Source organism: Agelaius tricolor, unplaced genomic scaffold (assembly GCF_023055355.1).
Source record: "Agelaius tricolor isolate 1412-34295 unplaced genomic scaffold, bAgeTri1.0.p SCAF_1, whole genome shotgun sequence".
Lineage (NCBI taxonomy): Eukaryota > Metazoa > Chordata > Aves > Passeriformes > Icteridae > Agelaius > Agelaius tricolor.
Genome location: NW_027269261.1, coordinates 109,615,526 through 109,756,827, shown reverse-complemented (window position 1 = coordinate 109,756,827; position 141,302 = coordinate 109,615,526). Strand labels below are relative to the sequence as shown.

Below are 141,302 nucleotides of genomic sequence, written 5' to 3'. Positions count from 1 at the left end.
ATTTATCATACTGCTTACACAGGTGCAGTGATCTGAGAAAACACAAAGCCTAACATTTTCAAAGTCTATCTTTAACATTTTCCAGGGCTCCACTATCATAGTAGTCTTTGCTAACTAATTGTCTATATCTATTTGCATTTTAGGCTGCTGACACCTGTACTCATATTTTCAAAGAGTGACTCCAGGAGCTTTCTCCTGAGTTGACAATAGCCTGTTTAGAGCCTCTTATTGTTTATGAACACTAAGAACTGCTTTATTTTTCACAGATACTTCACCTGTGAAAATCATACATTAAGATATAAAACTTAAGCCTCTTTATTAAAAACTAATTTTTTTGCTTGTTGCAGAATCAGGGTGCATAGAAGCACACCTGAGCAGATGTGTCCACTTACTGCACATTTTGTATCCTATGAGCATTGACAGGAGTTCTGTGTTGGCAGTAAGTGATCTGTGACACCTACCTGGAACTAACCTGTGTTAGAAACCTGCCTAGTGAGTACAGAGTGTGTTCAACTGACTCTAGGATATTCTGGGATGCGAGGGGTTAGTCATGTGTGAGAGGATGGAGACATGTTGGGGTAGAGTCAGAGAATCACAAAATATCTCGATTTGGAAGGGTCCTGTATGGATTAATTGCAGGAATAGCAGCAGCAGCATATCTTGAGTACAAATTCAAGTTTGATTAAAAATGCTCAGGAAGAAAAATGGAGGGAAGAAATCTGGTGAACCTCTGGTCTCTTCCTTACCTTGTACTTATCCCAGTTGCCTCATGAAACTCTGCTTCTTGTGTTTCCTTCCTCCCTTTTCAGAGCCCCCCACAGGCAGCTGTATCCTCACTCCCTGCCAACCTCACCCTGCCTAAATGACCCCTTGTCTAAACACCTCACTTTCCCATCCCCTTTAAATTTAAGAGGTGTTTTTCCATAGGATCTGATCAAAATTAAGTATAGCCATGCTTTTCTTGTGTGGGGTTGGTTGTCACACCAACTACAATCCACTGGCCCATCAACACTTTTCCATGAACCCTCTGGCCTCAGTCAGTTTCTTCCCAGACTGCTGCTGATCTAGAACTGCTGCTGCACTTCTTGGTGGGTTTGAATTCATGTCCTCTACCCCAAATTATCAATGTCCCTTTCTCCTCACCCCCAGGCCCTGAGGCACCATGACTGACAAAACCATACCTCTTGCCCTGGATCTCTCCATAGAAACAAAACCCCCTTCTGCTCATTGGGATAGCTTGGAAAGCCTGGTCATGACTGCTTTTATGAATAATCCTTCTGGAACAGATAGAGGTAGGAGGAGAAAAGGAATGTGTCTGAAATTAGGTCTACAGGACCATCAGGACCAATCCCTTGGCTCCTTGTGCATCACCTGAGGAGACCAATGGTGAAGTCTCACAGTGCAACACAAAAAAAACTTGGGCCTGAGGCTTTGCTCATGACAACTTCCCAAATCACAGTAGACCTTGGGCCAAACACCAGCTCTTTGGGCTGTAGGTGGGCTGACTTAAAGTTAGGAGTAGGTACCTACTAAAGGTCTTTAGTGTTGGTCTAAATTATCAGTGTAGACCCCTTCCAAAAGAATCATTCTATTCTATTCTATTCTATTCTATTCTATTCTATTCTATTCTATTCTATTCTATTCTATTCCATTCCATTCCATTCCATTCCATTCCATTCATTTTGATTTGATTTGATTCTAAATGTTCCATTAAAGGCTTGCTTCAAATTCTCTGAAAATCAGTAGTCACTTCACCCTCAATTCCAGTCATGTTGGCAAACTTTACAGGTAAGGCAATGTTACTAATTCTTAGCTTGGGGAAAATTTTCTTGGCACTTGGCATTCTCCTGTCCTTCCAAATGTCTCTTAAATTTTGGCTGAAGAATTATTTTCTTCCAGACATTATTTTTTTCTCTGAGTGTGTGAGTGTCCATGCTTGTGTGTGTAGGAAACAGGATGAGTTATTGTGGCTTGATTTCTTAGCCAGATCACCAGCTCCATTTGCACAATCACTGTACATGTTTCCACAGGATTATACAATGCACTGGCCATTCCAACTCGGCTGCAATATTTGGCACGTTGATGGTTGACTCCTCCTTTTTCCCAAACATCCCAGAGACTGGCTTCACTACACTGAAGCCAGTGGAATTACAATAAAATAAAAAACAGTGTTGTGGAGCAGAGGAATCAAGCCCATCTGATGATATTTCTTTAACAATCTGCTCACTTGGAAGAGTTCAGGTTCTGGCAAGTGACAACTTGTAGATGGCTCATTATTACCACAACAATGACAAGCCAATGCCCACTTCTCAATAGCAGCAACGGGACTTGGCACGTACCTGTGGGCTTTTTGGATTTGATTTATCTAGTTTTGTGTGATAACAAGCCCAGAAGAGAAAAAAAAAATCTAGTTAACATAAATATCATGTTACAGGTAAAATACAGTTTTACATGTGCACTCTAAACATAAAACCCAAAGCCTGTTCAAACCACCATGTTGCAGATGAGATTTACCACCGACTGAAACATCTGGGCAAGAAAAGGAGCACAGAACAACCCATTCCAAGCTGGGTAGAGCATTGGGCTCCTGCCTCCTCTCCACACAGCCTTCATCTGATGCAAAAATTATTCTAATAGTACAGAGGAGGTTTAGCTGGGCAAACAAGCAACACTTCAACATGGCTTTGTTGTGTTTACCAGTGCCAAGGCAATTTTCAAAAGCACTTCAAAACAGTAGGATGAGCCTCGGGTCAATGCAGCTGATTTCTGATAGATAACTTTTATGTCTCTCCCCTTTCCAGGGGAGGAGCTGCAGAGGGAGCCAGTGACAAAGAGCCAAAGTCTGTAAGGTTTTCCCAAAAGCATGGAACAAATGTAGGAAAACATGAAGGGGGAGACTATAAATCAGGATCCAGAAGGATGCACTGTCCACAGCAGCAGCTCTGAACCTTCAACAAGACATTTTTCGAGCAAGGTTTTGGAATTTTGGTGGGCTCTGACCTGCAGTTTTCACTTCCAAAATAACTTGACTTTTCTAAAGTGGTAATTTCATTTTCATGATAATGCTAAACTCAAGCCACATGTGCTTTAATTTAAAGCAGGACTCAGGCAGTGGACCCTGCCAAGAAACAGTAGAGAAACATGCTTATTCTACTAGTTTGCTTGAGGCATTCAGCATTTTTGAATGCCTAGGCAGAAATATAGTTTTTAAATAAGCCAATCCCAGAGAGACAGAGAGAGAGAAGGAGAGTGAGAGCAGAAGAGGGAGGGATAGAAGAAGATTGCAATACATGTTTGCATTAAGTTTTTGTTGCATTGGCTGGTTAAAGAACTGATGAGCTGGTAACAGAGGAAATATTATTTATTACCTTCACTGGATTTTTTTTTTGACAGAGAAGGTGTTGCCCAGACCCTTTCTCTTTTTCAGACAAAAACTGGCTTGTTAAACTTCATCATAGCACTGGCTATTAGATTGATTTAAATACACTTCTGGTGGTTGCACAGCTCTTCGTACTAATTAAATCCTAGGGAGAAATATGTTTACAGTCCTTCTGGTGGCATTCTTAGGATTATTTTAAAGTCTCCTGTGAGGTTCAGGAAAGCAACCTTGTCTTTTGTTCAGTAAGAGGAAAAGAGAGAGACAAAAAAGAAGAAGAGAGACAAAAAAGAAGAAAAGAGACAAGAATGAATGAACAGGGAGTGTGAGAATTCCACCCCCCTCCTGAAAGACAGATGACTGAGCTCTTGGACTTGGGGGCACTATGTGTGAGTGAGAAGCCAGCTTCTTCCCCCTCACTAAAGTGACTTCTGACTCTTTTATTTGTCAGTAGAAAAAAAAAATTCCCCAGATCTCAAACTGCATCACCAAGGCAAGAAAGTGTTAATTTTCTGGTAGAGAAAATTACACAGATCTGGGTGGATAAAGTCAAAGGTTGTCAGGTTCAGGTCTTGAATTTTAGTGACTTATGCTGTATCCTTTTCTTTGTCAGGCTGCCCTATTTTTTTATGTTCACAAAAGAGGTGTAGGTGCTTGACATGAGGCACCAATGGTTGGAAAAAACCACCAATCCTATCCCCAAATTGATTGACTACCGTGAAAACATGTTTCATTTAATTGGCTTCCAGACACATACACTAGAGATGCTCTGGACTTGTGCCTCTTGGGGATTTTCTTCACTGAAATGTGCACAGTTACAGGAATTGGGAATGGCAATAACCACTCTTTTGTTACTGCCCCAGCTGTCTGTATTTACCCCATAGTGGCTTGGAACTGTGCAGATAACACAGAGCACACAACACAGGGATGGTAATTGGACACCTGTGCTTGCAGATATTGGCCAAATATGCTCATTTTAAGCAGCCCCATTCTGGTGGCCTTGACCTGACCCTTCCCTTCTGTGACACAAGTAGGGCTTTAATCCTTCAGTGAGGGTTTCCTCCTCTGCTTCCCTCATCCCTGTCCCCAAATGTCCTCAGTGGTTAAATCCTGAGCTTTCTGATCTGTGTCACAGTCCCTGTAGGTGTCCCTAAAATGGGACCCAGCTATTTCCAGCCAACAAATCTTCCCAGCATGCCAGCTTCAGTGCAGCATCAATTTTCTGTTCCCATAGTGTCCCACCACATCTGAAGTGGAAGGGGGGTCAGCATGACAGATGTGGCTGGGTTCAGGTAAAAGGCATGACAGACTCCAGGTGCCTGCTGTCATAATTAAAATAAACCCCACTCTCATAGGTAAAACCCCAGTGATGCACACTAGTCTACTCAGGACAAGTTTTTTAAATCCCTTGAAATAATAACTGATGTTCTCAAACAAAGTGTGGTTTTTATCGTAAAGAAAATAAAAGGTGTTCTAACAAAGAATTTCTAATTTTGAAAGGCTCAGAGTTGCTTTTCAAACAATTCTTCTCTGGCCTGGAACGGGCAGCCCTAAGACTGGTTGTTTTATGGTGAAATATCTTCAGTAAGAAGTATTTAGAAAAGGAACCACAATGCCTCAAGACAGACATGATTCAATGATTTCCCAAAACAGGGATTTTAAATAAATATTACATTACATCTTTCTGGTTTTGTTTTGTTTTTATAAGCCATCAGTAACATACATGTAGCAGCTTCCAGGAAGGATGTGCAGGTAGTGAATTATCCATGGAAATGACCAGGGGCTGAAAGCTCAAAGCTTCCCTCTTTCCTTGAATTACCTGGCTGGCAGGCTATAACAAACATACATGCCAACCACACACTGTTTTAAAAGAGCATTATTAAGGTTGCAAATCAATTCTTAACTCAAAAATGAACCTTAAATCATTTTCCTTGTGTGTATGAATGATATAATTCTTTAATTAAATGAACAGCTTGTATGTTTTCCACCACCTCATTCAGAGTGGATAGTGCTCTCCTAATTCAATATTTTGTTCTCTGCTTATTATCTGAGGTGTGACCCCAGGCCTTATTTACAGTAAAAATCTCATTCTGAAGACAGAATTATTAATTTCCTTGTGGCTTCTCCTGTGGGGCTCATCACCACAGAATCCAAGGGACTCACAAACATTCACTCATCTCTTCCCAAAACAGAGGAGGGGATGTTGTAGTCCTTGCAGGAGTAGCCCTGTCAGAGAAGCAAAGCACAAGGGGATAGAAAATGGGTATTAGGGGGACACAGCATGAGACACGTGCCCTGATCTTGGCTGCAGTTGGGAATGGCAGCTGCTGCTGCAAAGTCAGAGCCCACGATCTCATCAGATACCTGGAAGATGAGAAATGCAAAGTTAATGACTTGTAGGAAGAGTTTGGCTTCAGTGACCAAAGATGGGTTAAACAAACACCGGGATAAAAGTGAATCCAACTCTACTAATTTAAACAAGAGACCATCCATTCTTGTCTTGCAGCCTTCATTTTCTAGTCTTCTCTCACCCTTTTTGTGCTTTGAAAGGACTGAGAGCAGGACTGGAAATGTCTCCTTCATTCAGGATGCCAGGTCCCAGAGCAGACCCTCCTTGCACTGAGGCAGAGGGCAGTGAGAAATGCAGGAAATCCTTGAGCCAATAAAATCTGCATGAACACCACTTAGACACAAGAAACCAAACTGAAGTTGTGCAAACCTATTAAAATTCAGTGATTCCTAATCTCTGCATCATCCTGCAGTTAACATTTACTGTTTTATTTCTTAGGTTTTTAAGAAGCCTGTCTGAAAAAATCGAGTTGTCCAAAGGAATTATGCTCCTGGCACCCACAAGAGCCATCAGCAGGGCTGTAGCCTCTCTAGCACCCTCTTGGACTTCTTCACTTGAGATAACAGAAGAATTGGGCAGAGGAAGACTTTGGAGCGGTTGCTTAATGTCTTTAAAACTGTGTGAATTGTGGTTTTCAAAAGCCTGAAACTTTGCCAGTTTTGGGCAGATTCTCACAGGGAATGCAAAAGATTCATCTCAACCATAGCAGCCAGCCAGCTGTAAAAGTTGAGATTCCCATTAGAAATCAAAGGCAATTGTGTCCAGAACTTACTGCCAAAAAATAATATAGTCTTCTTGCAAATGGCTATTCCACCCTAAATTTCTCCAAAAAAGAAAAAAAATCAAATACAAACTAGCACCAAAATGGAAGATTTTGGTCCCAACACAGAATCTTGGGCAAGACACAAATAATTGGAAATTAGAATGTTTTAACAGTATTTGTTGTGCAATTATAAAAGTTATTGTGACAGAGAATGTTTGTAAGTTTTTCTTTCATCTGGCAAGAAGACATAACCTGAGAGGTGATATGCCACATCTTTTACCTGTGCTTTGTTTGCTTGAAGCAATGCAGGTGAATCAGAAAATGTGATGCATTTATCAGGTGGTTCAGTATCTCTGCTTGACTTTGTAGTACTTTGACTTATCTGGTTAAAATGTTGAGAGGAGTACATGCAACAAAAACCTCAGGTCGTTACTATATCTACTCCCACTCCCACTCCCGGCTGAGACCTTGAGTCAGCCAATTCCTTTATGGTTTCTAGTAATTGGTTTAATTTTCAGAGGTGTGAAAAGATTACAATTCCCTCACATTTGACTAGCATAGCTAGAAAATTACACATCATTGCTGCTCAAATAGGAGCTGAGTTGCTGAACTGGAAACACTGTGACTATAAGTGCTTGACCTGTTTTTGAGGTGTTCAAGGCATTATCTTGTCTACACTGTGCAAAAGCCAATCAGGAATTTAAGTACTTTTTGATGCCTGGCCAGGTAGCTCTATGGTAGGTCAAGGGCTCATTTATTGTTGGTTGTTGCCACTAGGAGTCCTTTAAAGAGCAAATGTCACCTGTAGGACACGGAGCAAGGATCAGTCCACGCACGCCCAGGTGCGGCACCTCCCTTACCCCACCAGCCGCCTGCCAAAATCACCATACAAATGAGACCTGCCCTGCACACAGCAGACAGAGCAGGGAGCAGAGGAGTGCCAGGAGGTATGTGCAGGTGGAAAAGGATAACATCTCCCTGTGGGGTCCTGTTGCTTGTTTCTGAACACAGGGCTTAGTCCAAGCACAGGCTGGGGTGCCTCTGCTGGATTTCTCTGCAGCCAGAGGGGTGGCTTTCCCAAACCTGTGTGCAGTGCCAGCATGGAAGTCACCTGGGAATGGCTTTGGAGCGAGTAGCTGGAGAGCCCCAGCTTGACCATTGGGGTATTACTTTCATTTACATTGTTCTCATATGCCAGCTGATTATTATTGGATGTGTAAAGCATGTTGTTGGCTGCAGCTGGCTGGTAATCGGGTGTGGTTAGAGAGCATTTTTTAAGGAAATCTTTTTGGTATTTTGTGACAGAAATGAGAATTTGTTACAAAATCCCATTTTTTTTATCTTGGTGAAAATAAAACACTCCCAAATTCAGATTAAACACATCAAGTGTTCTGAATATTTTCTCCATGATGCAGTTTGCCAAAGCATTTGAATTTTCAGCAGTAATGGTTTTTTTCCTCCACGTTTTCAAGTTGAAGCCAAGCAAAAAAAAACAAAAATAAAAAAACACAAGAAAATTATTTTGCCCAGTACTAGCTGGGAGATCATTTAGATAGATGTTCTGTCAACAACATCCATAGAATTTATCCCCTAGGGTGTTATATCCGTGTTTCTCAAGCTCTGCTATATCATAGCTTGCAATATCCTTTGGAAAAAACATAGGTAGACCGCTAAATTAATCAGGTTTACTTGATTTTTGCCCACTGGAACTGGAATAAACAAAACAAATACTAATGTCTAAACCAGAACAACTGCATGTCTCTCTGATGGATTAGGAAATCCAAGAAGTATGGTTTTTTAAAGCACGAACAATGGAGAGCTGACATTGCAAAAGGCCTGATAAATGATACTATATTGTTTTCTTTTCAGTGCTTTCCACCACTGCCCACTTGCTTCAAGCCCCAAAGACCAGCTCCAGAAAAGGAAATCTTGATGTTAGTGAATGCAACATCTTCCAGTGGAGCTCAATGATTTATTTAGTTGGTCTGTAATTAAAACCCCTCAATCTGGACGCCACGTTCTGTGAAGAGTCTTACTAGACTGTTAGATTATTTGTGAGGAGAATCATTCATGGTACTAAAGAGTAATCCTGTGCTAGCAGTGGAATATTTAAGTCATCTAGGCACCCAACAATTTGTTTCCCAGTCATCTGAATTGAATCTGCCAAGATGTGCTCTTGAAGAGTAATGGAATAAAATAAAAAAAGACCCCACTGTTTTAATACATGGTTATAAGCAACCAATAAGATAGTCCATTTTCCCTACCTCTAAAATGCTTGCAAGTTTAGCTCTGTAAAGGTTAAATAATTGGTTTAACCTGATCCCTCTATGACTCTCCTCTACCTTGTGGGAAAACTCCTGTAAGCTTATTGTAAACATAATTATGCTGTGTGGGCTTTTCATTAATCTACCAAAAAACCACAAGATGACATGCATCAGACTGTTTTTTTCTCTTTCTGGAACTTGCCTCTACTTGCAGTTGCAGCAAGATGCTTATTTGTATAGTCTGAGCTTTTTTGCAAATATACAGTGAACTAAATCTTTGTTTCTTACATTCTGAGAATTAAACAGGAGTCATCCCAGGATTAATAATAATAAGTTTAATACAGACCCACCTCTGCAGCCATTACAAGATGGACACAAACCTCTCACCCTCCTGTTCTTGGGCTTTGCTGGCAAGTCAAGCAGTAATATATGAGGTGAGAATGTGAAATACAAAGAGTGGGAGTTACTTTCAGTAATAATGCTGAGTGAAGAGACACATTGCACAGTGTCTTGGTGGCAGGCCAGCCTACTGATTTACATGCAGTTTGCAAGCTCCCAGGTGAGGATCCTTTACCTTGCATGTGGCAGGCAGTTGCCTTCATACACTGATGCCAAGAGACCCAAAATTACTACCCCAGAGCCATCTGAGCACCCAGTCGAGGTTATTCTGCAGGGAAGCAATTGGGACATCTGGGAGCCATTGGCTTTTCCACCTCCTAAGGACTTTTGGAAAGTACTTTCTGCTTTCTAAAGTATGTGATAAATATCTGGTGGCTCTTTGGGGATTTTGGGTCAAGCTATTTGGAAAGGAATGGCTTATTGTACTGGGCTTGTGGTGGGTAACATGGACTCTTAGGGTGTGTTCATTAAATATAGGTTAAATCCAAGAATACCCCAATTTACACATATCTACAGCTAGTTGGGCTGTCTTCCTCTGCTTTCTCCTTTTCCTGTCAACCACACAGGGTTATTCCAATAGCTCAATCTCCCCCACATTCCAGCAGTTGCCTGTTGTAGAGTAGCTGATGAAAGACCAGAGCTGGAAATCACCCTGCAATGTAAGACATATCTCCCTTCACTGTCTTCATTTATTAGGGAAAAAAACCAAAAGGTTGGGTTTTGATTGCCTGAAAGGATATTTGGAACACAAAAGGATACCATTAGAAAAAGAGTTTTCAATAGACCTTGTTACGTATGGCTTTAAACTGAAAGAGTTCAAATTTGGATGGCTACTAGGAAGAAAATCTTTATTGTGAGAGTTGTGAGATACTGGCACAGGTTGGGCAGAGGAGCTGTGGGTGTCCCATCCCCAAGAGTGTTCAAGACCATGTTGGATGGAGCTTTGAGTGGAAGGTGTCTCTGCCCAGGACAAATGATTGGAACAAGATGAGCTTTAAGGTCCCTTCCATGTGAAACCATTCTAGGATTCTATGATTCCATAATGTACTGCAATAATGGGTACAGATCCCTTTTTGTCTCCAAAGAGAAGAATATGCATTACAAAGTGAGTTTGTCAGCATGGCCCTTCACATACAGCAGGACTCCAGAATGGTTGTGCCTGAAGCAGCAAGGGGCTCTCTGAGGACAGCCCAGCACTTTCAGCACACGTAGGGATCTAACAAAGGCACTCATTTCAAATCTGGGCTGGCTCCTCTCCAGCTGAGCCACTGCAGCTCTGCCTGCAGAAGCCAGTGCAGAAAACCCCACAGCTGGTGCTGCTGGGGTAGGAGCAGGGACAGGAGCCACCTTGCTCACAGCATCCAAGGTGATGCATAATCCAGGTCACTGCTGGGGCTACAATAGCACAGATGCTGCTTCCAACCCTACATGACTGAGGTCTAGGTGAAAAGCAGAAAATAAACTCTTAAAAATACTCTTTTTTTTTTTTAATCCCACATTTGGGATTCAGAGGTTGGGCTGCAGTTGATATTGAAACAACATCCAAATCATCATCTGTAGACAAAAAAGGATAACACACAGGCTTCCAGGCTGCCCACACTGCTACAGCCCAGGTGGATAAGACAGGGACAGGAAACTGTGCACTTCAGGACCTTCCTCTGGAAATCAAGGTCTCCCATCACATCCTAAAACCAGGTAACTCTGTGGGCCAGAGTTGTCAAGTGGGAATTAGAATGCCTGTGAAACAGCATGAGAGGAAAAATTGCTGTAGTGGATTTTTTTAGAAGAAATCCTGCCAAACCAAACTAAACTTTTTCTGGCACAGCAACACACCTTTTGGATAAGGGAGAAGCATAGATGTTTTATCTTGCCTCTAATAAGCTTTTGATATTGTTTTAAACACTATTCTTTGGATCAAGTCAAAGGGATAATAAATTGGAGAGGAGAAATTGCTGAGAAACTAAAGGCTGCCAATACTACACTGTCTCCCAAGAAATATGTCAAGAGTAGTAGTCTCCTCTGGTAATATTCAATCCCCTCATGAATTAAATGGTGATAGAGGAGAGAGAAAACTCATTAAGTACAAGGCTGATAAATTATGCAGGCATCCAAAAGTGAATTCTGAAAGTATATTCAGAGACCAAAGAAGAATTAAAATAATGTTCACAAAATAAGGAATGACTGGTAAAAAAATAGGATGCTATCTGACAAGGACAGTAGGGAATCTTATTAATAAAATGTGATATAATCCTGCTCTACTTGGTTTGGCTAAATTTAAATTGAATTACTCTGTTCAGTTTTAGAGAGATGTAGTGCAGTGGCAGAAGACACACAAAAGTCCAAGAACAGTAAAAAGACTAGAAACTGTGACATGTAAGTGGAAGGAATGAGGATTATGTTGACTTTTCTTTAGAGAAAGATTGCAGGCAGATATGATACGGTTTTTCACATATATGAAATCAAGAGTAAAGAGGAAGGGAATAAAATATCCTCACAACCTAGTGCAGGTAGAACAAGAAGTAATAGGTTTAAATTGCAATAAGAAAGATTTAGGATAGCCTGTGGGGAAAAATGTAAACATAAATGTAATTAAGTACTGAGATGGATTGTTTTGCAAGGCTGTGGAATCTCCAGTACAGGAGGTGTTCAAGAACAGGTAAAACAAGCATTTGTTGGGAATAATGCAGCTATCACTTACCTAAGGATGGTTTCCCACAATAGACTAGCTGACTTTCCAAGGTTCCTTCCATCCTTTTACAATTTTGAGAGGGGAATAAGCTGTAATGTGTTAACTACAGCACTGTAAGTATGGAGCAGAACTCTAAGAATATCCTTACTTACACCCCTAACATGTGACTTGATTAAAATACTTCTTTTTCCAGAATAGTCTTCCTTAACTTTTAATTGCTTATCCTCTAAGTTATTGTACTGTACTTCTAAGTATCTTTGATTCAAAAATTTACTTTCAAAAATTTATTTCTTTTCTATGTGCAGGTTTTCATATAGCCAATTATATGGGTCAGTAATCAGCTAGGGTATAAAATAGCATGAGGGGGTTAGCAGAAGATGATCATCATTTCTTAAAATCCCCACTATCCTGAATAACAATTTTATATTAAGACTGAGGACTTCTGCATTTCCCTCCCCTTTTAGACAGCTCTTCCACTAAAATATTCCAGTTAAGAAGAATAACTTTAGCTCCTGGCTAATACTGTTCATGTCTTTAATTACATTGCTTAGTCCTTCAGTCTCTTCTTGAAAATTCAAGTTATTACATAGGGAACACTTGAAAATTTCATTGTATTGGAGCAGCAAAGTCAATATAATAGGTTTCAGAAGAAAGAAGATTCAACCCACAAGCCAGGACAAAACCATGACAGAGTACCCCAGGATTTTTGTAGACCTTGGCAGAAGTACAGAATGCAAAAGGCAAAGCATTTTTATAATATTAAACAGGAAGTGACTTTAATACTCTATATATTTATTTATATATATAAATATATATATATGTAGATATGCCTTAGTTGAACGTTGGTATCTGACAATGTTCATTGGAAGAGCTGAATGTGGTCCTTCTCTGTGTGATCTGGAGCTCATGCCATAAATTAAATTCCTCTCCTCTTGAGGACTGCTTGCATATTTGAGTGACTGATTACTGTGCAAACAGAAAGACATGTCCTGCCCTGAGCAGTTATGAGGAGTGACTCTGAGGAGCAGGGTGGATGCCAAACACATTGCTCTGCAGATCTTTTCCCTGCTTTCTTTTCATTTTGGATGCAGTACTGGTAGATTATACAGAGCATGTATTCTGAAACTAATTAAGTTTGACTGTTTATTATGTATCTAAAAAGGCAAATGTCTAATTTCCACTTTTTAATATTCTGATTTCATATTTTCCTTAGCAGATTGCTAGTGAAAGCACTTTAACTAGAAAAACTATGACACATCATCTCAAGAAATAAAGATAAGGGTGATTTTTTTCCCCCACGTTTGCAGAACTTTTTTCCATACACTTCTTTGGATTGAAAAGTCTCATCTTTGGGACACATACCATAAAGCAGAAGGATAAACCAAAATCTTCCTTGGCTGCTATTGCAGCATGTTGCAGGAATCCCCTATATCCTTTGGGACAGAGCAGAAAGCATTGAAACAACATTTCAAAGAAAATAAATTGTGCAGAATGCTCTACCCCAAAATGAACCTCACCTAGAGTGGCTTCCTAGACCTTAGAGGTGTTCAGTTACTGTTTTTCATAAGCACCACTTTGATGCCCCCTGTTTTGCCTTAGGTATTGGCTGTAGATCCTGTTGGCTTTGGGGTTGTGCTTTTAAGTCAGCACAGGCATTTTCCACTGACTTTGCTGGTTATGGGATCAGGCCCTATAAGAACATATCCCCCTTTGTGAGAATTTCATTAAACCAATGCTCATGGGTCCAGACCATCTCACCTGGCTCTCAAGCCTGTGAAGGTGAGGTATGTGGGTAGTTAGATCAGGCTCCCTGATGCTGTCAGATTTTTCTCTTTTATAGATGATTTAGTAAACATTGAAGGAGAATACCTACATACAACACATCATAGAGGTAGGATGAACACACCTATGCAACACCTGTGCAACTGAAAACCCAACTAGGAGCTGAGAGACATGGAATCACAGAATGATTTGGGTTGGAAGGACCTTGCTCCAACCCCTACCATGGGCAGGGACACCTTCCACTAGGCCAGGCTGCTCAAAGGACCATTCAGCCTGGCCTGGAACACTTCCAGGGATGGGGCAGCAATCACTACAGATGCTACTGTCTCTCTGAAGTAGACTTAGAGGAATTCTCTGGAGGAACTTGAAATGCTTTTGCTAGTCATGCAATATTTTATCATAGAAAGAAATTTTTCCCTAGTGCTGAACGCTTTTAAGATATGACAGCCCCTGTGATTTGTTAATATTTACTATTTTGATTAGTTTAATACTTTAACAGATGCAAGGAGGACCAAAGGGGAAAATGACATCCCACCGTGGCCAGAGATGAAAGAGCTTGTAATTTAAAATAAGAAATAACATCTCAGACCATTGTCTTTAGCTTCTGTATTGCCTCTAAAGGCTTATCCTTCTGCAAAACTCTTGCCATAAATTAAATACCTTATCCACCAGCTGTAAGAAGGAAAAGATGATTTTGAAATCTGTTCTCCACTGGAAGAAAATGTGTATTCAAGCTGGACACAAGGTTGTGTAGGAGGGGACCAGGAGCCAGGTGCTTTGGGGCTGCAATATCTTGATGCTGATCTTGCCATCTCTGTAATACATTGAACATTTTTTTTTGCTTGAGAAAGGCAGCCACTCTCTTTTTTAAAATGCAAATTCTATAAAAATTAATAATTAAACTCTCATTTATAATACTGACCCAGCACAGTTTTCTGATGAATAAAAAAAGTCCTGTCTTCCTCCAACATATTGATTGCTCTCAAGAGTAAAATAATTGAATACTCCCTTATCATCAGGAGTGAAGTCATCTAAATTTTGCTTAAGGATGCTCATACTATTTGCCTCCAGATTCTTTGAACCAAAATTCTCCCTGGCTATGTATTCTTTGCCTAAAACAATGCCTCCTTCAATTCTTATGCTGATGTCATCTGAGGCATTCAGGATGTGCTTACAAAAACTGATGGATTAAACCTCACAATGACCCTGGAAAACAGAGAATTATTATATTTCTAACTTGGTAGAGTGGGGAATTGAGACAGAGCAAAAAAAATTCTCTTTACCCAAAAGACATCTACATACAGTCTTAGCAGTGGAAGGCCTAAGCAAACAGAGCCATTTTTCGTTCTCTGCACTTCAAGTCCATTTTCTAGCAGTAATACAACACTTCCCCTCCCCTATGTAATACTTTCCCCTCTTCCTTCAAACATCTGTCCTTGAACCTCCTGCCTCGCTTAAATGCATTTTAATCCTTAGTTTCAATATTTCATTCAAGTCACCCCAATAACAGACACTTTCAAGAGTAAATAATTCCATTTTGAATCATCCCCTTTTGTATGTGAGTCATTCTTCCCATGTATCATATTTGCAGTCAGATGCTTTGTGCTTTCCAGCTGAAAAGTACCTCTTGTCTCAGTAATTATTTAGGAATCAGTATCAGCTTGCTATATATTAGTGAGGGAAAGCTTCCAAATATTCTCAGAAGCTTTCTTGCGTTTTCATCACAGCCAATTCAATGGCAAATCTGATTTTTATTCATATAGAATAAGCATGTCAAGTTTTGAATCCCAGTACAGTCTTTACAGCAACCCTATATTATGTGTTCAGTTTATCCCATGTTTCCATTGTCTTCAAAAAGCACTGGATCAGGGAGGGATAGAGCTGAGACTTTGGAACAGGTTTTCATTGGCAAAAATAGAGTGAGGTGCCTGACCCGAGGCAGTTTGCATGCACAAGTATCATGGCTGTTCAAAACCTTTGGGGATTTGAAAGTCTCTTCCCAATGCCCAGTGCAGTAAAACAACCAGATCCACACCTGCTTTGTGGAAAGTGTGTCTGGATGGGGTGGAAGTGCAAAAGGGAGTGTGTGCTGTAAACTCACACCTGAATTTGATTCATAGCTGCCCTGTGTAGAGAAGCCTCCAAATTTATAGCAAAGGCAAATAAATTGCATTCACCACTCTGCTGTTTGCTGTGATCATATTAAATTGGACATTGGAGTTCAAAATTAAGGTCTTGCCATCCTGTTATACCCAAAGTCTGGGTATAAATATGACATTTCCAGTGTCTGTGTGAAATAATACATCATGGTCCTTGCAATATTCTGTGAAATTATTGTCCCATGTCACATCTGTGTCCTGTTTTCTGCCTTGTTTTGTTTTTAAACCCAGGAAGATAATTCACTTAAAACTTGAAGTTTTGGAAAAAGAATAAGAATTTATCAAATTCAGCAGAGGAACAGAATGCTTTTCCTGTAACCTGAAAGTTTATGTGGGATTTTGACAGCTAGAGGGAAAATTATTTCTCTTTTCTTTTAAGCCTGTCTCTCATCTCAGGAATTGAAGCTTCAAGGCTCTGGGCAGGCGAATGATGCCAGAGTCTATTCCAGGAGCACCCTGCAGTGACTGAAAGGACACTTGGCACACCCATATCTCCTTCCCCATCCATGTTAATGGAGGATTCTCAGCTCAGGTTGGCCTTGGTCACTCAGGCCAGAAAATCCCCATCCATGCTGTCGCATGTATAGGAAAGGCTGACTGATTAAATAATTCTTCTACACCATTTTCCAGGTCCTTTTGGAACAAATGAGACAGAAAGAAGCCCCAAGAATGCCTGAACTAAGAACAGCAAGGTTCAGCATTTGGTACCCATTTGGGGGGCGGGGAAAGTGAAACAAGGCAGCAGAGGCAGATATGCAAAAAATTGCATTTGGCATCAGGGAGTCAACAGATAATGAAATGTAGCTCGGGAGAAATGTGGGCAGAGGGAATTTGCTTTAGCTTATAGCTGGAATTAATTTGTGTTGTTGTGGTGTTCACACATCTGAGCCCACCTGACAGAAGTCTGCGTGTCTCCATGCCTCAGTAGTAACTCAGTAGTAACTCAGTACTTACTCACAGCAACTACTGAGTAGTAACTACACAGTGTAACTGTAAATGTAGATTTCTAAGAAAGGCTATAAGGATCTATTTGGTGTTTCTAGAGCCTGTTGTTATTTTGTCATGTGTTTGATACCTAGAGGTAATACCTGGAGCTGGTTCCACCTTGGTTCAGGTGAGACAGGCACGGTGTAGGCTGAATCAGGGAGTCAGTCCTTTCCCCACTGCCAAGCACAGGTCAAGGATTTGCTGATCAACAACGATTTTTGGTTGATCCATTTTCAGCAAGTATCTTTTGCATCAGCAAGTCCTGCCTCTTCAAAAATTAAAGTGCTTTGCAAAAGTGTGTTCCTTTTGATCACAAATAGGTGAAGGCAGCTGATGTCTGTCCAGTGCTCACATCCAGGCTTGAGCTGTGCAAAAGCTGTGCTGAAATCCGTGCTCTGCCCACTTCACAATTAAGATTTGAACCTGCACTTTCCTATTTCTCTGGAAAGTTTCCTGGCTGTTTAATTGCTTTTTTTTTCACCAAAGAGTTGTATCTGCCTAGCTGGAGTTAGTGCCCTGCTGTTGAAGTACCTGTGTACGTGTTAGTCCTTCTACAACAACAGCTGCTCACATGGCCAGTAGGAAACAAAAAAAAAAACCCTTAAGCACAAAAAAAAACCCCAAAAAAGCCAAAAAAAAACCCCAATCAAAAAAACAACAACAAAAAAAAATTGGAGGACTTAATTAAAGTGACCAAGTGACCATGAACTGTAGGAATCCATGCAAGTTCTTGTCACTTCTTCAAGGTCTGGAGGGGAATTGAAATCTGCAAAATCTGCAGAAGAAACACTCTTCTGACAGCTGGGCGAAGGTGCAGGGTATGGATCTCATCAAAGACAGGCACGACCAGGAGCCTCTTTGGTTTGCCTCATTCATGCCTTGCCAGGTCTGCTCACTTTGATGATAAAATTCCTTCTCGCTGCAATTTCAAGGAAATGGGGAGAAAACACACAAAATACTTCGGAAAATGTCACTAAGGCTTTTAGAACAATTTTCTGTTAAGGAGGCAATGTTTTGTCTCTAAGGGGGATTTGCAGTGTTTCAACCAATCCTAAATAGGAAGCTGAACCAACCTGTCACTAAAAGTGAAACATTGACTCGTGTTGAGGTTTGAGCCTAAACTCATAACAGGCCTTGGGAAGAACAGCTAAGATATCCTGCATCTGCTTCCTATCTGGAGGTAGAGGTAATTAACTTTGCTTTACTTTTGACTATGATAAAAAAAAAGATGAATTAGCACCAAAAATATTAACTTGAGTTAAAAATAACAAGTCTCCTCGTATTTATAGTGCCTCTCACAGAGAAGTAAACTCTTGATAAAACTGTCAATACTTCCACAGAGTCACAATGCTCATTCTTTAAACCTTTATTAATCCCATTCAAAGAAAGAAAAAATTCAAAGTATTCCTATTGTTAAATGTGGTGAAGTGGGGAAATGCTAAGAATTCTGCTCCAGTAATATTCACTGTTTGTAACAGCTAAAATAACAACGCCCAAACTCATGGACAAATCTGACATGGAGACAACTTTCCTGGCCTGTAAAGTTCTGAGAGCAGCAGATGATGCACATCAACTGTGTTGAGGAGACAACCTAGGAATATTAAAACCTGAAATACACATAACAAGTGACAAGCTAATCAGTCTTCCATAAAACTTAACACAGCTCTCCAAGGAAGAGCTACAGCCCTTAGGAAAACATCTCTCTAATATATCTGTCAGGAAAAAAGTAAAGAGCAGCTATTTCCATGAGTTTTGTGAAGGTTAGAAAATACAGCACATCGACTAAGTCCTGGAATACATGACCACACAATGGTAATAAACTGTCTGTCTCAGAGCCTTAGTTTCCCAAACTCTGTTGGAGGTGACTGAGACTCATTTCTAAAGCTTTCAGCTGGGATGTTTTATTTAATAGGTTTTGTTGTGTGGGAACTGATCAACACCCATGATATGATAAGGTCTGCCACTTAATTGGGAAATGGTTTGACTTAATGAATTTGAGCTCAGCCACTGCCAAGTGCTATCAGAGAGTGAAATCAATGTACCAAAAAGCCCCACCAAATGTTGTGTTATGGAAATGGGTGGCAGGATCTGGCTGGATCAGATTCTGATGGACCTAATTTGAGAATCACATGGTGAGGTTTTGTGGTTGGAATTATGCAGAGAGCCAGTCTAGGTGATCTGAATGGTGCCTCCTGGCCCCAGCAGATATTAAACCAAGGGATGTTTTGATCTCTGTGTTGTTTAAAACTTATTTCTTGTGCCTGTTTTCACACTATGAGTGCAAGGCATCCACTTGCACTCATATTTGTGAGCTCTTAGCTGCTCTAATCAAGATCCTGCAAATATTGTCTTTGGGAATGGGGCTAAATATATTCCAAAATGTTTGCAGGAGCAGGCATTAATCAGAGCAACCCTTTCTAAAAGGACTGCATTTAATTAAATTAATTATGTTTCTTTGTATTTAATTAATTCCATGCTTCAGGGTTTCCACTGGAGGCCTAGAGAAGCCAGGAAGATTTTTTTTCCCACCTTTGATGAACAACTTGGCTGCTGATTTTTGGTGTTTATTTTTTCCCTATTTTACTCAGATTCATCACAGATTGTCTGACATGGGACATGAGGTCAGGGGCACTGCTGCTTCCCTCTTGATTTCTTTTTGCTCCTGTACTCAGGTTTAAATTGCTCATCCGTTATAGGGTCAGGAAAATCTTCTCCATATCAGATTTGCAACAATTCTCTGCATTGGGTGGATTCCTTGGGCATTTTCACCTGGCCAGTGTCCTGCAACTGAAGGTGCCAAAATCAATGGTGATGATTTGAGTCTGTTCTGGTCTCATCATGTTCAATATTATAGTTTTAAGGGTGTTTTCCTTTCTGGTGCTATAGATTTAATTTTTAACTTTTTTTTTCCCTGAGTGTTGGGCAATGTAGCTGATGATATTTGGATTTATGCAGAGAAAAGGCCCTTGGGGAACCTCCCAGGCTTAAGCATCTGCTACATCTGCTCACAGAGGAGTAGATTCTGTTACCCAGGTAATCTGGCATCCCTGAAATAGCTGAGCCTGAAGTCAGAGCTTAAAATTGTTTTCATAATTCTTGGAGAAAATGCATCTAACAAAAGGCAAACTACACAAATGACAACAAATCACAAATTTAAAGAGATTCTAATGCTGGGCTCAATAAAGATAAGTGATATATTTCAGAAATTATAGATTCCCATTACAGTTTACAGCAGCCACCACCCTGTTAAGGGCTCCAACATTGATCCATGGGGAAGAACTGTCCCCTTGCTGCAGAGGGAGAATGCAGAGCAGAGCCAAGGATGGAGGGTAGGATCTCCTCATGGCTGGCATGAAAACAAGGAGGAGACCATTTCTTGTTCTCCCTCCATGTGACAGGGCTGCATCTGAGTGCTCAGCTTGAAAGAAAACCTTATGATGAGAGCTGGGACAGCAAGGTAGCCAGGAGTAGATAGGGATTTGTGGTGACCATAATTAATTAGGGCTGTGACAAAATACTTTGCTCAGAAGGAACAAAGTTCATTGAACTTTGTTCAGTGTTGCAGTGGAATTAATATACTGATAACAAAACATGGCTTTATTTTATTTTTTTTTTTTAGAAATAAAGCATATTATTGATCATAGGGTTTTAATTGGGTTTTCTACTTTGCTTTTGATTTGGTTTTTTGTTTTGTTTTTTTTTATTTGATGCATATCAACACAGATACACATTCTTCAGAAAGTCCCAGAGGAAAGGTCAACATCCAAGACTACCTTCAATGTGAATAACACAGGGATGGAATTGCAGAAATGCCTTAAGATCATTCTGTGTCTGTAGAGGACAAAGCTTGGTTCCCACTGGGACAGCTGAGACTAAAACCAGTGCCCTTAGAGTGAGGAGCAGGGGCCTACTGGAGCCTTGGGGCTCAGGCCAATGCTCTGGTTGTCCATGTAAGAGATGTAAGGAGAGAGCAGCATAGCTCCTCAGCAGTCCACCTTTCTGGGCTCTGCCCTGTGGAAACCTTGATTATCAGGCAGGTCTTGCTGTGAGCTAAGCCAGGATCAATGTCACTAGATCTTCTCAAAATCCTCCCACCCTCAGGTAGAGAGAGGATGACAGAAATGTTCTGATACAAGTACTCTGTGGTTCAGCTCACAAACTGGGCTGGGATTGCAAATGCTGTGATGAGGCTCAATGTAGAGTGTTCCAGGGCTTGCTTGAGATCAAAGGCTGTGTCATTTTTCTGCCAGAAGTATTGGTCTGTGAGGGAAGGAAAATGATTGCTGTTAGTGCATCCTGTCAGGTGTGACTTGCGGGGTTTTTGTGCTCTTAGGGTTCCCTATCAAAAAAAAACAACTTTCCTGGCTCAAGTGAATTTTCTGCAGTAAGGGTAAGAAGAGATTTTTTTATTTCCTGGGCCTAATTGTGGAATGAATTTCCCCAGGAATTAATGAACATCACAAGACTCACTGTCCTCTGGTAAAATGCAAGGCATCTACCTCTGTGGTACCTCCTCTGACATGGGACTTGAAAATATTCCTTGGGAAAGCAAAATCCCCTATGGCACCCTGGTGTCTGCTGGGGAAGGAGTGACACAGAGCAGATGACAAAGGTCAGTCACATCTCTCCGTGGGCTCCTGGAAGGTGGTCATGCACTGTGGTGAGGAGCCCAACACAAAAAACATTCAAACATACCATCCCAGGGTCTGCCAGCCCAGCTCTGTCCCAGATTTATAGTACAGCCACAAGTGGATTCTGCCTCAGTAACAGGATGCCTCTTACAGCCTCAGTATTTGTTGCTCTAAAACTCTAGAAGATTTTAGGTTGGTTGTTGCATTTTACTTTTTCCAAAAGGTTTTAAAGGAAAAAAAAAATATACAAGAAATTCCTTCCCTTTAACAAAGCTGTCTCCTTTTTTTAGATTTGCAGCTGAGGAAGGGTGTGTTCAAGGAAGAGAATGCCAGTTTGTTAGGAAAGCTTTTATTTAACAACAAAAGCAACCAAACACCAACCAAAACAAAAGTCAACAAGCTCACGGGTAAATAGTGCAACACAACAAATCAGAAACTAAATGTAATGTCAGTCAAAAAAAAAATTATCACTTCTAAGTAAAAGCTACAGATAGAGCAAGCCAGATGCCAAACTGATTTTATTATTCTTCTATTTAGCATGAATAGGCAAATGTCAAAATACAGCATCTTTTCATTCGACAAAGTGGAATTCTACTAAATTGAATCAAGTTGAACAGAGACAACTGTAGTTTAGACAGGCACTCCCTCCCCTTCTGACACTGTGGGCCTGCTTGGCAGAATGCTCAGGTTTCAAATGAAAGAAATGTGTTGGAATAGAGCAAGCGATGAAAAAAATGTCCTTAACAGGAACTTCATTAATTAAAACCCAAGAGGCTGACAAGCCTTGAGCTAATATCATGCAATGTTGGGGTAGAGGGTATATATTACTCAGATCTACAAGCCAGGTTTATCCCCTGCCCCTATTATCACAACTGGAATACTGTAATTTAAACAGTATTCACTGCTGGAAAAGAAAAGAAAAGAAACACAACATCAATAAAACTGAGCATGTTGTACTTCTGCTAACCTTAGGGCAGTGTGCAGCTCTCATAATTTATAACACTCTGGCTATCAGTGTGAGGGTGTTATGCTGGGGCACATCACCAGAGTATCTCTCAAAGTACCTAAAGCAGATTAGCCCCTAAAGCAGATTAGCCCCAGACTGCCTTCACAGCAGTTGTCATGGACTTGTTGACTTCTGGCATTTGAAAATCCACCTTGGATAGGATTGTGGCTGATTGTCCATGAGTTTTGAGTTTCTCTTAGCTTTCTACAGCTGGATTGGACTCTAGGCTGTCCAAGAAGGTGGCTGGAGGGGCATCACCCGAGGGCCTTTTGAGAACTTTTTCTGGCAACAGCAGAAGAGATGTTAAGGAAGAAGGGGTACAGCATTTCCTGAAGATCACACAATCACCTAGGTTGGAAAAGACCTTTGAGATCATTGAGCCCAACCTATGACCAAATGCCACCTTGTCAGCTACTGTCAGATGTACCTTGTCTTCCATAAGTCCTATAAAGCAGATTTTAACTTCTGGTTTGTAGGGTTGTTCTGCCTGCCATAATGCTGCAAGGTATTTTTCATCATAGGATCCCCTGTAATTATTCAGTTTGTCTCTGAATATTTATCAGAACTTTTTCCTTGCCACTCATTGCCCTGTAAGCTGGTTTTCTCTGGAAGTGTCATCAAAATATTTAATCCCCTTGCCAGTAAGAGCACAGAAAAAATATTTATTCCTGTCAAGTAAGACAAGGAGAGAGTGACTGGAGGGGAGTTTAGACCAGACAAGAACCTTGACAAGACTGATGAAAAATAAATCCAAGAACAATTAAAATAGGAACTCTGGGGTGAGATGGTTCAGGCAGTGTCTTGATGGAACCTGAAAGCAAAGAGATAGAGAGACTGGTGGAAAGTCACATTCCTGAACATTATGTAGTTGCATGAACCAGGCCTCATGTCTCCTTCTACAACCTTTGTCACTTTTAGCTTAATTTCAGCATGTGGTGATAAGGAAATTTTGTGATAATGAAGCAGGAACAGCTGTCTTTTCAACTGGTGAGTATTTAGTCTTTTCATTGAGTTCCTTCCCTGCTCACTGACAGAAACAGTGATGCAAAAGCAGGGAAATACTACATCTGATTGGGAAATGTGAAATGGACATTTTTCACTGAGGACAATAGAAAGGAAAGGGCAGGAATTAGGGTTAGCACCTTGCTCACTGTGCACTTCTTTGCAACAAGACAAATTAAAGGATCAGTAGACCTTATGAGTCTCCTGTTGCACTGAGCATCTGTGGGATAAACATGAGGCAGAGAAAGAAGAAAAAAAATTGCAATATTGCAAAGGATATCATAAAGGAAACTGGTTTGCTATCTTTCCTTTTTGACTTTGGTTTTAAATTTAATGTAAATTTCACACATAGGAGGGAGCATATTTAAAAAAAAAAAAACCACAGCCCTGTGAAATTTCATCTTTTCATCATGAAATAACAGACCTTCTTTCCTTTCCTTCTGCTGGTCAGTCCCAGCCCAAACCCAGAGTCCAAAACCCATGCTCAATAAAGTATGTGGAATAAAAACAATACACGTTAGAGTACCAAACAACTGGTAATAATCAGGCTTTTGAAATCAGGGGAGTAAAAGAAAAGGAGTTGGGCCCATTTGCCAAAGAAAAAGGAAAACATACCCAAGGCTATTGTAAAAAGAAGAAAAAAAATGGCAATCAGAAAAATTTATTTCTCTAAACAGAAATTGCTTACTAATATAAAGGTCTCCTCAGGGCAGAGGAAGGACAGCAGCAGTTGGACATAATTATCTCATTGACTTTCACCTCCAGCTCTATGGCAGTCCCAGAAATCTCAGCGGAGGTGGACAAACCATCTGATGACTCCAAGTTCTCCATCCATTATTTTAGGCCATATGAATGTCTGCATCCAAATCTAAACACAACTCATAGCTTATGCCTATTTCTACTTAAAATTTATCTTGACAGTAGAGTATTTTTCTATTACTATTATTGGAAACAAGATAAGATTCCAGCTTTGACAAGTGAAGTTAAAGATTTCCACATGGGATTTGATCACAAAATTCTGGAATATTTCCTACATAAGTTCCTAATGACTTCATATTTAATGAAATTTTGAAAAATTGGACAGCAAATCTCAAATTACTAGAAATAGCTTTCAGTGAGAAATTCAATCTCAGTTAAAATTCTTCAGTCTGTGGAGTTTATCATAAAGAGAATTGAGCAGTGATGCAACTAGAAATTTTCACTAGAAAATCTGTGAAAATGCTCTTAAGGTGGGAAGCCTCAGCATGCAATCAGTCTTTACCCAATCAGAGAAAGGGATAAAAGGAATGGAGGCTCTAAAAATTATGAATAGAAATATGACAATGGAAGTGATTATTCATAATTACAAGCTACAAGGAAAGCAATGATATATTCACCTGAGGAACTTTTCAACAGGCTATAGAATTGTCAAAGATATATTTTCACCAATTCAATATTATGGCTTTATCAAACAAAAATTATTGGAGTATTTAGCCAGGCTAGTTTGGATAATCTGATAGATGCATCTCCATATTAAATGTCTTTTCATCACCTTTCTGGCTTTAAATTTGATGACTAAATTCGTCTAGTGGTGTCCCCAGTTCCAGCCTTGAACATCTATGAAGCCACAGACCAAATCCTTGCAGAATGAGCACATGGTTGTGGTGCTTTGGCACAGCTGAGGGTGGTGAGGCACTGGAACAGGTTTGTCAGACAAGTTGTGGAGATGCCCCATCCCTGAAGTATTCAAGGCCAGGTTGAAAAGGGCTTGGAGCAACCTGGTCTAGTGGAAGGTCCCTGCCCACGAAAAGGGGCTGGAAATAAACAGTCTTTAACATGCCTTTTGACCCAAAACATCCTGTGATTCTGTGATTATGGTGTTAAAATTTGAAGTAAGTTGCATGTTTCTATTTTAAAAGTCAATGCAGGATTCATACAGCTCATGTATGTGATGCCCCAAATGAGCTGAAAAGGGGTTTCAGCTGCTGGGGAAGGCTCTTCATGCTGTCAGCCTGTGCAGATCTTCCCTCTGAACAGAAACATGCAGAGCAAACTGCAATTTATCAGCATGAAAGAACTGCCAAGGGAGAAATTAAGATCTTCCAGTGTCTCACATGGAGCCTTTGAATTCAGGCTGTCTTCATAGTAGGAATATTAAGTGATCTGAGGAGACTGCCTTACAGTCATTCCCAGGCTTCTTTGTGGAGTAGCTGGCAGAAAAGATGGGAGGGAAACAGCAGAGAAAGGTGAAAGATAAAAGGAAAATTTTCAAGTGAAGTGTTCCACTTATTTAACTGACTAAAGTTCACCATCTGTGTAGAGCTGTGTTGAGAGCCAAGGAATTTGCATGTTACAGTGAACCATTTATGAAATACACAAATACACATATAAATATATTATAGTAAATTTTCTTGTAGCTGGGGTTTTTTTACCATTAAAAGACCCGGTTTACACTAATGTTCATAAATTTACATTGATCACTTGCTATAAGGAATCAACATGTTTCTAAAGATGCTAAGGATTTCACAGAAAGTTTCTCAGGAATACAGCTAAGGCACTCTTAAGCATTTACTTGAAGTTTTCATTTAACTTCCAAAATGGAATTTTTTTTTTCCTTCTAAGTGCTCCCACCACCACTTTTAGCTGCCTGATTCCTAATTTTGTTTTAATTGGATTATACAGTGTGTATTAGGATCAAACCAGGAAGAATGTTGCAGGTGAAAATTTTTTCACATTATTACACAAATTGACCTCCCTAATCCTTTCTGACACATAAATAAGAAAAATCCTCTCAAGGACGAAGTCACACGTGATATCTCTATGGGTTTGCATGAAGAAATTCAGTTTCCAGCTTAACTTTGTTTATGTAAAAGGCTGCAGATTTACAACAATAAAGAATCTGGAGGCTCAGCTGCTATATTCTAGTAGATCTTGGCATAAAATGAAGTTCTGGACATATCTGGTCACTTAGTGGCAGCGTGTATGGGTAGGGAGAGAAACAAGAGAAGATGCCCAGAGGTATCTTGCTCCTGTGCATTCTCTTGCAGTATTTGTCAGTCCAGCAGCATGTATAGCTCTAAATTATTCTGCACCTTCAACATCCAATCAGTCTTCAGCTAAACTCTCTGCATCTCTTTAAGGAAGTCATGATGGGGGTTCGGTTCTATTGCACTCATTAATTCTTCTACCTTCTCCATGAAAATCGCGGTTTAAGTAGATAAAACCTACAGAGGGGTCTCCCCTGGTCTTGCACTTTCAGTATGGGATGGATTTGGATCAGGATGAACTGATCAGGATGAACTGATCATTTGTCCAAAGTGGACAAATGATCTGAAAGAACAAATAGCAGCACATGCAAAATTCCAGACTGAAGGATGAATAATCAACTGTACAAACACAAGTTGAGGAGTGAAAGTTTTATTAAAAAGTGTCAGGTTGTTACAGTGGATCAGAGGCTGAGTGGAGGTCCATCAAAGCTATCATGCTGTTGAGAAAAAAAAAAAGGCAAACACAAGACCATGAAGCCACTCTTGCTCTCTTCAGGATCAGGATGTCCCCAGCTGATTACAGCATCCAGTTCTGACACATCTCTTAGGGAAGAGCATTCCCTGACCAGCACAGCAGAGAAATTCACCTGAGGTTGGGAGAAAGGCTAGAAAACCTGGTGTGGGAGAAAAAAATTAAAGAACTATTTTTAAGACAATAAACCTGCAGCAGCTCCTGAAGGTATCTACCATATATTCCTGTTTACGTGCAATGTCCATGGAACACATTTACTTTCCTACTTTAGCCACCACATATGGACACATTTCCCTCTGTTCCCATTAGTGAAAAGTCCCAGGGATCCATAGAGTCCTCCAAATTTGGCTTTGACCTCCTCATCTCAAGCCTTTAGACAGCTCCAAACCTGTCAGCCAGCAGGTCAGGGCTCTCCCCAGCCAGCTGCCTTGCAGCTTCTGGATGAGGACTTGGCTGGGCCCTGCCTGATGTGTACAAAATAATCTGGGTTTAAGCATCAACATGTACTTGATTTCTTCGCCCTGTAGAGAGTGTCTTCCCAGCTAAATTACAGGAGTTGTTATTTTGTAAGATAGCAGGAAAGTAGTCAGGTATGAGCTATAAATGCAGATCCATTGCCTATTCAGCTCCACAAAAGAGGAACTGCTCATCCTTAGGGCCATAAAATTAACTATAATAAAACACATACTTTCCTAAAAGAGGCTGTGATTCAGTGAAGCTGAAAAAGCTTCTTTCTGAATAGGCAATAGAACAGGTATTGGGATTCAGCCTCTTCCACAGGTGCAGCATTTGAGCTACACCAGACTTCCATGCTCACTGGCTGTGGAGAAATTTGTGATTTATTGAATTTACTCTGCACCAGGGAGGGTAAAACAAGTAAAGGTTGCAGGAGCATGTGCATTGCCATTGCAACACTTACTGTTGTGCTAAGCAAAGGTACTAATCACAACACAAAAAAAAAGCCTAAACTGCTCGAAAAACCCTAAAGATACATTTTCATAGAAGAATATCTGATGCAGGAAAAAGTGTACAAATGTATGCAAACAGATGTACTGTACTGGGTAAATTGTGGACACTCCCATTGAAAAACCTGGCCATGACTGACCAGCAAGTTCAGAATAATTTGCAAAAATTGTTTAATAAGTAATCATTAATATGGAATAATTCCAGGGGAATCATGGAAGCTAAAAAAATGAGATAGGACTTATTGGCTACATATTTTTGTGAATTATTAGCCTGCAGTCTGCAAATAGCACATATATCTTATTAAAGAAACTAATTTTCTTAGAAAAGAAGTCTTAGGATAGGCCTGAACTATAGTCAATATTCCAGCTGTTCAAACTGATTTTATCTTCATGAAAACAATTCAAGCCTCTATTTATTTTTTCTGTTGCTACTGAATGAGAGAACTCTGACTCCATGTCTTGCATATTCACCCATTCAAATATCTGATTATTGGCATTCCAGTCCCCTTAGTCTTTAGGCAATATCTCCAATGAAAAACTTCCCTATGAGGTGATGGAATATTAGATCGGACCTTGTGGTCATGATCAATCCACAAAACGAAGCTAAACACAAGAGAATTGTTTTTAAACATACATTGAACAAATCATCTGAGGGCATTGCAAACACTGAACAAAGGTGCAATTTGGAGAAGAAAATATCTTGTTTTGCCTCAAATGTATCAAGCATCTCCAGGAGCCCACCTTATGGGTAGATGTGTGCACCTACACACTTGCACACACGCACAGAGCCAGGTACGTGCACACACACATTCATGTGCGTATAAATAGTTTCATGGCAGGTGCCTCCAAATGGCAGTGTTCCCACAGAATCCCCAGCTCTGTTTCTTGGCATGGAAGCAGACTTCCCTGCCGTGTAAAGACATGCTGTTACGCTCTTATGAGTTTTAATTTTCTGGCTAATTGTTGACAGAAGATCATGAAATCTCAGGGCACCCAGTCAACCCTGAGACTGCAAGGGAAAGTGAGGAGCCCAGACACACTTAGCAGCTCTTAATAACTTGTTGAATCTGAACTTCTGTCAACTCTGGCCTTTATTCTTTCCCTAAATCTGCCCTTGGAGCTGTTTTCTGTGTTGAGACATCTTGGGAGCCAACAACCAGCATGAAAGGAAGGATTGCTCTGCCCATCCTTGTAATCCCCTCTCTACAGGAGAGGTGCAGACATCTAAATAAAGAAAATTGCACTTTGTATGTCACCAGGCTCCTCATCCATCATGCTGCTCAGCCAAAATGTGTGCAAATATGCCCCCAGTGAGCTATCTATGGGGGAACAGAAGAGAGAGCAGGAGGGATTGCTATGTCTGCCTGGTTTCTAAGAAAGCAATGGACTCCCAGCCTAGGAAAAAAAAAAAGTGTTCTGATTAGAACACCACAGCCCTTTTTGATTCATTGCCTTGGAGAAGTGAGAGCAGCTTTGGCATATACCCCTGCTATTGTGTGCCAGCTCTGAGAGAAGCCACACTGAGAAGCCTGGGGCTGTACACCATGAGCAAAAAAAATAATCCACCGCAGTAATTGCTTCTTGTTAGTGCAGCTCAAACCCACAGACTGCAAAAGGTTAAGCTTTCGGTATAAAACCTAAATGGAGTCTGTCATGTTGTTCCCTCATAAATACAGTACTGTACTGTTTAGTTTGTTGTTTAAATCCTAATCTTGCTGGTGCCTGGACCTTCTGCAGAAGTCTGAACATGAGAGAAGATTTCTGATGTCAAATTCATTTTGAGAGTAGACATTTATTTTGTTTTGTTGGGTTGGTTTTTTTTGGTGGTGATGTTGTTCTGGTTTATTCTTGATTATCTTTTAATTAATGCTCTTACTCTCTTCACTGGAGTCAGCCAGTGTGAACATGTGACATGCAGAAACACACGTGTATGATCATGAAACAATATTGTGGCCATGTGCCAAGGAGAAGGTCAGGTCCTCAGGCCATGAGCCCGTGGGTCTACGTGTGAACACCTTCACTGTGGGAGCACACCTGAAAGGGTTGGAACAGGGCTCCAGGCTCTCTCTAGGGAGGCTGTGGAGAAGCCACAACCCCCTTGCCTGGGCTCTGAAGAGAAAACAGATTTCTCAAGCATGGCTAACACTGTCCCAAAAGACTCTACACACAGTTAACCTGGGGAACTCACCACCACTAGGCAGAATTGAAACCAAGGTAGAAATGCTATTCAAAATATGGCTGCTGAAGAACACCACAGAAACATCCAGAAGTACCTTAGCTTGCATAAAAATATGTGCATAGGGAAAGCAGCAGTGAATTTACATTCCTAACAGGCAAATTTCTGCAGTCTACACTCATTAACAAATTGCCTTAAAAGGCAGAGAAACAGTTAACCAAAGCGACATCTCCCTGCAGAAACACTGCATAAAAATGTACAAATGTTGTTTTCCTTCTCTGTATCAGCTTGTGTCCCAATGAACTCCTATAAATTATTCTGCAATACAGATTCTGAGTAGTACAGTTAAGCTCATCCCAGATAAGAAAGGTTTGTTGTTTGCAAAGATGTCATGGTTTTACCCACAGTAATAATGTATCCCTAGACACAGGAATCTCAGCCTGCTCGTGTGAATCCTCATGACTTGCTACAGTGGGAAAATATCAGAGTTAAAGATGGGTCAGAAGATGTTGAGTGAGTGATCAGCAATTCAGTCCCCTGAACTAACCTCTGGAAACGCTTTTACCAAATTCGGGGTGAAACAAAAGTTCATCTTGAGCCATTTCAGCATGACCTAAATTGTGCTGTTCAAGCTATACAGAAGGCAAGAAAGCATTTCATAGCAATTTCTCTAATTAAAAAGTATTTTCATTTAACAGATTTCAAACAGATTCCATTTTTCTATGACAATTTTTGTGAAGCAATTCATTTAAGCACTTATCAGTATGACAAACAGGATATAAAACCAACTTGAGAATGAATGAGATTTCTAAAAGCAATTATTTTGCTCTTGGTTAAGACAAGAATTTTCATAATACTTTTAATTAAACATATCTTGTAAATAGTCAAATAAAACTAATAATATTGGCAATTGTGCACCCACAAAAATTTATCAGACAACTTCCCCTTCTTTAAAGCAAGCAATTTAAAGACATTTGTTCACCTGCTCTACAATTTTGCTTGAAGCTATTAAACATTCAGTTACACTGATCTGAGATTGCAATCATGTCTGGTGTGATGAAATGTGTTAGATTAGATTTACTGACTGGGGAGCCTGGATCACAACTGCTTCCTATTCACTTCAGAATGAATCTGAAATTACTCCTTTCAAAATCATTTTATGAACCTCAAACCTAGTTCTAGTCTCATTTATAGGGTATTTTATGGAAACATAACTCAATTTCTATCCTCTGTCCTGACAACCCTTGTCAGATTCCTGCTCCACCAGCAGTTGCCCATTAGATTGGGTTCCTCAAGCATGGTCCATGCTCTCCTGATCATCTCTGTTGCTGGTCTCTGATTTGGGGGTGGTCGGTTCTGCCCCAACTTCCTCACTCCTACCCTTCCCTTTGGTGTCTGCTCTCTCTTTTCATGTCTGTGCTGCCTCCCACAAATGGAACTCACCACCAGCTGCTTCTCTATCACCCCTGTTGGGTACAGAGACTCTTGGGGAGCCAGGGTTTGGCTGATTTCCCTCTTACCCAATATATTTTCCTGTACTTTTGCTAGTCTTCTAACTAAATTTTTTTTTTAGTTATTTCCAGACAACTCTACATCATAATTTTACCAAACCCTTCAGTGCAGTTTTCCTCAGCTCACTTTTCCCTCACCATCTCTACTTTGGAGCTCCTTTCATCCTAAACTTTCACCACGTCAGATCTCACCAGTGCTTTCAAAGTTGCAGCATCACCTTCCTCTGGGTTTTGGTGCCATTTCTTTTGCTCCCTTTCTGTCTCAGCATTCTGCTTCCCTCTTTCTGATACAAACAGGGGCATATGTGTTCCTGCTTTAGCACTGGCAGCCCTACCTACATGATGCCTTGTCAGATCCTGTCATCCTTTCCTCTGAATTTCTCACTTTCTTTTCAATTTTACTGCATTTCAGACCCCTCCTCCAATCATTGTTCTCTCACTGCACCTCCAGAGATACTGGTCAGGATTTAGGGTGCCAGCACACTTTGACTGCTGGTTGTCACACTGAGCAGCAGCTGCCACCTTACCCCACCCTTGCTGTCCACAGCCACCTCTTGTTCCCTGTCTCACACCTACAAGACCTTGTTACCAACACTTGGAGAGTCACCAGCACCCACTGAGTCACCAGGAGAGCCTGTGTGTGAGCCATTAGCCCTTGGCAAACACTGTGTAAGACATCTAAAGTGGGAACTTTATTAACACAGGGTCTGTATTTATACAGCTCCTAGTTGGGGACCTGACCCCAGAGTTCAGGTTCCCCAGGGGCTGAGGCACAATGACTAATAATGGTACTAATCCCACAAATATCCGCAAGGGAATGTTTTTGATTACAATACAGATGCTGATTTTTGAGCACAGGGTTTCAAAATCTGCTTGCATTGTAATTTAAAAGAAATGGTTATGCTGTGGAAGGCCCTTTGACCCGTCTATACCTGCTCCCAAAGTGATGTGAAATTCATCCCCTGCAGAAAGGCAGAACAATGAGCCAATTAGACCCCCAAGACCCACAAAGGGTGAGTTATGTCCATAGAGCACCTACATGTTATGAAAGTACATTGTTGAAAAAAGTACCCTAGCTCTGGAACAGTCTCTTTGAACACAATATAAATGCTACTGTGGACCACAGGGGTTAATCCATTACAACAAGGCAATTAGATTTAGTGACTGTTTGGAAGATAAAAGCAGCGAGTCATAATCAATCCTGAGAACCCAGACATGATAAATTTCCATAATTTCCTCTTACTTCATAGATCTGAGCATGACAAAGCGAGTTAGGGTGGAGTGGTTACAGTCCCATGTCAGAAATGCAAGAGGAATTTTATTTTTATTAAACAAGTTACATGTGAAAAAAGAGTCTTTCTCTCACTCTCCTTCTGGCAGTCCCATTCCAGATGGTGATGTGTTTAGCCCTCAAATATTTTGACAATGCTTTTTCCTAAGCTTTGAATGTCAGTTTCTGGAGGAAGACAGGAACAAAAGGGGCTTCTTTCCTGGTTCTGCTACAGCCAGGGCACTTAAAATGGAAGGTCCTATTCACCATTTTCTGGTTAAATCCTGATCAGGATAGTTATACTCTGCTTGCAGCTTGTTTCACCCACCATGGTGGGTGGGAAAGCACAATTCCAGTCTTGTCTGGAGGTGGGACATAGTGTTATGCACACCCAGCTGCTTCCCAAGGCACACTTCAGCCATGGACCTAACAATTTCTGCAGCTGAGAGTGGCAAATCCCCCAACCATTAAGCAGTGGGCTGTCCACAGAGCCAACACCTCAGGCCAGTGTGAAAGGCTGGCTCAAAAGAAAACCACCCTGGTAGTTTGAGTTCTGCAGCACAGATCAGCTAACCTGGCTGCAGGAGGATCCTGCCTCCCTGACCATGTCCTCCAACCTCTGTGTTGGCCTAAGTTAGGTAGCTGAGGTTGGATGCCTGCTTGGTGTAACTCCACTGACCTCACTGTACTGTGATATGCCTACAGAGGAAAAGATTTTGTTCTCACTGGGCATGGTATCAAGGCAATGCCCTTGAAATGTTGATGTGGGAAGTCACTGCTCAAACTTTCTCTGGAGATTTGGGTTAGAGGAACAGGACTGCAAGTGCAAGGCACTGCCACCCTGCACAGCACAGCTCCTCCTGCCAACGCTGCCTGGGGCTGGGGAGCAGCTGGGGAGCTGGGATTTGATCACAGGCAATGGGATTCATCTCAGTTTTGGCTCCCCAGAAATTAGTGGCCTAACCTAGGCAAGCTATTGAGACTCCTTCTGAACTCAGGAGGAAAAGATCAGAGAGGGATTAGAATGATAGAAGCATTAGGTTGGGAAAGACCTTTAAGATCAGGAGTAGGCAGAGGTTACTGAGGGATAAAATCCCTAAATAGGAGGGATTAGTATATTGTGAAGGTGCTAACCATACAACACAATAAACAACTTGTTTAGGAAAGAAATTTAATGTTTAAAGAGCTAAAGCAACTCTTTTAATTTCTAGCAAGTTAAAAGCAAAAAAATTAGATCAAATACCTGAAAATGTTTGATAAGTCCAACAGCTAGTTAGCATCCTACTCACCTTTTCTCCTTTTCCTAAAAGAAAGCCCCAAATTAAGCAGATTGGTCTGGCACTTTGTAAAGATATAAGTTCAGAAAAACCACACAGGGATTCTCAGTAAGAAAAGCTGTCCCTAGTGGGACAACCCTATTTTTTCCTAGGAGAATATCAGAGTTGCCTTTTTCAGTGAGCCCCCAGCTCAGCATCACAGGAGTTGCCAACCAAAAAGGTGACAGAGCTCCAAGAGTAAATAAACAGCATCCTTCTCCTCTCCTCATCCACCCATCAGACCCAGCATTGTGCATCTGCTGGCAACATTCGGGTCGGGAGAAGGGGGACGAGCTGCCTCTCTGGCTGTGCTGTTACTCAGTGACACATAATCCCCTGTTTGACAACTGGCCTGCATGTCTGTGGTGATGTGACCAGCTAACAGCAGTTCAAGCATTCCTCTACTGTGTGCAGCTTATTAGGCCTTTCAACATTTTTTCTTATTAATATGAGAATATGTGAGAAGGAAGGACATGGTACCAATTAAGTACAGCCATGAATTTTATGAACAGTATGCTGGAAACCACATTAATGACTTCATCAAGGCTAAGTGCACACATCAGCCCAGTGATATTTACTTCTTAAAATAAATGTAGAGCTCAGGAAAGACTCCCAGCTGACAGCCCTGAGGACCAAAGCACCCTCCCAGCCACAGAAAAGACACAGTGAAAGCAGCAATGGGATATACCTCACTGCATTGCCATGCACGTGTGGGCCCCAAGCCCATGCAAAAAGGTCACCTCTAGACTGGCAGAATAATTCAATATTCCATCCTTTGCTGCTTATCTGCACTTGGAAGAGGTTCCTGTTTACGCCAGCAGTAAGGGGATCTTTAATGCTACAGTATCCAGAGCCTGGATTCTCCTCTGAACTGCAGCAAAACAAATCAAATTACAGTTCTCCAAGAGTCAGCATCATTTCAATGCACCTCTTTGCCTGGTAGGAAGCAGGGGCTCTGAGCTGCCTGTGAATTTAACCTTTGTTGTCTATTTGCTATTTTTTCCTAATATATTCACACCTTTTTCCCCTTGGGTTTGGAAGAAGTTTACCATAAATATCCCTAAACTTTGCCTATTTTCATTACTGTGGTTCCCTTCTTCAACACATCCTTTGCCACACTGTCTAAAGATGACCAACTTGAAAAAATATCTTATCCCATTCCTTATCATACTGACCAGCAATGCCTCAGTGACTTTTACTCCGGGCATACCTGTTGGGTTATTCCCATCCAGGGGGTGGCCAGTGGTCAGCTCTATCCCACTGGATGATTTATTCCAGCTCCAGACATCAGACACTCCCACTGCATTGGTACACCTCAGGAGTGGACAGTCTCAGACTATTCTAATGAATGGTTGGCTTCTGAATGCAGAAAATTTGAGGTTTTTTAAAGACTTTGGGTTTTTTAATGGAAGAAGTCACTTAAAACGCAGTTTATGCAGCGAGAACAGTGAGGTCCAGATCTCCTGCAACAACAACAAATATTTCAGACAACCCCAACCACAAAATTCATATCCAGTTCAGGATTTGAACATCCATAAACTTTGTTCTTGGTTGTGAAATTCAGCTCAGATTCTCATGGCAAATCATTTCTAAGGCCAGTGTCAGAACTGGACCCAGGCCATTCTCTGCTAGGAACTGAATCACTGCACATAGAAAACGGGAAAATTGTCAAGTGAAGAGAAATATACTGAAAAAAATGTTAATGGACAACCCCTTCAACAATGGCTGTTACCTGGGCACTCCATGCATAACCCTGTGGGCTGCTTCACCCTATTTTCTTCAACTTTTATTCCAGTGCTAGTGAAATTTATCACACGCTGGTTTTGCACAGGTACTATTTCATGAGAGGATATTTGAGATAAAACACAAAATCAAGTTTTGCTATGTATTCTTCCTCATACTGAAGGAACTAAAAGAATAAAAGAAATGGAAACAAAGTTTTTCCAAACACATGACAGAAAAGAATTTTTTAACAAACTGAATGATGAACTTGTGAAATTCATTACTTTTACATAAGATTACCAAATACACCTGAGGAGCTAAAACAAATAGTTGATTTTAAAGTAATCTTCTTTTGATTACTTTGAGCAATGAGCAGAGCAGATCTATCCTGGAAAAAAAGCCATAATTTAATCTCTCTATAAAGAAATTTCTGAGGTTTATTTTTATGGGTTTTAATGAAGTTAAGCAAGTGAGGAAATCATTCTTCAGATAAATCCAAGTAATTGTGTTCTCTTCAACAGAATTGCAAAATCACAGATCTTCTGGGTCTGGAAGGCATCTCTGAAGATTGCCCAATCCAAGCCCTTGCTCAGAGCAGGGTCACCTGCAGCAGGTTGCCCAAGACTCTTTCCAGGTGGGTTTTGGATATGCCCAAGGATGGAGATTCCACAACCTCCCTGGGAAACTTGTCCTTGTGCATGAACACTCTCCCAGTGGAAATGGTTGCTCTTATGTTTAAGTGGAATTTGCTGTGTTTCACTGTCCTTTCTTCATTTACTGGGCTCCATGAGATGAGACTGGCTCTGCCTTTCCCCCTAGCCCCTTCAACCAAGCATTTATACACAGTGGTACTTTTATTTTTCTGATGTAAATTCTATATCACACAGTCCTGAAAACACATATGTGTGTATATATATCGATCTAAAAATATAAATAATCACAGTAATGTGGCTGGCTTTAAAACTGCACATAGTCCTGATCATTTTATAGTTACTCCTGTGTGCAAGCCTGCACAGGATCAGAACATTTAAAATAACCAATCTGAATCCCAACAAGAAATATGCATCTGACCTCAGGATGCCAGGCATCACACAAACATAGCTAAGAATTATGTGTGTCAGGAAACTTACGTGGAGAAAGATTAGGAATGGAAACTATGAATATTTAAGTGTCTCCTTGGGTTTTTTAATGTAAATTTCACTGAGGCCAATCTCTTCGGTCCATGTTTTTTTTTAAATATTTCCATACCTCTCGAAGTATCTAAGGTATGTTAATAGCCAGCTTTTATGCAACACAAGCAAAACGACACCATTTCAACTTATCAGAGTTCCTGCTTAGCAAAAATGTCACCTTTACACAGTTTTTCACTTATTTTTGTTGAAAAGTAAAGTCTCTTCCTGCACCTTTTCTGAATTAAAAAAGGAAGGGCAAAGGTGGATGATGAAACGTGCTGTGCAACACAGTTATATATGAGGAACTAGGCATGTAATGTGTATTTTCATAACGTTCCCAGCAGCAGCCAAACTTCCACTTCAGAAGTGCTAGCCTTTCACATTTCTTTTTTTCTATGGGAGGGAAGATTTCCAGCACTGTGTTTAGTTTCCATATCACGCTTTTGCTGGAAATGTCCTCTTTCCATACAGTACCTCTGAGTCACGGCTCAACGGGAACGCTGACTATAATCTCCTCTTGACATTAAGATGTTGCTGAGAGACCAGAGGATATTTCAAGCAGTGGAATTCATGTTCAGCCACATGTTTGGGCTGAGGACCAGTTAAACCTTGCTAGAGCAATATTTTTCTATGCCGTTAGTTTTTATACCAAACAAGGTCTGTAGTAACTGGATGCCTCAATTGAGCAAAGCAGTTTACAAGAAATAAATCACTCCTGGCATTAAGAAAGCACAAAGCCCATGACTCTCAAGCAGAGCATCATTCAGATCTTTATTTCTCATAAACCTAACCCCCAACCCTGTGCATTCTCCTACACGGTGACTTTGAGTTGTGGTCAGTGCATTTCCATAACCCTGTATTACCATGCTTACCTATTCTTGAAGCCTTACTTGGGTGCAAATGCATAAGCCACGATTTTGCTGCTCAAAAAAGGTAAAAAAATGCAGGTGAAGACCTGACATGAGGTAGAAATTTTATTTGCTTAGTAAACCAAACCTTAATTCTCATGCAAAACCCCCAGTGATGCATGAGGACCAAAATTTGGCGCTGAAAACCGTGTGTGGCTGGTGCAAGCCCCTGAGTTTCAGGTCCTCTTTCCACCAGCCCACAGAGGATATGAGTTATTACAACTCCTGGTTCAGCTTTCCGCTCTGGAGGCTCCTGGGTTGCACCCTGACGTGTCAGGTAAGCAGGACCCATCTGACACTTGTGAGCCTCAGGCCTCTGCTGCAGACAAGCTTCCTCCAAGCAGAGGGGGAGTGCAATCCCTGGTGATGAGGAACTCAGTTCTCAGACAGATTTCAGACCAGGAGGTGGTTGTTCTGTTCCATTTCTGGAGCAGCACCCTCAGTTTTTCAAGCCCCAGGGAGCAGCTGCTGCCAGCAGGGAGCACCGAGCAAACGCTTGGAAGGAAAAAAGGAAACAGATCCCAGCAGGTTGCTTGCTTCCCTCTCCATCACAGGAAGGTGAGAGCAGAGTGCTGGACCAGAACTGGAAGTCAACCTCAAACCCACAAGATGTCAACCCTGCCCATGGCCATTTTTGCATCAAAGTGTCAGTGACTGGGCACAACCACAAGGTCATCTCCATCCCTCCACCTTCCAGTGCAAGACCAGATCATACCCAAGAGGCTACAGAGCTTGGTGCCCCTTGGAATAGATTTCTTTCCAAGCTGGAAGTTTCTCATCTCAGATAAAACTGATATTCAAACCTCTGCGTGATGCATGTAGCTATTAGTTCCCCTTTTACAATGTCAGAAAAAGAGTACTTGCATTTTGGTGCCTGTAATCTCATCTCTCCAGACAGTTATCTTTCAGCATCAGAGCCTGCTTCTTCCTCTCTTTCTGTACAACATGTACCATAAGAAGACCTTGATTTTTGACTCAGACCTCTCATTTCCTCGCCATGGAACTGAAAAAAAAGTTATTTTGAGACTTTAAACAAGTTCCCACGCAACAGAATTTCACTTTTTATTTCTCATATAGGTAGTAAAATGGTACCAAAAGCAGTTACTGCTCAAACATAAAGTGTTTTACCTAAATCATATATATTATATGATTCATTATTTTATGTGCACTGCCTTTGTCTTGAAACATTTTTTCAAATGTCCAAAGGGTTCTCAGCCCATTTTACTCACCCTTTGAGATCATCAAGTCCAATCATTAACTCAGCACTCAAGTGCACCCCTAAATTATGTCCCTAAGCACAACATCTATAATAATAATTATAAAAGTTCTCACTTCTGCTGACAAATTAACAAAAATATTTGTCATTCAATCTCAAGAGTTTGTGTGCAGAAATTTTGTTTACTGTAGGAAAGGTGATTGACTAGATATTAATGATGACACTTCTGATTCTAAAAATATGGCTTACATCCACATGAGAGTCAATTCCCTGTATTGTTTTCAGGTACTCTGCTAATTTTAAACAATTTGCTAATTTTCCCATTCTGCAAATGGCTTTTTAAAGATGTACATTGCAAGACAGGCCAAAGGATCCTGCTCAGAACAGCTACATTTATTAAAATAAATTAAATGGGATCAAGCCCCTTTCTCTGGTCCTAAGAGCAGATGGCATAGCATAGATCATACCCATGTGTTCTACTTCATCCCCAAAAATTCCAATGTGTCATTTCCTACAGTGCTTCTCAGGAAGACCATGAAGCAGCCAGCACAGACCAGGTGAGTGACCAGGTGAGCGCCTGGCACAGGCTGAGTTTCAGTGCAGAGATTTAGCAAAGGTCACTTTTTCAGCTTTTTTGGGGATTTGTGCTTTTTTACATTACTGAATAAAACATAACCTTGACTGATAATCCAGAGAGCCTCCTTTTCCATACTTCAGCTATGGACAATCCCCTGCCCATCTCTGCACAGATGCAGAAAATTGCATTTTTGAGCAATTTTGAAATAATGGTAGCAGGGGTGAATGTTCCTGTCCCAGGCTCACTCCATGAATGCAGGAGCTGGGCTCCCTGTGTGGGCACAGGCTGAAGCTCTCCTGTGTGGGCAGATTTCCAGCCTCAGTGGCAAGAGCAGCAGGTAGATCTCCTGAGACTCACGACAGGAAACTCTATGGCTGTGAAGTGCCTTAAGATGCCTTTGAAGTCTCAGCTGTGAATAATCATAACATTTCCACAAAACTGACATAAATTCTATGGTGATTATACTGAGTTCATGTTAACTGTGGAGCCAGAGGTATAAAGCTGTGGCACCGAGTGGCAAGTGTGCTCATGAAACTGGATAGCCCATGCTGTAATTTGTAAAACTGGAGCGTGTGTTTGGCCACTGGATAAAATTGGAACAGCTTAACTTTGTGTCATCAGTCCTAATAACATTAATAGCACTTTTTTCCTAGATGGTAATTTTGGCCAATATTCCTCAAAGTATTTTACAAAGTGACAAGTAAAATTAACTCTAGTTTATAGGATAATAATTCGAGGCACAGAGCGGTGAAATTTCTGGCATTAGGACTCACAGTCAAATATCTGAACACCCTGCCCACCAGACTGCCTTCTTGGTGGTGCTAAATCCACATTTTGGACCAGCAGATACTAAACTCATGTCTTTATATACTCAAATGCTCTTTCAATGTTTTATGAATTTTGTAGGTATATTTGTAGGTATATATCTTCTATGTGTGATATAAAAGGTTCAGGCTAGTTGTGCTAAAGAGAAAACAATTGTTGGAATATTGTTTTGTGCCCAAAGCTGTGTGAGAGAAAAAAGCAGGAGAAAAGAAAGCTGGATAGATTTTTAAATGGAGCAGTATCACTCGTGAGTGCAATTTGCCTTTTTTAAACTGTTTAACCATCCCAAGAACTGTTGTTTTTCAGAGATAGTGAAATAGGGAACACATAGGCACAAACAATTTAGACAGATAAATTAAGAAAAGCAATTAGCAGGTAGGAAACACTCAACCAGCTCTATTCATCTTATAAGCTCAAGTGTTGCCTTCACCCTCTCACACAGCAGTAAATAGGAACAGAGCCAGACACACTGGGTTTAAAGGTTCAAACACTTCCTCCTCCCCTGCCCAACAAAGAAGAGAGATGTCCAAAATATTTCCAAAGCAAATTACGATGGAGCCAACCACAAGAACGTCCTGCCATTTCACAGTGGCTTGTACCAAGCCAGTCCTGCTGTTTTCCCGGCGGAATGGGGAGAAGAGTCGCAGCGTGTTCTTCAACCTCAGCCCCGTCAGCCTTTTCCAGCCTCAGGAATCTCTGCATAATTGATGACCAGCTGACCTCTGTGGCTATCTAGGTGATTAGCAGTGTACTGGCAAGGGTGAGAGCCATGCACTTTGGATCACCCTCCATCAAAGATCTCTTGTGCTCAGTGACAAGGTTGAGGATGGACTTGTCATCTGCATGGTACTGCTCCACCATGAAACACACCACTGGAAATCCAGGAGGACAGCACCAGTGTTTTTTCTTACTTTCTGACAGCTTGGTTTTCTCCAGAGTTTTTCCAAGACCTTTCTCTTGGCTTTCTTAAGAGTGGCTTCAAGTTCAAATGCCCCATTTCTAAAGGGGACTTATTAAAAAGAGGGAAATAAGCTTTTTACAGAGGGTGATAGTGATAGGAAATGGGAAAATAGTTTTGAACTAAAAGAGAAGAGAATTAGATTAGATATAAGGAAGAAATTCTTCCCTCTGAGGGTGGTGAGGCCCTTGCACAGGTTGCCCAGAGAAGCTGTGGATTCCCCATCCTTAGTAATGTCCAAGGCCAGGTTGGAAGGGGCTTGGAGCAACCTGGTCTAATGGAAGGTGCCCATGCCCATGGCAGGGAGATTGGAACTGAATGATTTTTAAGTTCCCTTCCAAACCCAAACCATTTTGTGATTTTGTGATTATTTACAGTACTCTTCATTGCCCAGATGTTGGGGCCAAGAGCCACAAAAAGTCTTGGGTGCTTAACTTGTCCTAATTATCCTTCTAAGATCCAAATCCTTGAATTACCTCCCACCTAACTTTGGAGGTGCCTCCAAGGCACCATCAGCTGTATTCCCTGCATTTGCCACAAATCCTTCCTCCTGGCACTGCTAAAAAGCAAACAGTCTAACATGTGTGTCATTTCTAAATGCTGCCAATCCCCTTTTAAGGGTACAGCTGTATCTATCCAGGAAACTACTCAACAGTGGGGAGGACAGGTGAATAAGGAAACTCTAGCTCTTCTTCACCACTTGATGTGGGATATCCCTCTGTGACAGCACTGGGAAGGAGCTGGCAGGAGCACAGCCCTCTGCCGAACAGCATGAGACCTTAACTCCATACTATTATTCAGACAACACTGTCCTATATGTGGCTTTCATACCATTATGACACTCCTTTTATACATCTTCATAACTTTGTGAACTTAACCATTCAGGCTGAAATTTTACAATTGTGGTTCACCTGTTTACAAAACAGAGCCCAAGGAAAAATAAGTTCCATTGTCTCACAGTATAAAACTCAACAGAACACAAATAGGTGTTTCATTAAAAAATTCTCCTATCCCTCTTCTCCAGAGCAGGGATTTGGAATTCAGCAAGGGGCTTACCCTACTGTCAGAGACATGCCTTTTCCTGCAAAAACCTTCTCTGGTGAAATTACCCAGTGAAATTATCCTATGAAATGAGCCTTTGGGAACTCTGAGGTCGCACACACTCCACAGAGGCTTTTTTTTTTCAAGTTTAACAGCTTTGGAGTTTCCTCCAGTCCTGAGCCAAATATGAGTTTCTAGATAATTAGCTGCTCTTGGCTGTGGAAGGGGTGCTGGTAATGCTGGGGGAGCACGGGGACGGGGGATGCTTCTCGTGTGCTCCCATTGCTCCTCCTGCTGGAGCTGAGCAGCATGAGGGAGGTTGCTGGGGAGGGAGATGGGTAAAGCACCAGCTGTGTGGGTATAACTAGGGCAAGGGAAAAGGCTTGTCCATTAAGGCTTTTCCCACAATTACTGAAGTTGGAAATTTATATGCTTTTAAAGGATAAATGTACTTTCTGTGCAAGCTTTTTATGCTGTCAGTTGAATAAAAATAATTCTAATTGCATGGGGAGATGTAAGCACAAGTGTTCCCAGCACCAAGAGCAGGGATCTCAGCAAGAAAGCAGATGGGGCCTCTTACACCTCTCTTTTTTGTCCCTGTAGTCCCTTACTCTATTTCTCCACATCCTCTTGAGAGTTATGGGACTGCCACATTGCATCTCCTGGATCTTGAGACTTCTGATCCTGAGCACTGGATGAGACCAAGACGGTTTGGAAGAGACAGGATTTGATCCTTTCATTATAGAGCCACAGAATTGTATAGGTTGTAAAAAACCTCTAAGAACCTTGAATTCAACAATTAACCCAGCAATGCCAAGCCCCCACTAAACCATGTCTACACATCTTTTAAATACCTGCATAGATCTTCTGCACATGGAAAGAAAACTGAGACTGCAAAAGCTCCCTAAACTATGGCTTTTCCTAATTTCTTGCTTGCCTTTGAGACCTAAAGCTTTTGAAGAATAGATAGATGTATTCATGTGTTTGTGTGTAATATCCATTTTCCCCACCTCGTTTGTGTCTGGAATAACACAGACACCAGACTATCCAGTGTGAAAATGTACAATATCCCAGGTAAAAATGCTGTCAGAAATTGGCATTTGGCTATGGGCTGCAAAGCTGAGAGAAACCCAAAAAGGAAATCAAGGAGAGTGTCATGAATCCAGTTGCTCAATAACCTAATGCAGTTTTTCAAAGCCTCAGTGGTGGATTCCTGTCTCCAGGCTCTCTTGTGGTCAAGGAAGTGTGAGGAGCCACAAATGACAGCATGTTCTTGGCAGCAGTGTGCCGGCCTTGCAAGTCCTGCAGGACTCTGGTTCTTCAGGTCTTCAGGTTTTCATTCACCACAGAAGTAAAAAGGGCATGCACATGATTTTCTAAATTTTCTTTCCATCTCCTGTACTTCATGCATATCCTCTGGTTCATACGTGTGTGAGTCTGAGAATGAAAGAGGAAACTGACAGATTTATCTATTTCACATCACTTTTCAGTAATGTTATTAGATGGGAAATGAAAAAAAAAGAGAAGAAAACCTATCAAGCAATGAAAAAGCATTTTTAGAAATGGAGACAGTAGACAGAACTGAAAAAACCTGTCTGAAATGTCATAAAATTTTATATGGACATAATTGAAATTTCTCAGCAAATCCTGAAGGGAACAGATTTATTATACAGAGTTGTGACACAGGGTAGCAGATGGCTGGATTCACTTTGAATTTCACTATAGTGGTTTTCTAAGTATCTCTCACCACTAGAAGACACAACGTCTGAAGTCCTTCCTAATTGTATAGGTAAAAGACTTTGTGTTGGACACCATGTGAGATAGACTTGCTTGTTGAGATTCCTAGTGAAAGGAGGTGTTCAAAAATCACTCCTGGCAATTGGGAGAGGAATAAAGAACCATTGCCTCACCTCAAGAGCAGCTCCTCACCAGGCTGTGCAGGGCTGCTTTTTGAGTTACTGAGTAAGACAAGCTCTTCCACAGCTGGAGAATACCAAAGCTTCCTCTAGAGCTTCAATGAAGAAAACCAGGCCAAACCCAAATAATACTCAATGGTGAAAGTGAAAATCCCATTCTTTTAAACCATGTCTTCTTAGATAGGGATACATAACTGAAGTTAAAACTTTCTTTGGAAGACAGAGAAATTGAAAACTTTGCTTTGGACAGTTCAGAAGTTTTATGAGCTTAGACACACAAGGTGCAGACAAGGAGCAAGGAAGGATAAACAAAAAGCGATAAGCTTGAAATTCAACAAGAACAATTTAGATTTGACTAGAGAAGAAACTTTTTAAAGCTAGGAAAGTATATTGCTTAGGAATTTGAGTTTGTCATTACAGGCTGCTTTTTAGAACATGCAAAAATGTCAAGAACAACATGGATCATGTTCATGTCTTCTTCAAGACCTTCATGAAGTCTTTTCCAGACTTCCTGACTTAATACTCCTCAAATTCTGGTATGTCACATGCACACATGTAAAACTACATTAAAAAGACACCAGTAAGGTTACAAAGCAGGCTTCAAAACATTCATAGAAATTAGACTTTATGTTTTTCCTGTCTTTTGCCCCTGCACACGTGTGATGAGATGGCAGCATTATCATTGCCTGACTGCCATTTCCATTAGGAACAATGGCACTGGGGCTGGACTGGACAGGTATGGGGCCTAAATACCATGTGTCTTTCTATTCCAGACCTAAGTGATAATTGAAGGGTAAACTGACTTTTGCAGTGCATTACCAACAACTGTTCTGGATGTGCTGCCAAATCAGCTTTTTTTCTGCTGGATGTTACAGTGGGATGGATTGAAGACCAGTTTTGGAGTTGGTACAAGTGAAACTGTGCTGCACCTCCTTGCTGATGATGGTGAGACCAGAGGTGTTTAATGATATAAAGAGACTGAAGAGATGCTGTAGACCTTTTGCCTAGGTAGTTTTTGATTTGGGTCTCCTTCAGCAGAGCTTAGGCAGACATCACCAGTTCTACCATGAGTGTGCTTTGGGACAGGTCAAGAAGACCACTCCATCCATAACTTGTGTTTGTAAGAACACAGATTTGCTTGACTGTCTAAAATAAAATGCCTTCAAAAGTAGAACTTCTAATTTTTTTTCTACCAGCATGAGAGGAATTAATGAGATTACAGAATCTTGAAGGACTTACCAGTTTGCTGGGCAAAATCTTTGAAAGGTTTAATCATGTTTCAGTATTGTTTTGGTCAAAACAATAAAGGTGAAATAGCAATTCTGGTACATCTCTATAAATCTTCTAAATTTGAATGTGTGTGAAGATTGCATTTATGGTTTCACAAGCAGCTAGAATCTGCAATGCCTCAGAGGAACCACTTTGTCAAAGTGATGACTGCTCAGATGGTTGGTTATAATCTGAGTCAACACTTCCCCAGATACAGAGATGAAGAAGACATCATAATAATTGTCAAAAATTTATGATCTCAGAATTAGTGGTTTAATTCCCCTTCTGCAGCTATTAGCTCCTTTTTTTTTTTCAACTCCACTTCTGCACTCTGCTTCATTTGTTGCAAGCTTAATAAGCAAATCCTCCATTTCTTTTTCTGCTTCTTAATGTTACATGTGCAGTACTAGACACAGGAGCCTTGAGGAAAAAAATGCATATGATTAGATAACTAAAGACTATCATAATTTACAGTGCCAGAAGGCAACATTTGGGACTTGATTGACACCCTTAGTTCTGCCATTTATCAGCTTTTAAGTGCTTGATTCTACAACTATAAAATGTTCTTTCAGGTTGGTTGGATTATTTATTTCTTTATTTTGAAATGTTATATCCTAGATCTCAAAAACCCCATTTTCCTTTCTCCTGCATGGCTCATCAGGTGCCACCATGCCAAGATTCACGTGGGAAGGACTGGGCTCTATTGACGCAGACTGTGGACCAACCTCTATTAAAGATAAAAGAGAAACTTAGCACTGAGACTAAGCTGTCCTCTCCTACCAGAGATTTGTGGAGGTGAGAAAACTTCACCAGCAATTTTCACAGACATTTACTGACTTCAAAGGAATAATGAGCAATAGAAATGCTGGGAGTCATCCAGACTGCAGTGAGCACAAAACCAGGGCTCATTCCTTCTTCCCCTTCCTCTCTTACTTCTCCCAGTCTCCTTCCTACTTCTGAGTATTCCTAAACCCATCCTTCTATGCTAGAAGACTCAAATACAGCTGCTCAGCTCACAGCAGAAAAATATCAGGAGTCAAATTAAGCATGTGGACATTTAATGATTCCCTGGATGGACAGATTGAAGAACAGCAAGTCAGAAAAACAAATAGATAAAAGCTCCTAAACATGTAGCACAAGCAGATGTATGCTTTTGTCTGACCTGCAAAATACCTGATCTCAGATTTCATACTCTCACTGTGCTGAAAAACTGCATTAAAAATATTTAGGGATGCATTATATTAAATTTACAAAATCTGGAGTCAGCACTTGTTCACACACATCAAAGCCCCATATAAACATGGGCACATTTGACTCCGTTGTACAGATGTTAATGACTTTTTTTTCTGTAGAGGTTTACTTTTTGGTCACTCGTGTGGTGGGGAAGATAATTTTCAAGAAGCCCAGTAAGTAAATTCAGTAAGGCCCAAGGAAGTGGGTATTGTCATCTGTTAACTACCATGTTGAGCTTTGAAGTCAGGAGAAGCCACAGTGCTCACCACATGGCCATGGTTAATTTTGAGTGGTAATGTCTTCCTCCAGATGACATTATGTCAACCACTGTAATAATGTGCTCTCTCTAGCTTTGAAGGGTTGGTTTTTTTTGATCAGTGTCTAGGATTTTATCGGAAGAGTCATGGACCTTAGGGGAACAATTGCCAAAAACTCATTGTGAAATTTTGCAGGATCAGATTTCTGTGGTGGAGAGAGGGTGAGAGTCCAAGGCAACTTTAGACAAATCTGTCTAACTCAGTTTATTTGATACAGGTTGTACAATTGCACAAAGCCTTATTTCCCTGTCAATAAGAAAATAATGTTGCTTAATAACAAGAAAATTATATGGTGTTATTTCAGCTCAACAGAATGAGCTGAAATCTTGTAGCAAAATCTTTTTTAGCCTTAAGATAGTATATTTCTATTAATATGAAAGATTAGTGTAAAAATGTTTGTGAGAAAGATGTTTTATGAATGACTAAACATTTGTCAACTCTTTATTACTCAGGTATTATGTACCGACAAGACTAGTGCTCTAATACTTTATATTCTTTTATCCTTTTTATCCTTTGAGTAACTCCTTTTCAGTAAAAAGAAATTATCTTTCAGATCTGTAACAGTTATTAAATTAAATTAGCTGAATTAGATCCTCATTATCTCAATTAAAATATGATCCAGAGCTAATCAGGTCCCCTGTGTATCATCCATTACTGTATTACTCTTACAGTACTACTTACCCATGATCAAACAGCAAAACCATGAGATGACCAGAAACTGAATTTATGTCTCCAATACCCAACTCCAATGCCTTGACCGCAACATCATCATTCTCTTAAATTGGTTGCATTTGGTTTTGGTTATCCCGAACCTCATCAATGAGGTTTTGCACAAGCAGAAAAGAATCAGCATTGGGCTAAAAGTAGCAGCCAGTGGGAGTTTTCCAATCCTAATGGCTTCTGTGGGCTTGAACTGGTATTAATGAGGGCAGGACTTGCCCTTCTGCTACTTGACCCACAAAAGGATTTCAGTATACAGTGCTTGAGAGGTAGGGATAACAGGAAAAAGATGGTCAGGATATGGATTTGTGCATGTCAGCTAGTTGGTCTTTTTATGCATTTCTTTTTCTGGGGGAAATGATCAATCATTCCTCAAATGTACTCATCTCACGTCACCTTCACTACTATAAGTGTTGCATATTGTTAAGAGTAATTCATGTGTCTCATCTTAGACTCATGTGTTTCAGCCAAGGCCTGCATGAGACCCACATACAGAGGTTCTCCTCAAGCTCAGGCAGTTTGTGAGTGGGGAGAGTTTGGATTCCAGCCTAACTGCCTTCAAGACACATGCTCTGGCAATCTGAGGAGTTAACAAATTTTAATTTAACAGATCTTGGTAATTTGCACCTAAAAACTACCCGAGAGAGATTTTGCTGGGTTCATACTTATTTTTAATAACCACAGAAGCTCAGAATTCCTGAAGACCAAAATTCATGTTCATGTTTTCCAAGGCAGAAAAGTGAGATGATGCAGATAGCTGACTGAGGTGACTTAATTAATGGCAAAATTAAAGGAATGTAGTAAAGTGATTCAATAAGCAAAGAATTTAGAACTAACATGTAATTGAGGCCACTCAGTAAGTTCAAATTCAGATCCTCTTCTGAACCAACACATTTGGTCTATAAAAATATCTTCTGAGACATATGAGGTACATAGGCTTTTGCAAGGTCAACTGGGTGTGTCGTCATTCTCCTGCAACCATGAACTTTGCACAGTCTCAATAGCACAGAAGTAAAATGAATTAAGAAAATATTAGCTAGGAGATGTCAGAAATAGGAATGTCAACAGGAAATTAGTATTTAATAGGGTACACCCCCCGGGCTCCTACAGGGGTTAGTATTGTGTCATGTCATCCAGTGCTTTGATCATTGTTCTGAGAACAAGTATAAATATTACTGTTCATAAAGTTTTCAGATTGCACAGTTTTCCAGGTGGCTAAATAACAAATGAAGACTAAGCCTAAGGTCAGATCACATTATTTCTAAATTTTCAGTTTTGGATCACAAGAACCAAGTTAATCTGGCAACAGGTGTACACTTCTGCACAGAAGTAGTCACTCTGGACTCTATAACCACAGAGCCATAGTACCATGGAGTGGTTTGGGTTGGAAAAGGCACTCAAAGATCATCCAGACCAACACCCTTTCCCTGGGCTGGGATATCTTCCACTAGAATAGATTGCTCAAAGCCCCATCCAGTCTGGCCTTGAATACCTCCAATGACAGAACATCCACAGCTTCTCTGGAAAAGTCATTTCAGGGTCTCACCACCTTCATCACAAAGAAATTCTTCCTTATGTCCAATCTAAATCTCCCTTCTTTCAATTTAAAACCATTGCCCCTTGTAGACACAATACAGACAGTGGTAATAAATCTTTCTCCACTATTCCTATTAACCCTCTTCAGATACTGAAAGGACACAATAATTTGGAGCCTTCTCTTCTCCCAGCTGAACCACCCCAGCTCTCTCAGGGGGAGATGCATTTTAAACCCATGATGATCTCTTCCAAATATAGATAACAAAACCAGACTAGATTAAGCAATCCCCAAGGGATCTTATTTCTTTCCTTGGTTTATAGTAGATGCCTGGGTTAGTATCCTCAGTGTTGCTTTCTAAAGTTATACAAGGTAAATCCCACCTCAGGTGAGAACAAAGGAAACAATTCCCTCTAAGTCATGAGATACTAACATATCTTTTACCAAATTATACCTTCAGAACAGCATAAATCAGGAATAGCTCAATTCACTGTTAAAAAAATGACAACTTATATTGGAAGAGAGTTTGAGAAATGATAAAAGAGTCCAGTTTTCAAAAACAGTTTCCCAGTTTCACAGTGTGCTTTTTGAATCACAGACTGTGTACCCCTCATATTTCATTTGTATCATGATATTGCAGATTGAGTGAAACAGTGTTTTTGTGGTAGTAATGCCATCAGTTTTCTCTTAGAATCAATTCATCAAAGTAAATTTCAACAATAACATCAATGTTTTCTGATTGGTGGAGAGTTCAGTGTGTCTTTATCACAAACTCAACCACATCTGTCCTTCAAGCAAGTCTCCTGACATTTCCAATGACGAGGAAGGGAGAATGGCAGGCCTGCTCACCCCTACGTGTCTGGCTTGCCTCCCTGACGTGACATCATTGCTCATGCCCTACTCCAGCATAATCGAGCAGGTCAGTGGTTATTCCAAGCTTCACCCATTCCAGATTCCACCCTTAACCCTCCAAAACGAGTCTTTTATAGTTAAATGATTCACTTATTAGGTAAAATAAACACGAAAATAATGTCAAATTAAAATAAAGCAAAGTAGCATGAAGTTAAATTCAGGCTGACACTGAGCAAACAGTCTGGCTGGAATCATTATACCCTTTTGGAAACAGGCACGGATATCAGAGCATGGATCCAATTAGTTTCAATTGGGAGGACCCTTCCTGTTCCTGTCTCCCTGAGCTTAAATCTCACCATTTAGATGTTATTTTAGAGCCAGGGACAACTGTCCTGCAGTTGCCATCTACAGGAACTCAAGAAACCTGCAAACTTTCTTCTGGGCTCAAGACAACAAGGTACTGAAACAAAGCATGTCATTTATCCTTTGAAAAGATCTTTAAGACCTTCAAGAGGCCTTGGCTTCTATGAAAACCTGGAGAGAGAGCAAACCCAAGCCAGGTTCACCAAGTGCAAGCACTGGTCTTCGTGTCTGGAGCCAACAGAGGGGCCAACATGCACAGGCAAAAAACGAGGGGAAAGGGATGTGCAAGGGCTGCTCTGCCGCTGCCTCAGAGAAGTGCTGTACCACTCTTTCAGGCTGACTTTTATTAATTGTGATCCACAAGGGATTTATTTAGAGGCACTACCAGACCACGTACAGCTGCTTCTTGGCTTTTCTGGTACCACCCCTTACCTCAGCCCAGCAGAGGCACAATGGCACACAAAGTGATGTGAAAGAGCAAGTCAGCAGCACTGGTCAGACAGCTCTCCCTTGTTGAAGTTGTGGTATCATATAGGGAAAACACAAAACCACAAAATTAACTTGGTGGTGCCAAGCGAAAGTCAGAGAGGAACTTTTTACAAGGATAGGTAGTGATAGGACAAGGGGGAATGGCTTTAAACTGAAAGAGGTCAGGGTTAGGTAGGATATTAAGAGGAAATTCTTTATATGAGGGTGGGGAGGGCCTGGCACAGGTTGCCCAGGCAAGCTGTGGCTGTGCCATCCCTGGAAGTGTTCAAAGCTGGGTTGGATGTCACTTGGAGCAACCTGGTCTAGTAGAAAGTGTCCCTGTCCATGGCAGGAGGGTTGGAATGACGTGATCTTTAAGGTCCTTTTTGACCCAAACCATTCTGTGATTCTGATTCCATGCCAGATCAGGATATGTTGGACACAGGATTTTTTACTGAGTATGGCTGCTGTTGGTACCACTCAAACACAAATCCCAGAAGAGGAAGGAAGTGCATTTCCCCAAACTGAGCTTCCTTGAGCTCAGTGAAACATTTTTCAGGCCCACATGGGAGAACAATTCCTAGCAGCACTTGTAGATTTTACACCACTATGGAAACCATGCCCAGGGTGTGTATAGTGCAAGGTTCATCCCCACTTGTTTGCAAACATTCCACCACTCTGAGAACTGGCAGTTCCTGCCAGCTATGTCACAAGAGGCAACATTTTAATATCCTGACCCAACAGAACCCAGGAACATCTCAGCAGCTACCTGTCATGAGGCAGCTGTGAGCACCACAGATATGAGCAGCTCCTGATTTTGTATGCAGTGAGAATCAAAAAGAGTGTTAGGATGTAATTTCAATAACTAGATCTTTATTTATATTTCATGAGGAAATGTGGACATTGAATACCTTTTATTTTATTCAAATTCTTTGTAAAATCTGAAAGCAAATCGAGACACAGTATTTCTGCTGTGGGTATTTTTCTTCTGATATCTGTGTATTTTGTGGCAAGCAGTTTTCATCTCTCTCTCTCTGCTACACCTGGAATTACCAATGCACATAAGTGTGTTATCTACACACTTAAATTCCCTTTCAGCCCAACAAAAACCATACATGTATTTCTTATTAATGCACTGTTGAATTTGAAAATTGGGTAACAGTGATTAAAAATAAAAATCAAAGCTGATATCACCATTTCTGCCAAGTCAGAGTGATCCAATCAAAACTTGGCATAATCAAGGGGTATGAATTCTTCCAAACATTCATTACAATCTTTAAAACAATCCCTCATCCAAAAAGCTGATACAGCATCAGTCATCACTCACACAAAGCATTAACAAAAGAGGTATAAGAAAAGGCAAAAGTAAGAAGTTCTTATTAAAAATCACGCAAATGGGGCAAGAAAAATCCTAACTTTATTTTTGCTATACTCGCCCTTCAAGTATGACAGCTGATGTTGTTTACTTAGGCTTGTGTAGGTTCAGTATTCTCTGGATGGGGTCATCAGCTTTTCAGCAGGACACTTCACATCCTGGCAGTGTGTCACAGGGCGCTGGCCATACAAATAAAAGCCATGTCTAGACAATTCTTGAGAAATAAAACCAGTAAGATGGCATTGCTGTAGAATTGCTCCCTTCCTGTCCCTAGAGAAGCTGATGATCTGTCTCAGCATTTGGCAGCTGCAGGCCAAAACTACAAGCATGAATGAAAAAAGCTGGGATGTAAGTTTGGCTGGGGAAAGAAAAAAGACATGAAGATATTACAATTTGTGGATGTCTCCATTTACAATCTCACGTAATACAGCATTTCATCTCTTAGTACTAAGAATGTCTTAGAAAGAAACATTTAAGACCTGTTTTCATTGTCATCACACTGTGAGCAAGCTTAGCGGACACTATGGCGGGGTAAATGTGTTCCCATTGACCTCACAGAAATCAGAAACTAATAAGAAAGGCTTCTGGAAACACCGCCTTGAAGACAGCCATGAAGAAAAACACTGCTAATCTCATTCCCAGTAATGCATTTTTTACATTTGTTGCCCAGAGAACCTGTGGATGCTCCATCCATGGAAGTGTCAAGGCCAGGTTGGATGGGGCTTGGAGCCACCTGGTCTAGTGGAAAATGGCCTGCCCATGGCAGGGGATTGGAACAAGATGATCTTTAAAGTCCTCTCCAATCCAAAGCATTATGTGATTCCATGACTCTATGATTTCCACAGCCTTCCCTGGCACAGGGTAAAGTGCACATATGGGAATCCCTCCCATATCTACTTTGCAGCAACAGATTGTGCCCATTCTGACCCCTTGAATTTTGTAAACTGTGCAGTCTCAGCACACTGGCTACTGTTTTGTATATTAAATTGTTGGGGGGGGGGGTGATATCAATAAACAGCTGCATGGTCAAATTAGTACTGTTTACTGTCAAATTAACAAGGAAAGTGATACTTTCTGCTCTTTGTTTATAACCCTGCACAGTTGGCCCTGGCATCAGAAAGACTAAATGAAAATGGACAGCTCCTGATGGTAGATGGTCTCTGAGATCAAGCAGAAGGGAAATTTTGTTTGTCTTATAAGCTAAACAGTATCTTTTCAGGTTCATGTGCTCAGAATAACAGCTATTCAGCTGCACCAGCTGTTTTGTATTTCACTGCTAATTGTGTGTCTCATTCCTTGCAGGTCATTGTTTGATTGTTGATGTTCACTCAGGATAAAGGAACGGGAGTCCAGAGCACATATGTGTGCATGAGGTAGAAGAGTGGGGAGATGTTTAAATTCCTGGATGAAAGTTGTATACAGCTGTAGTTTGTTTTTTTTGTTGTTGTACTGAGCTTTGGAAGATAGGCCCTGGCCTTTCAGCACAGTCTCCTAGCTCTGCTTTTGGAAAGATGCTGTAAAAGCAATGTCAAACACTTGTTTGCAACAGTTATGTGATACTGCACCCACACTGAGGGTGTTTTACTCCAAAAAATGCCTCAAAAAATCTACAAACAGACTTTGAGTCTAAAGAAATCTGAGCTCTTCAGTCAAAATATAAATTTTGAACAGAACAGAATAATTGCTTTCATTAAAATATCTACTTTAATAAGGAAACTTAATTTATTCCAGCTGACCCTTTCTTTAGGTGTGGTCTATACTATTTGAATCATGAAGATGTTACCTCTTCACACTGTTTCTTGCCATTCACTCACTCTTCTGCCTTTTTTTTCCTTCACCTCGCCAGTTACTAAAATTTCTCTTATAATAGTTTATTTTCTATACTCCTTTCACTGAGACAGAAATATAGAAAGGCTGTCATCACATAGCAAAATAAAAATAAATGGCCATAAAAAGCAAGTACAACCTTTGTTTGATAGTTTTCCCGCTAATTTTACATTATTTGCCTTATTGTCACTTCAAGACAGGTTTTTGCAAGACACATTGCTGTTGGTGTACCCTTGTCTTTAATCCAATCATAATTCTACCATGTATTTACAAGAGTATAGTTATGAGAGCTGTGTGGACAGCTTCCTCGAGCTGTATTTCTTGTCAGTGGAGACAAAACTTGGAGACAGTAAATACACAGACTGTTTGCATCCTCCTGTTAAATGCTCTGAAACTATGTGAATGAGTGTGACATAAATGCTTGGATGCATTAAACCCAAAATGCAGCTCTTCTCTGTCTCCAGTTAAAAGGCTTTTGTGGTGATATCATGTTGATAAGAACTTTGAAATGCTATAAATAGGTAGATAGGATCTCTAAAGTATGTGTTTGAGGTCATTCTAACTCATCTATCTCAAGAAAAAATTCACTGCAGGCAACATTTGCAGACCACATAAGGTTTGGCAAACAGCTAAAACAGTAAGAGGGGTCATTGTTCCAGAGGGGCAGATCAGTACCCGAGTTAGGCATGAAGGGTGGGATGAATCACATCCCAAGTGCTTTCAGGACACAGTTAGACATGTGCTGGGCATCTGACCTGTGTTTTAGTCACTGCAGGTTTCATCCCAACAGTCAGTGAGGTTCATCTGGCTGCAGGCACCCACATCTGGCCAGAAGTTCTTTGCCCAAGGTTCTACTAACCAGAGCAATAAGGTTTTGACTATAGTGGGAGTCAAGACATATAGTTCGCTGGTGGAAATTGGCATCTGTAGACACCTGAAATGGTGAGTTAAGGTGGCATCTAAGTAACTTCCCTGTGTTCCCTGTGTAAGAGATGGAGGTTAGAGAAGAGTGTTCCTCATTCCACCCTAAAGGGGGAACTGTAAAGCAACAGGTAGGATGCCATACTCCACTAAATTCTGAAAAAACCTGCTTGAGTGATTTACACAATCCACACAGCTTTAGACAAGTTAAATTCAATGAGATGAGAGAGAGGGGATGGGGAAAAGGCATGGGGGGAGAGAGGGGGAAAAAAAAAGAAGGAAGGAAGGAAGGAAGGAAGGAAGGAAGGAAGGAAGGAAGGAAGGAAGGAAGGAAGGAAGGAAGGAAGGAAGGAAGGAAGGAAGGAAGGAAGGAAGATTAAAATTGATTTTTCTTTTTTATTAGAAAACAGCATGATGTATTAAGAAACTATATGGTGATCTTTACCGGCATTCTTAGAGAACAAATGATAATGTGCTATAAAGCAAGATATCAAATCAGGATCCTATAAATTGAATTTTTTCCTGTACTTTCATCTGCATGTTTAATGATATACTTCTGAACCAAAAGCCTCTGTAATATTATTCCTTCAGTATAACACTTCACAAAGGACTAAACTTCAGAGATAACTGAAGCTATTTCTGAATGTTTCTGGACATTTTTAGGTTGATGAAAATGTGGAAACACAGCAGCAAAAGGTGCCCAAATAATATACAACATACCTCTGTTAAACCTTGAACATGGTGTCTACTTTATTTTACCCTAACAGCATTTCTGTTATGTGATGCCAACTAATGCAGGGCAACTGTAAAGTCAAAGAGGATAAAGGAAATCACTTTTTCAAATTTGTGCCAGACTCTTTCAAAAGACAACTAGGAATGTAGCAAAAAGTGATCAAAGGCAAAAGAGCCTGCCAGGCTTTATTTACTCTCTACTCTCTGTCTGTTGGGGATTGACATTTTTTATATTTTTGTTTCTTTTTTAAAAACAATAGTTTAGACAAATGTGTCTAGACTGATGGTAGAGCAAATGTGACATTAATTATGGATTCTTACACAGTGGCTCAGCTTATGCGGGCAGTTGCCAGTTCCCAGGGAAACAAGAACTGCCAGGCTGCCAAACTGGAAATAGCTGCTCATCTTACCATGGCCCCATCTCAGAGTGGGACTGGTATCAGATGTTTCAGCAGAGGCTGCTGGCACAGGGACCTGGGCAGCTGCAGGGCAGCAGAACCAGAAGTGTGCTGCCATATGTCCAGGTGTTAATGGAGAGGAGCCTGCCAGGAGATTGATTTGTTCTCACAGCTCTGCAGGAGGTACTTCAGATCCCATCATGTGCCAGGTAAAAGCCAATTTGGCTTGGAGAAGATTTTTGTGCAAATATGGGGAGGTTTTGTTAGCACCCAGCCAGGCCCATTTAGTGAAATCCCTGAGTCTGATCCCACAGGATTGGTTTGCTCAGGCTTGACCACACAACAACAGGGACCCAGGCATTAGGCAATATTGCAGATCTTTTGCAACAGTGGAAAACATCTTCCTTGCTGGGGACATCTTCCATTTTGGGAAGGCTTTTTTGCTATTCTGATTCCATTCTATTGGTGGCTCTGAATAAATGTGCTGTCAGCTAATAAACTAATGTCTTTCATGTCTCAGTTGCTTCAAGTGATGGGTCTGATATTAAAACATATAATAATAATAATAATAATAATAATAATAGTAATTTTGAAGTTAAATCCTTGTGTTTCGCTCTGCTGAAAATTGTGTCAGGACATCAGATCTCCCTGCATGGTAACCCTTCTCTTTGTGACATTAGCAAAATATAGAATTATGGAATCATAGAAGGATTTGGGCTGGAAGGGAACTTAGAGACCATTCAGTTCTGAGCCCCTGCCATGGACAGGAGCACATTCCACTGGACCAGGTTGCTCCAAGCCCCGTTCAACCTGGCCTTGAACACTTCCAGGGATGGGGCATTTACAGCCTCCCTTGGAAGCTCTTCCAGAGCCTCATCAAACTCATAATTTCTTCCTAATATCTAATCTAAACATACCCTTCTTCAGTTTAAAGACATTTTCCCTTGTTCTATCACTCCATGCCCTTGTGAAAAGTCCCTCTCCAGCTCTCTTGGAGGCTCCTTCAGGTACTGGAAGAGGCTCTAATGTTTCTGTGGAGCTTTCCCTTCTCCAGGGTGAACAGCCCCAAGTTCTCTCAGTCTCCATAGAAGAGGAGCTCCAGCCCTTTGATTAGCTTAATGGCATCTTCTGGACTCATTCCAAGAGGTCCCTGTTCCCCTTGTGTTAAGGGCTCCAGAACTGAATGCAGCACTCCAGGTGGAGTCTCACAAGAGCAGACTGGGTGATCAACAGGCTTTTATGCCAAGATGACCAATGGTCTATTAAATGTGCTCATTCTTAAGAAATGGTTTGTGACAAGCATAATTCTTGAAAAAAAATCTGATCCAGTAGCCTCCTTCCAGCCAAAGACATAACTTTTCTCATGGCATTCATTATTTCTTTCTGTTGAGCTGATTCCTTACAGATCTTCCAGCTGATTCATATTTGGTCACTGATGAGCCACCACATATATTCTGAATTCTTGTGGCGTTTTAGAAGCACACAGCAAGATACAAACACATTGTAATAACAGGACAATCTCATTTAGTGTGGAACATATTGCTGACCATACTCAGTTTAGGCATAAAAGTCTGAGTTGTATTAGTGTCCAAACCAGGTTCTCAGCTTCTACACAAGTTTATAGGTTTTGTGTTATCAAGAAAGGTATTTTTTAATATTTGAGCTTATTTAATAATCTAAAAAAAAAATATGAGATAAGAAAGAAAGAGAAAGAAAGAAAGAGAAAGAAAGAGAAAGAAAGAAAGAAAGAGAAAGAAAGAAAGAAAGAAAGAAAGAAAGAAAGAAAGAAAGAAAGAAAGAAAGAAGGAAAGAAAGAAAGAAAGAAAGAAAGAAAGAAAGAAAGAAAGAAAGAAAGAAAGAAAGAAAGAAAGAAAACTATAGGCAAATTGTTCTGTCTTCTTTTAACAAAGACTCAGCATAATAATTTTTAGAACTTGCCAGTGACACAACCCATTATTGGTTTGCCCATATTAAAAACTTCCTGGCTTTATATTTAATCAAAAATAGCTCTGACTGGCAGAAGTGCTGAAGGCTGTAACCTTCTGGTTATCCACAGAACTAGAATAACAAGGGCAGCAGGGCAACCTCTCCTCACCCTGCCTCTTCACACTGTCTCTGTTCTCCCAGAGGGTCCAACTCTTCCCACTCAGTCCAGGGCTGTTTTGCTGAGTCTGACACCAAAACTGTGCAACTGAGTTTCCTGTAGGGATGCCAGGGATGAAACCAGAGTCAATGTGCAGCCACAAAGAATCCCTTAAAACTTAAGACTCAGAAAAATGACTCAGACTGGCTGAGGAAGCCAATTCATACAGATAACTACTCTCTGCAGCACTCAGGCTAGGGTGAAAGAGGTGGGTGAAAACTCCTGCCCTGTTATTAAAAAAGCAATTTCCCTGAATTCTCCCTGAATTGAATTCTCCATTGCCTTAAGTGATCTGCTGGTAAAAGTGCAGCAGTCAGCTCCCCTGGTGCCAGAACCACAGGCGCTGGGCACGGCCGAGCACCGCGCGTTCTCTGCAGACGGCGCGCTTCCCAAAACTTCTAATTCCACACTTTTTGAGAGGTGTAAATACAAGGCCACTGAAAGCAGGTTGGGTGGGGATGGACCTTACTCTTCCCTCCTGTGTGTATTTAACATGGAGAGGCAAAGGTTATGGGGAGATCCCATTGGAGCTTTTCTGTCCTTAAAGGGGGCCTAAAAAAAGAGGGAGACTGGCTTTTTGTTGCAAAGATAGAGAGAGGAGAAAGGGAGAATGGCTTTAAATTTAAAGAAAAGAGATTTAGTTTAGATGTTAAGCAGATAATCTTCACTGTGAGAGTGGTGAGGCCCTGGCACAGGTTGCCCAGAGAAGCTGTGGCTGCCCCATCCCTGGAAGAATTCAAGGCCGGGTTGGACAGGGCTTGGAGCAACCTGATCTGTTGGAAGGTGTCCCTGCTACCTCATCTTTAATATCTGTTGATGTTCTTGCTGAACATCAATTCATGGTTCTTTTTTCCCTAACACACACAGAAAATCCAGATGCACAACCTCCTATTGGAGGATCCATAGTGCAAAGGCACTCAGCCCATTAAAAGCGTTTATTTCATTAAAAGACCAGGCTAGTGCCTGGTGTGAAAGGAACTATCAAGAAGGATAAGAAGAAGGTAGGACCCCCTGGGTAAAGCAAGATCTACCAAATGGCAGTAAAAGACACTGAATGACATGTTGAGCTTCCTGAGTAGCAAAATTCCCTTAAGTGACCAAATCCTCCTAGGTTCACATTTGGACTGACACTGTCCACCTTCCAATTTTTTTTTTCAATTTCTAGGAGAATATTAATTTTCCATTACATCTTGGGCAAAGAAAAATTCCTCTTTTTCAGTTGAATGCATAAGTAACATCATCACATGGATTACAGAAATGAAATATCTGCCATGCTGTTCCCACTGTGCACAGTTTTATTCGTTTGCTTAAACTTGTTCAGCTTCTGCCAGTAGTCAAATACTTACCTTGAGTGCACAAGAGGAGAACAGTGACTTTCCATCTACCTCCATTTACAAGATGTTTCCTTAACCATGTAAATTTAAGAAAGTGGTATTGTCCCATGGAGATTTCATCAGCGAAGAAGCTGGAGATATATTCTAGATATTCTGTATTTAAGTACTTGTTTTATTAATGTTTCTCTGTGCCTCAGGTCCCTTATTCTTAAGCATTAATGCATCCTAATGCAAGGTAGTAAAGTAAAATTAATCAGCTCTGTTTATTTAGCAAATTCCAAAACAGAAGTGATATTTAACATTAGTAAATGTGCATGTAAGTCTAATCTGAATTTCCAAGAATGCCCTAAAGGACTAAAACACTGCAAAATAGTTGACTAGGTGTTTTTTGAAAGGGAATTAAGAAATACTTTTTTTTATTTTCCCTTTGATTTTAAACTATATTTTTATAGGCTTTTATAAGTTTCTGGTAATTTCCCTGGTTTTGTTCATTCCTAGTTTTTTTATATTGAATAATGTCTATGTTTTGGATTAACTTATTTTGCTTTTCCCTTTCCAGTATTTTTTCATTTAATTGGTCACTTGTCATGAAAAGTGCTTATCTTTCCCCATCCTTACTGTGATAAGAAATGCCTATGACAACAGGCATTTTTTCATAGCTTTGTTTTTTATATAATTGGTCTTCTGGAACAGAAAATCCCTTAAAATACATAGGATGCAACCTCAGAATAGGGTTTTTTATTTTATGAAAACTTGGTTTCTGCATGGGGGTGAGTCTGAGGCTGTTGCTATGAATTATATGCTCCCAGCATCCAAAGATTTTGAACACTCACTGCCAAATGCCAGAATTTACTATTAATTTATTTTGACTTCTTCCTGCCCCACAAATGACAGCTCCTGATACAGAATGGCTCATGCTTAGCATGAACAACACATGTGCAAGACTGAACACTCATGGAATACACACATTCCCTGTGAAAACACGGGCAAAGGCACAGCAGAGAACAGCAGGGGAAGGGAATATTATCTAAGTTGTGAGAGGGAGGAGAAGAGCCAAAACACAACAAAAGGAACCTCTTGGATGGTGAGTGCCAGGGGAGGAAGGTGTGCAAGCCTCTGTGTGGGATCTCACCAGCATCAATGGGGTACCGATGGCCCAGGCTCAAGGCCCACTGAGACCCTTGGAAATCCCTCCTGTGCTGCATCCCTGCCCTTTCTCCTTGACCCCCAGCCCTGTAGTTCTTGTCCCAGGCCTTCTTTGCTGACTTTTTGCTCAGCTAGCTCAGCTCATTAAAGTACCAAAAGATATATCCAACAAAAATGTGTGGAAATTAGCCATTTCCTTCCATTTTCCAGTGGTAGCTCAGCTCACATAGACATTGGATATGCAGAGGAGCCACTCAAGGGAAGGTGCAGGACTGCAGGATGCTGGTCCTTGGCTGTCCCATGGATTCCACTCCACTGCCTACAAAAATCTGCCAACAGTTGTTTGTGATGGATAAATATTGATGGATAATAGGGTTACATACTTTATTTTGAATTCAAACACACTGATGGCACCTATACTAGTACATAAACATGTGAGCAATGCCTCCATGAATGTCCATGTTCACACTGCTAAATTCTCCCCAAAAGTGAGAAGCTGCATCTGAGCAGCTGCTGGGAACAGTCTGAGCTCTCTGTTAGCTCCCAGCTCACAACTGGGTCCTACTGGGATCAGGCCAGAAACATGTTGGGGAAAATTCAGGCAATTCAACAGCAGAGACAACAAAGGGGCTGCACATGAAATGCTCCTTGGCACTGGTTAATCTGTCAGAAGAGGTGAAGATACTGTGTCTCTTATTTTAAAAAAATAAACAAACAAACGAAACAAACAAAAAACCAAGAAACAAACAAACAAAAACCCCACCAATAGCACCAGCAACATAAAAATATGGATCAACCAGACCCACTACTGCTTCCCAGGACACTGTGGGCTCCATCCACATTTTGCTTCCTGAACCCCTCCTAACAGGATGCCTTGAGTCCACAAGTATTTTCTCACTAATTTGTTCTATATTTATCCCAAGGCTGAGTGACCAATCTTTATTGATTTCTCGCCCTTCATGAGAGTTTACATCTCCTCTTTGTATCAGATGACCGTGCCATATAAACATTTCCCAAATACTCCCAGTATGTGCACTGTTGTCATTTCTTGAGTTCAGAGCTCAGGACTTATTTTCAATGCATATTCAGGGTGTGGGGGAAGGAGAGAAAAGGGAAATTTTACAGAGTGAATTTATTTCTTTTTTTGCACAAGAACTAGTCCATATTAATTCCAGTTGTGCTGATGAAAGAAAAATTGTTCTTGGTGTTGCCCAGGAGGCTCTTGTAGACTACAGAGTATTCCACTTCTTGGTTGTAGACCAACACAACCTCACAGAACACAGAGCTCTCTCTTCAGAGCTTTCATCTGGCTCAGCCCTGATTTGCAGAGACATCAATAAGAGCTTTTCTCCAGGCTCCATTGGGAGATGTCTACAGCTCTTGCCCAGTTTGCTTCCTACTCTTCACATTTTGCTGGCAGTTGCCTCTGCCAGTGGAGGGACAGATGTGTTCTCAGTTATCTCCTAATCACTGGCCTATGGCACTGCAATGAGTGGAGGTTTTTGGGGGACTGGAGCAGAATTTGTGCCTTTTAGAGGGGGGTTTCAGTCAGTGGAAGCACAGATACTCCTGGGGGTTGGCTGTAACAGCTGCTAACTGCCCAATCCAGCAAAGCGTGAGAGCCCAGTACTTGAGCTCAGGCCACCCCGACCCCCATTTGTGTGCACCTGAGATAATTCTCACTTGACTCCATCCATCATAAAACTAAATGTCTAGTCTGAGATGGTCCTGAGATGTCTAGTCTGAGATGTTCTTTTCTTCTGGAAAAGAACAGAGCCTCCCTTCCTAGGGGGGTGTATCTACAAGAAGAAAGGCAAACAGCTTTGTGAGGGTGCTCATGTCACATCACTGATGGCAGATACACCTTGGTCTGAGGCAGCCAATGTTAGATGAGGACAAGCCCATCCCAGGGTTTTGGTGTGAGCCCTCATCTCAACAGGGTCACACCAAGGTGCTCTGGCCTCTGCAGAGGCCACACACAGCCCTTACTGATCAGGTAGTTCCTAAAGATAAATGAAACCCTCAGTCACCCTCCCACTCCACATCTGCCTTAAGTAAGTGATTCTCATGATTCATAGAATCATAGAACCATTCAGGTTGGAAGAGACCTCTAAGATCATTAAATCCAACCATTAACCCAGCACTGGCAAGCCACCTCTATCAGCACCACATGTCTTTTAAACCCCTCCAAGGCTGGTGACTCTACCACTTCCCTAGCCAGGCTGTTCCAGGGCTTGATAACAAAGTACTACAAATAAATTAGCAGACTGGTGATTCACAGGTGCAAAGTTTCTAAGACAGTTTAACATTTTTCTGATTGAAGTTTTTTGCAGAGTGGGATATCACTGTCCTGGTGGGAGACATCCAGTGCTGCTGCCTGAATTAACTGGAAAATCTGTCCCAGCCTGTAGATACCAAATGGCATGAAAATCAGCTCCTGGATTTTTAGAAAACCCAGGCCCTTGCATTTCAATCAATTTCTTGTTTATCTCCTCCACAGCTGTCACCTCTTGCAGTCCACAGGGAGTCAGAAGCAATTCAGTGCTAGAAAGTAGTAAATAAAGAAATACAGAGAATTGCAAAGAAAGGACCAGCAGGCCTTATTTTCAGAGCTCATCTTCACTGGTACTGCAGACATGGCATCAATTTGCAGCTCTCTGAGACCCAACACTTGCTATTCACAAAGGTGGGTAACCACCTGCTCCTCTCAGCCACTGCATGTGCGTAACCTACATGGCCAAGAGGTTTTTACTACAAAACGCAGCAGCTCCTGGTTTGTACCACTCCAGGCTGCCCTTCTGTGAGAAGCCACACAGCTCCTCAGGATGCTGCTGATGGCAAACACCAGGAAGGGGTTGACCACTGGGTGCCACCACCAAGCCACGGCCCAGCTGGAGAGGCAGCTGCAGGAACCCAGCGGGGATGGACGCGCGGGGTCAGACGTCCGGTCTGAGCCAGGAGCTGGTTTCTCCCTGCCTAGAGAGCGTGTGGGCATGCACCACATGCTTAAACAAGGAGAGGATGCTTTGGAACTGGCATCTCCACCACTGCCTTCGGTGCCCACAACTATGTTTGCACAAATATATGAGGGGTATCAAGAATTTTATAATGATACTCCCTCGCCCATGGTTCCAGTTAAAACCACTGTAATAAACAAAACACACAGAGCACATCACTGGCACCAGAGGCTATAATTTTCTCTGAGCAGAAATATTACCAAAAAGAAAAAGAATAAAGAAAAAATGCAGGATTTCATCCAATTTAGGAAGAAATCTCTGCAGACCTTTCATTAAACTTCTCAACCATTATTAAAGGAAAGTCAGTAGCCAAAAATTCTTTGATGATGACATTGAATCATTTGATGACAGAGTATTTTGGGAAAGGCTACAGATGGAGATCACTGGTAAAAACTTTGAGTCCCAGGAAGAATAATCTTTCAAATGTCACAATACTTTCTCTTTTGTGGGGGAACACTTTTAACCCTCTTTTAAAGCGAGCTCCACCTTTTCTTTGATATCCTTTGGTTTTGTAGGTATGAGGAAAACAAAATGTGACATCTTTCCTTCTGAAACTGCAAAGATCTTGAGTGATGGCAAAGAGAAAGCAAGTACCAAACAAGGAATCTTGGAACTGCAGGATATGAAACATGCAACTCTCAAGCATACTGGGAGCAGAGGTGTTTACTTTCTTATTTTCCTGCTAAAGACATTTCATAAAACCACAATGAAAACATGGGCTCCATAATGAACAATTCATCACCACGTGACTCCTCATTATTCAAAATTCTGTTGTCTACATATCTTTATGCTTTAAATATCCCAGATTATTTATTTTTCACTAATTTTTAGCACCCAGCTGTGGACACTTTAAAGAAACTGCTTTTGAAGGTGCTGGTCAGTGCTGGTCAGAGGATGAAGTTATCTGAAGGTGCTTCTCTTGCTGTGTCACTCCTGTCCAGTGATACTGACCTTTTATGTGATCTTGTTTGGGTTTTTTTCATTTATATGAACTTCTCTCTAAATTCTGTGGAAATGCTCCTACTCAGTAAACCAAATGAACACCTCTTCAAGCCCATGTTAAACTCTATCCCAGCTCAACAGACCAGGTAACCCCTTGACTTCAATCATGGATTTAAGGATAAGTATGTGCTCATGCATTTTTCCAGGTGGGAGTCAAAGAAACAAAGGATGTGATCAGAGCTGCATCTGGCCAGCTTTGATCACCTGCAAAACAAAGCTATGGGCTACCTGTGCCCACCCCTCTGAGACCAAAACAGTGATCATTTACCACAGAGTCATAGAATAAGTGTTTGTGTTAGAAAAGACCTCACAGGTCATTGAGTCCAACCACTAACCCAGCACTGCCAAGGCCACCACTAAACCATGTCCCCAAGTGACACATCCATACAACTTTTAAATACCTCCAGGAATGGCTATTCCACCACTGTCCTGGGCAGCCTGTTCCAATGTTTCATAACCCTTTCTGTGCAAAAAATTTTCCTAATATGCAATCTAAACTGCCCCTGAAACAACTTTCCATTTCCCCTTATCTTCTTGCTTGTTATTTGGGTGAAGAGACCAACACCCACCTCCACAATCTCTTTTCACATGGCTATAGGAGCAAGAAGGTTCCCCCTGAGCCTCCTTTTCTCCAGGCTGAGCCCCTTTCCCAGCTCCCTCAGCTGTTCCTCCTCAGACCTGTGCTCCAGAGCCTTCCCCAGCTCCGTTCCCTTCCCTGCACACGCTCCAGCCCCTCAATGTCTGTCTTGTCATGAGTTGCCCCAAACTGAACCCAGGATTCAAGGTGTGGTCTCACAGCACAGGGGACAGTCATTTTCCTGGTCCTGGTGGACATAATATTGCTGAGACACAAATGAAGGTGCTCACCCAGTCCCCAGAGAACAGCAAATGAGTAAAGCAAGCAGGTGGCAATGACTATCAGCCAAACATAGCCCATTTTGGTGCTCTGGAAGGAACAATTCCTTTTGAGATGCTATTTCATTTAAAAATGCAATTTAATTTCCAAATGCTGAATTACAATGAGATATTTAACTTTGGTAAATGAAGATTAAATATTTTGGTGCGGTTTTGCATGTGCATCCAAACCAGAAATTTTATTTGGAAAATTTTGACAGGATTACATTTTTAGTGAGAATTTCCTATGGGCTGAAAAATATTTTTCATCTGGGATACACATTGCTCAGAAGATCCTTTAACTCTCATAAGGTCTATGAGATGTGCATTCATATTTTTGGGAGGTGATGACAGCATTTAGCTGTTCCCCTGGGAGCTCAAGTCACTTGTGCAGCAAGAGGTTCCTGACTAGGTCTCTGCAGGTGATGAACCACACTCAGGGAGAACATCAGGATTTCCCTGGCCTTGTTCAGAGTGGACAAAAGCAGGAGAGGAGCAGGCCTGTGATGTCCATCCCTGTGGCTGTGTTTTAGTTTGGGCTGGAATATAGTTAATTTTCTTCACAGAAGCTGGGATGGGGCTGTGTTTTGGGTTTGTGCTGGAAGCAGTGCTGACAACATGGGGTTGTTTTTGTTATTGCTGGGCAGGGCTTGCATAACACCAAGGCCTTTGCTCCTCACCCCATCCCACCAGTGAGGAGACTGAGGGTGCACAAGGAATTGTGAGGGGACACAGCTGGGGCAGCTGACCCCAGCTGACACAGGGGATATCCCAGATGATAATGTATCCTGTTTCAGAAGAAGGAGGGATGGGAGGATGTTTGGAATGACAGCATTTGTCTTCTCAAGTCACTGTTACATGTGAAGGAGGCCTGCTTTCCTGGGGTGGCTGAACACCTGCCTGCCCATGGGAAGTGGTTTATGAATTCCTTGGCTTGTTTTGTTTGTGTGCCTGGGTTTTGCTATCCCAATTAAATTGTCTTTTTCTTAACCCACACGTTTTCTCACTTTTACCCTTCCAATTCTCTCTCCCACTCCACTGGGGGATTGAGCAAATGCCTGCATGGTGCTCAGGGGCTGGCTGGGAAACCACCACAGGCTGATGCAGGACTGGTGGCACTGAAGGGATAAGGGCTTCTTGGTCAGTATTATTTATCAATTGCATTATTTAGCCCCAATGCATGGTGGACCTCAACCCTCTGCATGAGATGGGAGGTGAAGAGCTAAAAGGGAACATGGCACAGGGAGATGTGGCAAACAGCAGGAAGGAAGAAATGGTAATGAGATTATCATGTTTATTCAGTGTCTGGTGTCCTACATGTTCCCAGAAATAATGGAGCACTTGGAGCCTCAGAGAAGAGGGCTTCAGAGCATGATCTGTCTATTTTTTTCCTGTAGGACCAGCAGATGGCAAAAAGGCCCTAAGGAAACATCAATCTCTTTGGCTCTTACTCTGTCTTCCTAACCCACTGCCCCTGGGTTTGCCTTGCCACAGCCACCACTTGCTCCTCTCCTCTTCCTTTCTGTGGAGGAGAAAACCCTCCTGTGAGTCAGGAAAGGGAACAGATTGTCTTGTTCTTCATATGGTATCAAATAATTGATACCTAATAATTGAGACAAATAATTAACCTGACTGTTTGAGTGATGAGTGAACATCTCTGGACAATCCTCTCTGTAAGTGGAGGCTCCAGTATGAAATCTTCCTTTCATTTGGAATGAAATCTTAATTTCATTTTGATTGCAAATTCATGGGAGTAGCACAATGGCTAAAGAACTTACTGTATTATTTGCACATAGTGTCAGATATTTTCATTATTTTATTGCTATTACTATGACAGGATGTCAGGCTGGGTGGACAATCTCTTTCAAAGCTTGCTGGCATTACCTATTGATGATTTGTCACCATCCCTTATGCTTCCCTGTAGTTTTTTTCGGAGGAAGGGATTAACCAAATGCTCTGCCCTCACCTCCTGACAGAGCCAGGCAGGTTCTGCTCATCTAAACTACTCTGGATAAACACCATCACTGAATTAAGGAGTGCTCAGGCAACCCCTTAACCGTGGAGAGAGTTGTGAACGTTGTAGCAAATACGTGGGACAAGGACATTTTCCAGCAGCTCAGTACTTGCTTAGCAAACCAGCCTCCACAGTGTTGGTCACAGCCCCCAGGGGCTCTGTGGGTAAAACAAGACCAAAGCACTGGGCAGGAGAGGAGTGTTTGTGAAGGAGGATCTCTGCCCTCTGCACTGCCCAGGGCTGTTGGTGCCACCAAGGTCCCACCTGGCCACTGTGACTTGTGGCACTGGGAAATGCAGTAAATTTCATTCAGGTCTCTCCCAAAAAAGCAAATCATAAAAGTACATTGAAATGTGATTTGTTGAATGGTGACCAACATAACAAGCCACCCCAGACAGCTGATTTCCCCAGGCCTTCCCTTCCTGACAGGCAGCTGGAACTGATAAAGCCATAATTGCCCCTTCCCCTTCAGAGAGCATCATGGGGAGGGGTGGAGAGAAAGCAGCCTCTGTTCTACTTGGGCACAGGACTCTCGTGCAAAGCAGATCTTTGGGTGGAACTGGTGCAAGGGTGTAGAGAAAACTTGTATTTTAATCAACAGGTATCACAAACATTTATAATACCTGTAAATACTGTTGTCCCTCTACTTTTCCCAGCCCTGGTGCTGCTGGTCTGTCAGGTGCTGGTGGAGAGGATGGATCAGAGCTCCATGCTGCTCCTCCATGGCACAGATGAGCAATCAGCAGTTTGGCTGCCAGAGGAGCTGTGGAATCAGGCTGGTCTCCCAGGAAACAATGGCATTGTTGCCACTGGAACAAACATCCTGGTGGGCCATTTGTGTTTATCTGGTATTTCCATTCTCTGCTGATTAACCCAGCCAAGTGAGGTCTTCATGTGGTAATTACAGCACAGCTCATTTGTGTGTGTTTTACAATGGTGTTGATATAATCCCACTAGAGCACCCCAAGCATGTGCAAGGAGTTCCCACCAGAAATCCAAATAACGCCCCAGCACTGCTGACAGCTTAATAACATGACAAAGTTCAGTCTTGCTGGATGTCAGGGACAGGAATGCAGCTCAGGCTGCTCTGACCTGGAGCTTTCAAAATACTGTACAGTTGAGGCTGAGTGTTTGACAAATAACCTTTTCTTTGCCTGCTCAAATCCATCAGACGCTACCAGGTGCCACGGAGAGGCCACATGCCACTGTTAAAATGTTAAATTGAGTGGCACAGCCATCGAAAGCTCTGAGGAGGGACATTTATCTTTATTATTATTGTTATTAATAATGCAGATATTGCTGTGCATTGCATTCCAAGGTATTTTTGCAGCACTAAATCATCCAAACGCCCATTGACGGCCCTGATAAATCACACAATAAACCAAAATTCAATACAGCTGTCAGCCCAGACCCTAAGCAAAATCTCAGTGAGCTTAATTATAAAGTTCAGGCAGAGACTGAGCCTGCTTCAGAGGGGACAAGGGGCAGCCTGGCACTGGGATGAGGAGCAGGCTGGCATTGCCACTCCAGGAGCTCAGGAAAGGCTGCATCAGCCCTGTCCTCCCATCCACAGCATCCCAGCCCTGCCACAAGCAGCAAGGTGGGGATAGCTGCTCATGACAGCACCTCTCATTGCTTTCTTCTTTCTGCTCTTTCCGCTCTGCTTTACTTCTGATTTATTTTAAGGTATTTCTCTCTCTTTGTATTATTTTTGCTTTTCCTTTTGCTCCTCTCCTTTCCTTCCATCCCTTCTCTTTCCACCGTCACTTGCTTTCTGCCTCACCATCCCTTTCTTGCTCTCTCCTTCTTCTTCCCCTCCTGACCCCCCCCCATCAAAGCAAGGAAACCATAACCCAAAGGAAGAACAAGAGTTGAACCTGTGCCAACACAATGGGCCAAGAGGCTACATATGGAACCAGCAAATCACAGAGCCATGAAGGATGTTAGTGATTTAAAGTTATGTATATTGAAGTCTGGATCTTAAAATGAATCCATAATAGTAGAGGTAACTAATGGAGAGACTTAACTGACAGCAAGCAGAATTTTTTTCTCTAACATTGTTATGTTCCCACAAACTCCTCTTTTCCTGTCCCCACCCTTCCCCTGCTCCCCTCTCTGATTAGTTCAACATCCATGCTGACAATGAAAGGCTAAATCTGCTGCTTTATGAATAAAGATTTTACCCTATACACCATAAATATGAGTGCTGGTTGCAGAGCAAAGCATCCAACTGGCTCCAACATCTGTGGGGCTCTCCCTGGGGAATCATGCCAGTGGCAAGGGATGGGGACTATTCCCAGCAGAGCAGGCAGGCAGCACAGCTCTGGCTGTGGTGTGATAAATAACCTTCTGAGGATTTGGGATTCAGCAGAGATGTGGTGCCAAAGCCAGCTGGTCCTGTGGTGGCTCAAATCCCAGCTGCACTGATTTTCTGCCATCATTAAGGATGACAAGGGAAAACCAGACTAAAATGCTGCTCAAAGGGAAGGATGTCACTGCACATGTGTGCATGTATGGATAGGTGTGCATATGTGTACAAAACATTTTACAAAGCACAACTACAGCAAAACATTACCATAATTGCAAAGTCACTCCAGAGTCAGGAAAGATCAAATATTGATCATCTGCCCCAAATTTGCTACATTTTATATGCAAGCTTCATGGTGGCACTGGGACCTGAGGCAACAGCTGAGGGGCAGGAGCTTCTGAGCAGTCACAGCTGCACGTGGAACCTAACCCAAATACCTGCCTTTACTCCTTGGTGGATATATGTATAAAAATTTATAAGTTTTTATATATAAATACATAAATATGCATGTGTATCTTGGCTCAGGCCATCTAGTACCCTCCCAAACTAACCTTTGAAATCAGCTGGAAGCTCATTTGTCCAGGGGGTGTTTCTAACAAGCCATTTGCAGGCAGCTATTCAGTTGAGGAGAGTAAACCAGTATGGACAGGAGCCAGTTCATGCCAGTTTGTCCCAAAGGTTGGGAGTGATCCCAGTACATTGAGTTTATTGGTACAGCAGTTCCCTGAAATCACAGCACAGTGTGAAAATCACATCTTTAATAGGTGAAATGTAGCATCTAAAGCAAGAACTCATCTCTGAAGTTTTCAGTCTTGGTTCCCCACACTGTGAAACATCATCCTCTGCCCCTTGGGGACACAAGAAGTGATCTGGTGAATGTTTGTGAAGCAGTCACAAACAACGCTGCTGCAGAGAGCACATGATATTGTGACTGTTTTAAAGAGTTTCCAAACAGGCTGAGCAATAAGGAATAAAGAAGGCCCAGCACGACTCTGTGCCAAGAAAACAAATTGCATCACCCATTGAGGGCACTGATAGGCCAGGAGCTGTGCAGGATGTGGTGCATAAGCTGATGAAAGCTGGTACCACAACCCGTCCACACCAGGAGTTGGATGAGGATTACACAGGTGACCTCAACTCCAGCGGGTTCTTCAAAGTCCTTCCCTTGGCACCAATAATGTTCTTTAATGTTGTTTTAACAAAGGTTTGAGGGAAGGGGGACTTCTTGCAATAAGTTCTTTCTCACAATTCCCAATGAATGCAGTTTCTGTCCAGCTTTTCCCAAAACTTGTGGCTTTCAGTGCAAGGGAACTAGAAGAAATCCCCTCTGTTATCTCTGCTCGAAATTTCAGGAGCATAAGGGTTACAAGGCTTACGTGTATGCTAAAGAAAACACTCTTTCTTCTTGTTTTTGGCAGGTTAGACTATTCAAACTGCTGCACCTTCTTCCCTATGGCATTAAATTTCCCTTTTGCATTCTGCAATGCTGATTTAGGGAAAAACTCAAAGAGATTAAAGTCCCTGGGGTGTACACACAACACCCAAGAGAGAAGAGTTTTGTTTCCCTCTAGCTAGTGAACAACAGGGCAGGTTGGAAATTGGCCACCAGCCACTGGCATGGCCATGCTGGGCTCTGGGATGGTGGAGGAGCCAGTTCCAGTCCTGCTGAGGAGTGACCAGACTGTGGGTTTTCCTTTTCCTCCAGGCTCCTCCAGAGAAAGGCTAGATCCTGTCAGCGGTGGCTGAATATTGGCCAGATTGTGGGGCATGTGGGTATAGCCTATATTTATTTTTTTAAAGTATATATTTGTTTGATGTTTTGCAAGCATCTGCTTAAGATTTCTGTGCTTATCTAACGGGAGGAAAGAGGCCATTCTTCCCAAAGCCAATTCAGTGCAAGAAAATGTCATAACACTGCTGGGCCCCTTCGTTTCATCCTTCGCCAGAGGGACTCCATAGTTCCTCTGCTGCTCCTTGGAAAGCCAGGAACCAAAGGCTGGCAATTAAAGGCATCTGCTGGGCTCATGAAAGGAAAGGCATGCATGAGATATGAAGGATGGATGACACCTGAAATGTCTAAACTCTTGTCTGGCACAGACTGTACTGATTGCAGCATGTGGAGCAGGATGTGTGGAGTGTTACGTCAGGTAGTCAGATAAAAAAGAAAACCCAAACTAAACCCTCCTTGACAAAGCTTCCCCCCACCCCATTGCTGAAGGAAGAGGTGCCAGCAGCTCCGTGGAGCCCATCAAGGGCTTTATTTTTTACATAGCAAGCAGGGAGAGAGAGCAGTACAAATCCCCATCAGAGAGAGCGATTACCTGGGTAGAAGTGAATTTTCAGAGACTGAATGACCAAAAAAATGACCAGCAGCAGTGAGACATTGCTGTGGAAAGGGGAAGCTTTGGCTTTGCTCAGAGCAAATGCATAAGGAATGATAAAATGAAGACAGGAAAAGTCATAAGTGATCTAGGTTGTTACTCACCCCATTTTTCATCATTCAGATCCGCAATCACAATCACTTATGCGCAGAAACCACTTATTTTACACAGTGCCTAACAGATCTGATGCACTCAGTTTTACTACTGTCAAACATCACCCAGACCAGTGTCCAGAGAGCCTGAGATCTGTGTTAGGTTTGTTAGGTTTGTTTGTACAATGAGAGGGGACAGAGCTGTAGGGAATAATTTTTAATGAAATAAACTACAAAACCACCAGTGTCAAACATTTTTTGTGTATGGTCAGTAGGTCAAACCTCAAGGGTTGGGGCTCTTGGCAGCCCTCTGTGAATTATTCAGTACTGACCACTCTGTCAGAGATACTCATCAGGATGGAGCAGTCTCATATCTGTGGTTCTGGCATGACAGTGACATGATGGAGCTGTGCAAGGTGTGTTTTTTCACAGCAGTGTCCCCATCAGCCACAGCAGTGCACAGCAACCCTCAGCAGCTGAGTGACTGAACAGCAGAGCTGAACTTCCATTCAGGACTGGCTACAAATTAAGCAAAACAAGTATTTATTAATTCTTTGATGTGTCCGGTGAGTTTTTCAGATTCCCTGGATTTCTTTCATGCTTCCATGACTGGAGAGAAAGGGAAAGATCATCTGCTATGAAGGTGCACCTGGGTGTTTGCACATCTAGGGCTCAGTCCAAAAGCCATCAGCCAAGGCTCTGGATTTGTACAGTGCTGGACAAGTGAAATGGCATTTCAGTACTAGTTTGAGCAGAAACATTAGGCTGGCACTTACCACCTTGGGTTTGGAGAATTTGAAACAGATGCCCATTTTTATATCATGCACAACATCAAAAGAGAGGTGGTACCAGAGCAGTGCAGCACTAGAGAGATGTGACCCATTGGGTACAATGTTTGGGAGCAGAAGAGGAGTCAATATGTAAATTCAGAGAAATCCTGCTTGTTCCTCTCCAGCTGCAGCTGTTGGATGATGAACTCTTGTTGTTTCAGATGGAATGTGATTCCCTGAAAGGGATTCTGAGCTTCTGTATCTAAAGCACCTCTGGAACTGGTTTGCTTTGGGGAAGCTATATTCAAAGTTCTGTGCTGGAATTCAATTTACAATACTTCACATTTGTGTATTGTAATCCCAGGAAGAACATCCTGGAGCCAAGGCACCCAGCCCTCCTCTGGCTGTGTCTAATCTCTCACAGCAGAAACAATATCAGAAATGAGGCAAATGGAAACCTACTTCCTCATGGACTTTCTCTCAGCCCTGGTGTTTGGGGACTTCTTAACCTGGATATTGCTTCCAAAGTTTCATGTTTAGCAACACTTATGGATCTATTCTTCAGGAAGTTGAATCCCATACTCATTTTGATCTGCACAGTATCATCCAGTAAAGGGCTCCAAAGTTCAATTACACATTGTGTAAAAAGGCTTTTCTTTCTGATTGCTCTAAACTTGCTGCTTGATTATTTCATTAGGAACACATACCATCTGATATGAGAAATAGTGAATGGTCACACCCCATTTCACCCCTCCATTATTTTATAGATGTATATTATAATCACACCAGTTCTCATATCCCAATCTTAGAGTAAGGGATAAATATAGCTGTATTCAAGCTCTGAGCTCACATTTGGTTTTTTTGCAGGCAAAGAAAAGTTGCCTGTTTAAAAAAAAAAATTACAAAATTAAACAAAGTTCCACAATAACCCAATGAGAAAATAAACCACTTTTATTCAAATTATAAGGCGTTAATCACTCTTGGAATATAATTATAAACAGCTCCAATTCAGGAAGGTGGGTTTCTTCATTTAACACATACTCATTTGAAGGATACAAAAGAAGTATTTGCTTCTATATTCAAAAGCTTAAAATGAAACAATGAGCAGATACTTTTTTGCATTTAAAACTTAAATTTAACTCTTCAATAATAAAATATACTACCTATTATACAAAAAGGACAGTATTTTATTCACAGTTGACAGAGTCTCACAATCATAATATTAAACGTGAACTGCAATGACATTTTAAATAGATTTTTCCTATTATTACAGATTATGAGGGTTAGAGCAGCACACAAAGGCCCTAATCAGGGTCCTGTCATGTAAAGAGCTGCACATGCAGAGAACAAATATAGAGTTCCTACCCGAAGAGGTTGCACTCTAATCTAAAATTGCACATTAAGAGAGGATGTTCCTTGACTGAAAAACACAAGTACACAAAGGGATCTGGGCTTGCTTTCTTATCTGATGGAGACCTCTGGATACACAGTTACTTTTCACTGTCAGACACTATAAAATAGTTGTTTACAAATAAATTACTTTCCTTTGAAACTTATCTGGTCTGAGTTTAAAGGTAATTCCTGATTTCTCCACATGAGTTTCAGATCTTGCTTTTAGCCCAGCACTTCAGGTGGGAGCCCTGAAGAAGCCATTAGCCATTTCTGTGATTAATGACATTTTGGAGGAGAAAATCCAGTCATGTGAATTCAGGTCTTGACCAGTAGCTAAAAATTTAAGTGTCCTTTCAAATGAGCTCTTTTTTGCCTGTATGATGCCCTGAAGAGGTATCAATGTCTGACCATCACGTCAAGGTTCACTGCCCAAATTTTGCCTTTCAATATCAGTGCAGGTCTAAGCAACTGTGGGTCTGTTGGGGCACAGGTTGCTCACACACTGATAGGAAACTTGTCCACATATCTATTAAGACTTCCAGACTGGTTCCTGCTATCCTCTCTCAGTGGGCTCCCCTTCCTCTCCTTCAACCTCAGACCTCCTCAAAGTAACCAGAACTGTGCTCCAGATGAGTCAGGATTTGAAAACTAGGTTTTGGAGGGGAAAAAAGCACTTCTGCTCACCCCCAAATCTTATTCTGCAACTTGGTTTTGATCTTCAGGCTTTAGAACTGAAAACGGGTCACAAAAAGAAATCTATTGATAACAAAATCATAATTTTCTAGGAAATACACAGCAGGACCCTTTATTAAAAAAAATAAAAAAGAAAGGATAAAAAGGAGCAAAGGGGGGTTACCATCATAGCTCTGAGGGTTTGCAGAGATGAGGACCTGTTCTCCAGGAACCAAACCAAGCAGCTGTTGGGAATTTGTTCATTGCCTCTGAAAACACAGTCAGGAGTAAAAACTGCCAGGTTTGCACCAGGAAAGAGGGTTGGGTTGGGGAGTGGGGTTTCTCATCCCAAATTCTTACAGTCGATAACGCCCAGCAATTTCCATCACTAAACAACACAACATACTCCTGGTTTCTTTGAAACACAAGGCTGGGAAACACAGCAGCACTGGAAATGAGAAGTGAGGCAGCAGCAGAGCAGCTCGGTGCACTTAAGGGAACATTTTTAAGCCATTTAGCAGGAGTTTATTGCTCCAGCACTGGAGGCTTTGAGCATTCAAGCACGACAGGGTGTGCATTGTTGTGCCAGAACTGCCCGCCCTGGGTGTGTGTGGTGTGGGGCAAGGGGCCAAGGGCTGTGTTTAAACGCACCCACACGAGAAATGCGATTTAGGCAGAACAAAGCACACTCCTGTTGTGCCTCCCCGTGATTATAAAATAGATCTGTGTCATTATAAATAGAAAATGACTGGTGACAAAGATGCTGCTTTGACTCACTTCTGAGGCCAAGCTCCTTCGCTGCGGTTCCTGATGTCAGACCAATTTAGCGGCTGCGCTGCAGGCGAACGTGTCTGGTTTGGGGTTAGCCAGTCCACATCTCATGATGGCTTAATCTCATTTTAAAACAGCAGGGGATTCGCTGGGGTCCTTTGCAAGCATCGCTCCCTCACCCAAGGACGGCTCTGAATGCCTTCAAAACTCGCTGTGCCCACTGCAAGGCTCGGATTGCTAAATACCAAATTACCTTGCCCTCCAAGGGGCTGCCAAAGTTTCGGGGTCTGTGAAGTTGAGATCCTGCTTCCACACAGCTAATGGTGTGGTTCTTGTTTATTCCAGTGGGAACCAAATCAAAGACACAGAAATAATAGCGCTGTTTCAAAAGTGTAAGTTTTCCTCCTTATGCCACTTTCCATCCCAACAAACTTCACAGCATTATTAAATTAAATAATGCAGATAAATACTCTGAATATATAAATATATGTATATGTGTATATATAGTTTTTATGTTGTACAATAAGTAATTAAAAAAAAAAAAACAAAAAAAAACAAAAAACCAAACACAAGCCCCAAAAACCCAAACCAGAAACTAGAACTGAAGCCTCTATTGCAGTATCTGGAATATTCTGTTCATTTACTCCTAACATGCTCCTTAAAAATACCTGCAATCTTTCTGCTTCAATAATTTAATCAGAATCCCACTTACATTTGTATTTTATACCACAGTTTATTCCCAAAACTGGAGATAACCTCTCATTTCCTGAATGCTCTTTAAAACTTTCTTAATGAAAGAGTAGAGAAATCTGCTGTTTGCAAATTCTACTTACTTATTGCTAACTTCCAAACTAAAGTAGTTAATTTAATGAAGGAGGAAAAAAAAAGGAGTGAAAAAGAAAAAGACTAATTTGGTGCCTGTAGCCATTTCCCAAATTCTTCAGAGTTTATGGACCTAGAGAGACAGGGAAAGAGCAACTTCTCAGCAGTGCAGCAGAATAGGCCAAAATGACCCTGTGAAACCCAAGCAATTCTGGGAATTAAAGGATGTTCACTCCTGTTATGGTTCTACACTGCAAACTGCTTTTAGGGCTCCCAGTAGTGCCCATTAGCAACAGCCAAGCTTTTCTGTTTTAATTTAATTTAATTTAATTTCCACCAACAAATTCCACCCTGTGGTGAGAATTGACAGTATCATGTTGAGAACCATTAAAGCATATTTGGATTGTTTTTACTCCATGTATACATAAAAAAAAAAAAAAAAAATCCCCCACCCTTCTTAGTTTTCTTTAGAGAAGCCACTTCATAATAAGAGTGAGGCAGACACAATGGAGGCATCGTTGTGCTGTGGGATCCCACCACAGGGAGTGTGGCTGGAGATACAGCAGAACACGCCTTGGCATTGCACTGCCAGCACAGCCTGGGCCCTGCTCCACTCTGAACCCGCCATGGGACCAGAGCAGAGCCTGGCAGCCCTGCTCATGTCCCTGCAGTCACCACCTGGTGCCCTTCTCTGCACTATGAACCTTTATACCACTCTGCCTCCTCCCCGAGTGCTCTCTGTTCTCTCTGCACCCGAAACATCTTCATGCTTATACCACCTTTGGCTTTACTGGGAATTCCTATTGGGAATTCCCCCACTGGGAATTCTGCCACCAGATTTCAAAGGGAAGAGAATAATAATGCCCTTCATTAATACAGGCTTTTCTGTCATGGCTTTTAGGCCCCTCTCCAGGCAGGCAGGCAGGCAGGCAGGCAAGCAAGCAAGCACATGTTTAACACATCACTAGTCCCTGTTCACATGCTGCAAGCTAGAAATGCTCATTAGTGCTGGATCATGGCTCCAGCTGAGCTCCAACACTTCAGCCAGGGAGGCAGGCTGGAGGAAAGGTGGCCCTCAAACCTTTCATCAGGGCTGCAGCATCACTGGTGGAGCAGTTTTGGCTCCTCCAGAGGGTGGTGGGTCCCCTTGGCAGCAGAGGCACAACCTGCTGAGCTGTGACAATGCCACCATTCAGAGCTGCTCAGCTGATGAGCACAGCTCAAATCCACCACATTCAAATGCATCCTTGGGAGTGTTTTCAGGATTAGCATCCTTCCAGTGAATGGTGAAAGGAGAATGAGCTGGGGCAACAGGGGAATAAGATGATTGCAGTGGTCTCTGAGAGGCTGCTGAGTCCTGAGTGGGAAATGCTTGAGGGGTTACACGGGACTATTCGGGCTTTTACGTCACATGTTAAAAAATGGACATATCAAGCTTTGGAAAACAGAACTGGATGGGGTTTCTGGGCTTCTCTGGGGCTGAGTGTTGTTGGAATGTGGGACAAGGGAATAAAACATCTTAAGGCTCTCTGCTTTCCCTGCACATGAGCTGGAAGGGGAGAAAAGGGAGCAGGACTCCTCATTTCACTGCTGAGTGCTGAGTGGGCTGTCCTAGCTCAGTGTCCAAGCCAGCAGAGCCCTCCTGAAAGGAGGAAATGGGAAATCTGTGACTCAGAGGGAACATGGCTACTACCTGAGAGAAACCCCCAGGCAAAGCTGCCTTCAACATGCTCCATGCTCATGTCTGTGCTGAAATTCAGAGTCCAGACTAAACAGTTACTTAACTCTTGGTTAAAGGATCCCAGATGAAAAGACACAATTTTAGAAATTATTTTAATGCTGTTTTCTCCAAAAAAAAAAAATCATTACCTCCTTCAACTTCTCAACAAGTATAAACCTCCCAGCTTTCCTGCCTCCTCTGGAATTACTAAGTCATTGCAGACATCAAAATTAATGAAGAGATGAAAGATTCAGCAGAGAGACAAAATCTTACTGGAAAAATAGCTCTTAATATAAAAAAACAATTCAAGAATAATGGATATGTTTAGAAAAGTAATAAACAAAGACAAATTTCCTGATGCTTAAAAGAATACACATGAAGGAGGACACAAGACCTAGGGGTTATTTTTTCTTTAAAACACCAATTCTTTTTTTTTGTTTAATAATGCTTCCATGTGCTTCTGGTTTTACAGGAGTGTGATCTCCACTGGCTAAATTTGTGCAGTACTTTCAACTCAGTTTATTAGCCAAACTCAGGTGATGCAGACAGGGGGCTTCATCCCACCAGATGGAAGGGCTACACTAAAACAGTTTCTCCTGTGCCCATCCACAAGAATCCTGCTACTTGTCACTAAGGAAATGGTTATGGCTAACTTGGAACTGAATTTGAGCACAGACAAGAGAGGGAGAAAGGTGTTTAGGGGTTAAAATAAAATAAATATATATTTAAAATAAATAGCATGTGCAATTCACTTCAACTTTCTTGTAAGAAACAAAATTGTCTATTTTCTTTGTGCTATAGACTGTCACTTGCCCTGGCAGTGACTTTTCAGCTGATGCAACCAGAGGAGTAACCAGTAGTTCTATATTCCACACTAGACCTGATAAAGTAATATCATGATGTGATTTCTATAGGAAAAAATGTTTCTTAGAAGCTCTGGTTTAAATAGACTTTAAAGAGATACTCTTTAGTCCTACCTGTGCTGCAAAATGACCTCTTGGCAATTCAAAGAGTTCTGACAGAGAATAAGGGTAACTAATCTATGGGAGCCTCAAGAACTCCCATACCACTGCTAATAGAAGAAAAATCAATATTCCTTCCAATATGAATGGAGTGTTGGATTGACTGAGCAGGGAGCTTTGAAATAAATATCTAAGAAATGTTTGGATGAAATGGACATCTTCACAGACATTTGGTCTGCATTTCTGAAATGTAGATGATTAAATCCACATTGTTGGCTTCTTCCCTCTCTGCACTATGTCTTTCTTTACATCTTACAAAAAATTTATGAACAAAGTTATTGTAAATCTGCAATGTCTGTCTTGTCACTTAGATTCTTTTCAGAAATGCTGCCTTGCCAATGTAGATATACAATTCTGTATGATTAATATTTATTACTTATAATTCTAAATACAATGGAAGGTCACCAAAAATTCTCTGCCTAAAAGAGTCTGGAGCCCTTTACAATCTTGTTGGTGATGGATCCTGAGCCTTTAGAACTGAGCTCAAAATCTTAGCAAAACACTTTTCTATGTAGGATTTCCAGTATTTCCTGCTTCTGGCAATGGATAAAGCCAAGAAGCACAAAGGTGAGTGAAAGTTACAGATCTGAAAACATGAGCTTGGATTTCAAACCCAAACAAAGGTCAGGGAATGCCTGAACCTGTCCATGATCTTGGATCAGCCTATAATAGAGTTATAAGTAAAATGCAAAGTTAGGATGCAGAGTGAGACTTTAATTCAGACAGAACTGGCACTGTAGCTGAAAACTGCTCCATTTCCCTCTAATTGCTCATATCCATCATTATATTTTATCTAGATATTTTGGAATACTCTGTGAAAAATTAATATATTTAAAGATTTTTTTGCAGTTTATTGAAAGGAAATCAGCCTGGGGACTTTTAGATTTTATTATGAAACCTTAAAAAGTTTTTAAGAACATGCAAATCATCTCAGAAGAAGTTCATTTCATTTATAGATAATTTTCTTTTTGATATAAGCCCAACCATTTTTAAACATAATTTTTTTAAAGACAGATGCAATTTGAGGTCACTGAAATAAACTGATTGTGATTTGGCCCTCTTCTATGAAAAACAGAGACAAACTTATAAGAGAATTTGAGAACTATGAGATTCAGCAAAATGGTGAAGATTCTGAGGTGGAAATCAGGGCAGACCTTGGTTCACCTGCCTGAGATCTGCTGCATGTTTGGACAGTCTTCTTTTAGGACACAAATATAATAAGCAGAGAGTAAGAATCTGCATCTACATCTTTTTATTCAAAAGTTCAAAGAAACTGTGACTAAGAAAAGCTACTGACTGAAGTGCAAACTTGGGAAAAGGCAAATGAGAAAAATGCAGTTTCTGTTGATTGACAGGATCATACTGAGAGTAAAAAATCCCCTGGACCATTGATCAGATAGAAGACTTTTCTCTAGGAACAAACTTGCAGAGCTTTGCTAATAACACTTTTCTAAACTGACCAAGCCATCCCGACCCACATGTTGAGTGAAAACAAAAACCAGAATGACAGAAAGAAAGGATCAAGTCAATTAAGATAAATAAATAAATAATTGCCAGAATTTTAAAAAAGAAAAAATAATAAAATAAAATCACAGTAATTTCAATCTCATGAAGAAATGTTTTTAACAAGCCACATCTGCTTGTGCAGATACTTCTAATCTCATCCGATTTTTCTGGCTGCTATTAGTGTTCTCTGAGCCAGCTGATTTCTCAGCAATATTTTAAGGAGTGCCAGCCTTTGCCCTCCAGTCTAGCCACTGCTAAAATAGCCCATTCTAGGAGAAGACTTGGGAGTTCATGGATTTTCTTCCAAGGTTTTGAAAGTTCAGAACAAATTGACCATTGCATGTGAAACAATAGTCAACCACAAACTCTCTTCAGTCAATGAGCAACATTCTGCTCCCAGCTGGGTTAGTGTGAAAAGAGGAATTATCCCACTAAAGCAAAAGGATGGTTTCAGATTTTCATCAGCATCATAGGGCAGAGCCTGGCTTTCGATGTTGTTCCACTTTCCCAGCTCTCTCACTGCAAACATTTCTGCTGTGAGGTTCCCCTTGGTCACAGCTCACCAGATTAGGGTTCCCATCAAATCACTGCAGCTTTAGCAGCTCTGATTTGAAGGGGAGCCACATCAAGTTACAGTTCAGCTTTATTTTATCTTTTAAAACAGCAATAAATCCCTTCACAAACTGAAATCCATGAACCATGTGCTCTCCTGTAGTACTGGAGCACATGAGTTTCAAGTGAAAGAGCTGTCATTCTGAATCTGCTGAAGAAATGTGCAAATAATCACCAGTATAATGCAGATGTGCCAGGCAGGCACTGCAGACAGAGGAAAATAATCTCTTTTAGGAAAAAATGCCTAATTCAGAATTGCAGAACCTGGCTGGGCAAGGCCTGGATGAGTGGGATTGAGGCACCATGCACGGATTTCTGCTAGCACACTTGCTGAATTCCTGGCTGGAAACTTGCCTCTCACTGTGCCAGCCTGCCCTCTCTGAGGCTCTCACAGCAAACTCCTCCTGGGGTGAGATGCTGAGCACTTGCAAGTGACCCATCTGGAGCCCAAGGCGACGAAAGCGCTTCCCCTGCCTGGAATCCATGTGCAGCGACAGCTTCCCACTGCTGATCCAAGTTTCCCAAGATAGCAATTACAGAGGAACTGGCAACCAGGCAGTCAAGATGACAATATCCTGCGTGGTTTGGTTTGCTGTGCCAATTCCCTCTGTGGGTGCTGGAGTCAATCTGCTGCCCCTGTTATTGCTGTGTCTGTCTGTCTCTACCAACCAGCAGATCCACTGGGCATCTTGGCACAGGCCCTGCTCTTCCAAGGGCTGCCTGCTCAATTGCTCTTTCACCCTCTTGCTTTAAACATTTGGATCCAACAACACCATGCAAATTTTATGCAGAGTAGCATCTGCAAGTCTGACATATTCACTCAGGCTTCCCCCTCTTGCGCCAAGTTAAAAATTAATACCCTATAAACTCCTGGGCCTGCTAAGACAGAAGATGCATTCAGAGAGTTTATTTAAATATAACTGCTAAGAGCATTTCTGCTTTAGGGTCAAACTCCTATTTTTCTCCTCTCTCTCTCCTAAATTTTGTTCTTGCCTCAAGGATCTTAATAGAACTGAAGGAAAAAGCGTCCTTGAAATAATCTAGAGAAGAACCATAATCTAGAGAAACCACCAAGTTCTATGTGTTCCTAACTCTCTTACCTGAAATTTCAGCTATTTTTAAAACTCTAAAGGATGCAGGTCATGATGTACCCCCAACACAGAACAAGAAACTAGTCAAGTGGACTCATTTCCAATACTGATTGCAAATAATACTATTTGAGCCAGATCTTGGGTTAGACTTCAAAGGGTGTCCACCCCCACCCCCCACCCCACTACAGCTGCCTTCCCTTTTCTCCAGGGAGAGGCAGATTTGTCACTGCCCAATACACTTGGAACAGGTGAAGTCACGAAGATGCCAACCAGACAGCATAACGATAAAGTACATGTTAAGGCAACAAGGAGCAGAGTCTGTAAGAGGGGATACAGCGCCATGGCTGGGGGCAGTTAGGACTTGCTGAGCCTCTTGGCCACATCTGCGTAGGCTTGCTCGATTTCTTTGTCTGCTGCACAGGTGTTGGTGAACTCATCCCTGCTGTACGCGTTCTTCAGGTACCGCCACAGCCCCGTCATCTCCGCCGGGAACTCGAAGTTGCGGTATTTCTTTGCAACAATCTAAAGCAAAGATAAAACACCTGAAAAAACCCATCTCACAGGGGATGCATCTCCTTCTCAGGGAGCTTCTTGCTCTCTTCTGTCATATAATTAATAGCAAATGAGAGGAATGTTTGGAGAATCAGGGTTTTATCACAGAAAAGCCTTAGAAGTGCTGCTGGTTGTCCCATATCATGCAAGGCTGCTGCTTGGCCTAAGGATACTCTAAAGCTATGACCTGGCTACTGTCACCAAATTTCAACTTTTATGATACTTGAAGTTAATTGATTTTACCATATTGGGGTTTTGGGGGGTTTTTTTACGAGTCTTAAGTACATCACTTAAAGCTGAGACACCACATAAGAAGGAGCTGAATCATCAAGAGCAAGACAGATTTAAGAGAAAGGCATTAGTAATGATTATAACATATTTTCATATTAATTATTATATTTAACTTTTTTTTTTATATTATGGTATTATATTTTTAATATATGTAATATATTTTGCCTGGTAAATGGTGTCAGAGGATATAACCACCTACAGCTGTTGGAAGGCTGTTGGAAGGCTGTTCATGAAAAGGAAAAATTCAGGGTGGTATGGGTACCATGATTAGGAAACCAAGATGATTTAGCATATATTAGAAACAGGAGCATTGGGATAAACTGAGGGAGAAAATGGTTTTTTCAAGACTTGTTAGACTAGGAAATTGTCTATCAAGGCAAATTTTCGATTTCTAAAAACACTTAGGCCCTTATTCAGGAAAATAGTTAAGTGCATACTTAATTTTAAGCACCTGTACAGTCCCATTGAAGTCAATGGGATTAATCTGCACTTAAAGCTAGTTGGTTGGTTAAGTACCTTGCTGGATTGGGATATTTCAGTTTCCCTGTAGAAATATACCATATAGAATAAGCTTGTGGTGACAGAGTGAACTATCTGATAGGAAAGGATGGATTAGCTAATTTAATGAGTGCTTCTCTAATTTTTCTGACAGTATAAAATTGTTCCTGGGCATAAATTACACACATATGTGCCACAGAGCTCCCCTTTATTTTTAAAGCACATGGTAGAGCTGTTTTCTATCTCAGATTTTTAGGACAGTCATGTTCTCAGAAACAACTGTGATTTGTTTCTATTACCAGGATCCACTTGGTATAAGCAAGTCCAAATCCTGTCCTAAACTGCATTTAATTAAGCATTCTTGCCTTCCCTGATGCTTCACACGCATATGGGGGAGATAAAACCTGCTGGGCAACTTAAGTCAACATTTTCAAAATTTCCAGCACACATATTCCATCAAATGAAAAAATAATTCACCCTTTTCTTCTATCTGTTAAATGCTTTTCAGGCAATAACCTATGGCTACGCTTGTCTGAGAAAAATTTTAATTCTCTTTTTACATCTTTCATTTCATCCCTAGGAGACAAGAACCAGTGAGGGGCCACACATTCATTTTGCATTGTCTGACTCCAACGTTGCCAATGAAGACAAGCCAGAATAAGCACTAAACCTGTGAGAATATTATCACATTTCTCACCTGGTGACTTATGTGCTTTTTTTAATTTTTTTTTTTTCTTTTTGCATGTGTGCAGTCAGCTCCCAGGCTTGGTTTATGTTTTGGCTCACAGAGCCAAATTAGATGCATGACTTGGCTTTAATTCCTAGCTCACTCACTTGCCAAGGTCTGCCAGGTACTTGCGTTATTCTAAAGCAACATGTCATCTGATAAATGAAATAAATGCAACATTTAGAAGTCAAGATGATGTACATGATTTGCCCTTTACCAGCAACCATAGTAATCTGAAATCCTGGACCTTGGCAATGACTTTGATTTGTTAACTTCTCTGTGTGAAATACCAGATGGAATAAAAATTCCCCAAAGAGATGGACTGCTGATCTTAAGTTACAAATGGGTGGGAACTGACTAAAGTTTTGACATGTTTCTTAAGGGCATTAGGAACTAATTAATACAAAAGACTGCTGCTACTTACAGCTGGGTAAAAATAAAGAGACAAGACATCTAGAACTTAGTACTGTCTTCACCACTAATAAGTGATGGGACAATTTTCCCATGAACTAAGCATAAAGTTCCTTTATTTAGCCTGTAGAAAACACTGAAGAGCAAAACTGTGTTTCAAACTGCTCTTCTAGGCCTTAAGAACTCTCTGCTGAAATCCACTTTGGCTTTGGCACTCAGCTGTCAGAGCAAGGCACATCAGATAACCATCTTTGACCAGCTCACGACATTTTTTACCTTCACAACGTGGAGCTTGGGCAGAAGGTTGCAGTCAGCAAGTGTCAGGTCATCTCCATCCAGAAACTTGCGTTTAGACACTTTTTCCTCTTCAGTGCTGTCTGCATCAATCTCCTCTGGCAGGGGAGTTCTCAGGTAGTCATCCAGCTTCTTCAAAGCCTTCACTAAACCCCTTTCAAGTGCTTTGCCAAAAAAAGTAAAGAATAAGTGATTAGGGTAGAATAAGAATTGTTTAGAAATGCTCATTATCAATGGCTATGGTAGTGTCTAGAAAAAAAAAGCCAAGAAACAATTTATTCGTTGTTAATTTGTGCTCCAAAGCTGACACAATCCAATGGCAAAGTAGCCCAGCAAAGTACATCTGCATAAAACTCATCCTGCAGTGAGAAAAGGGACACAGGGACCTTGCTGTACCATGTCTTCTCCTGACAAACAACAAAAAGCAGTGGAAGAGATCACAGAAGGAAAAAACAGCTTGTCAAGATGAGACACCAAAAAACCACATATTGCCTATGATACTCTTCTGGTCTGTTGAAAGCCATCACACAGGAACTGGGACACTGTACACTGCTCCTTCATTTTTCTAACCAGCTGCATAGGACTGCAATGAAGCAGAATTTTCTAGCATTACTTCAGCTCTATCAAGTCTTAATTTAACTTCTTTCAACACCCTTGCAGAGTAATTAAAGGCAATAGCAGTAATTCCAAAGATGCTAACCAGAGCCCCATAGAGCTGAAAGATATGCTACAAATGAGATGAGATATTAGCCAGTGTTAAAATTCCCATTTAACTCCAGTTCAACTTGGGTGCAAATGCTCTTTTTGAGAGATCTCAAATAGTCTTGCAACGGAGAGGAGACTCCAGACCTCTTAGTTCAGTTACTGAAGATCATGTCCCACACTGTTGCTGGCTCCCACAAACTCCAATGTTCAAATGCCACCTAGACCTTTACAGCAGAGTGCAAATTTTTCACTCAGGCAAGGAATTTGTGTTTTTATGCTTCACTGTCAGGACAATAGAAAAGCTTGCTTGCAATTGCAAGTGCAATTTGCACTTACAAACAGCTGGATAACTCTGTGCAGGCTTGTGCATTACTCAAACTGCAAACACTCGGGGCAAAGAAGGGTCTTTCGTGTTTCTGTCTGAAGGGTGAAAAGTATGATGGAGTCCTGGTCCCCCACAAGTGCCCCAAAGTGCTAAAGCAACTTAAATAAGAAACAGCAAGAATTTACAATGTGAAAAAATAACAACATGACTCATGGGCTTAAGGCCAGAATTTTAGCTGGTGAAAATTACCTGTGGTGATTTATACTTGCTGCAGATGTGGCCTAGAGTCATTATTAATGGCCTAATACTGTAAAATCTTATATCTCTGAGTAACTTACTGCCACTGAACTTAGGGGAGAGTTACTCAGGTGGTATAGCACCACAAGGCCTATGGAGATAAGTACAAGGACCGATGGGTTCAAACTGAAAGAGAGGAAACTTGGTTAATTACATGCAAGAAATTATTTATGGTTGCCCAGAGAAGCTGTGGCCCCATCCCTGGCAGTGTTCAAGGCCAGGGTGGACAGGGCTTGTAGCAACATGGGATTAGTGGGAGGTGTCCACAGCAGGGGTTTGCAACTAGATGATCTTTAAGGTCTTTTCCAACCCAAACCTTCTACAATTCTATGGTCCTAAATATATTTATGGACCACAACAGGCACTCGAAAGGGCTGCAGCAATCACCCTTCACAGAGAGCCTTGCTGGCACAGGTAACCACAGGCTCTGCTGTCAGCTGCCCCTGTGCTTTTGGCACTGGGAGAAAGGCAGCACATCCAGGGCCACTGAGAGAGTAGGAGCTGAACACCACAGAACATGATTTCCCTGCTGCCCTAACATCCATTAAACCTGTGCCAGCAGTGGAAGTCAGATTAAGCCACTTGATGCCTTGCTCCCACTGAAGTCTCTTGGCCCAGCACCAGGGAACCATACCAGCTCTTTTGTGGCTGACTCTGAGACACAGTGGCAAACCCTGGCTTAATTGATTGACTGGAGAAATGACTGCAATCCAACTGAAAACACCCCCACAAACATAGCAGGGAGGGAAGGAATTTTATTTCTGAAAGCAGAGCATCTAAAGCGACTGAAGTGCTGCTATGCATAAAACAAAAGTGTTGCCATCCTTCATTTAATCAATTCAAATTGAATTTTGACACTGACATTCTGCTGTCAGATGCTGGCAGTGGTGCCTTTAATTTCCTGCAGCTGTCCTGCCTCACAACTTCCACAGGAGGGTAGGAACTGTGGAGTGTGGCAGCACTCAAAGGATTTAGCAATGTCTTTTTGGTTGGACCTGTAACACCTGTTGAATAGACAGTTCTGCTTCTCTTAGTCAGCCTCAGACTATGTCTTACAGTGTGTTCATGCAGAGAGAGTGGACTCCAATTACTGTGATTTCATTAGTTTTGTTCATCTGGGTTTTAGAGATGGCTCAACACCGACCACTTTCCAGTATTCCCTTCACCCAGTAGGATTGTTGGTTCTCCAAGTCATCTGAGCAATATTCCAGTGTCAGGAGGATGTTTGGATGTTTGATGCTTTGTGCTAGCCCATGGGATCAGTCAGGTGTGTGCACAGAGACAGCAGCAGCAGCAGGTGAGGTGTGTTTATGTAACTCTTCTGGAACTTATTAGGTTTTGGGGGATTTTTTTGCTCTCATTGCTCTATCAAAGTGCGTCATGGCTGTCCCAAAAACAATGCCTGGAGTGCAGCCTGTTTGTGACAGCAAGAAAAACAACTGTCTGAATTCATAGTTGGCTCTTGCATGCAGCAGCTTTAGGCCAGAAATAAGTGTGTGTGTTCAGGGCTCAATACATCTGTGACCTAATTCACAGCCTCTGCTGGAGCCCACAGGATGCTGACACCTCACATTGAAATCACCACAGAGTCAGGACCATCTTATATCCTGACAGGCAAGAACTGAACAACTACTTGTGACACCAATGACCCCATTTTTTTAATCAAAACTCTTCTTAGTAAACTCGATCTTAGATCCTAGTAAAGTTCTCAGGACAGCCTGGAAAATAGGAAAATAGTGAATAAGAGAGAACTGCTCTCCTTCCAATTAAATTGTGACAAAAAATTCAAAAACTAAGAGAATTAAAATCCATAAATTGCCACATGAAATGGATTTTAGGTGCACAGGGTCAGATTTTTAAAGCCTGTTGATGATTACCAAGGCATTTTTTGAAATCCATATTCAAATATCCATGTTGCAAATCCTACTTTCTAGGTGCCCTAACACACTCAGATCTATTTGTAGGATTTGAAATCTTATATTCCTTGAGAAGGTACTCAGGGAAATCCCCACTCAAAGTAGGAGGATGTGTAAAAGAATCTCATTTTCTCTCTTACCTGGTAGATACTTATGCATTATTTGAAAGGTGAAAAATTGTGAATGGAGACCAGGAAATGATCTCTTCAGAATAGCCTACAGCTCTGGAACTCTTTCCTGAAGAAAGAACTGTCTGGGTTCACATTACTGACCAAACTCATCTTGGATTAATTGCTTAAACTTGGACTTAATCCCAGATTTCCCATACTGTGGCTATTTCATTGAAAGCTGGGTGACTCTCTACATTGTCTCCACTGAGAACACAGGGAGAGGATGCACTCACCAAGGCAGGGGCCATGTGAACACCAGTCAGCACCAGACTGGATGAAGACATTAAAAAAGATGTGAAGATCTAAAAGGTTCCTAATCCCCTATTTGTGAGAGTACCACCCACAGTGAATTTCAGAAGTGGCTGAGCACCTAATTCCCTTGGCAACTTGTCCTCTAGGAAACATCATTAAAGAACTAAATAGCTTTGCTGATAACAGCCAATGGGTGGGATTAATCTTCCCCAAAGTGAGTAAAATTAAAAGAATAGGTTTGAATTAAACACCCTGGGAACTTCCTCTCTGTTCAGTGGAGTTTTCTCTTCTACACTTGGTTTTGGTGACCCCTATGAGGGTCTGGGGAGAATGAGCTCTGGGAAGAACTTCTCCTGAAGTGTCTAATCACATCCTTGCATTGTCTTGGTAACGTCAGGGTGGAGAATTCAACATTACAACACCAAGTAGAGCCAGGCCTGAGTATGTAGCTCTGTGCTGCTTTTGAAACTTCTACCTCCAACTGCTTCTCCACCCTGCAGACTTTCAATAGGAACTTAGAGATCCCAAATATGATCAGCTCTGAGAGAGGAGCCCTGTCATCAGCTTATCCATGCTACAGCTGAAATGTCTGAACTCCTGGAAACCATTTTTCTGGACAGTGGAATCACCAAGCACAAAGGCACCAGCATCATATAGCCTTCACTGGGATATATTTAATATAACCTTGAATTCCAAGAAATTCTACCCATGTATAGACAAAATCCATGGTGGAACCATCTCTCTCAACCTTCTCTACTTCATTCTGGGCTACTTATGCAGCCAAAGACAACTTCTAGCAATGACAGTCATGCCCTGTCATCCCACCAATAATAAACAATAATATTAGTAAAAAAACCCTCATGAGCTTTTTGTGATTTTTCTTCTCCCTTCAAAACTAGGATTTTAAACAACTTTACTTAAGAATTCTGAGTTAGAAGCCAGAAAAATAGCACTTTCCAACCTCAAAGCAACCACAGAACACTTAATGAATGTATTACCATCTGTCAAATGCACAGGGTGAGGTTCAATTTAGCTGATGATACCTAATTCACATTGACATTCTGTTTTCAGCAGAAGGTTACTTGATGTTGAACAATGAGATTAACAAATTCTGACATGCACAGAAATACAAATAATGTAACAAAAGTTAATAATGGGCAAAACTGTGCTCTCAGTTACACTGACATAAAAGAGGAGTAACTGCATTGTCAACAAGCTATTCCATATTTACTCCAGTTCAACCAAGAACAGACTTTGGCTCTGTTACTCAACTCTTCAAGCAAAAACTTCCTTAAACTATTAGTCTGTGCAACTATTTCCAGGGGATGGAGAGAAACCCTTGTGCCTTGAAGTACTTACACTACATCTGAACAAAACATTGGAAAATGTAATGCATGGAGCAATCCTGCAAGTCAAGGAGAGGGCCAGATGACAAAGATACATTAATAGGTACTCAGGGTGAAATTTTGGCCATCCTGGAGCTCATGGAAGTTTTGCTATTGACTTCAGTGGGATTAGGATTTCTCCAGAAGCTTTTAAAGCCAAAAGAGACTATTTTAATCAGTTAATCTGACCCCTGAAATAATACCAGCCATAAAACTTCCAGCGTCATCAGTCGTTTCCATCTCTGTTTTCTGTGGGTCAAATAAGGCTGAAGCAAAATGGAAAGTAACTCGAAAGTAGTAAAAGAAAAATGGTTTGGAAAAAGTAGAACTGATTCAGACTGCCCACACCCACAGCATTTGCAGAGGTCAGGCGAGGACTCTTTTTCCCCTTCCTTGAACTCCAAATATTTCCTTCCTTGTTTAATGTTGGGACAAGGAGAAATAGCAAAGCAGACAAAGCACATAAACACCAATCTCTGTGGCCTGAACGAGCCACTGGAAGGCAAATCATTCCATCTTAAAATAGTACCCAAGGAAAAACTGAATTACCACCAGAGAAGCCTCAATCTCACTTTCTGTATCTCTCTCACTCCCTGTCATAGGCAGACTGGCTACCTAAATTTAAAATAGCTAAAATGAGGTGAGATGACTCCTTTTTTATGTGCTTGTGTGGAACCTCTTGCAGGTAAGGATTTCACGTGATAGTTATTATGGAAAAAGATTCAAAGCATAGAGGGCACAATCAGAGTATGAAGAACAATAGATTTTTAAGCTAACTGAACATAAAAACTATTTAATGTATGTGAAAAGAGAGCAAAAATAGTTAGTTTTTTAAACAAACTTTAAGCAAAAAAAAGAGCAAGATTTCTAAACAAACATGAAAACAAGGAAGTCATGTTTGGGGATGGTTGGTTAAGTAAGTCTTGCCTAGACATCCAATAATTTTTGCATCACTTTTTAAATGGTGACAATCTTCAAAATTAACATATCATTTCCAAATTAAAAGGAGAACAACCTTCTGCTTCAAACAGTTTAACAGAAAATACTTTTACTTTCCAAAGCAAGTTATTATTCACAAAATTCCACCCACATTTGCCAATAAATCAGGTTACTCACACCACCCATGGCATTTGCATTAAATAAACCTTTTGTCACAAAATATTTTCTCCAAGTCAAGGACAAATATATGCAGCCCTCTTTCTAAGTGATTATCCCTTTGACAACAAGGCTTCAAAGTGATTGAAGCCCAGCAACATCTTGTCTTTTGTAGCCAACATCTGAAACTACCTGAGGCTGATCTCAGTACAACTGCAAGGTTCTTAATTGTCAAGCCCAGGCAAGTACAACAAACCATGATCCATGTACAAAAATGAACAATTCCTGCTGCTACCCTGGATCACTGATTGATGTTTTCCCTTTTTACTGCTTTCTTCCACTGCCCTCCTGTAAGATTTATCCTGTAACACACGCAAATGAACTTGGTGAAATACCAATGAGGGAAAAGGGGGAACAGTACATAAATATTCACAGTCTCAATCAAACCATCTGAGATTTATTTTTCCTTTAAAAAAACAAACCACCTTTCCTGATCACTTCCAGATTCACAGTTTGATATTATATGAGACCCAATACTGTTTTCTGGTAGGAGAAAGGAACAGGCTAAGAAACAGCAATTTAAGGTAAGAAAATAATATCATTCCACTAGTCTGACAGTCTGATTAAAAATCAAGGATTCATATTTTCACTCTATTTTTTCTCCATCCTGCCCTCTTTTGTTTTTTTTTTTTTTTATTCCAGGCTGGCTCAACAGAGTATTGTAACTTTAATCTGTATAGATTAATTCTTCTCCATGGAGGAGCTGTGACTGCAATACACATGACTCTGTACTCCATATTGAACAGTTTACCTTCCCCCCTGTGATTTCAATAAAACCCTTGAGATCTGAGTGCTGCCTTGACTTCTTCTGTTCAGCCATTTAAGAGTTGGGTGCCTTGTCTAAGCTGATTCTGTAGGTTCCCTCTCTGCTCAGAGGGACTGAGCATCTCCAGAGGGTAATTCCACCCAGCTGCCTAAGACACCTGATTCAGACCAGTGTGACTCACTGCACACATGCCCTTCTTGCTGCATCAATTACAGATGAAACCTAAAGGACTAGCTCAGACTAGACACCTCACTTTCAGGGAGGTGAAGTCAGGCAAGATGAATCCTACCCTTTGAATGTAATTTCACAGTTCACCCAAGTGATCTAGGATAATGCCTCCAATTTTTTTTTAAAGTTACTTAAATATTAGGGTTTACACCCCACAGGGCAAATAGATTGCCCATTTGAGCATTGCAGCATCCTTTCCAGGCATGTTTCTGCCTCATAAAATCCCCAGCTCTGAGCAGCAAATGAGTGGGAGGTCACAGGGAGAGCCATTGGAAATGCAGAGGAGGATGAAGGTTGTGTGCTCCCATGCATCCAAGGCATTTAGATGCCTAAGTCTGGGCCAAAGGGAGTTTCTGGGGTGATTCAGCTCTCCTATTAAAGATGTTCCACTCCAGATAAATAATTCAATATTCACTGGAAAAGAGACTTGTGCATGTTCCCACAATAAAGGTGAATGCCCACACAGCCTTGTGAAAAAGCCGTGATCTCTCTGTCTCTGCCCACTTAATGAATCAACAAATACCTTGTGCACAAAGAAGAGAAATAAATTAGTGTCTCTTACTCCTCAAATCCACTTTTACCTGGTTTGGGGTTGTTTTAGGGGACAGGGGCTCATGTTCATCCTCCAGACAAGTCAGAGCTGGGACTTGAAAAGGGGTTTTTTACTCCCAGTTAGTGCTGGGGTGAGCAAACACCAGGAATGGGGTGAGTCACAAAAACACAGGGCACACATGGAAACAGCCACACAACTCTGGTCCCAAATCACCTTTCAGACACTGTCTGAGCCAGGCATAAACAGGGACACATTTTCCATACATGTAGACACATATATGTTGCTCTGTGTATTTGCAGTGACAGAAATGGGGGTGCTAAGCACCAGGAACACTTCCTCCAGAACTCAGAGGAGCATGAAGCTGACACAACTGAGGGATACCCCAAGCACTCTCAGAAACCTGGACACATCAAAGATCTGTTGATTTGCTTATGGGTAAAATTCCCCTTGCCTGACTTCTAATTGTTAGGTAATTAGTCTGATCTAATTGGTCAAGTATCCCTTATAGGTAGCAACAAGAGAAAGACACCTCCAAAGGAAATTCTCCCAACTCATATTTTAAGAAAAATCAAAATGCCCTTTAGAAACATCTCTCTCCATTGATCAGAAATAAACCAGAACTTTTGAATGACTAATATATAACTTTTAGACAGATTTAGGTGAGATGATCCCACCCTTAGCATCTCTCCTCCCTTCTCACCCCATCTACAGACTGATGATGTGGATTGATTGATTGATTGATTGATTAGAGCTTCACTCAAAAAGTTTGGGATATTTTGACAGACGTGTCTCAAAACCTCCATAGAAGGAATGAGAAAGACTGAAAGCTCAACTCCCAGCTACCTTTTCTTAAGAGAGAGAACAATGATCCAAGGATTAAGAGGCTACCTGGATTTAGGAGACTTTAGTCTCTTCTTAAGTTTTCTATATTCCCTTGTAAAAATAATTTAAATCATTTGCTTTGCCACCTCCTATATACAATATAAAAATAAAAAAACTCTTTGGCCACAAACTTTACATGAGTAAAGCAGTAATGCACCAGCTTTGGAAATATGTTTCAGGCTATATGTGATAAACAGTAAATATAATAAAAAGAAGAGGCATCTTGGCATCTTTTTATTTTTGTGATACCATTTGTCCTATCCCCAAAATAAACCTAGCAAAGCAGGTGAATCAATAATACCTTAAATAGCAAATTAGACATGTTTTTCAAGCATCCAGAAAGATTGTTTTCACGTGTTTCTATTTTTTTACTGAAAACTCAGTTTTCCTCCCTCTCTTTTCTTATCCATTGCTACAATGGAGGCAAGAAATAAATGCAATACTTGTAACATTATCGTGAAGAATGCTGTCAGAGCACCTTCAAATGCTGTTTTTTAAGAAGAAAAGCCAGGTGTTCAAATGACACCAAAGGAAAGCTTCATTCTCAAGTCTCTTAGGAGTCCCAGTGACCCTGAGGGCAGGAAGCAAGTGAATGTAAAACTACTGGCCTACAAGTGCCCCAGGAAGAACAGCACCAAACTTGCGTTTCACAAATCATCGTGACCCTGTGGCAGCACATAAGTGACAAGAATCATTTCTAGGGCACGTCCCCAAGGGCCTAATCCTGACCTCTGCCATGTTAGTCTTGTGCAGGTGTCCCTAAAGCAACTGCAGACAGCAGCAGCTCATTTGCATCAGGAATTTGGAAAAACAAAATAAAATAAAATCAAGCCCTGCAGATTTTAAACACATGTTATTTTATAGTATGAGATTATCCTACCTCTATTACAATTTTTAAGTGTGTTCACTCAGAGTTTAAACTTTTGTTTTACTACTGAAGAGCAAATAAGACGATTCTGGGACTAACAAAGGAAAAGTAACTTCGTGTGTCTGTGTTCAAGTAAGAGAAAAGTGAGATTCTGGTAGCGAGTGTAGCTGGGCTTCAGCAGCAGTGCTCTGGGGACCCCTTGTGTTCCAAGACTTAAGTGAAGAAATTTGTTCCTGTACAGGCTGTTGGTGCTTGAGTCTTTAATACTAATTTCTTCCAATTCCACGCATGTAGAAGAATAAAGTTTGCTTCTGCTTACACCAGGATAATCCCAATTGCATTCCACTGTTTTCAACTACGTAATTTAATTCTAGAATCAGTGCAGACACATGAGAGGGAGACAAAGCAATGCCTAGCTAGCAGCACCTGAGGATGAAATTTAAAGTTCAATTTTAAGTTAAAGCTATTAAGTTTCCAAATCCCTTACTTCACTTGGGAAAATCTCAAATAGATTTATTATTTCCAGAATTTTCTGTGTTCAATCTTCCAGAATTTTTGTGTTCAAAAATTGTTACTGAGACAGAAAAAGCCATAAGGCTATGAGATTTACAAATGAGTCACATCTTAATTCTTTCCCATTGTTTCTCTGATTTTGAGATTATTTTGTGTCAAGCCCCTTGAAATTACTTAGGGATCATCATGATTATGCCTCAACCTCCCTGAAAGGAGCAGAAGCAAAATCAGTTATAATTAAGTCTGGATGTATGAAAACAATCCAAGAATTAGTAGGGAGGTCACATTGCCTCTGTTGCAACTGAACTGTTGGGGCAAGTATTAAAAACATTTTTCCCAGTTCTGGTGTCCACAATATAAAAAAAAGGAAAAAGGCACTGGGAATTCCAGCAAGAGGTCAAAGGAAAACAGTAAGATAGTGTTCATGGACTGGAAAAAAGCCTCAAAGACAAAAGACACTTCAGTGCACCAAGGACACTTCAGTTTCTCCTGTTGTCTGCTCAATCAAACCAAATCCTTCTAAGGATGGAACATTAACATGTTTGCTCCATGGGCAAAACTCACTGGGATGTGATTTGTGGGAGATAATAACACAAAGATTCTTCTGACCTCAAAGTCCATGAAATTTGGATTACCTTTTTCTGCAATCACAAAAACCAGGATATTTTTACAAGAATTATTTCTCTAATTCCCATTTTGTGACCTCATATCTAGCAGTATTTTCAAGCTGAAAGTCAATGACTTAAGATACATCTAATAAAGAAACTTAGCAACATTGATTTTCATTTACATCTCATTCTTCTTTTCCCTGTTATTTTATGAAGAACATTTTCATTCATTAAAAAAATAATAATTGAAAATATTCTTTAAAAATCTGTTTAGGGAAAAATAGAACCTGGGCCAATTCTTTTCCCTTTGAAGTCATCAGTGGTTTGGCAAACTGATTTCCAGGAGCCAGTCACTTGTCTATCTACCATGTGATAGCTTGAAATGGCTAAATGGAAACCTGTGAACAATCCTGTCAGGACATCAAGGCCAGTTGGGTGTTTAAACCCAAATATTTGGTTATATAAGACTTGGACACTGAACTGAGCAAGGCCATAACTTCATTTATGTCTTTGCTGTGGGGAACACACTTAAGATACACCAAGTCTGTCACAACAAAGGGAGTTACCCACCAGGGCAAAACCATAGAGCAATGAAGTTAAAACTCAATTCTAAATAATAATGCAATTTAGGCCTCCCATTCCAGCAGCAAGGCGCTTAATTCCTCCCAGGACTGCTGCTGCCAGATTGCTCTAATCCACCTCCAGCTGTGCTACTGCTCCTGTGTGCGAGCATGGGAGCTCGGCTGGGAAACAGAACAAAGCATCCCAGCAAAGCCAGCAGCACTTGGAGGAATATTCCAACACACAGGGGAAATAATTCCCTCTTAAAGGAGAGTGTCTGCCAACTGCTGCTCCCATTGCAAGTGTTTCACTCTAGGCCTGGCCATGCATACAGGCCCTGACTCAGCAAAGGCTTGAGAAAGTGCCTTAATTTCATCATGTCATTAACCTTGTTGAGTTCAGCATGTTCTATAACTTTAAATTATATAAATAAATATCTTCTTCTTTTTTTTTCACTCTCTCTCTTCCTCCTTATGGTATGCTATGTCTTCAAAGTTGCTTCAGCACAGACATGTCAGAAAATTTTGTCTGTTAGTAAATTTATTGCAAATATTTACTATTCCCAAAATGGCTGCATCTAAGACTGTTAACCAGGCATATCAAGTCCCTGCCTTGGAGAGCCTGCTGTCTGAGCACATCTGGACTTACAGAAAATGTTCCTTTTGTGTTGTTTTTAAATAATGGTTTTCACATTTCCACCAGGAAATCTTTGTTCCTCAATTAGCAAGGTATTAGAAGATAGAAAGTTCGGAAATATTCCCATGTAAGGTACAGATTTCTCAGATTAAGGGGATGGTGTGTTATCATTTTAGAAAACTGAAAACCTCTTCCTTTTAATGACATAACATTTCAGTTCTCAGTTTTGGCAGGTCAAAAGATATTGGTCCTTAAAGCTGTCACTGGTACCAGACAGAATATTGATGGCTCTGGGCCTCCAGCCAGCACCATTTTGAGAACTTTCAAAGAAGTTATTTCTCAAGAAAACTTATTTTGCAAACTGCTGTTCCTGGGCATTTTAGACTTTGATTACTGGGCAGAAAGCAGATAAAGCAATTTGGGACAGGTGATAAATGCAACTTGCAGCACTTCTTAAGAAGTTAGCACAAAGCTACACCACAGTTTAGTGATCTTTATATGTGTGTTTTTATAAGGAGACAGAGTGAACAGTTTTATTAGCATATCATGAGTGAGTTATGTGGGTCATCCCAAATGAATGGCAATAAAAGCTTTATATCACACTCACCAATATGTATTTGGTACTTTATGTGCCACAAATGTTGCAGAAAAGCTATTTTACATATGTTTTAAAGACTGGGTATTTTTTATATTAGGGCTGGTTTTGTAAAGCTGCCAAGCACTTTAGCTACCATGAGCCCAACATTATTCAGCTCAGGGGGAGTAATAAAAACTTGTTTAAAACGTTCTGAAATAGCTTTTTTTTTTTTTTTTTTTTTTTTTTTTTTTGGTGCCTCTAAAGGCCAAAATTAAAGAATCATGGAATCAGCATGGAATAATGGAATGGCCAGGGTTGGAAGGGACCTTAAGAGCATCTATTTCCAACCTCCCTGACAGGGACAGGGACACCTTCCACTAGAAGAACTGTCATCCTGACATATTCCATCACTAAGCAAGTCCTTTTCTCTAAAACAATTTTAAAAGCTCTTTTTAGTCCTTCCTGGTTGTATGACAGAGAAAACTTGGTACTGTCACACCACAGGGCAAATTGTGGCCTGTTCTGGGCCTTGGACTGATGTGGGGTTTGTAGTGGAAAATGGAAATTCTTCTACTAAAGAGAAAGAATTAAAAAATGTAATGGCAAGTTGACAAACAGACATCACACACATATTTATATTTTCAGCTATATATTTCTATGGCACCTTGAAAATCTGTTCAAAAATCATAAAGAGTACTGTTGGTCCCAAATTAGAGTCTGATCCAAGATCCCTGTCACAGGAACCTTTCCATCAATACAAGAGCATTCAAACAGATTTTTAAACTTGCTCTGGCAAACTCAAGAGCAGCTTTGCCAGGAACTTTTCTGGGCACAGGGTGAAGCCTTCAGGCATGGAACAGGCCAGAAGGACCAAAGTCTCAAGAGAAGCCATATCACAGTTTCAGCTGTATTATGTCTCCTTTGGCTGAGAGAAGCCAGGCTGGAAGGAAGAGGGGTGATTCCCTGTCCTTCCCCACCAGGGGTGTAGATGCTCTGGGGACAGATGCTTTGCTCTCCTGCTGCTGGAGCCAGATCACACCACACTTGTCAGGATGTCCCAGGCTGCCCCATCACACATCAAGAAGCTCCTAGCCCTGGCTCAGGTGCCACAGAGGGTCTGACCATGCAGCTGGTATTACTGTGAATAGTCTAACTGGGCTTGGAGTGAACAGATTTTCTGCTTAAGACAAGAGGCACACGATGGCTTCTAGGAAGGATCAGTGTGCACAGTTCAGCCTGTGCACATCCCTGTGCTATGGGTCTGACCCTCTGCTTAGTAGGAGTAACTCCACAGTGTAAAACTGATGTAGGGCAGTCTTAATTGCAGGTCTGTATGTGTGTGTGCATTTCTACTGCATGTGTGCACACACAGAGCACTGAGAGAGACATTTCCCACCTCACGCACCAAACCACAAAGTGTGATGGAGCTACTGAAAGAGGTGAACGGCACTTAATCACGTGTGAGTTAATTATTTAAATGCGCTTTTATTTTTGGCCTCTTGATGTAAATCCAAACCAGACAAGCAGAGTCCTCTGGTCAGACTGCTGGAAATTCCTCTGCACAAAATCATGTTGGTGGTCTCCCAGCTCAGCGCCTTCTGAGGAGCCCTACAGTGAAATATCCTTCCGTACCACTAATGAATGCGCCCACCCACACTGGAGCTGGTGCCCCCTAAGAACTCAATTCAAGAACAACTTTTTAAACTCCTACATGAAATCAAAGGGCTCATTCTGTGAGCCAAAGAACTCACAATTTTGGGCGGGACAGTTAATGGGTGGTTACCCCAGGTTGTCCCCTTGGTTTGCAGCACGCAGTCTCGCAAGTAAAAATAATAAGCAGGATACTGACTGTGTACACAGCATTCCAATTAATTAGATTTCATCCTCCTCCAATGAATACATAAATTGTTGCTTCCCTGGTGACCATACAGAGCATGAGTGACTTGCTCAGCATCAACCAGAGGAACCAAAGTAAACACACAAGACCTCAGTTTACTTTCCTATGCTCAGACAAGACTTCCTTCTCGATATTAAACAATCACTAAGCAATCAAAAACTCTCAAATCGGCCATGAAAACTTGAGCAAGAGCATCCAGGAAATAATTTTCAAGACTACTGCACTGAACCCTCCCAAGGGCTCTTGTCCATGTGTGAATGAGCCCTTGCCATTTCAGGCACAAGGGATGAAGCCTGGTGACAACAGCCAAAGAACTGAATAATCCAGTGCTGCTACTGAAACACAGATCTAATCCCACAATGAGGAGATGACTCCTTCAAACAGGCCTGTTATAAAATTATCAAGTGGCACAGGGGGTGGAAGGAATCGAGTTCTGATTGAACTGACTTGAAATAATAAATGCACACACTTTCTTTAAACACAGCTTGCCACATCCTGAGAATCTGGAATCAATTCCTTCCCTTTCAAGAAGCTTAAAAGTGGTGGGACTTTGATATGGCATGAGCATGTTTGCTTCTGGGCTTACAGCCCTCACCAGCCTGTTCCAAAACTTTCAACATTTTTATATTATAAGACAGAAAAGTTAGGAAAACAAAGATGGAAAAAAATAATCAGAAATTCAGGGAACTATTAAATCAGGGCAGCCTTGCTGCCAAATACCTTTGGTAAGTAAATGAATCATGATCAATAACATATTGCCATGTAGACTTGCAGGAGAAGGTTATCACCTGCTTCTGTGCCAGGCATAAAACATAACTGTGTGTGGCTAATGAAGTACTGCATGAAGCCAGAAAAAAAAAATCACAATTTTTCTCTGTAATGCTAAAGTATTTTGACTTCAAAGTAAATTTAACTCATGCAGAAAAAACATAATTTTTTCCATGAAAACTTTGTCAAAATTGATAGGTTACTATGAAACACTTCTCTTTTGACAATGTTACATTTGTAAGAGGAAACTGTCTTGACAGAAAGAACCCTGTTTTGGTAAGGGGATGTTTCCGCCCTGATTGTAAAGCTGCTTGTGCAGAGCTGCTTTATACATTCATATATTTGCCAGCAGAGGGTATCAGAATCTCAGGAACAGACCTACAAATGTATCCTTGCATCTGTTCACTCAGCTGCAAGGACTCAGACACACACTAAAACAAGGATTTACCAATCTCTTGCTGTCCTCACTGACTTTTCCACTATCAGGGAAAAAAAAAAAAACATTTAGCTATGTAAAGGCTGTGCTAGCAATGCCATCTTGCCAGTGCTCCCAGGCCAGGAAATACCACAGTGACACAGCCAGCAGTGGCATCACCTGAAGTGTGACACTTCTCCATGGCCCTGGCTGCAAACTCTGCTAAGAGTGATAGCAGCTTGTTCTTCTCTTTGGTGTGCATCAGATTCCCATCAATTCTCACACCCAGTACCCTCATGCTGCACAAATATCATTAATTATCCCAACCACTTCATGAAACTTTTCCACAGAGCTGTAAGAGCCCCAGGCTGGGGTGAGAGCTCACGTTGCACACACCACGAGACCTGTCCTAAACCAGTACCCTACAAGGAATGGTCACACATAATGACACCTAACCCACACTTCTCACAGCCAGAGACAGGCTGATGCCACAAATTCCCAGCCTGATATCCCACACATTATTGAATTCACTTCCCTGACTCCTGAGTTAAGAGAACATAATTTAAACAACTTGATGTTTGGTGCTTTAACCACCTTGCTGTCCCGTCCCCCAGCCTCTATTGCCAATTAAAAGAAATGAAAACTATTGTTTATATAGCAATCTGGGTTCTATAATCTATTTTTAATTCACTAACAACTCGTCTTCTATTTGTGTTTTGATCATGTGCAACTGATGTTCCAGTCACTGGTGTGGCTTTCCAAATTAACCCAAGCACTGGAATCAGCTGGAGCTAGGAACAGATACAGAGGATGACTATGAGACACATATAACCTTTATCTCAGAGCTGGGAGCCACAAAAAACATTTATGATAACCACAGGCAGCAAACTCTGTTCTTTTTGGATCTCACCTGCTCATGTGGAGACACGGAAAGGGACTTCACCTAAGTAATTATATTTTATGTTTATAAAATGTGGGGGTTTTTTGTCACAGAACTATATACAACTACTTTGCTGTTATACAGGATAAATAAAAATATAATAATATAATATTAAGAGAAATAGAAGATATAGTACGATATAATACCGATATAATACTACAATACATAAAAATGAATGTATAAAATTTATTTAACATATAAATAGAATAGACTATAATATTAATACAATATAAAAACTATTTACTACAATAGAAAGCCTCAAGCTGTACTAGGGTAAGGCCAGGCTGGACATCAAGAAGAATTTAGTCAGTGAGAGAGTTGTTAAGCACTGGAATGGGCTTTCCAGGGAGGTGCTGGAGTCACCATCCCTGGAAGAATTCAAGAAGTGACCGGATGTGGCATTCAGTGCTATGGTTTAATTGACAGGGTCATGATCAAAGGCTGGACTTGATGATTTCAGGGTCTTTTCCAGATTCCAGATTTCCAGACTCCAGGTCTTTTGGGATTCTGTGATTCTATTCTATTATTTTAAATAATGCTGTAAAATGATACACACCAGATGAGAACTAGAGCCCCAGATCCCTTTTGAATCAGTGTTGCAATTTTACAAAAAATTATTAAATACAAATCAAAAATAAAGAGGTTCATTAGGAAATATGTACACAGTGTTGCCCTCCTTTCGTCTTTGCACAGTCTTTTTACTGCTCAAGAAATGTAAGACAGCTACTTTATGACTAACTCATTCTCCTCCATCCAAACCAGCCTTCAGAAAAACTGCTGTTGTTCAGATGAACCAGGCAGAAGGTGAATAAAACATCCCTGGGATTAGGGAGAAACTATTCTTCCTTAGCCCTTGAAAACTGACAGTCAATTACTCAGCTGAAATTGAGGTCTGCACTGACAGTCCCAGGGACCTTACTTCATTGACAGAAAGAACATAGTTATAGATAGAAAGATCCAGCTCCACTCTGCCCATGTCTGCTTTATTCTCCTTGCAGTGCAGCACTCCAGCTGTAATAAAATTAAGCTAAAAGCTTTTCTCTACTTTGAAGAGGAAAGTTGAGCATCAGTACATTCAGAGACTGCAGTGTCTGGATAGGACAGGAGCAGGAACCAGCTAACAAAAATGGAGTGAGGATGTTTGCAGGGAGCAAAGATTGTGTCTCTCCTGCAGCTTAAAAGCTCTGGTCTCTAAAACTTTGGTGTGCTTAATTGTCATTTACAAGAGTACCTAAACCAAGAGTTTGTTATGCAGAACTAGGGAAAGCTCTCTTTAATCATAATGCAGCTTCTGAAAATGTGGAGTGCCTTGTGGGGTTAGATTCCTTATCTCACCATGGTGGGTATCAGACTTTGAATTGCAGCTCTGCTTATGGCCAGATGCAGACACCTCTAGGACAACCATTTATTCCTGGCTGGAGATGCCAGCCCTTGTGAGCCCAGGGATCTGCATATTGCAGCCACTGGAAGCAAGAGCTGGGACTGTGCATGTGGGGTAGCACAGCTGAAGATTTACAGTTGCACAGCAGACCATAAAACTTCCTTGTAAATGGCCAGGATATTTTACTTTCATTGTTACATCCATTTAGTCTAACTCTTAATTTATCTTCCTTTTACAACTTCCTATAAAGGTTAGCTGAGCATCCCATTAGCATTAGACAAAAAAGTTTTTAGCATCACTGAGAAGCGAAGCACTATAATTATTTCCTTCTGTTAACAACACAAATATATTACAGAGGAGATAGTTATCTGACATAAATCATCATTTACCCACTTTTATCTCATGGGTCAGCCCCGGGCAATGAAATATAATTGCACAGATGAAATGTGTGGCAGAGCTGGAACCTGCAAAATTTGGTGTTTTCTGAATGATATAAGCCCATGGTATTCAACATGCCTTATGTCTCTGAGAAAGCAGTAATACAAGGGAGGAGGTACATCAGTGAATGAGTGCAAATATTGTACTAGATCATCTCAAGGGATAGGGATGTGTAAATCCACAGCTTTATGGAGCAACAGGAGCTCAGACTCGCTGGAGTTTTGCCTCTCTGAGGGGAAAGGAATGCGGAGGAGAACAGCAATTTTATTAAGAAGACAGTGTGGGATGCATATAAATATGAATGGCATCTGGCTTTTGGGGGACTCTTTCTTTTCATAAACAAATGTGAGGGAAAATCTGGAGCTTACAGAGTGCAATACACACTCCTCTAAGCAGTGCTGGGGCAGAGGAGGAAGTAGCACAGGCCAGTCTCTTCAATAAGCAGTTAGGGAGCCTGTTCTGGTGAGGGAGCTGGGCTGTATGGACAGGAGTCATGCCACAGCTGTTGGTAAAGAGGCCACCAAACACTCTGAGGCTCTTTTATTTACTACTACAGATGTAGTTAATTCAACTGTGGACATGTGAGTTGAGTCCACCTAACAAACCACCTCAAACTGTTTAGCAGCAGTGCCTGATATCATCTGAACACAGTTTACAAAAAAAAAAGATGAGAGAATGGCAAAATTCTTCCACTTCTAAGCACACAAACTCCCTGGCACATTTGGCAATGGTAATACTCACCAGCATTATCCTGCTGCTTGGTGTTTTTGATGTATGCAGAAAATTTGGAAAAGATATCGATTCCAGCAGTGTTTGATTCCCGGTGCTTAGCAGCCAGCTTGGGGTACCTGGACAGGAAAAAGCAGTGGGGAGGGCAACATCCTGTTACCAGCATCACAGCCACGGCTACAAATACAATTTACAAGAAGAGAGAAAACCCTCCTGTGTGAAGAACTGTAATTAACACTCATTATCTCAAAACAACAGCTTGGCAAGACCCTCTCAACCCTATCTGTTATCTGTCTGCCGAGGCAGGCATGTGGGGAGCTACACTGGGATGGTGTCAAGACAAAGGTAATTGCACGCGTGCTTTAGGTAACCACAATCCAAAATCAGCCTGAAATCAGAAGGAAACATAAATTTCCAGAAAGGTGCAGGGGAGTTTGGCAGCCAGATCTCTCCATTATGAATGGCAGCCGTGTCTAATCCTCAACTCTGAAAATGTACTCCAGGATGGAATAGCAAAGGGTGTTAGGATTAACCAGGTGAAGGAACATAAATGTTCCAGTCTCCACATCGCTTTTTACAGACATTTAGTGAAAAGGAATATATTGATTTGAGAGATAAACACGAACTAATGACTCCTACTGACTTCAGTGGTCTTGGAGCAGAGTATAGAAAATTTAAATGCCGGATCTCTTGCCTCAGGACTGGCCTATAGCTGCTGATTCACTTGGAGGTAAAATGCTCCATAAGGAACCAAGCCAAATTTGATGGATTCATAGATTCTAAGGTCCAACTCACAAGCCAACTATTTATTTTTTCCATTATCCTTGTATTAAGTCCAAAATGTTTGACTTAGTAAGGCATATCTGGTAAATCTAAACCTTTCATTGGTACCTTTTTCATACTGAAAAAATCTGGGCCTTATTCCTGACCTGAATTAGTTTAGTTATAGCTTCCAGTTATGGGCTCTTGTCATTTCTTGACTAGAATAATGAGCACTTTTCTGCCTCCCGAGCCTGTTGTCCTCTGTAATCAGTTCCCCTTCCAACCTTCCTAACACACCATACAGCTCAGAAACCTCTAGTTGTTCACTGTAAAATGCTTTTCCTGGCACAGATATTTTGTGTGGCAATTCTCAGCATCTATTCCAAGTTATTTTTAGCTTTGCAAAATGTGGCCACCAGACCCCTACAATTTTTTTCTAGTACTGGTCTCCTTAATTCTGCATACAAGAGCATCCTGAAATGTGTACAGAGAAAACATTCTGCAGTTATTAGTCACATAAGTAACCTTCACACATGGAAGTCATCTCACTGAAGCCAGCAAGTTTCATAAATAAATATTACTCCTGTAAGTAAAGGTTGTAGGAAGGAGTGCTTTTTAGGAACTCTTCTTAGGACATCTTTCATTCCTAGGAAATGGAATATTGACTGAAAAAAATATCTGAAGGTCTTACTTTGGAGGTGCAAGAATCTCTTCCAAGAATTCCTCAATCTTGTTAACATCTGTCTTGACTTCTCCATTAAATGTCAGGAAAGGTGGGTGGGTCCCAGGAGCCAGATTGTGCAGGTCAGCTGGCTTTCTGCAAGCAGAGAAAAAGTCATGAAATCACTAATCTTTATGGTCGGGTAGCTGCACAGATATTTATAGTTCCTACAAAATCAGTCTGCCTTTTTTTTTTCCTCTCCAGTAATTTGTGGTTGGAAGACTTTGAAACTACCCCAAGCACCCTGTTTAATATAAAAACATTCCACAAGTGAGAAAAAAAATAAAAACAACAGCCAAACCTGAATCCCAACTATTTTGTTGTGCTCCACAGGCTCTGTAGGCCAGATAAAAATCTGATTTAACTTGGAGGGGTCTTTCTATAGTGGAAACACTAGGTCATACACCTATTTTCAATTAAACAGAACAATTTTTACCTTTTCAGATCAACAGTGGTGACATTGAACACAACTCCTTTGAGCCACAGGATCATGAAGAGACGCTGGGAGAACGGGCAGTTCCCAATGCTTTCTCCATCTATCCCAGCCTGGGAAGGGGAAAGGAAAAATGGAGTTCAGATTTGTTACTCATTTACCTCCCTCAAGACGGAAAATTGAATGGTGAAAGAAAAATGAGCATTTTAAAAATAACCAGCAGTGCTTGTTATTTAATACAGTTTATCATCAACACAAGAATGGAGTTATTGCAGGATTCTACCTTTGTCAGGAGCTCAAGGATGCAACATGGAGCCTCTCCTGAGGACATCCCTAAGGAGATGTGCCCCTTGCTGATGGCAAGCAACATCCAGGGTGCTCTTTCACCTACTCTCATCCCTACAGGACTGCCTGTCTCATGGACAGGATGGACACACATTTCTGCTTTATTTAAGTCTGTAGACCGCAGTTTAGATCAGCTCAGTATCTGTTTCACTGTTTTACTATCTAAAACGTGTACTTCAGAGTTAAACCCAAAAACTCTGGACATTGAGTTCACTCTTGTTCATGGAGTTCATTCTTGTTCACATCAACAACTGCCTCAGACACAAACAGCAAGGTCCAGACAGAAATGTCCATCTGAATCCTTCTGAGGTTCAAGGCAGGCTTCAGCCACCACATTCAGTCTGTTCCTATCTCTAGTATCTAATGAATTGCCTACAAACCACTACACAACAACACAAAACTGCTAGTGTTAGCATTGAGGAACAGCCTATTTTTTTCCTCTAAAAATTTATGGTCCTTAGCCATGCAAATTCTAACTTTGAGCCACGGAGGGATACAAATAACAGCAGCTGAACTGAGCCAAAGCTGTGGCCAAGGACAACATCCTTCTACAATAATCATGCTTGTGGCCAAAGCTTTCAGGATGATAATTGTTTTGATAGATTTCCATTTTAATTTGTGGTACCATTGTGTTTAAAAGATTTTTATAATCCTGGTGAAGCAACCAACCTTCCGTTGTTGACCCACATGGATTGCATAACTGCATTTTAAGCACAGTGTGTGTCTGAAAATGGCTGATGAAAGAGCTAAGCAGATAAATGCCCTTTTCCTTTGGAGACAATATTACTTATTATAATTATAATTATTACATTACTTTGTTGGCTGTCAGAAATTTTCTTTTATTAATATTCAAGCTGTGAGGTAGCATTTCTCTGTCTTAAAGAATGAACCCCTTCTAATTATTGCAGCTCTGTGAAACATCTTGAGACATGTCCAGTTGGTACAAATTCAGGCCTTGCCTGTGAAATGTTCAGCCAAAAGATTTTCTTGTGAACATCAAGAGTCTTTCTCATGTCTTGAATGCAACTTTTGACAGTTCTGGGTTTAAAAACAAATTCCACATTTCCTGTCACCAAACTATGTGGAGAGTGTGAATTCAAGGCTTGGAGAGAACCTGACATGAAGTTCAAAGCTATGTAAAGAGATTTGATCTGGGTTCAGATTCAGTTTCAAGCACTCAGAATCTAGAGGTACTTGATTATAGGGGGGAACAGTCTGGCTTCAGTTTTACTTGAAATTATGGATCTGCAATATGTCTGGCATATGCAAGGATCAACAAACAATGTGGGTGAAAGAGTGGTAAAGCATGAGAATGAGTAAGAAAGGATGCATTTCCCATCTACCTGAGGTGAGAGTAGTCTGGTTTTGCAAAATGTCATGGATTTAATCATTAGGTCTGTTCTGCAAATTTCATGGCAACAGCAACAATGTCACCATGGGAATACCAGGGACCACCATAGTGCATGCCATAATTACTACAAAATCACATTTTCTGATTTGGATTTTGGTTGTTAAACCTTTGCCAGGAGCTTTTGACTTCTTACCCTTCCTGAAAAGAGGCAAACGCCTGGGAGAAAACAGCAATATAACACCAAAATTCCTCTTGATTTTTTCACCATCTTGTTCATAAATCACAATTTCATCTTCTTCAGGAAAGACACAGGAACACAATTTCCCTGCTATCTGCATTTGTTTATTCTCATGCAAAGATAAAGGATTATCCAGACTTGTATCTTATATGTTCTCTGTCCTTCAAGGGAATGGTGAAAAACCATCTCCAGACCAGAGGACTAAAGGAGGGACAAAGCAGCTGAGTCACACAGTCATAGAATCAGCTGAATCACAGAATCAGCTGAATCACAGAATCACACAATCTGCTGAGCTGAAAGGGACCCACAAGGATCACTGAGTCCAACTCTTAGCAAAGGACATCCCCAAGAGTTACACCATGTGCCTGGAAGAATGATAATAACAGGGGAGAAACAGAAGTGATGTGTTGTGTGGGGCTAAGGGATGTAGAAGTCATAGGGAAAATGAAAAAGTTGTGAAATCTGGAAGAAATAAGATTGATTTGGTGATCAAAACTAAAATCATTTGTGTAGGTCAAATGAGGCCTCCAACTGTCCCAATGGTCAAAACTCCTTCTCAACACTTCCAAAGCAATGGGAAACATTTATTGCCAGAGACAGATTTGGAATAGGCAGAGGAAATTTCAAAAACAAAAGATAAACTAAAGAAAAAGTACAGTATGATCTCTGTTCAAAGCTCTGGGATCTGGAAGCCCGGCTCATGATTTGGGTGGAGACTGACTCATGGGTTTTGATCTCATGTGACTGGCATAACTGAAAATGCTACCACAAATCACAAGGCAAACTGGTGACAGAGGAGGGAACAGAATCAAAATCTCCCCAGCAACACAACTTATCTGTTATATTCAGCTCTTTTTCTGTGGAAATTATAGGCAAGGCACTCTTGGTTTTGTGAATCCTTTCTCATTGCCTCTAACAGCAGTCAGTAATTCAACGTTCAGCACTCATAAAGAGCAAAACCTTAGTAGGTAACAACTTCAAAGGCTTATCAGAGTGTTTTGAGATCCCTTGTGAAGTCTATTAACTACCAGGAGGAGATGAGAAAGAAAACTTGCCAGGCTTAGTCACTCTGAGGTTCAAAGAAAAAAAGCTTTCTTAAAGCACTGCAGTGGTGCCTAAATGAAAATCTGTTACATATTTGTCCAAGAGTAAGGGCTCAGAAAGGCAGGAATTAAATAATACCTTCATCAAGATCAAGAACTCAAGCAGTGGATGGAAAGAAAGGAACATATAATTGACAAGCTGGAGAACCACCATTAATCCCTGCTGTTTTTCACAAAAGCTTTCTCATGCAGCTTCCCTGAAACACAGTAAAAGTGATGAAGCACTTATAAAACGGAGCAAGTTGGTGACATATGCACTCTCCCTGCCAGTAATATTGGATATTTCTGATACAATGATTGCAACTAAGGACAGGCTGACAATTCTGAATAAAAGACTGCAGCTAGGGACAGATTTGAGGCTTTGTGGGCACTAGGATAAAGGAGATAGAGTTGTTAAAGTGCACTCCCAACTGAGAAGAGCTTCACCTGAAAAGGCAAATTCCCATAGTGACCATGGAAAAGTAAAATAGATTTGAGGATTTGCTGGGTGAGACTCTTTGGCCAACCACTACTCACCCCACTGAAGTTTAACTGAGGTGCCCAAGGGAAGGTCTCCTGTGTGAGCAAGGCCAAGATGCACATCTGAAAGATGAATCTGTCCACCTTTCCCTTTGACTGCATCCACTGAGTGCCTTAGTTTTAAGTGGGATGAATGTGGACCCCAGCAACAGAAAAGTCTGGAGTTTGCGGAGAGAGAATTTCTAGAGATTTATGTTTCTCCATCTTGGAAACAGCACTTTCTGCTGCCATTGCTTTCCACAAACACAATTTTATTAGTTTACCTACTCAAAAAGTATGCTTTTCTACTTAGTCTCCAGCTGTTTCTGTCCTTCACACTAAGCAATGCAAGGTCCTGCCCTGGAACTCAGTACAACCACATCAGGAAAAGCCTCCTGTCAGACCAGCTGCTTCCCTCTATCTGAGTAATGGCAAGAATGAACAACATGTACTCCTTTATTAATTACAAGGTGCTCCCCCTTAAACAGTTCAGCTATTTTTAGTGAATTACTTAAACCTTAAAAACATTTGTGTGCATGCGTGGGGGCTGCGTGAACTCATTATCAATTAACAAAATTTAGGTGGTTTCAGGAGGGAGAAAAAATAGTCTCAGTGATTTTATGAACTTGTGTCAAGTATTTTTGTGAAGTCATGGCAGTATCAAAAGCCTCCAACCACTGCACAGCACAGCTGAACAATGTGAACAAGGAGCTCTTCTCAAGTTCAAGCTAATACTTTGCTATAAATGAAATAACTGGAATAAATTTCCTCACATATTCCAAAAAATACACCAACTGGTAAATGCAATACACACAGACAACTGTATATTATTTTAACTAATCTTAAGGGAGGAAAAAAACACAAGTTCCAGTTTTTCCCAAAATACAGAACTTCAAAGAAATACACCATCATTAATAATGACTAAGCATCTAGCTTAAAAATGGCAGCACTGGAAAGAATTGCATATGGCAAAGCACTGTGGTTTTTCCAGGCAAATAATGTATTTGGGTTTATCTATCCTCCTTCTCCTTTCATTTTTCACTGCATTGAGGTCACTCTACACGTGGTCCAGGGGCCTGTTAGACTGTGGGGTAAAGCAAGGAGATATTTTTGATTGCATTAAAACACTTTTTTTTTTTTTAAGGATTTTAACAAGTTAACAAAAACAAGCAGGCTAATTCACCTAAATGTTTCCCAGTAAAGATTAAGGAGGGATTTGATTTCATCATCCCTACAATCAAACTCAAGGCTCACATTACACATGGTTACATCCTCTCTGTTTTAAAACTGGGAAAGCTCCTGCCTTTTGACACTTACTCTCCTTACGCCCAGAATCCAAATGGGAAGTGAAAATCCTATTGGAAACGCAAAGCTGGCCAGGAAATATCCTATTTATTGTGCAATTAAGGAAAAAAAAAATCTGTCTTAGTAATTATACCACACACAGAATAGCACAAATCTCCATTGTAGGGAAAAAAACATGGGTTGCAACATGAGATCAGACATGCCAAGGTATTGCTTTAGTAAGGGTTTTTTTTTTTTCCATTTTCTTGTCTTTTTTTTCCTTCCCAACTTCTCATCCAAATGCAAAAGCCAGTGAGCTTTTTGGAGTGCCACCAACCAAGAGGCAAGCTAAGAACTGTACATTCATAGAGCAGCACTGGTAGGTCTTAGGTAAGAAGTAAATCTTGTCTCACAAGCCCTGTGTATCACAGGACACTCTTGTTGACTGTGGCTCTGATTCAGGAAAGCATTTAAGCATGTGCTGAAATACATCCCAATTCAGAGGAAGTATATGCTTGACTTTAAGCATGTTCTTAAGTCCTGTTGATTTCAATAGGACTTAAGCACATACTTAAGTACTTTCCTGAACAGGGGCCTATAAAAACAAGAATAAATTTGCTGTACAGCATTTCAACTTCATTGGACTTTTCCTGAGATTTCGTTTTGCTAGGAGAAGCTGTGGGCAGCAGCCTTCCAAAGGAGGGCAAGATAGAGCAGGAATATGTCCCTAAGCACACACACATGGAAATGGACCATGTGCATATATGTCAAACAAAAATAGAGCTTTGCCTGAAGGGCTGTCAGAGTAGTAAGAAAACAAAAATGAAGTGGTGAGACTCTAGCCAGCTCCCCAAAAGCCAGCCAAAATGCTGTCCAAGCTTGGCATTACATACAGGCATATATTTCAGATGCACATAAGCTGAACTGGTCTGTGCTGCTGGCCAATTTGAGGGGAGCTGGCTTCTCACACTGGGCTCCAAGCAGCTGAGCAGGGCTGAGCATCTCCAAGGAGCTGCCACTGCTCTCTCAGATCCCTGCAGCTTTGGAAGAGATGCATTTGTACTCTTGAGATGTTCAGGACTTTCAGGAGATGGAATTGCAGGTTGGAGACCCCATGGACATCATGCAGTTAGGACATGACAAATACTATCTATAGGTTTGGTAAATCATTATTTTTTTCAACTTTTTATATCCACATGAGGGGCAGCATGGGCAGGAAGGGATCAGTCCTATAGGTTGGCTTCTTCTAGAGAATCTTTTCTCTAGAAATTGTGGTTTAGGATATTCACAGTTAAAGATCAGATTCATCTGCCACATCAGGTGAGGAGGTCCTGCTAGCAGAGCAGCTGCATGCACAGGGATCAACCTGCACAAATAGGTCCCATTTGCCTCAAGGGCTTTGTTGGAGTCACTGGCCACTGTATTTGCTCTTGCATGAAATAATTTTTGCTCTGAAATAAAGCTTGTGATGTCTGAGAACTCCATTCAGTCATGTGCAGTTTAGACTTGGAAAACTACAGACTAGACATGGGTGAATGGTCTGATCACATGGAAAGAATTCCATGTTATTCCATCACCTCTTCTGCTTGCTTTAAAAGTTCCATGACTTGACAAATATCAGTGGAGTAGGAGAGCACAGTCTGACACCCTAGAACGTGATATTATTTTCATTTCATTTATATTTGTAGAGCTGTTACTTAGCTTTGCATATGGTCAACCTAATGAGAATTTAATATTAGATAATCAGAAGTAGTGGGAACTATAACAAAACTTCCTACACCAAATATATATATATATATATATATATATATGCAAAAAGTTTGGTACCAAATTATTTTTTTTTCTAAGAGAACATATTCCAGCCTGCTCTGCTGTGAGGAACTTCTGAACACCAAGTCTGACTTTCACAGGGTGACATATAAAGGAAAAGCCCCCAGAAGAGTGAGAGTCATTAAGTAACACCAGCAGTACTGTAGAAAGAAATCACATAGAGCCTGTATTTATATTCTTTTAATGTCAGCAAAATACAAGCTAAAGGATGGGTGCTAAATGCAGGCTGACATTTTCAGAGTGGCTAACAGTTTTAGAACTTGTGAGACAATTTGAAGGCAGCTGACTTCTCACAAGTATCAACTATCTACACTTGGCAAATCATGCCACAAGCAACCCAAAATGAAAAGCTGATTTTAAAAGCCTCAGTAAGAGGAAAGTATCACTGACTGTGAGTTTCTTGAGCAACTACACAAAAAATTCAGAGTGTTCAAAAATAAAATCTCCATTGGAATAATATTATTTGAGGAGCACACTTGGAATTTGACAAATACCTGATGGAGATGCATGAAAGCTTTGGCCATATCACCTTGAGGAATATACCTGGAGTTGTGGTCTTTGGCCAGCCCCCAGGGATGGGAAAGGTGCTGGGACCACACAAACCTGGGAGGTCACAACATGCAGGACTCTCAGGGCTCCTGGCTGCCCAGCAGCCCACCCAACAGACAAAATTTCCTTATAAAATTCCTATTGCAGTTTCCCCTCCCCACAGAAAACTCACCACAGCCTCTGTTCAGTAATGCTGTGAGTGTTTTAAAATGGGGTTTTTAGACTTAGCACAATTTAGAGCAAAATCTTGAAATTCTTCAAAACCAAAAATTGCCATTCTTGTCATAGCAGATTGTACACAAAGTTCCTGTGTTTCAGAACTTACTGGACTGAAAATACAGGTGTTTCATTCTTGGCTTGATGGACAAACAACAATCATCCTTTACACTTCTTCCTGAGCCTTTTCCAACTTAATAAAGCAACTGTGCTCCCATCACTCACAAGGATCCTGGCACAGGATCCTGGGTACCCACATCAGCCAGTGGATGCAACCTCAGGAAACAGCTTTTAAAAGCTTTGCTTTTTGGGAACCCATCAATAATTCTCTGTGCATGAGACATCACAGGAACAAGAAAATAACACAAGAAATGTCAGCTATATAAGTTTAACATATAGAAAGATACTGGGAAAATGAGTAACAGTAACTCACAAGGGAATGTGGAAATCTAAAGTTGATAAGAAAAGACAATATGGACATATCAGGAACAAATAACATTAATTAACCCAAGTACATTTTGTTCTCTGCCAGGTTTCCCAGCACATTGGGTAGGAAAGAAGAAGCAGGTACCTAGAGCTGACCTCTGTAAGGTTTATGACATCAAATCCAGACCATATTTTCATTAACAAAATAGGAAAACAAGACCTGTATGAAACCTCTGCAAAGTGCTTGTACAAGTAGTTGAAAAGATACTTATAGAGCAGCAATAATCAAGTTTTCTGTTAGCACATAAACACATAACAAATAGAGGTACCATAAAGGTCTGTGACAAGATGAGTCATATTTAATGTTTCCATTAGCAAAATGGAGGAAGGAACAGAGAGAACCTTACAAAATTTCCTGGCAACAACAAGCCCAGAGAGGTTACTGGGATTTCCCAGGAGAGGAGTAGACTCAAAGTGATGCTAAAAAGTTGGAACAAAGTGTCTGAAATCACTTAAATGAAATTCAGCAAAATAAGCTTCAAGGTGTAAGATGTCAGAAAAACAAACTGTGATGTACAAAATGCAGGATGGGGAATACTGGTGAGGGAAAAGTGAAGGAGGTTTTACGTAAATCACAACGTGAATCATCTCTCTGTGCCTCTGCAGGAAACAGCAACAAGTTAATGAGAAGTACACGTGTTGCTCTACTACAACATAACAGTCTCCTCAAGCATGCATAAGACTGCTTCACAAAGAGCATGATGATCCATTGTTGTTCATGCCCACAGAGGATGGGATTAAGTATTTTGCTCAATTTGCAACACCAAAGATTTAGGAGGGGGAAAAACTAGTGTAATTATAGGACTAATGAAACACAAAGCAGGCTTTCTAAGGAGATTGTGTAATCTGCATCTAGTGGAGGCTTTGAAGAAAACCAAAAGAAGCTGGTAAAACTGGTCTTGATTTATTTCATCTTGCTGCAGAGCAAAGAGGGGGCATAGAATGTTTTAAAAATCCTTTTTAACAGTATATATTAGTGACTCTGACAATAAAGCTGCTCCTGCTGCCAGTGCTGGATGCTTGGTGGCACAGACTTTTGCCTCCCTCTGACCTGCACAGGATGAAGTCTGGCCCCAGTAAAATCAATGCCCACGACTTTGACAGTACCAGAATTTCACTCAGAGGTTTCATGGCCAGAGGGGACAATTATCATAATCTTTCCTGACCTTTTTGCATCATACAAACACTGATTTTGCTCAGCCTGTAGCCAACATTCTGTGGCTGAACTATAACATATGTTTTGGAAGGGTTTCTGGGAGAGGCACAGGCCTCACATAGAGTGGTAGTAAAATCCCCTCTAGCGTTGCCTGTTTGCATTGCAGGGAGCAGCTCCTGCCCCAAGGAAGCCAACATCCCTTTTCTGGGGTTTTCCAAAAGGTACCTAACTTGTCACATCAGTTCTACATGCAATCTTTTTTCCTTATCTATCAGTTCCATTTATGCACCTGGGTTCAAGTACTGGAAGGAACCTTAGTGACAGGATTTGGGCAGTCAGGACACAGCAGCATTCAGAAAATTCTCACGATTTTGTAACATTCAATAGAGATGCTGAAGCACCAGCTGCTGTTGGTTGTTTTGGATACAATGGTGTATCTCCTAGGAAGAAGTAAGGGCTTTGAACAAGGAAGTCACAAATCTGTTTTATTAAGATAAATAAACTTAGAATCATAGTGGTTTGGGTTGGAAGGGACCTTAAAGATCATCTATTCCCAACCCCTCTGCCATGGGCAGGGATACCTTCCACCAGACCGGGCTGCTCCAATCCCACCCACCCTGGACACTCTCAGGGATGGGGCAGCCACAGCTTCTCTGGGCACCCTGTGCCAGAGCCTCACCACCCTCACTGGGAAGAATTTCTTCCTAATATCCAATCTAAATCTCCTCTCTTTCAGTTTGATGCCATTTCCCCTCGTCCTGTTACTCCAGGCTCTTGTAAATGTGTTCTCTCCATCTTTCTCGTTGGCTCCCTTCAGGCACTGGAAGGATCTTGTCCTGCAAGATTTTGATACCAGTGCCTGTTCAGCTCTGCATATCCATAATGCAGCTCCTTCATTTTGGAAGCTCAAGCCTGCAGGATCTTGTTGGGGTTTTTGCCTTTAGGTGCCACACCACTGATGGGTTATATTCTAATGGAGTAGGTGGTGGATGCCCCATCCCTGGAAATGTTCAAGGTCAGGCTGGACAAGGCTCTCAGCAAACTGATCTAGTTAAAGGTGTTCCTAATTACTGGAGGAGAATCAAACTAGATGACCTTTAAAATGTCCCTTCCAACTCATAAAATTATATGATTCAGTGATAATGTACCATATCTAATTCCATAACAGTCAGTATTCACACAAAATATTCCCACTACATTTTCCACTGACTTCAGTGAAAGCAGAGTCATACTTTGGATTCACTAGTTTCTTCCTAATAAATGATTAAAACCACAAGTGCTCTGAGGAAAGAATTTGTGAATAACTCTTATTTAGCTATTCACAAAGCACCAATTTTAATACTTTCAGATATTGATGATTCTATATCCTGAGAGCTAATTAGATACCAAAAAAATCATTTCCCCCTGGGGAAGCTGCTGAAAATAAAATGAGAGATAGATCAGTGCCAAAAGGTGTCATAGGCAATGCAAATTCTAGCCAAATTATTCCTGTTTCTAGTGGAGATCAGGTGCAAATCAGGTGTTTCTCCAAAACAAGACCTGTGCAGAGTTCCCATTACAGTACCTAAACCCTACATGCATTTTTTCTTGTAAGAATTAAATCTGGCACATCTGGAATTTGGATGTCTGTTAAAAATGTCTGAGCCAGGGGTAGTAATCTGGCCACATAGCACATTCTGCAAATGTTGGTGAATAGCAGCCAAATTTCCATGCCTCTAAGCAGCATATCAGACTTACAAATAATAACAGCAGCCAGGTGCTGAAAGTCAATGCTGAACCTGAAATAAGATCCAGGGCTGAATTATTTATTGAAATTCCATGACTTTATTTGCAGTCTTAGGAAAGAGAGTCACTTGCAGGCACTGCAAATAAAGGTCTGGATGGTGGGTGTTGCTGATAAGTGCATTTACCATACCAGCTGATCCCATAAAGTGTCCTGGGGGTCTTGTTCTGTACCTTATTAACATCATAAAAATACTGAATGGGTTAAAAGAGCAATTGGCAGCCCTCAGGAGGTGTCCCAGAGTGGGCAGGACCCGGCCTTCCTCTCTCCTTTTGCATCTCCAAAGTTCACAGCCCTGCAGAGGGCAGGGGGAAGCTCCATCCTGAGATGTGATGGGTGTTTCTGACTTCCCCTGAAAGCAGATCAAACTGCAAAGGACCAGCAAACCACAGGCCCAAAGCAGCCTGATGTTTGATGTTTGCACCACGTGTGACTTCCAAGCACAACCCACAATCACTCCAATAAACTAATTGTTAATACAATATTACTGGTATTTGGACCAAGCCTTGATGCCCTGAGAATAAAAATGCCTTATAAATAAATTTTCTGGTTTCCAGCTACTCACAGAGAAAAAATTACAGAGCTCAGTATCGAGGGGATACTTTTTTTTTTACTTTTCATATTTTGTTCCTTGCTGTATTTCATCTGATCTTCTACACAGACATGCAATCATATTTAGCCATTAGAGGGACATTGCACTACAAAGCAGTCTTTTCTGACACCACTCCCTCTGAATATTTCCTTAAACAAGAAACAGAGAGCAAGTTCTGAGTTTATAAGTAGAAATACCTGCAGTGAAAGCAAGAGTCTAAGATATACACACAAACAGCAAGTAAATGTTCCTTGGGATCCACCTAAAAGCAAAACAATTTGTGTGTTCAATATCAAATGATGGAGAAAATAAACAGTGGTGCTTTCCAAAAGCTACTGAGAAATTTTGAATAAGTGTGTGCATTAGTAAAAGTAGAATTCACAAGTATTTTTTTGTACAATGGGCTTCTGAATTTAATGTATGATAAATATTGTAAACAGAAAAGAACAGATCAAAGAGAGAAGTCTGGAACACATTTCTTGTTTGCTCAGTATCCCAGTGCAGGATGATTTCTTAAATTCCTTTGTCTGTAATGTTTGGGCCGGTTCGAAATGCTTTAAAAAGAAATGGTTTTGATAATTTTCTCAAAACAAATTTTTAAGTGATGCTCAGTATGAATTTCCTCTGACTTCATTTTATCCTATTATACAGCATGAAAAACAAAAACAACCAAACCCAAAACCAAAGCTTAATTAAGTTTAATTCAATGCTATTCATCAAAATAATCAACTGCACTTTCCCTAGCTCCTCTTCCCCTCTTACTGTCCTTTTGTTTCTGGGATCTTTGATGATGCTGTTAATTCCAAATATCATCTTTTTTTTTTTTATTCTCATCACTCCCAAATTCCTCGTGCTCCAAGTGGAGCAGCCTCCAAAAGGCCCAGCAGTGACTCCAGCATGGCTGTACAGCAGAACAGCAGAACTCTTCTCCAGCCTGTTCTTTCCTCCCACAGCTTCCTCAGAAGCAAGCAGTAGCCTTCTTCCCCAAATGTCTCTTGCTTGCATTCTTCCCCTCACAAGAAAATAATCACTTTGTTGATTTTATTTCATGTCATGCCCCTCACCTTCCAGCCATATTCTCCATTCCCTGGCTTCACCACTGATTTGGTGACAGCAGCCAAGGATCTGTCCCCAGCTCCCATCCCTTTCTCTGGCTCTCCACTCTCTGCCATTGTTACCCAGCTGCTTTATTCAAATTAAGCAAATCCTTTTTGATATGGTGGAGATGGAGTGTGACACAAGGGTCATGCTCTCTAAATCTCCTCATCCATTTATTGTTAAGTTCATAAGAAGGTGCCACCTTCTCTGGAGACAATCCAGGTTAATCAGGTAATTGAGAAACCAGGATTTGGCAAGAGAATTTCTGAACATTTTCTATACATTTGTGTACAGCCGGGCCTAATTCCCTCAAATACCTGAATAAGGTCTGAAAAATAAGCTGTTTTTTAAATCTTTACCTACAATTCTCTCTAAAATGGAGATTTTTTTTTTCCCCTATTATTGTAAAATCTCAAGCACACACGGGAGGTCTTCAAAAAATAACAAGTAAGAGAAATCCTGTAATTTCACACTTCCAATGCAAAGCTAAGCATCTGTTAGTACCAAATCACTCTTTCTGGCAGAATGGCACAAGGTGATTAGTACTAATGCTGCACTCACTTTCAAAGATCCTGCATATGGCTTAAAAGAAATGTTAAATAAATATTCAAATAGTTTTAATAAGCTAAAAAATTATTAATCCTTGGTGCCCAGAGTGAAAGAGATGTCATGGGACTAATTATAACTTTATAGAGATTATAATATTTATATAACTTTATAAATATATATATATATATAACTTTCTATAAAAGTTACATAACTTCTTCACAGCTCCCATCTTGGCCACATCCTTCCCCAGCTCTTCAAGGCTGGACATGAGGATCTGTCTACAGTCAGCATTTCTGAGATATACTATTATTGTTGAATCATCTGTTTTGAGATAAACTCTGAATCATGAGGGCATCGAGCAGAGATCCTGCTCAGTCAGAGAACAAGGTGCTCCCACAAGCACAGGTCATAGGGCTGCTGGTGCCAACGAGCCAGGATGGGCAGGGGATGCTTCCCACTCTGAAACAAGTCTTCCCACATCCATGTTCACCTGCCTTCAGTAGAGACCGAATAGCAAGAGGACTCATGGAGTGTTTAGAGAAAGATGTAATGGAAGATTTGTAAATATGGAATTAAAGTATGTAATAGAAGATCACATTTGTGCACTCTGAGGAGCTCCTTGTGGCTCCATCTTGGAGCAGGCTGAGTACAGAGTGTTTAATGCAGTGGAAACATCATTTTTGAACCTCAAGCAAGACCCAGTCCTAGGACTGGATTTAGAGCTTAACTGTGAGATTCAGAGATATTGTTATAAAAAAGAAAACAAAAACAAAAATTCAAATTTAGCACAAATCAGTACAAGAAAGGACAAAACACAATTCCTTGTCAAACTGCATGAGTGAGTTAACACTCAGAATGAAAAGTGAATTAAAATGAACCAAATTCTAATGGAAGACTGAAAATAAGCTTAATAATTAAGGGCATTGTTGCACTGAATCCTCTTGGCATGTCCTGGGCATTTAAAAGAACTAAGCACAGAAAAACAACTAAAACTGCCATTCTGAGAGAACCTAGAACCTGAAAGAATATTCCATGATTCAACCCCTCTTCATTCAGGAAGAGCTTTTTAAAAAAACACTATAAATAAAATAAACAAGCAAAACAGGTCTCCAGTTGCACACTGAATCAGCAGCAATGGCTCATCACAAAACACAGAGCAGTGAAAGAAAATAATTTCCCCCCATGATATGCATTTGCATCTGTTTGAAGTTGCCCATTCAGCAGCTAAAAGCAAAAGGAAAGCAGTAACACAACGTGCCTGTTGACCCACACAAATTGAATCACAATCTAGAAAAACACCAGCAACAATAGCAATGATCCATCGGGGCTGGTTTCTCTGATTTCCACTTGTTTGGGACAATACACAGGTACAGGCATGCACCAGCAGGCAGAACAACAATAGCTACATGCCCTGGATGTCAGGGTTCAGGGTGGTTTTTTTGGGTGTTATAATGTCATGAAGAGGACAAGCTTGGCAATCCATACACAGCCAGCCATACAGATACCAGCCCAACCTGAAAATTAATTCAGTATTTTGTCAGGAGTTAACCCACAATGATTGGGTTGCTTTTGCAGTCATTCATCTGTGTAAAGGGAAAAGAGGGGAAATTTTACCTGGACATGCTACTGGACTACACTGATATGAAAATGGATGTTGGGGCAAACGTTTCAAAGGGAATGAAGCCAAGGCACGGGGCTGTGGCATGACTGAGGTAATGACAGACAGAAAGGGCATTCCACTCTTGTATCTCCCAGTTTAGCTCTTCCTCATCTCATCTTCAAGGTCTGACCTGTACTGGAACAGCAATCATCAGCTCAGCCTTTGGAGGCCCTTCCAAAGTCTGGCCCTGGCATAACCAGGTTTGATAAGCACATAAGATAACCAATCCCATATTTAACCAGCACCTGAATTAATCACATTCCATTATCACACCCAGGACACGTAAGCAACCTCTCAGCATCATTTCTGTCAGACTAGCCTCAACCAAATTTGTGCTGCCATTCAGAGACACAGAAAGCAAAGACTCCTTCTCTGCTTCAACCAAGCCCTGTTCTTTTTTGTCAACACCGCCTCCATAGCAGTGCCCTGCTGGTTTGCAGATTTTCTAGTGTGTTTATTCCTTTCTTGTCCCTTGCTATGTGTGCTTCATTACAGCATATCTAGTCTTGGTCTGAAGCAGAGGCAGACAGGGTATGACTTCTTTGGTGGTTCATTCCAACAGGTAATCACCTTTACAATCACTATTAAGCCTACTCCTACTCTGACTACATCTGACCTTAACTATTAATATGTTGCACAGAGAAGTTGTGAATTTCCCATCCCTGGAAGGGATCAAGGCCAGGTTGGATGGGGCTTTGAGCTACCTGGTCTAGTGGAAGGTGTCCCTGTCCATGGCAGAGGGATTAGAAATAAACAGTCTGTAAGTCCATTCCAACTCAAACCATCCTGTGATTCTCTGTCTTGTTACACCTCTTACCACTGTACTAAAAAGATCCCTCAGATACATTTAATATTGCAGCCAAGTGATGCTTGCTCTTTTAATTAAAGGAGAAAGGCTGCCTTAGGGATGGCAATCTTAAGCAATATTTAACCTTAAAATGATTCTTCTCTACTTCTTTTCCAATGTCCTAACACACATAAGCTCTGTGTGTTATTTAAAACACCCAGTCAAAAGATAATCTCAACCTTGACCCCTCCCTACTAACAGCAGTGGCAAAAAGAGAAAGTAAAAATGCATAGCTGTGATTAGCATGATTTGTGTGTTTTTTATTGGGCCATTTACTGTGAATTACTGAGCCTGAATCAGTCATGCTAAGTGCTAAACAAAAACCAAAGGACACAAGAGCTATTGACTGGAGGACAGAGCACAGGACCAAGGTGAAGTTCTTGCTGGCCCTCCTTGCACAAGGCAATGATTCTTCAGCTTCTGCACCTGCAAAGTACTGACCAGGACTGTACAACGCTTTGGAAATACCATAAAAAGGCATCTGTAGTTATTTTTTACCTCAGGGAATGGGTTTTGCAAAGAGAGTCATGTTCAGAGGTGGCTGCCAAAGCACAGAGCAGTCTGCACAGCCTCCTTTGCAGAACTGGGATCTAAGGATGCTTAATTGCTATCAACATCTAGGAAGTTTGGAGAATTTCTAGTATCACCCTGTGTTTTACTAGCAAGAATTAAAAAACCCCAACACTCACAAAAAAATCCATCTTCTGAACATTTAAAACTGAGGCCAAACAGTATTTTCTGAATAGAGACAGTTGTTGAACTCAGCTGTCAGATTTCTGAGATAGAGAACACAAGGATTAGCTCCTCATACTTTGAACTCCACTGTGAGCCTGCAGCAGCACAGTCTCTTTGGAGGTGATAAGCCCCTCTCCAAGAAGTAGAGCATTACACTTATGTCCTTACCAGCAGCAGAAGTTAAAAGTCTCCTTCGGCATCTTCTTGGTTAAGAGAAACAGAAAATAAAGCCACACCTAAATCAAGCAAATTTCCTCTGTCCATAAACCCTATTCCCAGAATCATGAACAGGTTTTAACACCTGAGATATTGGTGAACAGTGACCTGAGTCAGATGTTTTTCTTAGACCAGAAGAAACAAAAAAATTGGCCAGAGAAGCTGTGGATGCTTCATTTCTGAAAGTATTAAAGGTCAGGCTGGACGAGGCTCTGAGCAACCTGGTATTACAGAAGGTGTACTTGCCCACGACAGGGGAGTGGGAATCACACGATCTTTAAGGTCCCTTCCAACTCAAACCATTCTATGATTCTATGAAATGCAAGAGAAGCAACAGATATAGTTAAGAAATGGCTTCTTTACAGCAGGATTTACATAATAAAGGGGGGGGGGGGGGGGATTTACTACTCCCATATAATATCCTTGCAAGTTTTATAGAATTTAAAGGAAATGAAAATCAGTGTCAGCCTTGAATATAAGGCCTTGAACATTTTAATTAACTTTTGCAGCAAGCACATACAGGTGAATGCCATGGGCTTCTGTCATCTGCACTGCACACAAAATTAGCATCTATCAAGATGAGGATTTAGAAGAGCAAATTGTCACTATCTGAGCACCTTTATCCTCCTTAATAGAATGTCCTTACACCAGAGTAGCTATAGCAGGGGCAGTTTCAACTCCTACTGTCCTACAGATGCTTTAATACAACACAGCCCTCCTGAAATGCATTTCAATTAGTGCTTTATTTCAGTTTTATGAAGGGTTGCCAGAAATACATAAAAAGGAGTTTTTTTAATGTGTTTTGGAAATCAGGTGCACAGGGGAAAAATTGGAGAAGCCCTTGAGCTCCAGATATAGAATACCTCTTAAGAAGTAACCAGGCTGCTTTGGGGACCAGCACAGTAATCATGGAGATTACAAGACTGGTATAAATTTAGGAGTCTGTTTGTGTGTGAGAACACGCAGGAAAAGCAGAGAAGATGCAACACATGTGCACAAACTTGGCACCAGAGAAGGACAGGTATCAGCATTTTATCAAGGTAAGGAGAGCCTGAAACACCTGTTTTGGGTCACTGAAGGAAGCAGAAAAGCACAAAAATAAAGAAATCCTGCAGAGAATTTGGGTCAAAACCTGGAAATATTCTGAGCTTAACATGTAAAATTCACATTGCAGGACCTTTAGATTAGAAAAAATAATAAAAATCAGAGGGCTTGAATGATGGCAGCTGTGCTGTTGCTTTCTATTAAGATAAAGTGCTGAAGTGCTCATTTGTTCATAGACTGGAAAGTAAAAAAAAAGAAGTTGATTTGGATTTTGACAACACTGGGGCCATTTTAAGATGGCAAAGCTTTGCTAAGGTGTATTAGAGAACTGCATCTCAGGGGGCTTTGTGATCAAATTTCTTTTCTGAACACATCTCCTCTCATGACACTGTACCCATGACATTTCTGTGATGCATCAGAGTCACTGAATCAAAGAAGATTATGTGTTAAATCATGGAAGATGACTTCAGCCAGTGAACACCGTCATTAATAAAATATAGATACATACAGAAGAGTAAAATCATAAACACTTCAAAAAATAAGTCATGAAATTATTCTTGAGAGGGACTCTCAATGATACTCATTTACAAAGAATCTTTAAATTTAAAAGAGTCAGAGAAAAAAATCCTATCAACTCATCATTCTACATTTATGTGTGTAGTGGCAATCAAGTTATGCAACAAACAGCAATGACATGTTGTAAATGCAATCAGTTAGATTAAGTTCTACCCTTAGGTATTATTAGACAAAATTACTTGCTTTGGAACTGCAAAACACAGCTGGATACACTTTGAATTACTTCTGTTCCAGTGTAATAATTTCCAAGTCTTAAGTTTAATATAAAAATCATGCCAGGAATACATGATACTGATTAAATTCCTCAGATATACAAAACCCAGATTTTTTAAACTCATAGCTCCAGATGTACATATCTATCCCTGCTACTACATCTAGATGAGTTTTACTTCATGTCAGCAACACAGATGAGCAAAAAATGGGGAGAACAAGAGACAAGGAAGGAAAGGGAATAAGGAAATTACCACATGAAATTTTACTGTGCCAAACAAATCACTTCAAGCTATTTACAAAGTACCTAGTACAGCACTTCAGGTACTGGCTCTCATTTCCTACATCATGTAAGATTTATAGACTGAATCCAGCACAAAACAAACCAACCCTTCCTTATCCCAACTGATTCTTCCTGACTTTAAGTCAACCTTAGTTTAAAAAAAAAGTTTATCACTGAAACCTTCTATTATTTATGTACAAAACTAACACATAAAGCTCTTTAACATCTACCTAAATCTGTTAAAAAGGAGTAATTTGAAAAATCTACCAGAGCTCCCAGCTGAACAATGGAAATACTACTAACAAAATAATATTTCTGTTACCCCTGCAGCACTGCTGGGATTATTTCGCTCTTATCTGGCACATTTTGAAGAATTATGTGCCACACAAGAACTACATGATATTGTTGCTGTGATGATCAATGTGCTCTCCTACAGAATCCTTACACAACCTTCCATTAAAGCCTATTTGCCACAGGCAGGAGGATTTGACACCAACATGAACTCCTGGAGCAGGGGCAGACGCACTTCCTGCGGGCTCTCCTGGAAAGGCTCCCTGTGTATTTTTGGGATGTTATGTCAAACGATCCCAGCAACATTTGCTGTTCTGGATTAGCCTCAGCAGAGCCATGTATTGCCAATAAAAGTTTCCTGAGGACAGTGGAGCTTCACTGTCATTGCTGAACCACGACACAGCAACCTGTGAGCCTGACTGGATGGGAGCTGCTGGAGATGGAAAAAAAGCAACCTGCAGCTAAACATAGAAGCACCCAGGGCACACTGGGGGCTAATTCTAAGTACCAGCAATAATAATTACAAGTATCACCAGTTCTTCATGGTTAAATTAAAACATAGGATTTACCCAATTTGACTCTGTGGCTCAGAAGAGCCAGAAAAAAGGAAGGAGCTAGCAAGTGGAGTTTAAACAAGATCTCAAATACACTTAGGCAGGCCTAATTCTGCTGCCACTGAACTCAGCAGTACAAAACTGACTTGCTTTTGTGGCCATGACCCAAGTCGAATGTTTCTGAATTCCTATTTATTCAAATGGATCCCATTTATAGAAAGTAGGCATGCTCAACAAAGCATTGAAATATGTTTCATTTTAATCAGATGTTTTGATCACAAGTGACGTGTATATCAATACCATCAAGTTTAATAAAAAGCAAGTTGTCACAGCTGTTTACAGAGGAAAGCCCCCAAACCATGGCAGATCAGGGTATCAATCACCTTTAATCATAAAAAAAGGATGAGACTGCAAACTTAGGCAGGAGACACAGCTGGAAATCGCTTCTTAAATTGAGAAGCAGTTTCCCAGGCAATCCTAACAGCATCCCAGACTAGCTTCAAGGTGGCTGGGATAGTGAATATATCCCTGCCAAGTCACTTTATAAACTTGGCCTGCTTAAACAATTTACTGCCTGTCTCTAATATTCCCACCAACGAGGCCCTTGTCCTGATGCAAAACAAAACCTCCAAAAGCTCAGAGACAAAACAGACACACAGACACACAGACGCTGGGATGTGTAACTCAGGCTAAAGCTTCTTTAAAGTATTGTTTCTCTTATCACAAGGAAAAACAAGCAACTTGTAATTTTAAAACATTTGCTAGGTGGTTAAATGGCAATTTATTGAATTATTTTTTAAATATGTCATTTTAAAGCAAAGATAATTCTTGCCAAGATGGATGTTTTTCCTCTATTTTTAATTATTTTATTGAAAATGCTTAATTAAAAAAAATCAGAGGAGCAATGGTCAGTCCAGATAGCATTTCCCTGATTTAAGCAGGTCAGAAGTGGAGTTGTTACTGATTTGTCACTCTGGTCACTCCTGATTTGACAAGATCTTAGCAGAACCACTACACTGAAATACTCGAGTCCCCCTGCATGGAACTTTCAAAACTCATTTACAGATGTTTAAACAAACCTAGTAAAATTATTTTCCTCCTGGTGTCTAGACTACTGGTAGACCCTGTAAATGTTGTAACCTTAATACCAAAGCACAAGGCCAGGATGCTGGAGGAGGAGACTCAGGCTGCTGATGATGCACTGCCTCATCCAGAGCAGTTTGAAGAGACACAAATCATGGTGCCCATCACCTGCTTGGCAGCTCCAAAAGGTAAAAATTCAAGATACACAGTAAACTGTGTTCCCACCCAGACTCCCACCACTTCCAGGGTGACAGCTGAAAAGTGTCAGAGACTGCACACACTGAACACATCTGCTTTGTAGGATGGTTGTGGCTTTTTCAAAATGTGAAAGGCTTGGCAACAAAAAAATGTTATGGTCAGTCTTGGAGCACCAGACAGGTTGGACCAGATGTTTCAGTGTCATTATTCTTCCTTGTGCTTTTTTTATCTTTGTTATTTCCTTTTTATCTAGAAAGTTTAGCTAAACATAGGAATGATTTTGTATGAAAGCCAAGCTGAGCTCAGGAAATACCCACACTTCTCAAGAAACAGAAATTAACTTAGGGCCCTCCAGATCTGATTCTGATTTCTAATCATGAGCAAAACCAACTTTTTGAGGGCAGTCTGTGAATCAAATACACCGCAGAGCCTGTCTTGTTATAAAGGGTTAAAAGGTTCCTAGCAAGTTATCTTTCCCTGTTTGCAAAGCCAGTACTGGTTGTGATAACCCTGAAATTCTGAAACTGAAATCAGTTTTCTTATCAGAGTGACTCTCTCATATTAAAACCACAAAAGCCTTAACAGTGGGGAATTATTGCTTGTAACAGGTGTAACACTTTTATTTATATCTCCCTTTAAGGCTATGTGACAACACTTCACCAAAATCCAAACCAAGGCTGGTTTGAAATCACCTTTCAAGCAGAAATAACTTAAAAAATCCAGAAAATGCACCCAAAAAAGCCAGAACAAAAAAAAAGAGCAAAAACAAAACCCCACCCAACTTGCTCCTCCCTGAGATAATTTCTGGGATAATTGTGTCCACAAGAAGGGCAGCAACACCTTCCTGAGAGCAGCAGCTCCTGGGGCTTTGCTGGAGCACACTGCTGTGGATGGCTGCTCTGTCCTGGCAGCCAGGCTCTCTCTCATTCACTCAGAGCAGTAAGCTTGGTACTGAATCTTGCCATCACTTTTAGACATAATCCTAACAGGCCCAGTCAGCTGGAAGATGGGGACATGTCAAATGTCTGAAGTAGAGACTGTGGAAGTTCAAGGCCTCTGAGGTCTCTTGATTGCTACACTTGCAGCACCTTCACATTTTCCTAGAAGGGTGCTCAGTGTGACTGGGTGAACACTGAGAAGTAAAGCCTTACACATTTTAAGCAAAAGCTCTTGCTCACCTAATCCTAGAAAGGTTTGGGTTGCAAGGGACCTTAAAGGTGATGTCATTCCAACTCCCCTGCCAAGGGCAGGGACACCTACAATGCCAGGTTGCTCAGAGCTCCAGCCAGCCTGGTCTTGAACACTGTCAGGGATTCATAACTTCAGGCAGCCTGTCCCAGGACCTCACCACCCTTATATACAGAACTTCTTCCTAAAATCTAATATAAACCTAGCCTCCTTTAGCTTATAGCCATCCCCCTTTATCCTGTTTGCCCTTGTGGAAGGTGTCCCTCTAGCCCCTTTGGGTACTGGAATGTTCTATAAGGTTTTCCCAGAGCTTTCTCTTCTCCAAGCTGTTTTCATGGCAGAGGTGTTCCAGCCCTCTGATCCAATTGGTGGCCTCTTCTGGACTCATTCCTGTGGGTTCACATCTTCCTTCTGCTGGAGGAGCCCAGAGCTGGATGCAGCAGTGCAGGTGGGGTCTCAAAAGAGTGGAGTAGAGGGGCAGAATCACCTCCCTCAACCAAGGACCTTCTGATTTGAGCTCAGGCCAGGACACCAATGAACATACTCCTAATATTAATCCATCAGTGCCACAGCAATGACTCCTTCTAGAAGCAGCTGCCTGCTAGCCTACCACACATTCTCCTACCACCATGATATCACCATCTTTTCTCTATCAGAAATAGGGGTTAGGATATATCTTGTTATAGAACGTTTCGAAAGCAGGAAGATTTTTAAAATTAAATTTACTTTGGTTCACTTGTGGTCTGTTTGCTTTCTAGACTGCATTCTGAGCAACGCAGTCCTCTTTGCATCGTGTTTTGCTTTCCATGGGTACTATGCATCTCCCTTCAAATTAGCTTTTGATATTAGATGCTACTCTAATCCTGAAAGGCAAGGAATGTACATTCAAACACCTGTTTCCATCGCAAACAAAAAGAAGCAACAAAGTCCTGTGGTCCTCCCTCATGGTTTTAATTGTATTACTTCACATAATAGGCGCACTATTGCAATTCTGTCATTATGTTCACGCATACAGGTGCAAGATTGCCAGGAAAAGCTAAACACACCTTCCAGCAGGGTGTCATTGTCGTTTATACAGAAGCACTTTGCTTCTCCAGCACACAGAGGACTGAAATCAGCCTGAGTTACAACAAGCTGGGTTAAGCACAGAGCAGCACAACCTCCCGAGGTTCCCTTCCCCACGCCGCTGCCGCATCAAACCCTTCTCTGGGGCAGCCTCCCCCAGCTCCCTGTCAAACGAGTTTAGAGTTTAGAGAGGGAATGGCTGCTGCAGAGTTTCAGTGCTCAGCAAAGGCCTGCTCACACAAGCTGCACATCTGATCAAGGCAGCACCACCTCCCTGGCAGACCTCACCGCTCCCACCATCGCTCTCCTCGTGTCCTGCCCCAGATTTGGGGGGGTTTGCTCTCAAACACTTGTTCACAAAAAAATACCTCGCAGATCCAGGCTGGGGCACCGTTAGAAAACAAGTGAAATCAATGGGGATGAGAACAAATAGGTGTGATAACCACTTAACCTGTCCCTGCCACAGCAGCTCAGCTGTGTCCTGGCGGTGCCCAGCCTGTCTGTGCAGCTCAGGAGCTCCTGAGCCAGCCTGCATTAGGTTACAGAGCAGCTCTTTTGGTTACAGCCCTGCTCCCTGCTTGTCTGTCTGAGGCTCCTGCACTCCTGCTTGACAAACAGCAAAGGGAAATAGAGCAATTGTGTAACACCTTTCTTTTTTTAACCTGAGACAGAAAATGCTTTTACTGGGGACACTGTGGCTGGTGAAAAACAGCCCTTTCTGGTTTTTTTGGGCTTGTGGAAGATACAGTTTCCAGCAGGACACATCTACTGCCCTACATTTTCTCACTTGTTGCTGCCTTTTCTGTGTGTTCCTTCAGGGAAGCAGGACAGAACTCTTTTAATGGGTGAAGTATCACCTCTATAAAACTCAAAAGTTAGGAATTGCTCATTGATCCAAACATCCTCTGCTGTTAGAACTTGCCTAAAGTGTGGTCCTGTATATTTACATTTGCCACTTGGCCCAGTATCTCATGGTCCTCCAGAAGTGACCACTTTTCTGTTCTTTCCTGCCTTAAAACAGGCAGAATAAGTCTCTTCTCCTTTGCAGAGTTTCTCCTGGATCAGCATTCCTGTTTACCTCCCCCTACTAATATTCTAATCTTTGCAGTCACCCTCCAGAAAAGTTTTCACCTGTTCATGATTCTCATATTCTCCTATTTTTCAGCTTTCAGCTTGTCTTTCCTTTGGATGTTCTCTTTTTATTTGAACTTCTGAGGTGTATAATTTAATACTCTGGTCACATGCTTTACTATAAAACCTTTTAAACTTTTAATTAAATTAATGGCACCTTTCCAAAACATCAAGAATTGCAATTTTTCAACCTAAATGGAAAGTCTCCAGGAAGATACCAATTAATTCTTCTGTTCCAGCTCTGAGTTTTATGTGAGTCTGTATGCAATTCTGTAATATGCATTATGCAGGAAGTCACATTACTAAAAATGTTCTTTCTGGAGTTATAAATCTTCAGGTGGTGGCATGGCTTGGTTTAATGAAGTGCTCATTTTCGCCCAGTATCTTATGGATCCAGAGCTTCACACAATGAATCTGGGCAATGACCTTCACTTTAACAGCTGATGCAGTCAAAGAACCACATATCACAAACATCCATGTCAGCCTCAGTGAAATAGTGTGAGCACTAAAACAAATCAGTAGCTGCACATTTCCATTCCAGCACACATTTGACTGATGACAGAGTACCAAACAACATCACAAACCTATTTTTTAGCCCATAAACATCTCCATTAAACACAATTTGGTAGAAACAGCTTGTAAGAGGTGAGGTGTCTGGTTGTATGGAGTCATGCTGGTCCATTTTATTACATTAAGCTCTATGTAAAAAGTATCTATGGGGCTCTTATGAACCTGAAATTCTCGTCAAATCTGTTTGCTACAGAAAGAGACCTCACTGCTGGCTCAGTCACAGCACCTGCACCTGAACTGACTGGTTTTGGAAGATGTGTGAAGAGACTGTGTATACACATCATGGATGTGGCTGACATTTCAACTTACAGCCCAAAATATCCATCAGGGAGTACAAAGCAATTACATACTCTCATCTTGACAGAAGGGAGGGGTTGGAATTTGCTTTCCTAATCATTCAGGGCTCTGTTTGCTAAGGGTCTGAGGTAACTCCCACATATTTATAATAATGAAATGGATTTACAGGAATGGATTAGGCTCAGAGAGACCGAACACCTGCAAGTGTTCCAGGCCAGACTGGACAAGATTTTAAGCAACCTGTTCTAGTGGAAGATGCCCCTTCCCGTGGCAGGGGGATTGGAACAAGATGATCTTTGAGGTCCCTGCCAAACCAAGCCATTCCATGATTATACATAGGCATAGGGGATCTCAGCCTCAATTTGTGTAGAGGCCCTAAAACACTCTGAACATCAAAAAATCTGAGCTCTTCACTGAGACAAGGTTTGCATGAAGTTTGCTATTAATAAGGTTGTATGTGTCACGGGTTTCAACCATGCCACTGATTTTAATGGTAAGGTTTTCACAGCCCAAGACCAACAATCATACATAACTTGAAACATTCTGAAACCCTACCACATAAAAGGTGTGGTAATTTTTCTGTATTTTCATTAAATTGCTTTCTGTTCTCAGTTACTCTTCTATAAAATCAGAACGAGCTTCAGTCTGAGGAAACTGACAGTAAAAACTGATGAAGTTTTTATTGGTTGAGAAAAAAAAAGGGAAGTATTACAGTAAATAATCAGAAGACTGACAGCTTATCTCAATCCTCATTGTTTTATGGTACATCAGCATTTCAGACCTGACAGCCTCTGCTGAGGTACCAAATCCTGGTACCCCCCAGCTCTTCCCAAAAATGGAAAAGAAAGTCAGGATCCATAGAGCAAAACCTGAAGCCTACAGCCTCAAGTCTAAAGTTAGGACACAGTACATTGCAGGCAGCAGGCTAAGAATAACAGAACAAACTCAGGAGGAGAGAATTAACAATAAAGCACAGGAACTCTGACTCTCCCTCCACAACATTACCTAATTCTAATGTCACGAAGAAGAAAGCAGAGTGAGTGTGTGTGCAGGAGATAACAGGCTGCCACAGCACCGCTTCCGCTCAGCGCCAGAAAATTAAAGTTTGATTATTCAGTAGCCGATCTGAGAGTCACACCAGTGTCCAGTTCACAGTGCAACTTACCTTCACAAAGAGCTCAATTTCAGGGTCCTTTCCTTCCCCATTAGCAGCAATAGAGTCTGTCATTTTTCACCCCCAAGGCTACCAGCTGATCTCTTGATATTAAGTGGCAAAAGGAGGTTTCAACTGCACGGCCGTGCGAGTTTCCCTTCTGAACCGCTCCCACAAAGCTGTTAAAACATCACTTGTAGTGATAAAGCTCGAAAGCACTGGAGTAAACAAGTTTGCAGGCAGCTAAATTAACAATAATTAAGAAAAGGCAGGCAGCAGAGGAGCAGTCCCTGTTACGGTAGTTCTTCTGAGCAACAAGTGCTGCTGTGCTCTGGTACAGTATCCTCATCTGTCAGAGCTGCAGCCCTCGCTGCCTCCCAAAATAGCCCCGAGCATAAAAAAACAGAGGGTGGGGTTAAACTCATAGGGGAGGAGACAAGCTCCTGGTACCTACGACAGGATCAGTCTCTGAACAAATAATTCTGCTCTTCCCTGTTTTCTGCGTTTCTGTTGTTCCCTCCCTCATTCTACAGCGGGGAGCACCAGGGACAGGGAAGAAGGAAGTCCTGCAGCCGGGCTGGTTTCGTTGCTTTGAGCAACCGTGATGTGTTTTGCTGCTTTTCTGAAGGGTGTTTGTCCTGCCTGTAGCTGTTCAAAGTTCTAACATTGTTATTGCTAAGAAAGGTAAGAGAAAAAGAGCCTGTGCAGTGGCTGTTGCATCAGTCAAGGAATGGGAAGAAAAGCAGAGCTTTGCCCCAGCAGCCCCTGCCATGTGTGGGGTACAAAGGGGTACAGGAGCCAAAACTGAGTACTCAGGTAAGAGAAGCACCTGTGATGTGACCACTGCTGATGGAGCTCAGGAGCAGAGGAATGGCAATGTTTGGGTCCCATAAGTATTTCTCAGCATGTCCCCCGGGGTGCTGGTTGTAGAGGGGGGATAGGAGAGCAATGATTTGCTGGGTGGAGCATGGGAGGACAGTTCCAAGGGCCTCAGCCTGCTGCTGACATGCTGCTGTCATCCCTACTCCCTTTCCTTCACCCTGCATTCCTGGCGTGACTCATAGGGCACTGCACAGCAGCCCTGAGCATGAGGTGGCACCTATAGAAAGTCCTGACACAGCCAAAAGGCACGAAGGGAGGGAGTGCTGGCACAGGAGGGGACAGCAGGCAGAGGTGAAGGGGTCACTGGCACCTCTTCCTCATCCCCATCCCTGCCTGGAGGGACTTTGTGTCTTCCTGCCCTCGGGAAGTCCCTTGCTACACTTCTGCCCCGATCCTGCTTCAGGACTGCCAAAGCTCTGGCTCACAGGGTGTTGGCAGCTCGAGCTGCCAGACATGAGCAGTTTTATCTTCCCCTTCTGACCCAGACATGCCTTTTGGGGAGGGTTTGGACATGATCAAACACTCGCCTTCCCTGAAGGTGCTCTTAGCTGTGTGCTTCTGTGGTGACCTCCAGTTCTGTCTGTAGGCATTTGACACAGCTCCAGAGCAGTCACAGCCAGCACCTCCATGGCCCTTTGGGTAAGATCTATGGGAATTTTCCCACAACAGCTGCTTCATGTGCAGTACATGAAGGACTGAAATGGTTAACAAGTAAATCTCATTATGCTGTTGCAACTGTAATTACAACATAATCATCATTATAATTACTGTAAAAGTATGCTTATGGTTTTTAGATCTAATTAGCACTCATTCAAATAACTGGAAGGTTAACTATAAGAAAATTAAGTGTTATTACTCCTTTGATTTCAAATTTTTACATGTAATTTTTGGACTAGGCACATTAATTACCAAACATTTAGAGTACAATTATTCTTAAGCCTACTGGCAACTTTCCAAGGACATGGGCTAAGTGTACTTACATGTGGCAGAAAGAATCATTGCATTGTAATTATGCATTACAGTTATAAAAGTCTGCCAAAAACTTGAGAATAATCACTATATCTCTAAAATGCATCCCTAAATAATGCATTATTAACTATACAATTATAAGCTTTTGGGATTTGCAGAAAAACTGTTTTGCTCTAGCACCTCGTGGCGACGTAATTTCCCTTTAATAAGGGTTCTTGGGAACAATAGGAAATGGCTCATCTTGACTGAGGTTACCTTTAGCTCACTGAAAACAATGTTTTTCAGCCTCACTGAAAAAATTGTTTTGATCTAGGCAGGTGGTTTGAACAAGTTATATCCCAGGACCATTGGCTCTGGAAGAGAAGATACTGCCAGCTATGAGCACAGTAATGAGGTAATGCTGCTAATGCTAAATCAAAGGGTAGAAATAAAATCAGCTTTCCAAACATCAGCACTTACAAGTTGTGATGCATGTGACCTATTTAGATGTCTATTTTAGAATGAAAAAATATGCCCTAGAAGTGTCTAATTTTTTCCACTGAGCCCAGGGTAATGAGATAAACATGTAATGGTCAGACAAATCCTGCAGTAATTTTTAAGTAGAAGAAATCTATGGCTTTAGAGCCTGATTCCTGTGCCTGTGCCATCCCTCCCTCCAGAAGTTGTGTGTGCCTTGTGCTTCTGAAAGTCAAACTCTAGATGTAGCAATTTCAGTAGAGCCTCAACGTGTTAAAGCATTCAAATCCTTCCCTCCCAATTACTGTATGGGTTTAGTGGTGTGTTATAATTAGTAATTAGTTTGCAGATGAAGATTGTTGTGCTGAGGCTCAGCAAAGCAGAAGGGAAACTTTGCAATACAAAGGGAGCAAAGGTGTCCTGCAGCCATTTCCATCCTAACCCAGATATAAACTGCTGCAGGGATGGGCCAGATCCCACCTGGCTCGGGGTGTTCTGGGCAGTGCTGCCACTGGGAGGTGCCTTCCCCATCTGCTCCCACCTCACCCCCTGCCCCAGGACCTGATATGGGTGCTCAGAGGCTACAGAAGTTGAGGAGTAAATACCACACATCTGGTGTTCCAGCTCTGCTTTTAGGTATCCATGGAAAGAATAAGTTAGCCCACCTCAAAAAAAAAAAAAAAAAAAAAAAAGAAAAAAAAAAAGAAAAAGAAATCCCTCTGCTTTACAAAACTACCCCATGGAATCCCTAGAAGAGACCAAACATAACAGACAACATAACTTGTTCATATAATGCTGTTTTTTTTTTTTTTAAAGAGATTCTGGAAGCTGAATTTAGGATAAACATTGTAGAAGGCAGTGAATAGGAGGAAATATGTATAGATATATGGATACATATATATATATTTATATATGCACTGCTTTAGGAATCTATTCATGCATTTACTGCTTTTCTGTCATATAAAACTGACTTATCACTTACATCTGGGTGGAACCTTTCTGACTATAATGGTTTTTAGTGTCTACACAGCTCTTTTGTGTATTATGAAATCAGCTCTTTCTTCAGCCAAATTAAGGGTAAGATACTGATAAATAATTAGTACACTCTCATTTTACTGCAAAGAATGAGTCACTTAGTTTGGCCTATCATTTTCTCACAAGTCAGAAGTAGCAGAGGCTTTGAGTTACACACAAGAACATTAGACACTGAATTATGAACTCCTCATAAGACAAGTCATTATAGTTTGAGGTTTATGAGATATAGAAATGAATATGAGCACATCATCCCATTAATAAAAGAAGAGGACGGCTTCAGAAAGGGAACAGCCATGTCCCTACGTAAGACTCTATTGTAGGTGAGCCCTGGTGCACTATCGGCTTTCACAGGCCTGATCCAAGCTTCACTTCCAGCAAAGATTTGTCCCGAGGGGGTGAAGCAGAGGCCAAGCATCCAGAATGTAACTCTATCAGTTCTCCAGCACACTGCTACGTTACCAAGAAGGATCAGAGCACAAGGCACATCCATCCCCCAGTGCTTCCATCCAGCCCCTTCCATCAGAGCACGTACTGCAAGTTTTATACGACACAGGCAACGTTTTTCATTGTTGGGATGAAAAGATGTAAAAGCTCGGTGCAGCTGCAGTAAATGCAGTAAATGGTATTCAGGGCTATGATTTTACCAGGGAATTATCAACTACTTAGTTGTCAAAAAAACCCCCACACCTAAGCAGCAGCCAGGGTTTTAATGGGTTATGGAAACATCTCTTCCAGAGGCAGTTCTGAATTACTGGCAATTTCCAATTGGATGCTGGTAGTTTTGATATGCAACACACTTAACAAGTTAACAACTGCAAGGAATCAATCCAGGGTCTTTTTGGTTTTGTTTTTGTTTCTTTTTTTATTTACAATGTGTCATTATTGATTTCTTGTCTGAATTTCAGAAAAATCAGAAGATTTGTCTCAGATATTTGGGGCTGGACAGCAGGTCTGTTCCCATTCCCAAATATACAAGACATGCAAGGACTTACAAAGCTCTTTTCATCAGTCTCATGCCAGCACTCAGTGACCAGATACTTTCCCTTGAATCTAAAGATGTGCAGTACCTCAAAATGTGTTGGTTTGATGGAAGAACTTTGATTTTGTTCCTTTTTGTAAATTTTCCCACACTCAAGGTAATGGAAGAAAAGACATCAAGAGATACAAAAACAGCTGTGCAGCCTGAATGTTCCAATAAATGGGATGGGATGGAAAAGCCTAGAGCAGAAAACTTTGCACTCCATTAACTGGCCAGTTTGAGGTAACCCACCCCCAGATATTATGAATCCATCACAGCCATGAGCTACAGCAGATCTCCTTTATCTTTTTATTAAAAAGCATTTTAGCTCTAAAATGATCTGGCTGAAACTCTTCTGTTTAGCAGAATGAAACAATTCAGACTGGAGTTTTGCAAAGTTCTAGTCCAAAACCATGGAATTATTTTAATACATAATTATGTTTTCACATGGATGCAGCATCAAACTTTGTTGTAACATTAATAAGCATTAACACCTTCAAGAGAAAACCTGAAGAGAAAAACTGAACCTGCTGTTCAGTGTGAAGAGGGATTGCATTATGGATTATGATCTCAATGCTCACATAGGGACAGTCTCAGGTATCCATTTGTAAGGAAGTGGCTCTGAAAAGGTACAAAATCATCTCCTAATGCTGCATTCAGTACAGAGGCTTCTAGAGGGCAGTGGTTTATTTCACTATCATTCCAAAACTGACATTTCAATTAAAAACAAAAGATACTTCCAACCAGGACTGAGACTGCTCTGGAAAGTGGTATTGTAGGAGATACAATGGAGAGCATGACAGATTGTCCCAAACTGTGGGCCCTATGGATAATGCAGCTGATAAAAGGAGAAATGCAGAAATCCTCAGCCCTTGCTTTTCAAAATGAATCCTCCATGCTTTCAAGTGTGGTGGAGAAAAACAGAACCAGCTAATTGTGATGTACCCATTGTTGTTGACTCACTACTGTCATAGAAGTAAAATTACATTATTTTACTTCCAAGTCTGCAACCCAGTAAGTAATGCCTATTCCTGTCTTGTTTTACAGGAGTTCATCATGCAAGTCCCTTTTTAGATTATTTCTGTTCACTTCTTTGTATACTTCTTATAATAAATTAAGTCTAAATTAATTAAGATTTGAAGTATGAACATGCAAACTAGGATTAAATCCCTTCCCAAACAAAAGACCAGCACACAACACACTACTTTAATCCTGATTTATGAATTATTATTTGCAGAAAGTGTTCAAAATGGCATGTACAACTCTTGCATATCTCAGGCTAGGCTTCAGTTGCTCCCAGGAATTAAGGCTCAAAGAATGCACAGTTGCTGCTGATTTCATTGGAGACATTAGTGTTTCACACTGTTGTTTAGAAAACAATTTGGCTGAGAGCTGAAATTACTTTATATGTTCTGATGCACATTATTTCTAAAAGTTGAAGCCTTCAGCAGCTCACTTTGAAATTACTTATGACTCAGGCTAGTCCCCATGGGTTTACACACTGGCATCAGTACCTGCAGGGCAGGTAATGTGCATGGATCTGCACCATGGATTTTAGAATCCTTTGCTGTGTAGATCCTGTTTAAGAAAAGGGCCTCTGGATTTTTGCTCCCTGATAAACTCACACTGGATCAGTGTGAAATAGCAGGGCTCAACATCCTTACATCCCTCTGTGGCAGCAAAGTTTAACCTCTGGCGATGCCTCTGGTCAATGGCAGTGCTGCTAGCCTGGGTTAATGGAGCTGGCTGACCTTGAGCCTCTCAGTGAACTGAAGAACTCTTCCATTCTCCTTAATAAATTGCCTTCATTCATTTTTCATTTCACCTTTTGGTACTTCTGTGATAAACTTTCCACAAAGTTTGCCAGCTCACTTGCCTTAGTGCATCACCTCAAGCTGTTCTGAAGTGAACTGCAAGTTCTTTGTTCTTTTTTTTCTTCCTAAGAACTTCAAAGGAAGAGTTCAACATCTTGCAGCACCTGAAGTTGACTTGGTGATACTCCATTTTAGGTTTGGTTGGGTTTTTTTGCTTGAGGACCCTTTTCACTGCAGAGTTAATGCAAACAACCAGGATGGATTGAAGCAAGGTGGTGACTTCAGCACATGTGTACTTCTCTTCTGCAAATGCTCTTTTACATTAGCAGATTTTTGCTGGTAACCATCACAGTAACAGATTTTTGCTGGTGATCAGCAAACCTAGCTCATTAGGACTTCAAAGAACATGTTCCACATCCTTAAGTGAAAGATGGTTGTGGTAATTCTTGAAAAGGTGGTTGGCTTAAGACCAACAGTACATTTTTAGTGAAATTCATCACTGAGCACAGTCTAAATAACAGTAGTGCCTTATTTAAGTCTGTCAGAACTGGGAATACTGGGTGATCTAACCAGAAAGACATAAGGGGGTTTTTTTGCCTCTTAAATGGAAGTTTTTCCAAAAAAATTCCATCTTTTGCCAAATCACAAATTTTGACAAAGCATGTAGCAGGTATCACTTTTATAAGAAAAGTGTGGACCCTTGGCCACTGGCTGCAGTACCTGGGAGCAACCTCACAGACCACCAAAATGTCAAAGCCCAGTTTGTCTTTGTAGTGTACCTGCTCTGACACAACTCTGCTGCAATTCTGTAGAAAACGGACTAGGCTTTCCTGTGAGACCTACATCAGCTGGAAAAGTTCTAATGAGATATGGACCCCTTTACTCATTATTAGCAACTTCTACCCATTTCTAGCCAAGCAGCAAGTCAGAGTTGATACCAGACTAATTAATAAATATATATAAAGGTATCTCATGTTGAGAGAAAACTAAATTCCCCTGCAGAGGGTGGCAGCAAACAGAGATTCTCCAGTTAAGCCTTGCCTACAGGTTCATACAGAAATTTGACCTCAGAGAGGAAAAGCAGAGTTCAGAAGGGTGAAGTTGTGTGTGCTGTGAGGTTTGACTCCTCTCAGCTCTGGATCTCGACTAGGTGGAAGTCACTATGAGGGACTTTCTATCATCTCTGACCATGCTGGGTCTCCTGAGCAGAAAAAGATGACTTTGGGGTACAGAATTATCAAACTAACAAGCTCTGCAATTCTCTCATATGCCACAAGAGATCTAGCAATTAAACAACAAATTAAAAGGTAATTGAAAGGTAATTAAAAGGTAAAGCCCTTTTTAGAGAACTAAGTATATAGAATAAAAAGTGAAAGTAAGTTAGCCAGGTCATCTATCACTCTCCCAAGATACAAACCCTGCACTTTATTATTGTAAACCAGAAAAAAAAAAAAAAAGCTGTAATGAAAATGAAGGGGAATCCACACATAAAAACTTCATAGTGCAAAGCTTCATAAAATCAAAGAGGAGGACTCAGAGCCACTGGAAGTAATACATGTGGGAATAGTTTACAATTGATAGGGCTGATAGGGCCACTGATTTTTAATGCTTCCTAATTCTTTCCCCATTTACACCCTGTTTTCAAGTCAGTGTAACTTTTGCCAGACTTTAAAAAGGGAGCTTTTCAACACTGGTGTTTTCTTTATTCATCCAAAGGACTTCAGACACCCAAAGATTTATCTTGCAATGCACTCAGCCACTGAACTCTCTGATTCCCCAGGCTACATCTTAAAACAAAAGCTCGAAAGTGAACAAAAATTCAAGGAAATGACCGAATTTCCCCAGAATCAACAGCAAGCTAAGAATAGACTCCTGAACTCCTCAATGCCAGCTTAGTCAAACCATTGTCAAATGAAAATACATTGGTTTTCCCAAGTGTTCAGAACTCCATAGTCATGGAGTACACTCTCCATACAGGTAATTATGTGAATATATATACAAGTACAACATTCTTGTACACAGTATTCTATGGGCACATTTCCAAAGACATTCCACCAGCCCACCTGTCACGCTCTGCTTGGAAAAATCTGCTTGGAAA

General features: G+C 41.1%; 1 protein-coding gene and 1 long non-coding RNA gene across 5 annotated transcripts; one reads left to right on the top strand and one right to left on the bottom strand.

Annotated features, from left to right (window-relative positions):
• Positions 1-74,519: 74,519 nt before the first annotated feature.
• On the bottom strand, positions 74,520-133,393 carry CLIC5 (chloride intracellular channel 5). Its single transcript, XM_071447163.1, has 6 exons — positions 133,043-133,393; positions 106,855-106,964; positions 106,389-106,514; positions 104,948-105,054; positions 85,953-86,134; positions 74,520-83,719 (listed from the first exon to the last, which is right to left on the bottom strand). Exons 1-6 carry the CDS (start codon positions 133,103-133,105, stop codon positions 83,552-83,554), a joined length of 756 nt encoding a protein of 251 aa, XP_071303264.1. The 5' UTR covers positions 133,106-133,393; the 3' UTR covers positions 74,520-83,551.
• Positions 133,394-133,485: 92 nt separating this feature from the next.
• LOC139599676 (uncharacterized) lies at positions 133,486-140,715 on the top strand. Of its 4 annotated transcripts, none has more exons than XR_011682293.1 (4): positions 133,486-133,714; positions 134,499-134,551; positions 135,195-135,275; positions 137,509-138,519. It is a non-coding gene; the product is annotated as an uncharacterized lncRNA (long non-coding RNA). The 4 variants fall into 4 exon arrangements; XR_011682290.1 differs by having other exon boundaries at positions 133,486-133,846; XR_011682291.1 differs by lacking the exon at positions 133,486-133,714 and having other exon boundaries at positions 133,873-134,551; positions 137,509-137,633; positions 138,438-140,715.
• The last annotated feature ends 587 nt before the right edge of the window (positions 140,716-141,302 follow it).

Coding starts and splice junctions, on each gene's coding strand:
- CLIC5 (XM_071447163.1), bottom strand. CDS start 133,105: ATGACAGACTCTATTGCTGCTAATGGGGAAGGAAAGGACCCTGAAATT. Junction 105,055..106,388: donor GAGATTCTTGCACCTCCAAA/GTAAGACCTTCA, acceptor TTTCCTGTCCAG/GTACCCCAAGCTGGCTGCTA. Junction 86,135..104,947: donor CAAGCAGCAGGATAATGCTG/GTGAGTATTACC, acceptor TTTTTGGCAAAG/CACTTGAAAGGGGTTTAGTG.